Below are 144,179 nucleotides of genomic sequence, written 5' to 3'. Positions count from 1 at the left end.
TAAGCTGCGTTTTTATTTATTTTCTCAATACCTTTCCAAAATAAGATTACTAAACAAATATTTAGCAGGATATCGCCTTTGAAAATGACGAATAGGGTCTTATGTACGCAGAGCTAGCAACTCGTATGGAAGGATTCTTAAATATTACGGTCAATGCATCTACTCTCCAAGTTCATGCTAGAAAGCTCCGAGAGAGTTTGGACATCCATAGTATTTAATATTTAATATTTAATATTTATTTATTGACAATAATGGTTTGTACAGTAAGATTACATCTTTTATAGTACTTAGATATAGTTAAAGTTAACATTGATTAGGAAAACAGAAAAAATAAAATAAAAAAATTATGATGAGCAAATCTTTGTGGGAGTTGGGATTTGGGAATAGGATCAAAGTTGGACTAGGGCTAATGTAGTAGTAGTAGTAATAGTAGTAATTTGAATTTATTATTTCATACATGTTTGATTACATTTAGTATTTAACAATTCTTAAAAGCTATGGCAAAAGCCGTCAGCCGGATTGACAATTTAATGATTTAATAAATTTTGATTAGCATATTTAAAAAATTATTTAGTAGATATAAACTATATATATGAATTTAGGTTTGTGGAATTCCCTAATATCAGCAACTGAAGATATGATGTATTTTCCGCGCTTTTCTTATTTTTTTTTTTTTTTTTTTAGTTTTTTTTAGTTTTTTTTATTTTTTTTTTATTTTTTTTATTTTTTTTTATTTTTTTTATTTTTTAGCGTTTTTACAATTTTAATGTTAAACTGGGAGGGATGAGAAATGAAGAAAAATTGCAGCTTTAAATTTTTTAACATTTACAATTAATTTTATTATTGATGGGAGAGAGTTCCAGAGTCTGACAGCACGAATGAAAAATAAACGGGATGAATTCAAATAATTATATAGATGAGGGGTTAGATTGTTGCTTCTAGTGGATCGATTTAATGAAAGTCTGTTATATAAATAAGATGGCATCCTAAGTTGTATAAGTTTATGTAAAAATAAGCAGTTTCTTGCATCGAGGTATTGCTGTAAAGTGCAACCTAAGAGTTTCTTAGCAAAGTCAGAGATATGGTCGTGTCTTCGAAGCCCATAGACATACCTAACAGCATCATTGAAGGCGACTTGAAGTTTCCGTTTAGATAGTGAGTCAAGGTCACTATAAACAATTTCAGCGTAACAAATTAATGGCATAATTAAGGAAACTACCAGTTTTCGTCGAGTTTCAACAGGAGTATAGTAAGCTGAGGGCCATAATTTACGCAAACACCCGTAAATACGACCAATGATTACATTGGTGTGTTTATACCCAGATAAAGAACGGTCTATAACAAACCCAAGGCTAGTACAATGCTCAACTACTTTAATTTTGTCATCTCGCAGCCTTATATCCGGAATGATGCGGAGATCAAACTTTTTTTTGGATATAGGAATGATTAGTGATTTAGCCGGGTTCAAGAGTAGCCCATTGGCGATAGACCAAGCGTTTATTTGACGTAGATTTTCATTCATGGAGAGCGAAAGTTCATCCAGCTGATTGAAGGGTTTTGATAAATGGAGTTGAACATCATCCGCATATAGATGGACTGAGGCATGTGAACAGCAAGACGGGAGATCATTTATAAAAAGGCAGAAAAGTATTGGTCCGAGAATAGATCCCTGTGGGACCCCTTGCACAACAGGTTTAGAGAGTGAGTATCTACCATCAGAAAACACTTTCTGCGATCTATCAGATAAATAATCAGCAATGAGTTTGCATGCCCGTTCACCAAAACCAAAGAGGCGTTGCAGTTTGCGCTGTAAAATATTATGGTTTACTTTATCAAACGCCTTGGAAAAATCAAGCAGGCACAGAAGATTTAAATAACCCTTATCATAGTCCACCCTAATGTCCTCAAGAAGATTTACCATAGCAGTGGAGCAGCTATGTTTAGCTCTAAAGCCAGATTGTTTTATGTATAACAAATTATTGGATGTAATGTGCCTTAAAATTTGCTTCTCAATTATCTTCTCGAAGACCTTAGAGAGGCATGGCAGGATGCTGATTGGTCTGAAATCTGCCGGAGTCGTACAATCTCGCTTTTTCACAATTGGAAGAACTTTGGCAACTTTCCAGGAAACAGGGAAAGTGGTAGTTATAATACACCAGTTTATTATGTGAGTGAGATGGGAAATGATAAATGGCATTAATAATTTAACGAAGCGAATGGGCACTCCATCCTCACCTATAGAGTCAGACTTTATAGCCATCACACATTTCGCTACATCATCTTCATTGACCACTTGAAAATCTTCCAGGCTAGCAATGGAATCTGAAGAGTTGAGTTGAGTGTTTAGTTCAAAATCATAAACAGGAGTTGGACCATAGCAACTCAAACTACAGCAGCAAAAACAAATGAAAATAAATGAAATGTATTTTATTGTATTTATTGTAATTTCTTTTGCTACAAAAACATTAAAATTAAAAAAAAAACAATTTCAGTGAAGAAAATAATAAACAGCGATTTTTTAGGTTAGAAATGTCAAATATATTCGATACTCGAGTATCGATCGACGTCTCAATGCCGGACGTCTGCCGACTTCGCCTCCGTTTTCTCGGAATGGAGATTTTCACCACACTAATACATATGCAATCGACTTCGCGGTGATTATAATTTCCATACTAATTTGAGCCGCCTTCGGACCAGTTTCTGATCCGAAGTCGGACTCAGCTCCGCCTCAGGCGGAGCAGATTCGGACCGAGGTCGGACCTGTTTGCTTGAAGGGACATAATTTTCATCTGTCAAAATACTCACCTTTGAGCTATTTTTGTGTGGTGGAAAATTAGGCGCTGTTTATACTTTTCATGGTTAGATAAAGTTGCGCTTATACTTTTTTTTAAAACTTTTATAGTTTTTAGCAATAAAGTTCATAAATATTGTATGATTTTTATGCTAAAAGCAATAAAAAGTAATATTTAATATATTTTTTATTGATTAAATGTCAAAAAAAGATTTTTTTCTGAAAATCTAATTTTATTTTGCAATTTTGAGTTAACCGAATTTTTTTGTTCAACTCGATTGCGCACTGAGCGCATTGAGCAAAACTCCACAGTTGAATGTGTTAATGCCATTTAAAATGCACGGGGAAACTACCACATATAACCACTGTGGAGTTTTTTCTCTCATTGCAGCTTGTAGGGTCGAAGAGAACAACCCCCCGAAGTCGGTTCTCTAGGTATTTCTTCCTCTATGCATCACACTGAGAGCATCTACTTGTCCCTATCCGCTGCCCTTTTCATCTTCAAACGTTTACTGCATCGATCACTGCATTGCATGCATATACAAACAAGCCATCAGTAAATTTCTTTCCGGTGAGTTCACTTTAGTCTATGTTCTGCCGGGTAACCATCCAAGAGACTACACACCACACTTTGTTTTCTCTTTATTTCACTACTCTTTCATCAGCTGATTTACTTCTGAACAACAAATCATCATGATTATAATTTCCATACTAATTTGAGCCGCCTTCGGACCAGTTTCTGATCCGAAGTCGGACTCAGCTCCGCCTCAGGCGGAGCGGATTCGGACCGAGGTCGGACCTGTTTGCTTGAAGGGCATCCATCAGTTTTGACGTTTACCCCAGCGCCACCTGTCGTAACCTAGGAACTCCAGAAACCCTATTCCTACTGCATAGGGTGATCAATAACGAATTTAAAATTAAAAAAAAAAAAAAAACTAAACTGATAAAATTAAAAACTATAAAGTACTTTCGATTAAGATATAACTGAAGCAGTATGGCAAACTGTGGATATTGCGAAAAAATCTGCGACTACATGATAGATTCCATTATGTGTAGTGGAAATTGCAGAAGAACTTTTCATGTTCTTTGTATTGGCGCCTCCTTTAGCAGCATCAAACTTTTTAATAAAATGAAATCGTTTTACTACTCTTGTGACAAATGCGATCCATTTTCTGATAATAATATTATTCGTGACGTTCTGCAAAACATGAATCAGTTAGAAAATTTGGAAAAACAATTATTATTTCTCTCTGACAAAATTGAAAATATAACTTCACCCTCACAACTACAAACCGAAAACACATTAAACTGTTCAAAAAATATAAGTCACAAAGTAGTACTGAATCACAAAGTAGTACTGAATCACAAAGTAGTACTGAAACACAACATAAACGAAAAAGTGATGTTATCGATGATGAAAATTCCGATATAAACCCAGCATCGAAAAAAGCAGCTGTATCTATATTTAGTAATCACACATTGTCTTGCCCCATCCCTAATTTCAACTTTAACGTGAATGCACCTGCTCCTTCTCTTATCTCTTCGTCATCATTACAAGTGCAACCTCCTTCAGCTGATACTGATCCCGTACCTATATGTAACACAGAATCAACAACTTCTTCATCTACAAATAGTTCTTCAATTACATCTTTGTCACTTTCAATATCGTCTAAACAACCACCGCAATATTCTGCTCCAAAACGTTCAAATATTGATGCCAATCGAACTTATGAGATGCTGTCTCCAATTGTATCTGGACTTAGGGCTGTAGAAGGACAAAAAGTGTTATATCTGTCTAAACTTGCCCCTTCAACAAACGCCCTCGATATCAAGAATTATATGTCAGAAAAACTGGGAACATCATTTATCATAAATGTTGAAAAAATTCTGCATCGAAACCACGCAAAATATTCTTCTTTTAAGATACGTGCCCCTGATTCAGTTTTCCACCTACTTAACTCAACATCGTTTTGGCCAGTTGGGGTCATAATGCATGAGTTTGTGAATAGCCCGAACAACCGAGTTGCAACTCACAATCCTTTTCGTCAAAACCGGACAACGCTGAAACAACATCAAAGCAGCTTAATCAGATATTAATATACTATCAAAACGTAAATGGACTTCGGAGAAAGACCAACAAATTCTACAAAAATGCAAATAATCTTCCTCACGACGTCATTATACTGACTGAAACTTGGCTGAATGACTCTATTCTCGACTCTGAGCTTTTTGATACCTCCTATCAAATCTTTAGACGTGATCGTCACCATTTGGACGATTCCAACACTGTAGGAGGTGGAATTCTTTTTGCAATCAAAAACTCACTAATTGGATGCGTGATCAACGACTTTAGGTCAGCTAATATTGAAGCTTTGAGCATGCAAATTCAACTTGACTCTGGAAATTTATTCATTATAGCAGCTTACATTCCTCCGAATTCTAATATTGAAATTTATGAAAAATTGAATGACTGCATAGAAAGTATCTATGTGCTTTTGGAACCTGAAGATGAAATTTTGATTGTAGGTGACTTTAACCTACCGAACCTTGGTTGGGTTAAAATTGATGAAGATAACTTCTACGTTCCCGTAAATGCTTCGAGTTCATTAATTGATGGTATGTCGTCATGTGGACTAAGCCAGTTTAACGGAGTGACTAATAGTTTAGGAAGAACACTAGACTTAATATTTTTCTGTGATACCGTAAGCGCCGAAACTGCAGTCATTGCCTCGACTGTTAAGCTAATTGACGAAGATCGACATCATCCCGCATTAGATATTGCGCTTAATCTAAACGTATCTTCTCCTCACCATAACTCTATAAACGAACTCGAATTTAATTTTAGTAAATGTAATTATGTAGAACTTTTTAATTTATTATGTACCATTGACTGGAATCAATTATTTTCTAAATGCAATATTAATGATATGTGTAACCTTTTTTATGTTACACTCTTTGATTGCTTTTGTAAGACTATTCCACTTAAAAGAGGACGTGGCAAATCTAATGTTCCACCATGGTTTGATCTACATCTTAAAAACTTAAAAAATAAAAGGAACAAAGCCTGGGTAAAATATAATAGTACAAGAACCGATGAAGATCTTGAAACATTCTTAGTTATAAAACAATTATTTGCAGAACACTCAAATTCTTTATACGAAATTTACATATCTAAAATTGAACGTGATCTAAAATCAAATCCTGTTAATTTTTGGAAATTTGTTAATTGTAGGAAAAAAAATAGCGGCTACCCAAACTCAATAAAAAATTCATGGTCAACTAGTCATGAACCCGAAGTTATCTCAAATATGTTTGCAAGCTTCTTTAAAGAAGCTTTCGAAGATTCAAATTCAGAGAACCCTTCTTACTTTTCTTCTGCTGAGGTGAATTTCCCTCACTTAAATTCTATTAATTTTGAAATAAACAAGGATACCGTTTCACAAAGTATAAATAGACTGGATGAGTGTTTCAGTCCAGGCCCTGTTGGTGTGCCATCCTCTATTTAAAAAAAAGTGTTTCTTATTTGTCATATCCGTTATGTGTTCTCTTTAATAAGTCTTTAAAAAGTTCTCTTTTTCCTCATATCTGGAAAAGTGCATTCATTTATAAATGTGCACAAGAAAGGTCCTAAAAACAAAATAATGAACTACCGACCTATAGCTAAATTATCTGTGATACCAAAACTGTTTGAGTCAATTGTATGTAATGTACTTACCTTTCACTGTACGTCAATTTTGTGATCAACAACATGGATTCGTCAAAAAAAAAGTCTACTGTTACTAATTTATTTAACTTCACGTCCTTTTGTTTAGATGTTTTTGAAAAACGTGGGCAAGTCGATTGTGTATTCACTGACTTCAGTAAAGCCTTTGACAAGCTGTGTCATAAAACATTAATCTTAAAACTAAGCAATCTTGGATTTAATAATAGTTTTTTTAAATTGGATATCCTCGTATCTAAAAAATAGGCTTTATAGTGTTGTATTTCGTAATATGTGTTCGAACCAATTTGTTGTCAATTCAGGTGTTCCTCAGGGCAGCCATTTAGGCCCTATTTTATTTATTTTATTTATAAATGACTTGGTTTCGATCATTAAAAATTCGTCCGTCCTTATTTATGCTGATGACATTAAGCTTTTCAAAAGTATTAAATGTAGTTCTGACTGTTTACTGTTACAAGAAGACTTAATTTTATTAAGGGAATGGTGCAATAAAAATCGTCTTGTTCTTAATGTCGACGAGTGTAAAACTATGAGTTTTACACGCAAAAAAGTCCCGTTTGTTTTTAATTATTCGTTTGATTCATGTCACTTAAGTAAAGTCCCCGTGTTTTCAGACTTAGGAGTTATTCTTGATCCTGAGTTAACATTTATAGATCATTTAAACTACATTATTAAAAAAGCTAATAAAATACTAGGATTTATAAAGAGATTTGCTGGCGATTTCCGCCACCCTTACCTTATGTGCTAAAATTGCTCTTTGTTTCCTTTGTAAGACCAATACTCGAATATAGCTGTGTAGTGTGGTCACCTTACTAACAAGACTTGAAGCAATTCAGAGAAGGTTTTCGCGATTCTGTCTTCGTTTTCTTCCTTGGTCACATGATAATTTACTTCCCCCTTACTCTCAAAGACTCAGATTGATTAATCTTCCTTCACTTACTGACCATAGAAAGTATTTGCAGTTTTGTTTTATTGTTGGAATTATTAATAGGTCAATATCATCCCCATCGGTTCTAAGTCGGTTAAATTTCAGTTACAGTCGCACAAGTATAAGGTTACGCCAACCATTGTGCCTTATTTTTAGTAGATCGAACTATGGTGCAAATAGCCCCCTCAATCAATTGATAATAATATTCAATAAACTTTACTTTTGTATCGAGTCTGTAAATGACAATTTTAAATGCATTAAGTTCAAAACTATGTTTTTCAATAGCATAGAGTAATTAATTTAGATTAAAGTATTATATATATATGTATGTATTAGGGCGTTCGTTATTTCACTTTTTTTCGAGAATCAAGTTCCTAAGTGGAAAAACTGTTTCTAAATACAAAAAAAAAAGAACCATAATTTTTTTCAGAATTTTATTTTGACACTAGATGGCGCCCCAAGAGGGTTAAAGTTTTTTAGCACTTGAAATAGGTATGGTATAGGTATTTTTTTATATATAGACTTTAATCAAATTTTTTTGATGAGGTCCTTGTCTACGTTAAACAACGTTTTCAAAAAGGTATAGATCATTTTTCTAGGACCAGGGGTTTAGTCAGGGCATGCATTGTATGTTTTATGTTTTATTTAAACAAGCATATGAGTAGCATGAAAAATAAAATAAAATCCAACAAAGCCATGCATGCCCTGACTAAACCCCTGGTCCTAGAAAAATGATCTATACCTTTTTGAAAACGTTGTTTAACGTGGACAAGGACCTCATCAAAAAAATTTGATTAAAGTCTATATCTAAAAAAATACCTATACCATACCTATTTCAAGTGCTAAAAAACTTTAACCCTCTTGGGGCGCCATCTAGTGTCAAAATAAAAATCTGAAAAAAATTATGGGTCTTTTTTTTTGTATTTAGAAACAGTTTTCCCACTTAGGAACTTGATTCAAAAATAACGAACGCCCTAGTATGTATAAGTATATTCACGTTAGTATTTAACGAATTGAAATAAAAATAAATAAATTATTTTATAGTTTTTAAAGCGTGATAAAAGCGTATTTTTAGTGTTTTTTTAAATATATATTTTATTTTTTACATTTAAATCGTATCATGATTGAAAGTAGGGGTGTTTTGACCCCCAATGCCCCTCCCCAGGGTCCGGACCACCAAAATATTGTAATTTCAGTTCGATACGATAATTGGAAAGTGGGTCAAAATTGAGTTCCAAGATTGTATTACATTTTTTAGTTAGTCACAAGTGAAGCTAATAAAAGCGTATTAAAAAAAACGCTACCATTGGCCAATTATGATCCTGAACTAGTCTTATCATAAACCTAATCGAGGAAGAAATGTATGTGGCAGTATGACAGAATTAGTTTATGTTTCAATAGTATTGTTTTTTCAATTCGATTCTTCAAATTAGTATTGTTAATGCATTGTTCAATGTATGAAAGACAAATTGAATTATATTTTTATTTTTAACGTGTAATATTATGCTCTGTAATTTTCCCTGAGCCCGAAGACATTAATCTTGAAAATCCGACCAATAGAATTCATAATATAAGATTTTTAAGACAACCACTTCAAGATTTTGTTCGAGAGTTTGCAGACAATTCAAACTAACAAAAAATTGAACAACAAAACTCTCAAAATAGGTTTGAAATCGTTGTTTTAAAAATGTTTATAGTTTGCGTTCTAGTGGTTGGATATTCAAGATAAAGGCCTTTAGACTTAGGGAAAATGACAGAGTATCATATTTTGCACTTTACATATTAAATTAATAACATTGAGACAATCTACAGGGTGTCCCAAAAGTAATGGATCAAACGAAATACGCTGATAGGCCAACTTTGGGGCTCTCAGAATTTGGTAACTTGTTCATCCCAAATCCTTACGGTTTTCGATTTACTGCAGTTTTTGTGAAATTTCGAAAAATCCCGACTTTGAAACAGTATTTTGCTTCCTCCGCTCATAATTGATTTTTGTTTTTTACAATTCTTTCACTAAAACATTGCCAAATAATAAGAAATAATTGTCTAATCAAAATATTTTTTATTTCGTACACAATTTTGCTGCAACACCCTGAAAAAAATTTGTAAGGTGTGACACAGGTTAATTATTTTAAAAACTTGCCGTGTTATTGCAGTTTTCAAAAATGTATAAAAGTTTCCAAACTTGAAGTTAGAACAGAAGATATTACAATTTAAATGCAACAAAACAGGATTTTTCAGAGAAAAATAACAAAGAAAAATAAACACATTTCCTCGACTGTTGTTTGTTTATTTCTTTTTGAATAAAAGCCTCGATTTTTGTTTGTTATTTAGCTCTGTAAACCCTGAGTTTTTATAAAACATGGAACAGTTACATAATTTGCAGCAAAATGGCGTATGAAATAAAAAATATTTTGATTAAATAACACGGTGCGACACTGAAAATACACCCGAGAAATAACATTTCTCTTTCCAAAAACATATAACATATTGAGAGTTGTTAGAAAAATGACTGAAATATTGATAGATTACATCGTAAGGTCTGTAAAAATGGTTTTTTGTAAATAAAAAAAAAATGGGGGGTTCCAAAAATATAACAAAAATATTTTTATGCATTATTCGACCATACGAACAGCCTATACTATGTTATTTCTCGGGTGTATTTTTTTTTTTATTTTGTAGCACAGTGTAATTTATTGCTTATTATTAGGCGATATTTTAGTGAAAGAATTGTAAAAAACAAAAATGAATTATGGGCGGAGGAAGCAAAATACTGTTGCAAAGTCGGGATTTTTCGAAATTTCACAAAAACTGCATTAAATCGAAAACCGTAAGTGTTTGAGATGAACAAGTTACCAAATTCTGAGAGCCCCAAAGTTGGCCTATGAGCATATTTCGTTTGATCCATTACTTTTGGGACACCCTGTATATAAAGTGTTAAATGCAAATATGCATTTTGTCCGTTTTTGAAGTACGACAAAAGGATAAAAGTTCTGCACAATATATGTAAGACTTAATTACATCAAAAAATAACAAATTCATTCCTGGCCGCGTAACGTCCACGTTCCATACAAACTTGCCCATTCTCCTTTCAATTATGTAAAATTATTAAGGGTTAAGAGGTAAAATGAAATGCTTTAGAAAAGCATTACTTACATAATTTACATAAAATTCGGCTATTTTGGATACTCTTTTAAAAGAAAATCCATAAAACTTATGTTTTGAGCCAACTTTTAGACAATGGAGAAAGATCATGAGATCACAACCCTCCCACTTCACTGCTTCAAATTATAGCTCCAAATGTGGGGTTTTCCCATACACCAAAATAGAGACGCGACCGACACAACGACTTAGTCGTCGTCCCCGTTGTTTTTGGCAGCCTCTGAGGACGACAGTTACAACGAAAACATTTTTTATTTCTGAATCAAAATCAACTCTAAAAATTATAAACTTACTTGAATTGTATGACTCTTTTTTTTTGCTTTTTATTAGCTTTATGTACATTATTTTTTTAAATATCTTTTTTTTTTCTTTTTCAAGCTTTTAATATTTTAATTCCACAAAATAATCGTTTATGAACGATGAGAACGATGAAATGAAATGCGAGATTGCGAGGGAAAGTGTTTACAAAAAAAACAAGATGTCGGATATTTTGACACCTTGCGTGTGTTGTCAATTCTCATAACAAGGTGGCGCTAGTTTCTTCCGTCCTGTTTATTTAGTTTCTAATTTTGACCACTGTGGCGCATATCAACTTTTCCAATCCCCAATTGTTTCACTAACAGTAGGGGTATTCACGATCTGGTACAACATGCCTAGTAAAAATGTAAAATTTTATTTTTTTACAATAGATCGTGAACGCTCCTTATCTTATCTATAGTAAATATTGAACCATGAATGAAAACCATGATGTTTTTTTTTTAACAGGGTTGTTCCTCCACTGTTGCTTCTTCTTTTTTTCCATTTTTTAAATTATTTTACATCAAAAGAAACTAAATTACGGGACATGAGTACCTACAAGCCGACAACCATAATAAACAGAATAAAAAAGACAAACTGTTTATCATGGGCGACGCGACGGTGAGCTGCCATCTGTCAAAAATAATTTTACTCTATTGTATTTTTATTTTGCAATAGGTCTAGGGTATAGCAAAAGTGCAAGACTGTTGTAAAATTTTAATCCGTATAGGGGTATTCACGATCCGATGCAACTGGTCTAGTATCATTGCAAAAGTGCAAAAGTGTAAAATCTTACAACACTACAACAACAAAGTATATGGAATGAAATTTTACAATGGTCTTGCACTTTTGCAATACCCTAACCCTATTGCAATATAAAAATACAATGGAGTAAAATTATTTTTGACAGATGGCAGCTCACCGTCGCATCGCCCATGATAAACAGTTTGTCTTTTTTATTCTGTTTATAATGGTTGTCGCTACTCATGTCCTTTAATTTAGTTTCTTTTGATGTAAAATAAAATTAGTGAAAATTAATTAACCCGAACAAAACAAAGAATTAAATTATAAAAAATTGAAAAAAAGAAGAAGCAACGGTTGAAAAAAAAAACATCATTCATGGAAGTAATAGAAAAAAGTAATCCAAAGCTTGTAAATAAGAAAACAAACTGGAGTGATTTTAGAGAAAGGCTTTTAAGTTTTATAAATTTAAGATCTCCCATGGATACAATCGAGCAAATTGACCATGAAGTGGAACAATTTATTGCTGATGTGCAACAGGCCGCTGAAGAAAGTACTCCAACATTTTCTAATAGAAGACAAAATGAAATAAAATATCCTTTAGAGAGTTGATAATAGAGAAAAGAAGAGCTCGAAGAAAATGGCAAAATACTAGATTTCCAGATGATAAAACAACGTTTAACCGTATAAGCAACAATCTTAAAAAACAAATTTATAAATTCAAAAACGATTCACTCAGTACATTCCTAAAGAATTTAACGACTGATGCTTCAACCGATTTTTCGCTATGGAAAGCAGCCAAGCGCCTGAAAAGACCGCAGTTACTAAACTCTCCCTTGAAATCTCAAGATGGGAAATGGATCGGTAACCCAAAAGAAAAAGCTAACCTTTTCGCGGAGCATCTTGCGAATGTTTTTAAGCCATACCCAGCAAACGCGGCTGAAAATAGCTTACAGCTTGTTGATAAGATAGATGAAAGTGAAATACCAATTGTAAGATTAAAAGAAATAAAAAGTATGTGTTTACATCAACTATCAAATAAAAAATCACCAGGTTACGATCTTATTACTGCTCAGGTTATGAAAGAAATGCCTTTGAAAGCCTTCATAAAACTCCAATATATAATAAATGCATGCCTTAAGAAACGGTATGTCCCACACCATTGGAAAATTGCTGAAGTTATTGTCATACCCAAGCAAGGTAAGCCACCTACAGAAGTGGCGTCTTACAGACCAATATCGCTTATACCAATTATGGCAAAAGTTTTTGAAAAACTGCTTCTGAAGAGACTTAGCAAAATTATAGAAGAAAGAAGGTTAATCCCAAATCATCAGTTTGGCTTTAGAAATAAACATTCCACGATAGACCAAGTTCATAGAATAACGGATGTAATAGAAAAAGCATTAGAAGAAAAACAAGTATGTTCAGCTATTTTCTTAGATGTTGCTCAAGCCTTTGACAAGGTTTGGCATGAGGGACCCAACCCAAAACAAAATAATGCTGTATAATCAAGTACTAAAGCCTGTTTGGACCTATGGTATCCAATTATGGGGCTGTACAAAGAAAACAAATACCGAAATCATCCAAAAATTCCAAAACAAAGTCCTTCGTGGAATAGTTAATGCACCTTGGTACATAAGAAATAGCGATCTACATCGTGACCTACAAATAGAAACGGTTACAGAAGTTGTTAAAAAATACGCTGTATCGCATAATCAGAGACTGCAAAGTCATACCAATTCTGAAATGGTGTCCGTCTTCAATACAAGAAACCATGTTCGGAGATTAAGAAAAACCAAGCCTCATGAGCTTATGGTCTAAAAAAACATGGGAAAGTATTAAAAGTTTAAACTTCCCCCAAAGTGATTTTACAAAGTTAAGAAAGAAAAATCTGATGTCGATCTCTCAAGATTGGTCCTGATAAAGAGGTGGTTTTAGTGGTTAAGAGTCCCACACTACTTGGTGTCGAATACTGCCAAGTGTCTTTTGAAGATTTCCTCCCGTCAAAAAAAAAAAAAAAAAATTCATGCTTCAATATTTACTATAGATAAGAAGAGGGGCGTTCACGATCTATTGTAAAAAAATAAAATTTTACATTTTTACTAGGCCTGTTGCACCAGATCGTGAATACCCCTTATATTTTTTTTGTTGTAGTGTTGTAAGATCTTACACTTTTGCACTTTTGCAATGATACATCGTGAATACCCCTAGTGATCAGGCAATTTTTTGCTTTATGAAGAATCTTATTCATTTTTGACAAAAAAAAGAATGCGATCTTAGCTATTGCGTAGATTTATGAGAGAAATCAAGATAACTAGTTATATGTATTGCAACAAATTTTTTGTGTGACAAGTCGTTTTCAAAATATTGAGATTTATACTCAGAAGAAACCCCTCCTCAATGCTGCATCCACATGAATTGACACATTCATATACTTAAAAAAAAAGGCGTTATAGTTTTTTATTTTAAAAGTGAATCATGATTTTTTTTTTATTAAATAACAAAATATCAACTTAAAATCAAAATATGTATAAAGGTTATCGAAAAGTGATTTATGAGTGAAAAATGTTATTCCTAGTGTAAACAGTGTCGAATTTAGCTATTTTTTGTTGTTTTTCATAAGTAAAATTCAGATTTGTCGTGGCACATGCAAAATAAGTGATGATAGTGTAATTGTGGTTTTTGTTAACCTTAAAAAAATCCACTGTCTTGAATCTACCACCTTTTTTTTAAATATAAAGACAAAAATGGAATTTGAGAGTTTACGAATTATTTAAGTATTAAATCCGTGCTCTGTTCGTATTTTAGATGGTTGATTCAAGGCAGACTTTTGTTTGTAAGGTTCACACAAACACAATTATTTTTTGCGTTTTTAATTGGCAATCCGGAATTCTTCTTCGATTCGGAACCCCAATTGGACAGTTTTTTTTATTCCGAAGAATCTGTAGTTTGGTGTATATGTATTGGTTGAGTTTGAAATGTGTCACATATAGGTGTATTCGCGCCAAATTTCATTTGTTTTTGTTTTTTGGTCAAGTGTGACATCTGACATTTAAATCTATCAATGTGTGAGTGATTCTGCTTCTGATTCTGTTTTTAAAACCAGAAGAGAAATTCTCTTTATTTTAGAATCAGAACTGTCAGTATTGCCCCATTGAAAGCATTCAGATTGCTTTTTTTGCTTCCAGATTCCCAATTAAAAACGCCATTAATCAGCACTTTCTATGTGCCACGACAAATTTTAATTTAATTTTAAACAAATGAAAAACAACAGAAAATGGCTATGGAAGACGACATTCAGCACTGTTCTAGAAATAAAAAAAAAAACATTCATATGAATATTATGGGTTTTAAATTAAAATTTTTTTGTTATTTAATAATAAATTCACTATTCACTTTTAAAATGAAAAACTACCGCCGGCCGCTCCGCCGTCTTTTTTTTTATGAATGGGGTAATGTCAGATGAGATAATTCAAGTTCAAGAAATTGTATGTCTCTCTCTTTCTTTCAAATGAGGGAAGTTTGTTCTGATCGCAGAACTCCTTTTAAAGTTATACCTCCTTACCGACGCTGGGTAAAAATGGCGCTAGTAGTTAATCCCTTTGACTTTGACATTCTTGTCAAAAAGTACATTTTTACTCCAACGCCGCTAAAGAAGTATAACTTCAAAAATGTTGTGACCTTTGACCCCTTATAATGGGACTAGCGAACAGACGAAACATCAGGACTCTTCACAGATTGAAAACTACCCTTAAACCAAGCTGTATACTAAAAATTAGCCTGTTACAAATTTTTTCCTTTCTTTGACAATTTTTCGTCTATTCTATTCTTACTGGGCTAATCCGTACAGGTACCATGTTGTTCTTTGGTGCCACAAGAGTTTTCCCGATGATGATGTTTTGGGAACTTTGCTCAACTTCTGGCGCGACCATGAGGTAGGTAAGAAAGGTTAGGTAAATAGGGTAGTGCACAGCTAAGCTGCTGCATACACGGGGGCCTATTGGTCTATTTCAATTGTTTTCTTAACCGTCGTCAAGTGCAGTCGCATATTAATTTCTGCTCCGTATAATAATTTTTATTTACCTCCTTCTGTTTCGCCCCTTAATAATTCAACTCATTCAAGTGCCCTTTAATTGTGTCTTCAATATTAATCATAATAATATCTGACCTACTTCAATTTATCAAAATAAAATTAAAAAAGAAATTAAAGTGCTTACTCTACAGTTTTTTCTTTTCTTTTTTCTTGCCATATAACCTACCACATTTGTGAATACCTATTGTGCTTATCTCCGCAGTTTTAACCCAACTATATTCGCGAATATTGTGATAATCGACCCCATTTAACGTTTTCGATTACCCCTGCAGTTTTCTTGGCTTTTTAACTGACTTTTCGTTTGTCCCTGACCTACCCATCATAAATATGTCAGCAAAGTGCGGTAACATTAATTGCACTATTTCTTGCAATATAACTGACCTCATTCAATGCAATGGAATCTGCAACTTAAGCTTCCATCCTCTATGCATTGGTTTGAGCAGAACTACCAAATCTCATCTTCCGGAGATTTTGGAAAAGTTTTGTTATCATTGCGAGGATTGCAAATCTCTGTCGCCTGCCCACATCTTGCGGGCAATAAAGTGCAATAATGACCTTCTGCGGTCATTATCAGACTCTTTTTTGGAACTTAAGGCTGAAGTGCGTGGTTACAATAGTAAAGTCAATTCGACTATTGACAATACTTTGGATAACATCAACATTTCTTTGGAAAAGTTGGACAACAACTCCAACTTGAAATCACGTCGTGAGGTTGTTCCTGTCCCCTCTCAACTCAGAGCAGAACTCAATAAAATGTTTGACTCGCTTTCAACAATGGACACTAAAATTGAAACGCATCATCGGTCTAATAAATCTTTTAGTGATGATCTAGACATTTTAAAAAGATTTCTTGCCCAAGGTTCGGATGCAGTGAACTCATTATATAAAGAAATGGGTATCCTTAATCACCGCACGGGTGATTTAGTAAATGTAATGGAAAGCCTAAAAAATAAATCGGATGGATTTAAAGAGTCGATTGATGGCGTTATGGATGAGCTTCGTTTCCTCTATAACAAGTTCGATAACAATTCGGCCTCGCCAAATAACAAATCTATCCTTGATGAAATACTTGCCATCAACGTTGAACCTGCACCTCAACCTATCATGCCTGGCACTTCAATCAACGTTCCTGTTGTCTCTGCACCAACAACTTCGACAATATCACCACCTACAGCTTCTACTTCGGCTGACTCTCGTCATACTGCTCCTTTGAATACAGTTCAATCACACTCATCATCTGCTCAGCTCCAGGCTTCCGACCATCATTCAACTGATCCTCCAACAGATCCCGTTTCATCAACTTCTGCCTCTTCTCCTAGCCTTTCTGCACCGTGCACGGTATCTCCAATGGAGAAGTACATGATTAAAGGGTTACCCAAATCAGTGGCGTAGATAGCTTTTTGCTAAGGGGGGGGGATAGATCTAGTTCGCAAATTTTTTTTTAAGTTTTAATAATGCTTCTTTGTATTATTTTTATTCTCTTTAAATTGGAGAAAGTTCTTTCGGTAGTTGACGTAGAAACCAGCAGTGTAGCTAATATCTTTAATAAAATATAAATACCAGGACAACTTTTTTCGGTGCAGCTTTCAAAGGCTTTCAATGAGTTCATATAGGAAGTACCTATTTGTCCTTCTGATCAAATATCTTTTCTGAGTTTTTAATTCTTCACACAGAGAAAAATATGACCAGGACCACCTAAATACCAACAGATTTCCTTATTGAACTGTTTTATGAAGAAACCTTATTAATATCAACAATTAATAAGGTTTTTCCATAGAGATTTCTTATTATTTTCATGTACTAGAACAAAAATTGTGACCAATATTTCTATAGTAATTTGGAATAGGTGATCCCGTACACATTCGTATTTTTTTTATTAAAAAAACAAAACCGACTTCCATGGATCAAAACTGGGTTTTATGGTTTTTCTAATAGTACTGAACAGGCACCAGCTTTTCAATACCTACAAAAAGAATTATCAAAATTGGTTCACTCGGTCCAAAGTTATGAGGTGACAAACACAAAAAAAAAAGTACAGACGAATTGAATAACTCCTCCTTTTTGGAAGTCAGTAAAACAATTAGGAAATCCCGATTGTTTAAATAATATTTCCTTCTTGGATGAAAACTATAAGGAAATCTTATTGTTTTTGTTCTATTTTATGTGGTCTAGTTTTTGGTAAAACTCAACAGTTTCATTAAATTTTTTAGCTGCTTTGTCTATTTCAGACGAAGAATCCTTAGAAAGAACCGGAAACCCTTCTAGTGTGTTTTCATGGTTTGTACATTTTTCTCCAAGGCCCATTACATAGAAATCGAGAAAAAGATTGAAAACAGTAACACGAAAATATTCTTTACTGTACTTTGAACCGAAGGGTTCGAACGATTCTTTTGTCGCTTCACTATTCTCATGTTTAACGCCTATATCAAGGATTTCAGCTAATTTTTCCCATATACAAAAAACTTTCGAAAATGAGTCGTCTTCTGCCCGTTTAATTTTTAGTTGATCCCTTAAATCTTTAGAGAGCTCCTTTGCTTGGACCAATTCTAAATTCACTCTTTGAAACACCGACTTAATGGCAACGAAAGTTGTTAAACCATATTTATAACCTTTAAACTAATCAAGAACTCGAAATCCATAGCGTTTTTTTCAAAGTGCGCTTCTTCAACTTATTTATTCAAGACTGTTTATACTGCACAATTATCGATCCCAATGGGGGGGGATATATCCCCCTGATCCCCCCCCCTATCTACGCCACTGACCCAAATCCACTGACGTCAAATGGCTCTCCAAGTGGTTCTCCTCCCATTTTAAAATTCACAATGCTCGTTTCAAGAAGATATTTCAATCCCATAAATATAACACCTCAACTTTCTACGCATTCTTGCCTAAAAAATATGAGTTGATGTTTTTCTCCCCTGGATCCGACGTGACGGAACGAGATGGTTGAGTTTCGTCGAATTAAAAATACTGCTCCCGCCCAGAAGGCCCGCGTTTCTTTCAATCGTCCTCTTAGACCTGATCCGAACTGGCATCTTAAACTTGGAAGATATCCTAACTTTAACAATGTTCATCCTTTTCGTTCCCATAACACTTTTAATGCTACCCACAACTTTTCCCTTCCAAACACTCCCTCTCAACCAAAGCCTTCAACAATTCCTAATAGACGTGTTTCTTTTGACCTTTCAGATTCTTCTACGAGTAGCTGTCCCAACCCTAAATACTCCGTAAACTCCTCGGTAAAGAACTACCCCAATTTTATTCGATCTCACGTTTTAAACCCAACATCCTCTTCTTCATACTCTACAACCTCCGCATCTTCTTACCCTGCACCCTCTTCTACTTTGAGTCCAACAGCTCATTCTTACTGTCCCCCAATCACTACAACGTCTGGACTTTCTCTCACCCATAACGTTTCACAACAATACAACAACTGCTCCGTCTCAAACTCCTCCAGCCTTAATAATCCTCATATATCTTCACCCCCTTTCTTAGATCCTCTTACCCCACCAGTAGCCAAGTTAACAAAACATTTTGTTGACCTTAACGATGATGGTCGTTACGTCCTCTCACGTCTTCGTGATCGTAGAATTTATGCTAACATTCGCCTGTACCTTGCTTACCTACATGACAAACATGACTCCGTTATTGTTGATGGGGTTACTAGAACAAACCTTATAGTTTCCATTCAACAAGAAGGTCTCCCTACCAAACTTAATGACTTACTACATGCTGCCAACTTTAGTAGTATCCTTGAAAGCCGCGATATTAATACTTCTCTCTCTCAATTCTATTCCATTGTCTTCAATTGTATAAGGCAATCGGTACCAACTGCCCCTCAAAAAAACATTTCCTCTAGTCCTCCGTGGTACAACAATGAACTCAAGTCACTCAGAAATAGAAGAAATAAACTCTGGCGCAAATATCTGCAATCTCGTTCTGGCTTTGACTTCTCGAATTTCCAGTGCTTGAACTTTTTGTTTTCTGAGTTATGTAACTCTCTCTATAATGATTACCTTTTAAAAATTCAATCCAACATACTATCCGATCCTAAAAGCTTCTTCCATTTCATTAACGCTAAAAAGAAATCGGATAGCTACCCTTCTACCCTTGCTTATTTGAACACATGCTCGGATGATCCCAAAATAATAACTAATCTATTTGCGCAATTCTTTAGCCAGTCTTTTTCTAATAATTCCTCACAACCGGACTTAGATTATTTTTCATATTTAGCCACTTGCACTCAAACGTCATTAACTTCCATTGTTATTCCCTCGTCCGTCGTTCTTGAAAAGATAAACAAACTCAAAGTTAAATATACTGGAGGTCCTGATGGTTTACCTTCAATAATTTTAAAAAATTGCTCTGCAAACCTACTACAACCCTTAACTGCTCTTTTTCAGCTCTCTATCTCAAAAGGGATCTTCCCTTCTCTTTGGAAATGTTCCTACATTATCCCGATCCATAAAAAAGGTCCCAAAAAAGAAATCTCTAACTACCGCCCCATAGCTAAACTATCATGCATACCCAAGCTTTTTGAAAGCATAGTCTATGACACAATGCTCTTCCATTGTAAGCAAATTTTCTCCCCTAATCAACACGGTTTTCTAACTGGTAGATCAACTACCACAAACTTAGTTTATTTCGTTTCCAGTTCAATTTGTGCCATGGAGGCTGGCAAAGAAATAGATGTAGTTGCAACTGACCTAAGCAAAGCCTTCGATAAAATCTCACATACCCTTATTCTCTTCAAACTAAAATCACTTGGTTTTCAACCCTCTTTTATTGCATGGATCGAATCATATTTAAAAGGACGTCAGTATAATGTCCTTTTTAGAGGTTCAGAATCAATCCCAATCCTTGCAACATCTGGCGTTCCGCAAGGTAGCCATCTCGGCCCTCTGATTTTCATATTAACAATCAATGATGTCGATTGTGTCATAAAAGATTCTTCAATCTCAGTGTACGCTGACGATAAAAAAATATATAGAAGTATCTCCTCCCTTAATGATACCCTCCTTCTTCAACGTGACCTAGACCGATTTTCTACGTGGTGTCAGAAGAACTTCCTTGAGCTTAATGTGAGCAAATGTCAAGCAATAACGTATTCACGTAAACGCTCACCACTTCTCCCTCGTACCTACTTTATTAATAATGAGCCGGTCACACAAGTGGATTCTTTGCGAGATCTCGGAGTAATATGTGATAAGGAACTTAATTTCAGATCCCACATCACTAACTCGATAAATAGAGCAAACTCCGCACTTGGTTTTGTTAAACGTTGGTCCAAAGAATTCTCCGACCCCCATGTTACAAAAACCCTTTATCTAACATTTGTCCGACCTCTTCTCGAATATGCTAGCCAGGTATGGTCCCCATTTTATGCATCTTATTCACTTCGTATAGAAGCCGTCCAACGTAGATTTCTTCGATTTGCTCTGCGTGGTCTTCCCTGGCCTGATAGATTTAACCTCCCACCTTATGTTGATCGTTTAAAACTCATAGATTTGCAACCTCTTGATATACGCCGTAAAGTTGCTGACATTGTTTTCATCCATCAACTTTTAACTGGTAATATCGATTGCCCTGCTCTTTTGCAAAAAATCTCCCTCTATACCAACCCGAGAAATCTAAGATCTGTTTCTCTTTTTGTTCTTGACTATCACCGTACAAATTATGGATGTAACGAACCAATGAATCGCATGCTACGTACCACTAATAGCGTGGATAACTCTTTTGATTTCCACCACTCCAAACATTCTCTAAAAACCTCTCTACAATATTTTCTTAACCCCAGAACCTCCCTAATTTATCTTCCCTAAAATTAATTTAGTTCTTAAGTATTTTTATCATCTAGTTTTAAGTTTTTTTTGTAAACAATAGTTGTAAGTTTCTATGCTTGTATTAAGCTAAATAAATAAATAAATAAATATTTCCTTTATATTCAAAAATCGCATTGATATTCCTAAACTATTTTATCGGTTTACAAAGACTGGCTCATTTATGAACCATCCTGTACTTTCAATGAATTTTCTCATGTTAGCCATCGGGACCTGCGCTAGATCGTCTAGTTCTCCCACGAACCTATTTCCGAAGTAACGGAGTCGATTTGATTGGAGGTTTGGACATTCGCAGAGCAGGTGTTTAATGGATTCTATTTCTTCTTCATCTTGACAGCTCCTGCAGAAATCAGGTGCAAATACACCGATTCTAATTGCCATTGTTCCAATGGCACAATGACCCGTTAGTAACCCTATCAAGACTCTAATATTCTTTTTGCTCAGGGATAAAATATACCGAGTATCTTTTTCGTTGATTTTGAGCCATAAACTTCTAGAGATAATACAATCGTCCCTAGTTTTCCAGGTGTTATTGATTTGTTCTTTAGTGATTGGGTCTATTTTCCTTTTGAGCACGCCGATAGGGATATCTGGTCCCTTTACTGATTGGGTGCTACTATCCTTATTTGATGCTGACCCGAACCTAGCTAGTTCATCCACTACTTCATTCCCTTCTATATTGCTATGCCCAGGAACCCAGCAGAGTTTTACTTGGTTAGTGTAGTAAATACTCAGCCCTATCGGCAATCTCACGTGAGAAATTTCCCCGGGAGTAGGTTTTCTCTCCCGGGAATTTTTCTCCTTATCGGCAATCTCCATCGGAATTTCGTTTTCGGGAAAGAAGTACAGCCAACTTAACAAAACAAAAAAACCTTCGAACACATGTCTTCGAAATTTTTGACAACTCTAATTTGATTGTATTTAGTGCACAAAAACAATTAAAATGTTTAATAGTCAATATTTATATAATGTTTTTCTTTGGTGTTGATTTGTGGATTTTTATTCAATAAATTTTATTATTTTTTGTCCAACTTATTACTTTGTTTGTTTCTTCAGATGCACATGTAATTAGTTTTGTGTTTGTAATTTTAATTAAAGAATCAATCAATAAAGTTTCTTAAGCTTTGTTTTTTTTTTTATGATAAACAAATAACTGAAATAAATTTAGGCATTCCACATAATTTGATCATTTCTTCGACATGCTCTCGGAATGGTCTCCTTTAGTTCCATGCTTTTTTTTTAGGTTTTCTTATATTTTATTTTTGTCTACTATTTTGCGTTATCCAGTTGCAATATCATTTGCTTTTTGTTGGATTAAAGAAGTAAATAATTTAATATTTTTAACAGAATATTTTGAAAGAGAAACACGTACATTTTGGTTTCAAAAAATCTGTTCCCCATAAAAAATATGATAGAAATACTTCGGGGGAAAACTTCATTCCCGATAGGTATTTTTGTGTGGGAATTTTTTCCTAGGAAATTTTTCCATTCAAAAAGTATTGCCGATACCGATTTTTCAGAATAGAGAAATTTTTCCAGGGAAATTGTATTGCTGACTATTGATTTTCTTTCTGCAGTTTAAAATCACCTTGGATCTTATAGTCTCACTGACTAAAGCTTTGATAGCAGCCTGGCTGTCCACAAAGAATGTAATCTCCGAGGAGATTAGTTTTTTTTCTGTGTACCAATTCTGCCGCTTTTTCTATAGCAAAAATTTCAGCCTGAAAGACACAACAATCGTCTGGGAGTTTAAATGACTCTCTAATATTGAGAGGTTTGCAGAGCACCCCAGCTCCTGTTCTCGTTTCCATTTTTGAACCGTCAGTATAGAAGGGGATTCCTTGTTCGCTGATAAGCGAATTGGGATCCCATCCCTTTCTTTCAGGTATTAAAATGGAGTTTTTTTTATTGAAATCTACTAAGGGTGGAATGTAATCTGTAGTCGCTTCCAATCAAGGAACTGTGTCGTATATTTGCGTGATACACCCATGACCATAAGTGTTTTGCTTCCAGTATCCCAGTTCTTTTAATCAAAGTGCGCTTTTAGCTGCCGTGCATCTTATGAAATCGTCTAGGACTGGAAGGTCTAAAATCATTTCCCACCCTGCTTGTGGCGTAGACTTTTTTTCACTTTTGTGCCCCTGTAATTCCTATACACGCAAATCTCTGTACTTTGTTAAGGTTCTTGAGCTTCATTTTTCAAGCTTCCCACCATACGATAGAACCGTAGGTAAGTATGGGGCGAATAATCGCCTTATACAGCCATTGGATGACTTGAGGTCGCATACCCCATCGTGCACCGAAGGTTTTTTTGCATGTGTAGGAAGCGCATTGTGCTTTTTTCATTCTTTCCACGGTGTTACGATTCCTAGTTAGCTTGGAATCTAGGATTACTCCAAGATATTTAGCTTCTTTAGAAAGTATCCGAGGAATATCATCAAGTTTAGGAGGACTAAAGTAACCTAGCTTCCTTTTCTTCGTGAACAGAACTAGTTCCGTTTTAGTGGGGTTAACCCCAAGACCATTTCGGGCTGCCCAAGAAGATATTTCTTTCAGTACGTGTTCCATAATGTCTCCGACGGTGGTAAGAAACTTACCTGTTATCAGAACTACTATAGCTCGTTTCAAATCCAAAGTCCTGACTCTGAGTTTATTTTCTCCCTTCCAATAAAATTGAGAACAAATAAACAAAAAACTCAATTTTATTGGCTCATTGCGACAAATCAACTCCAAAAATAACAACAAATCATGCTTGTTTGAATGAAAGAAATGCTAGAGAAAAAAAATAAACAAATGAAAAATCTGATGATTTCTATGGTGACGACTCCAAAATAATTGAAAAATAAAATATTTACTGCCCAATTATACAAATGAAAAGATGTGAATAGAATTTTAAGTTAAGAATTGCTATCATATAAACTGGACATTTCGGGTCCATCTTAACCTAGTCCTATAACAATATCTTCGGCAAAGTTATCCCAACTGCCTTCAAATGATAAATAATTAAATAATTGTATCAAGATTTTTTGTTGAACAGCGTAAAATCCGATAACAATTAAAAATTAAATTAAATTAAATTAACGAAATTAAATTATTTCTTTTAACAATAGTTAACAAACCTCGAATGCATTTCGAAACCCTTTCGTTTCGTCATCAGCATTGCACTACTGAAGCTGTGGCTGCGGCTGTTGATTGAAGCGCAAGATAAGCATCGATGGGTAAAAATCAAACACAGAAAGAATGACAACGGTTAAATACAACAAACATGAAATTAAAACAAGTGTGTTGTTATATTTTAGCAAATGTACAAGACTCGATATTGCCGTTGTCTTGATTTAGACCGTGTGTGAATTGCGTTAAATAGTTAACACCGTGTAAAATTTTCAGCTGTTAAAAATGTATTGGGCTCTGGGACCTGGTTAAATATGGGTTAAATTTTTTTTGCAGATGGTTTTGTTTTTTTTTTTTTTTATTAAAAAGGAGTATCATGGCAGAAAAAAATTTTTAACAATAATCCATGCAGCTGAAATTTTTTTTATTAACCTGAATAGTGTCAAAAATTTTACACGCACCCAGAGAAAAAACGCATAGTAATTTTTAATCCGTTCTACATTGAATCAATGGTGAAAAATATATTCATTAATTTTCTAAAAAGTAGTCCTATGCTTAACTTACCGTTTGTCACATCAATTTTTATAAGTGAGATGGCACAGTGGTAAAGCACAAGCTTGTCAACCCAGGTATAGCAGGTTCGATCCCCAGCGGATGCCAGTTTCACTTTTTTTATTTTTTTAATGTGTGAAAAACTTTGATTTAATGTGTGAACAACTTTGATTTAATGTGTGAACAACTCTGATTTAAAGTGTGCTACTTTGATTCAATCATTTTCCACTTTAGGCTAAAAATGTAGTGATTTTCCATTGATTCAAAGTGGTTTAGATTGATTTTACGTTGTTTTTTGGCTCAGTGCGGGGTTAACTATTTAACGCAATTCACACACGGCCTTAGAAGGTTATTGCCCTTTTGGATGTAAAAACTTTCGAATGCATCCAATTGCATCTCATTTCACACTTGTTTAAGAACACGCACATTGTCTACACTAATATTATGGTTTTCTTTTATGACGTGTGCTGCGACTGCCGCACAGTGTGCAATTTTCGCAATCTAGCTGTACTTTAATGAAAAATATATGTCTCCCATACCCAACAAAATTGGTATCATATGAAAGGTCAAACATCAGACAATAGAATGGCAAAAAAAAAACAAGAAAATAATCAAATTTACCGTTCCACAGAATCACAAACATTAGCTTGGTTCAAGAGAAAAAAATTTAAAGCTCATTGGTTTTCTTGTGTCACTTTGATAACAGCGTGGTTAAGTAAAATAATAGTTGTTCAAATTAAATTTATTTTTTTTATTTTAAGTAACATTTAAGAAATATTTAAGGCAAGTAAATTTTTTTGTGCACTAAAAAATAAAAAAAATAAAAAATCATTTGTGTGAAGACCTAAAGAGTGTCGTTATTTTGGTGTTGTTTAACTTTGTAAAGCGTTTTAAAAATGTATCCTCGTGTATCCGTCCTGTTTTTGGGATTAAAATCTCCGTTGATGTATTCTGTGTTAGAATTCGTTTACTTTTCTTGCGTCTGGTGTGCGAAACCATTAATTTTTTTTTTTTTTTGTTCAGGTACATAGGCCAAAAACCAATTTTTTGATCTTTTGAAAAATCGTACATCACATTTTCATGTTTCGATATTTTGCTTCGTTTTCGAAATAGAGACAGTTTAAGAACCAACTCCCAAAATCGTTTGCTCGATGTCGGCTCTTCCCCACCCATTGTGGTACATTTTGTACTCGTATACCACATATTGGACATATAGTTAGATATATAATTTTGAAAATAGATAAAACCCTTGTTGAAGTACAATACTTAACAAAATTAGGCTGGTTTGCATCAAAAAAATTAAGTTTACTTGGAATTAGAATTAAGTACCGCTAGATTGGCAAAATTGCACACGCCGGTCGCTAGGGTTGGTTTAAACGAATGCAGGCTAAATGGTCATTGAATCTCTTTTTAATGCTTCTTTTCGTTTGTCCAAAGTATTCTTTACCACAGTCATTGCATTTTACAGCATAAATACCTGATTTATCTAATGTCGTTTTCTTTCACTCCAATGAGAGTACCCTTTTAGTACCTATTTTTGCACTTTTGAAGGTTTTGTGTTCTTTGACGCCACAAAAGTGTAAAAAAAAAAATTACTCCGGAGTAATTTTAGTACTACGGAGTACCCCGGATTTACTCCACATTTTTAGTCAGATTTACACCGATTTGCACACACACTTATGAATTTGACGTTTGACATTTTAAAATTTTGTTTGAAAAGTGAAAAATGCGAAAAGTTTTTTTTTTCAAACTCTTTTGTTATTAACAAAAACAATCATTATGAATATATTTTCTATTGTATTATATTCCGCCAGATATATTTCATCCATTTTTTCGTTAATTCTTCACTTTTTCCAAAATGAAATTGAAAACCGAATAAAAAAAAATTTCAGCCAGTGTTCTTCATCAATAACAAAACAAATCCTGGGCCATATAACAAAAAATCCCATTTTTTTTCTGCGTTGATGGGATATTTTTATTTTACAATTATCAAACTAATGTCTTTTTCGATTGGTTTCACTCAAGGATTCACTCATTCTGAAATCGAATGGAACAGGTCAAATCGCTTCCACTCAATTCTGTTTTTTTTTTTTGTTTGTGTTTTTCTTTTAAATTTCAAATGTCAAATATTTATATTAATTTATTTTTCTTTCAAATGAAATGTTAAAATTTTTTTAAAAATTGGTAATGTTGAAGAAATTAATAGGGAAGTTGGTTTCGAAAATATTTTAAGTAAGTTTGAAAATTAATTAAAAAATTATTTTCGGAAAAAAATTAATTTATTTCAAAAAATAAAAAAAAATATTGATTGAGTGATTAATTTGACTTTTAATTATTCGTGTATTGGTGCTTCTCGAGTGAATTCCGATTTTAAATCAAGAAGAGAATTTGTCTTCTGAGAAGCGTTCTGCCTGTCATATTCGTGCGAATAAAACGCTTTCAGAAGGCTTCTGAATGATTCCGGACGCTTCCGGAGAGCCAATCGAAACGACATAAGGGTGTGAGTCAATTAGGCTGAAAAACCCGATCAGAAGCGTAATGAAAAATATACCAAAAGTAAAACTAAGTCCGCTTCTACACGAAGACGCACATAAGAGCAGGGGAGAAATAAAGTTCGAAAAAAAGGGAAGGAAGATTTCCTACCGTGAGTCCCTCCCCGGTAAAAAATTTTGTGACTCTTTTTGACGTTTCTCTTTGATCTTGTTCTTTTTTTTGCTGTTCTGCTTTATTTTATTTCGTCGGTCGCGCAGTCTTCTTCGTCGGTTGTGTATCATTCACGTGTATAGTAACGTTTTTAATTTATTCAAAAGTTTTCGTTGCACATAGACCCTGGAGTTGTTTTTTTTGTACATTTTGATGATTTTTTTTTTAGAATTAAAACACATAGTCTGCTTCAACACGAAGACGTAGACACACAAGATACACATAAGAGCAAAAGAGAAATCGATCCTTCTCTCTCCCTTGTTCTTAAGTGCATCTTGTGCGTCTACGTCTTCCTGTAGAAGTCATCATACGAAAACAAGAACAAAATATAACCAAAGAAAATAGCTGTCAAATTTGCGTCTGCAAAAAAATACTACGTGTAGAGACGCGCGACGCACCGAAACGAAAATCAAAAGGAAATTTAAAGATAATTTCTGCGCCTTGCGTCTTCCTGTAGAAGCAGACTTATCAACGAACGCTTATTATGCTTCATATGTTATTTATATTACATTTTTTTTCAATTCATAAAATTTTTCCTTAGGCCTGTTATCACTATTTTTTTCATGGAAATTATCCATTTTTGCCTTTTCACACACACAATTACAAAAAAAAAATTACTCTCATTATGTTCTTTCACTCCAGAAAAAGGAGTAAAAATTTAGAGTACTCCTTAATAGAGTGAAAGAAAACGACATAAATCGTTGGTATTGTCCTCTGTCGAACCAAGGTAGTAACTTAGTTTGTTGTTGTTTTTATAAACAATGTCATAATGTTCATTGAATTTTTTCTATAGTTTCTTTGTTATTTCGGGTACAAAACTCACGGATACTCGCTGATTTTTAACTTTTTTCTTGTTGCGAGTATAAAGTTGTAAGGTTTGAGTTTCTCGCTTTATGAGAATGGTAAAAGATTAATTCTATCATCGTTTCATTATATCCGTTGACTATAGCTACATTTTTAATGTAGTCGTAAATTACAAAGGTTATGTTTTAGTGAATGATATGCTGCTTTTTACTTGCGATATAGGTACTATATATCAAGTTATGCATTCGTAAAAAAAAAAAAAGTTGAGATAACATTTTTCCATGACATTACGATGGTAGACAATGCCAAAAAAGTGGGTCCCGGAAGTCCGTCTGTCTGTCAGTCTGTCTGTCTGTCTGTATAAGGAGCTACAGCGTAAACGGATGGACCGATTGATGTCAAACCTGGTATGCAGCGTTATTTGGCGACTCTCCAGAGGGGTTTTTGGAATTAATTTTTTTGGACCAAAAATAACGGTACTTGTCATATACCGATTTTAGTAAAATTGAAATATCTCGAAAACGGCTCTAACGATTTTGTTTAAAAAATTCAAATGTTAGTTTAAAGCTAAGGTCTATCTTGTAATGAAAAAAATTTTTTTTGAAAATCATTATTAACGGTACCTGCCATAGAACCGTTTTTTTTTTTTCAAATCCGATTATCTCCAAAACAGCTTATTCGATTTCAACGAAACTTTTTGTGAAGAAGCATTTATATAATTTAAATATAAGCCAAAAATAAAATTTTGAAAGAAATAATTTTTGGATTTTTAAAAAAATTTTGAAAATTTTTTTTTGAAAAATAAATTTTCGAAAACGGGACATTGAATTTTTTTGAAATTTTGTTTTTAGATGTTGATTAATGATTTCTAAAAAATGGCATACCAATTTTATTTTTAAACTTTTTTTCCAAAAAATTATTTATAAAAAATTAGTTTTTTAAAAAACGGCTCTAACGATTTTGAACGTTTTTTTTTCTAAAAATGCATGTTAATATATCAATCAAAACTGCATACTTGTTTTGGAGGGCAATTTAATTTCAGATTTTATTTTATTTTTTTTTTTTAAACGAATTTTATTTTTTTTTCCAAATTTTTATATAAAAAGTCTTAAAAATTTAAGCAACTTTAACTCTAAGAGCAAGTTCGTGCGACCCCAGTCGTGCATTTTATTTATGTTGGATTGGAGTGTGTGAATCTATGGTTATAGTTCTCATTGTACTACTTGGTTTATGGTAAATTCCAATTTCTATTTTTTCACCGAAACGTTGCAGTTTGTATTGCCCGCGGATATGGAGTGAAGCAAGCCCCGGAGACTTTTACTTTTTTTTTTAAATTCCCACGCCTCTTTCCCCCCCAGATACCGCACGCGCTGGGGTCCATTTTCACCGAGTACGAAGTCATTTGCGGATGATTATCGTATCGGCACTTTTTAGTGTTTTTTGAAGGTAAAAACAAATTAAAAAGAACTAAATAAGTAAAGAGAATGGTGATACGAATATCAAAGGAAGGTCAAAGATTGGGACTGCTTAGTACAAGCATTTATTATATCTATGCAAAATAAAAAAAAAATTTTAAATTAACAAAAAAAAATAAATTTAATATTTCATTTTCAGAATTAATTTTCAGAAAGTGTCAAAATTTTAAAACAAAAATGTTTTAATAGTCAAGAGTGTTGAGAAAAAAATAACTCAGTATACATATGTACATAAAATTAGGTATATAGATAATATCTATTAGATATAGACATTAAATGAGAAAAGAATCAGTAAACATTAAACATAAATACAAAAAAAGTTTATGAGCGTGGTACACTGGTTTTTAGTATTTTTTTCAGACTAGTTTTATTAATATTAAAATCAAACAGATTAGTATTCAAATTTACAAGCTTACACATGCGAGTTAAGGGCTCATGCATACCATAATTAGTACGGTGTTGGGGTAATTTTATTAAATCTAAGCTACGAAAGTTATAAGCACCTCTCCGGTAGTTAAAATTAATAGAATTAAGCAGATCCGGGCCATCAATTACACCCGTTATAAGTTGATGAATAAATACAAGGTCTTTATTAACTCTCCTTTGAGACAGGGTTTGGATCTGCAGTAGGTTGATTCGATGCTCATAGGAAGGAAGGTTAAAAGGGTCCGTCCATGGTAAGCCTTTTAAGGCAAAACGAATAAAATTACGTTGGACTGATTCTATTCTTTCTATATGGATGCTGTAAAAAGGTGTCCAAACTTGAGATGCGTATTCTAAGTGGGGGCGAACTAAGCAGTTGTAAAGAGCTAATGTAACGTAAGGGTCCCTAAACTCTTTCGACCAACGCTTGACAAAACCTAACATAGAATTGGCCTTGTTTACAATCAGGTTTATGTGCTCTGTGAAATCGAGATTGGAGTTAAAGTTAACACCAAGGTCTTTAAAGCTATGCACACGGAGTAAAGTGTGATGAGATATCTTATAATCATACAGACTAGGAGTTTTTTTCTTTGAAGAGGTCATCGTCTGACACTTAGTCGGGTAGAGATTTAAACCGTTCTTTGTACACCAAATAGCAAATCTATCAAGATCATCTTGCAAGGATATGCGGTCATTCACAGAGCTTATGCTTTTGTAAATTTTCATATCATCTGCGAAAATAAGAATTTCACTCTTACGTAAACATAACGGTACGTCATTAATAGCTAAAATAAAAAGAAGAGGTCCCAGGTGGCTACCTTGCGGAGACTTGCCTCCGCTTTCTGAGGCTAACCCAGTGAATCTCACAGACGGATCAATTAATTAAAATAGGGATATCAAGAACTGTTCTTCATTATTTTATCGTAATTTTAGAAAAAGTTCAGCTGCCTCATAAATGCTTCCTTCCAGTGAGCGAGTGAGTTTTTTTTATTTTTGCTCAATTTTCCATGAGACTTTTGATTTGAAACGACCTATATGTATGTCATCTGCGTAAGCTACTATTTTTTTACCTTGAGTTTTGAGTTTTGGCGGGGCGAAAGAACCCCTCCTTGTGAAGTTCCCCCTTTTTAACTGTATTTCAGAGCTTAATTACCTTACTTATTTGACCTTGGCGCGGACTTGTTTTAACTTGGTGTGGTGAAATGAAATTTTTTTTCAAGAAATCAAGTTCAAGCCAAATATAAGTATGTATAGATGAGGTTTCTAGGAGGTTCCATCTTTCATTAGTTTTTTGAAAAATATTGTTGGCAATGTTTTTCGTTTTACTTCACATTGTGGGATTATGATGCCGAACACATCACTATGGCCGGGAACCCAGCAGAGTCTTACATTATGCTGCATACCAAAAACCCTTAGCTCTCCGCGACTGCAAGAAACAAGCTTTGACTTGATTAAGGTGGCAGAGATCGCTTTTATTGCCGCTTGGCTATCAATGAAAAATATGATATCGTCTTCATGGATATTTGATAAGCAGCATTTTTCACTGCCAAGATCTCGGCTTGGAAGACACTGCTATAATCGGGGATCCTGAAAGAACTGGATAGGTTGAGGTTTTTTGAGTAGAAACCTGCACCAACCCCAGTATTCATTTTCGAGCCTTCACACAGTGTGTCGTCCCCTTATGATAAATCATTTTTTTTTTGTTAGAAATTAATATTTTTGCTATTTAAGGCCGTGTGTGAATTGCGTTAAATAGTTAAATTCGTGTAAAATTTTTGACACTATTGAGGTGAATAAAAAAATTTCAGCTGGTTAAAAATTTATTGGGCTCCGGGACCTGGTTAAATTTGAGTTAAATTTTTTTTGCAGATGGTTTTGTTTTGTTTTTTTTTTTATTAAAAAGGAGTCAGAAAAAAGGCAGACAAAATTTTAAACAATAAATTCTTTTTTTGAAATTATTTTGTTCACCTCAATAGTGTCAAAAATTTAACACGGAATTAACTATTTAACGCAATTCGCACACGGCCTAAATATAATAAAGAAGTGTCAACTCATATGAAAACATATTTATCTTAGAAAATAACCGAGGTTATGTATTCAAAATAAGCTTCGAAACATGAGTACCTCGGAAATCGAGGATATTTTGAGGAATTTATGCGAAGCTTTGAGAGTGTATATTTCACGTTTGGTAAATGTTTGAAAAATTTTGTTGCTGTTATTTTGTTTATTTGAGTGTTGTTATAAAACGTATAACAAAAAAAAAGTTAAATTTATAAAATTATATATGAGTTATTAAAATTTCTTTGATAAATAGCAAAAAAATTAATTTTTAAACTTAATTTAAAAAAATAACTACTCAAAATGATTCATTTTTTGAGAAACAGCTTCAAGGGGATCACACAAATAAAAACATCGATGTTTTTATTATTTTTTTTACCATATACAAGGTAACAAAAAGCTGTTTATGTAATTAAAAATATTTTACATATTGTTTTGAAAAGAAAAAAATTATATTTTTTCTGCATACTAAATTTTTAATATAATTACTTGACCCGGCCACGCTCTACTGTGTATTATAGCGTATTCACCAACCTCACCGAGATAAGAAGTTACAAAAATGCAAATAAAACCTTATTTTAAAATTTGAAAGCGATTGACAAAAAACTATTCGAGATTTGCTAGGAAACGCAAATAAACACACGATTTTTATGTACAGAGAAGATAAACAAAACAAGTTGACTTCAACCTAAGATTTCTTAAAGTAGAAAAAAGATATTGAAAAGATTTAAACGGGCTTTAAAAGAAGACATTTAGTTTTTTTAGAAACTGTTAAAAACGACATTTCAGATTTTCTAACAGGAATATTTCAAAAACGTGATATGATAGAATTTTTCTGACTTCGGATTCGAGTTCAGCACAGCAAAAACCTTACCAGTGTCTTCTTCAGTGTCTTCTTCAATAAATGTTAATTTCATAAATTATGCTAAAAAAAAGTTATACCTTGTTCAATTTGTTAATTTGTAACTTTTTTTCTATTCCTGTCATAAACACATACAAAAAAATATTTAAACTCCAAAAACCAAGATGTAAGTATTTATGATAAACTTTTGTATGGGATTGAAGAAGATGGTGGTATACATCCACATGATTATTTTGGGATTTGGTCCCAATTACATGAGTAGAGTGCAAACGTAGTTTCTTATATCTTTCTCGGATGTTTGAACCCCAGTTAAGTTTCTTATCCAAGATCACTCCGAGATATTTCGCCTTATCTGAGATCTTAAGTAAGGTATCATTAATTTTTGGCATTACAAAAGGAGGAATTGTCCTGTTTGTGAAAAGTAACAGTTCTGTTTTAAGGGGGTTTATCTAAGACCGCATCTCTTGGTCAAGTTACTGACTATGGATAATGCGCTTTCTAATTGTTCCCTTACAGTGGTCAGGTTTTTTCCTGTCGCTAGAAGAGCTAGATCGTCTGCGTAGGCTATAACTATAACCTTGACACCATTGTCATTCAGTTTGATGAGAACCTCATTCATCACCAAAATTCAGAGAAGAGGCGAAAGAGTACCACCTTGTGGGGTTCCTCTAGATGCGTTCTTTTTAATGTGACCCAACTAGCTCACTTTTGATTTGTGTGTTTTTCAACATGCACACGATCCATGTTATAACCCAGTCTTCTATTTTAAGATCAGTGAGTGCTTTTTCTATTGCACTGTTATGAAAATTATTGAATGCTCCTTCGGTGTCTAGAAATCTAGAAATAAAATCGTTTCAGGTATGGAATAATGAATTCACTACGTTTTTGGAAATAAATATTATTTAAGAATATATTTTTAAAACAGCATGTTGTTTTGAAAACATATACTTTAAATTGATGTCGAAATTGGGTAAATGACGACAAAAATGGAATTTTTTAATTTTTTCAGCTTAAAAATTCTAGGTGGTTTAACCAAACCACATGTTTTATACATTGTTAAAAGGTCTTAACCCATTTCCGGCGGCTACCAGTTCCAGTTGACTTAGAAACTTGAAATTTTACACACTATCGTTTTTGGTTTTTGGAAAAGCTTTTGGTTTTCTAGAAAATTCACGTTGCGTTTTCGCGACGCTCGCCGAAAGGGGTATCAAAATTTTTTAAATATTTTTTTTGTATGGAGTATGAATCAATTTTATTTGAGTATTTTTATGAAAAAATGAAACAAATAAAGATACACTGGGTAATGAAAAATTATTGAAAATAAAATAACAAAATTTGTAATAAGTTATACATTATATTTTGATATTTTATGTTAACTAAGAATATTTTTTTGTGTGGTACCCATCGAAGCATTTTGGATGTGAATCGGGATATTACATTTCTTGCAAGAAAAAACGGATTGGCTGGAACGCTTGCGATATCGTTTTGATGACAGTATGTTTGATGTTTTCAAAAAAAATTAAAAAGTGCCTGTTCATTCATTCCTTATGGTAGTGCAATTACCTAGTTAAAACTTCTCTGAATTGATTCCTTTCATCGATAAACAAAATCAGCACCCGGTAACAATCGACAATTTTTTTTTTATTCTAACCAACTAAAATATCGTCTTTCTAACAAATAATTTGATTCATTCTCAACGCATAGCAAATAAAATGCACGACTGGGTCGCACGTACTTGCTCTTGTAGTTCAAAGTACTTTTATCTTAAATATCTTTTGGAAATTTAAGATTTTGTTTAGTGTAGAGAAAAAAATAATTAAAAAAAAATCGAAAGTTAAAAAATTAAATTAAATTTTTTTTTCAAAAACTTTTTTAAAATTTTTTTTTACATTTTACAAATGATGTCTATAAATTTTGAATAAAATTGGCTCATGCTTCGATGAACTTAAAAATATGAACTTAAAAAATATGACAATTTTTGAAGAAAAAGTTGTGGTTTCATTGATTTTGCATTCGATAACGAAACTGAAATTGCACTTGTTCGCTGATGGAACAACAATTGTAACAGTTTTATTAAATCATTTGATAGATCCACCAATCAATGAGGCAAAACTGTTTGATCGAATAAAGGGAAAACTTGTTAACATTCCAATGCCAAATTCAATTCGTGAATACAACATAACGCTGGGTGGAATTGATTTTATGATAACGCTACAAGCAATTTTTCGGATTCGAATACGTGTAAAAAAGTGGAACTGATCAATTTTATTTTACTATCAAATGCCCTGGATGAAGCGTTGCTGAAAGTATGGAAAATATATTGCATTTGCAAAAAATTTGGGAATGCCAAAATTCGAATTTAGAACATTTGTTTAAATTACCCTGTTGCGATCAGAAACAAACAATGAACCAGAGATTCAGACGGAAGCAAATCCCAATGAAGTGCTCCGTTTCGATGTTGCAAGTGTTCTAGCCAAACCGCTTTTCCTCCAAGAAATGTTATATCCCGATTCAACCAAAATACTTCGATGAATACTGCACAAAATCCCATTCTTTGTAAGCATAAAATTACAAAATATAATGTATAACTTATTAAAAATTGTGTTATTTTATTTTCAACAATATTTCATTACCCAGTGTTTCCTTATTTTTTTCATTTCTTCATAAAAATACTCAAATAAAATTGACTCATACTCCATATATAAAAAAAATTATTTTAAAAATTTTGATACCCCTTTCGGCGAGCGTTGCGAAAACGCAACGTTATGCTTTCATCTAACCTGGCAAGCAAGCATTTCAAATAATTTACGTCAGCACTATTTTAGAATAAAATTTGAACCTTTATTTACCTATACCTGACACTATTTAAAAAAATTATAATTTTGACTATATTTTTCAAAAGTTCAAAAATTTTACCTCAAAATTTACAAAACCATTTTACAAAAAAATCCAAAAACAGGTAGATTAGATAACTTAATTATCTTTCCAAATGAATTTTTAGTTTTTTTCAATTTTTAACCAATTACGTTCCAGAAGTCGTCAAACATGAAGTTGCGAAAACGCAACGCTAGCCGGAAATGGGTTAATGTCTTCTATCCAAAATTGTAAAAAAATCTAAAATGTTTTCAAATTTGACAAAGCTAGATTTTTTTCAATGGGTCCAAAAAACCTATTTTTGTTGCCCCTTACTCCAGATTTTGGGGATGTTACTGAGTTTTTAAATAATGTTTCGTAATCAGTGCAACTAGCTCTACAAAACATTTTTTTTGGCTCATTCATTTTTGGCTCATTCATTTTTGCCAAACTCTGAATGGTATATGTATAATCGATAATGTTTATCTATTAAAGGGATTTTGAATGTAAATTGCTTTAATCACCATTACATTTTTAAAATTATTTATATTGCCTTAATTCAACTATTACATAAAATCATCTGAATCATTGTCGTGATCATAGTTAGTACTCATTTTTTCGGCATTCATCAAACTTTTATAGTTTCTTAGTTCGGCTTCTTCAAGTTTTTTCTTCTCTTCTTCTTTCATCTTTTCTTTTTGCTTTCGCAAGAGCCGTTTATTGTTTTCTCGCTCCTCAGCATCACGAGCTTCCTTTTGCGCCCGAAAGTCTGGATGTTCTTCAATTTTAGTTTTGTTAAGACGGTTGACAATTTCGTTAATGCGCTTCTCAACACGAATTTTTCTGACTAAATTGTCTTTGTAATAAGCTACTTGGCCGGGTTCCATACCTTGAGTTTTCTTCAAATTTTCCCACATTGTGTAAACAACATCAATGTTATTAACTTTGTTTCCTTGAATGCTATTAGCTTTACATAGTTGTGCAGCATCTTCCAATACGGATGAAGGTATGTCATCTATTGTTTGTCCCTGAAAATAAAATTTAAGTCTGTTGGTTACTACAAACGAAGTTGATTTTCAATTCGAGCATTAATTAAATTGAGAAATTGATATTGCGGATGTAGTGAGGTGCAACGCTTAAAAATGCTGGTAAAAAATTGGCATTTTGAGTACAACTAGACATTTCGGATTATTTTCAGCCCAACTTTTTTTTATTGGACTTTTCTTCTATCACAAAGAAAAAACAATTTTCTACCAGTGTTAAAGCTGGCATTTTTCTTTACATTATCCGTTCGTTGCACAATTTTTTATGATACAAAAAATATTATTCGCCACTACTGCTTTCAAAACCTTAAATCTAAAATGCTTATTACCTACTCTATTATAATTTTTTTTCGTGTCATAACCATTATGAGGATGAAGGATCGTAAGAGGTGATTTCGTCATGCTGTCAGTACGTCCATGCAGCTGTTCGTCTGTCCATACATTCCTATATCGAGCTTAAGGCAAAACGAATTGATGGATTGGCTGGGAATTAAGAAGAGGCGGTATTTAAGTGATTTCCGAGACCGTTTTTTTAATTTTTTAATATCTCCTTTAGAACGAATACTTCCGACCTAAAATTTTTGATCGATTTTTTTTTTTTTCAAAAACCGGTTCTAAAGATTTCGATACATTTTTTTTTCATTTTACTTCTTTGAATTCATATAAGTTTCATTGTGGCCTTCTGACCCCAAAATTCATTTGAAAACGAATACCTTAAGTATATATTATGGTCATATGGATACAAAAAACTTTAAAAAACCATACAACTGAACTAAATCCAATACATCCCTGAAAAAAAGTTTTGTCGAAAAAAAAAGTTAGAAATTAAGAATAGTCAAAGCAAGTTCCGGGAATATAAGCTCTTGAGGTGGGTATTTAGTTTTAGGAAAAATTAGAAATTTCTTAATTACACCCAAAATTTAATGGTAGATATGATGTTTAGGAAATATTTGCCATATCCGTTGCAAATTTGTTTTTTTTTTTAAGATAAGTTTTTGGGTCGATTTGTTATCTACCTTTCATGCCCTTGTGAGCCATATAAATATCTCATTTTAATCGGTGGTAATTTAGTACAACAACAAATCAAATTTGAATCATTTTCACTAGAAGAAAAAAAAATTAAATAAAACGCAGTTAATTTTTCTTGTCGAACTAAGTATTTGGTATTTACTGACTGGGAATTGATGTCTCAATGTATCAATTACAAAAAAATTGACGGCAAGCGTCACTCAGTGCGGTGTTTTTACTGGAAACGTGGCCATAAATCAATTTTCTCAATTTGCTCTCACTGGATTTAGCTTGTATAACCAGTTAATTCTATCAATAAATTGGTAACCTATGTTCGCAATACCATCAGTTACAGTTAGCACTAGTTGAATTTTTCTGAGTGTTTATTTTTAATCTTCAAAGGTTTTGGTGAAAAAGAATTGATATGGATGTCGAAAATCAAGATATGTATAGGATTTAAATAAAAATGTATTTGTATATTCAACTCAATTTTTTATACCGATAAGTTTAAGCAAAAATCATATAACAAGTAAAGATGTCGCACGTACACAGAAAAAAATATGACCACGTCAAAACTAACAGATTGCCATATTGTTTTACTGCCCATACATTTTATAAGGAAATCTTATTAAAAGCACAACTAATAAGGTTTTTTTATAAGGATTTCTTATTATTTTTATAGAGAAAATCTTATTAAAATTTGAGTGAAAAGTTCATTTTTTTTCCAACTTGGCACTAGAACAAAAATCGCGATCAACATTTTCATAGCAGGTTGGTTCAGGTGGTAAGGTGGGTGACTAATGATTTGAAGGAAAATAGGAAAATCTTATTGTTTTTGTTCTATTTTATGTGGTCTATTTTTTTCTGTGTAGAACAAAATTCTGTGCCAGAAAATTTGAACGATGAAAATTCGCGATGGGTCCTAACATGTGTCTAAGAATTAAATTGTTTAGCAACATTTTAAAATTCTTTCATAAATGAAATAGAAAAACGAGGGTTGATTTTTATAGATGGAATACATTAGGCGTGTTTTTTTGGCACAACCGTATCTGCAGTGGGAGCTTCCATGTATTACAAATACAACACCCAGCTGCGAATAAAACTAAAACTTAAATCTGGCTGCGGATAAGAAGTTGACAATTTTTCGAGTATCGATACTCGATCGGAGAAAATTTCGGATAATCGGATAAATCAAGAGTCTCGAAGCTATGTTCGCAGAGTGCAATCCGCAACGCACTTAAAGTGCGTTCTTTTATTTAAGTATATTTTGAATTAATACTGGAACGCACACATAAAATTGTTTCTACATTTCATTTATATACATATTTACCGTTGATGGAAACTTAACCTACTCTAATCTTTAAATGCTTTTTAGTGAAATAAAATCAAGGAACAAGTCGCAAATAATTGTTGTACGGTGTTTAATATTTTTCTTCTGTAATGTCGTTTTCTATTTGCGAGATTTAAGGTCGGCCACTTTTTGCAAAAAGAGGGATTTACAAAAGTAATTTTTTTTTCTAACGCCATTTATATTTGAAAAAAAACTAAAAAAAATAGTGTTTGACATCAAGAAATAAGTTGTCTACATCATTGCTTTTAATTTTGGTGTGCAGAAACTGGCACAAAATGAGCTTGAAAATGTTCACTTTTTTCAAATTTGTCAATCTGACAGCTAAAAGAGGTGGTAAAGTGAGGAAAAAGTGGAAAATCTCAGATTTCATGATCTATTTGAGGCTTGATATTCAAAAATATGGATTGCAAGCACTTCAAACACACTTCTCTGTTTGACATTTGCTGAACATCTGTTATTGTTTTATTTTTAAAAGTTAAGTTTATATGAACACATTTCGCAAACAATTAGATACAAAACTAGATTTCATCTACTATTTACCAGAAAAAATCTGAGATTTTTCACACAAATTTCAAAAGCAATAATTAAAAAAACGACATAGGGTAGAGTTGCCTATTTTCGGCCGTCTCCATTTTCCAGCCACCTTTCGGAAAATCGTTATAACTAGGGATTACATAGGGTTTATTCCAAAATTTTGCTCTTATGCTGTTCTCTTATTTGTTAGAACAGCATACGAGCAAAAATTTGGAATAAACCCAGTGAAATCCATAGTTATAACGATTTTCCCAAAGGTGGCCGGAAACTGGAGACGGCCGAAAATATGCAACTCTACCCTAAAATTTAAATATTTATATATTAAATTAAAAACAATGATTCAGAAAATTTATTTCTTGATGTCAATCCGTGAAACAGTACTGTAACTCTAGCCATGAAACACTTGGTGGTAGCACCTTCAAGATGTTGTTGTTGTTCAAAGATTATAATGGAATTGACGGAACAAAAAGCAGTCACTGCAAAGTATGGAAACATACGAAAAAACTGTAAACTTAATATGATGAAAAGTAATCAGGGCCCGCGCCTAACATCTTTCTAATCACTTTCCTCCTTTCGTATATACAACGAATTGTTGCTATGCCTAAGAGTATGGAGGAGCCAACGGGCCCTTATAGATCGGCAATAATTGTCATCAATAAGGAGTCGTTGACTCCCCTAGCCGCGAACCAAAGTCAGATAAGGTTTGGATGGACTTCTACAACCTTAAAGATCTATAAAAAAGATGAGGAGAGTGCAAAAGCTGCACCTCCATCACTTCCGGCTCCTGAGGTTCCCTCCTTAGAAGAAGATATTGCCTTAAATATCAATCCTCCATCTCCATCAATGGAGGTTGATACGCCGGTAATCTCCCCAACTGAGGAGGTCCCCTCGGGCTCTAAAACGCCAGCCATAATGGCTCCAATACCAGATAACTCCGATGTTGAGATGGAAATGGAAACAGAGGAATATCTCAACAAGATTCTACTCAGTGAAGATGAACTCCTACGTTCATCTTCTGAGTCAGAATCCGAAGACCTCGACCTTACGGTGGTGGGGGCTGATCTGACTAACAGTAGCATTCATGCTCCAGTTAGTTCAGATTAACCTTCACCACTCCAAGCAGGCTTCGGCCTCCCTTCTTCTCCGAATCCACAAGAATGGGGAAGACGTGGTGCTGGTCCAGGAACCATGGATCTGCAAGTCCATGGTTCAGGGACTCAGGACTCCTGGGTACAACTTGCTATATGCATCGGACAAAGGTGACCCCAGATCATGCATATTAGCAAGAAGTAATGCTAATGTATATTTACTCGCTAATTACAGCGATCGAGATGTAACCGCGGTCAGACTGCAAACTGACCAAGGAACACTCTGGATTGCGTCGGCATATCTCGGCCATGACCAACTCGGCCCTCTCCCTGGCGAAAAACTACGGAGACTTGTAGCCGATGCTGAAAGGCAAAAGATCTGCCTCATAATTGGTTGCGATGCAAACGCCCATCACACGGTCTGGGGAAGTACCGACATAAATGATAGAGGTGAGTCACTTTTTGATTTTATTTTGAGTACTAACCTGATAGTAAGTAATACTGGCAATGAACCAACATTCGTTACCAGAAACCGACAAGAAGTACTAGACATTACTCTTGTCTCCGATTCGATTCATCAAAGGATCTTAAATTGGAAAGTATCTGAAGAACACTCGTTCTCTGATCATAGATACATCCAATTTAGTCTTAACGATGTGACTACTAAACAGTTAGCATTCCGAAACTATCGCAAAACTAACTGGCAAAAATACAGGGAAACTCTGACAAGCTTACTTAAACCTGAACTTCTAAGTTATCCCTCAAATACAATCGATCTCGACAACAAAGTCAATGATCTCACTTCTGCCCTTAACCTTTCAATGAATAACTCCTGCCCACTCATACAAGTAAGAGGAAAGCAGAAGCCACACTGGTGGAACTCAGGGCTAGAACCGCACAGAAAAGCTTGTAGAAAACTCTTCAATCTCGCCAAATCCACTAGAGATGTTTCAGACTGGGACCTATACAAAGAATCCCTGAAAGTCTACAAAAAACAGCTAAGAAAATGTAAAACATCTTCTTGGAGAAATTTCTGTGAAAAAATAGAAGACTCTTCAGAAGCCTCTAGATTAAGAAAAATTCTCTCAACAAACCCTTTAATGCCCAGTGCCTTGAAAACAAATAACGGGGCCTGGACCCACTCCTGTGAAGAATCACTCAATTTGCTACTAGATACTCATTTTCCAAGTAGCTCAAACATTATAAACAGAGTCGACCCATCAGGGCCAGACACAAATTCAAAAAACAATCTTGGTCTGATTACAAGAGAGAAGCTAAAGTGGGCCATCAACGCCTTCAAACCATACAAATCCGCTGGACCGGATGGTATAATACCAGCCGAACTTCAAATGGCATCAGATATTCTAATTCCCATCTTAGAGATAATTCTGAATGGATGTGTAAAATTGAAACACATCCCTGCCCTATGGAGAGAAGTTAAAGTTGTATTCATACCCAAAGCAGGCAAATTCTCTCATGTCAATCCGAAAGACCTCCGACCTATCAGCCTATCATCATTCCTTCTTAAAACCTTAGAACGAATGATTGATATCCACTTGCGTAATGTCATAGATCCCAATCTTATATCTACAGCACAACACGCTTATTGTAAAGGGAAATCGGTTGAAACAGCACTACATACTGTAGTGCGCACTATTGAATATTCCCTCCATCATAAAGAGTTCACCTTAGTTGCATTTCTTGATATTGAAGGCGCGTTCAACAACGTCAGCAACATAGCAATCACAAATGCACTGAAGAACCTTAAAGTAGATAGCTCACTGAGCGAGCTAATAGACCTTATGCTGAAAAGCAGAATTATTAACTCAACTCTAGGAGATTTCTCAGCAAGAAGATCTGTTAGTAGAGGTACACCACAAGGAGGGGTACTCTCCCCACTCCTGTGGAACTTAGTGGTTAATGAACTACTAGTCGGTCTAGAAGTAGATGGATTCAAAGTGATTGCATACGCTGACGACGTCGCCATTGCCATATCAGGAAAACATCTCCATACTATAATAGAACTAATGCAAACTGCTCTAAATAAGCTACTAAAATGGGCAACAAACTGTGGATTGGGGGTAAATCCTCAAAAAACAGAACTTGTCCTCTTTACAAAGAAATATAAAATTCCACAACTAGACCCCCCCTCTATTAATGGTGTTCCACTTAATTTTGCCAGCGAAGCCAAATACCTGGGTCTTATTTTGGATAGCAAATTAAACTGGAAAACCAACATACAAGAAAGAATAAGAAAAGCCACAGTGGCACTCTTTTCTTGCAAAAAAGCTATAGGGAATAAATGGGGACTATCTCCTAAAATAACTCATTGGCTATACACTGCAGTCATCAGACCTATTCTCACTTACGGGGTAGCAGTTTGGTGGACTGCTCTGGAAAAAGTAACATATCGAGACAAGTTAAGCAAAGTCCAACGTTCAGCCTGCATGTGCATCAGCGGAGCTCTCCGTTCGACACCTTCCGCCGCTCTTGATATATTACTCAATCTTCCACCCATAGATATATTCAGCAAGCAGGTGGCCGCGAGCACTGCTATTCGACTCCAAGCCATCTCTCAATGGACCAATAACTCTATTGGCCACACAAATATTCTGAATTCATTCGGATCAATCCACAGTCACTCCGACTACACCACCCCACAATTGGTTTTCGGCAATAATTATGAAGTCACCATCCCAAATAGATCAGAATGGGACAATGCCGAGTTTCTAAGAGATGATTCAATTCATTTCTACACAGATGGTTCTAAAACCAATGACGGAGTGGGTGGCGGGGTTTACTCCGATAGACTTAATGTTAGTCTCTCCTTCCGTCTCCCTAATCACTGCAGCGTGTTCCAAGCGGAAATAATGGCGATTAAAGAAGTACTGACTTGGCTCAAAGAAAACGTGATATCTACATCGGATATCCGCATCTTCTCTGATAGCCAGGCCGCCCTTAAATCGTTAGCTTCGGTTTCCACAAACTCCGTTACTGCCCGCGACTGTCGATCATCTCTCATGGAGATGTCAGAACAGTTTAACATTCACCTTTTCTGGGTGCCGGGTCACAGAGATATTCTGGGAAACTGTGAAGCAGACGAACTCGCCAGAAATGGAACTCTAATACCAATTTTACCCAATAAGGCAAATATTGGTATACCAATCGCAACGTGCAAACTCATGCTGAAGCAAGAAGCTATAGAGGCAACAAACATACGATGGTCAAACATTATAACTTGCCAAACGACCAAGCAGATCTGGCCTAGGCTAGATCCAAAACGTTCAAAAAATTTGTTGTCTCTAAGCAGATTGCATATCAGCTCTGTAATAGGTGTCTTAACAGGACACTGTCTCATAGGTAGACACGCCATAAGACTTGGCGTAATCTCTAACGACTTCTGTAGAAGTTGGCTTGATGAGGAAGAAGAAGAAACAATCCAACATCTTCTCTGCTCATGTCCTGCCCTTTCCAGTAGACGTAAAAAATACCTGGAAAAATATTTCTTAGAAGATACCAGTGAACTAATCAATACTGACATCTTCAACCTTCACCGCTTTATTAAAAGCTCCAACTGGTTTAATTAGTGAGGAATTTCCTCACAAAATCATGGTATCACAACGGACCAATAAATGGTCTAAGTGTGTCAGTTGTTTTCCTGACAGCCATTTCTACCTAACCTAACCTAACCTAAGAGTATGGAGAAAAACATGAAAGAGCCGAATAACAATAATCATACTTGAAAGAGCTAGTAAAAATGCTAAGTCTATTCATTTGAATGTTGATAAACTATAAACCCTACAATTGGGTGAAGCTAATCATGTGGGTGAGGTAGCGCAGTGCGTAGTGTACTGGCTTCTGAACTCGCTTGGTCTAGGTTCAATACTCAAGTGTGACGGAAAAAGTTTTTCAAATTAAATGAAAAATTACTAGACTAAGCACCACATACAAAATGGAATAAGGAGTCTGATGATCGGATTGGCATCCGTGAAACAGTACTGTAACTCTAGCCATGAAACACTTGGTGGTAGCACCTTCAAGATGTTGTTGTTGTTCAAAGATTATAATAGAAAAAAATTTTGTTTTGTAAATTTCCCACTTTTTGCAAAAAATGGCCATTGTAGTTAAGTAAAAGTTATTTATACAAATATTGTAAAAATTAAAGCAAGTCTTCCACATTTCACATACGAATTTCAACTTCGATCTTTCGACTCTGCATATAAACGGCCCACCTATAAAAACTTCAATTTCATGAACGACGACTGACCCCAAATCTACGAACATACCCCAATATGTCAAAAACTTATCCGAAAGCAAATCCAAAATAAAAAATTAAACTTTGAACAAATGCAGATGGATGTACAAATTGAAATCCAGGAAAAACCATTTTTAGCAATTTATTTTGTTTTATTTCAAACGTTTCAAAAAATAAATTAATTATGCGTAGAAACTAATCAAAAATAATCTTGAACAAATTTTGTTTTTTTTTGTTGTTGTTTATTTATCTGACAGTTTTTTTTTGGGAAATCGAATTTGGCTGCAGATAGCGATGCCAAAAAAACACGCCTATTGAATGGGAGAGAGCAAGATAGTATTTAAATGTTAGAACTAGAGATGCCGCGAACATTCGGCCACTATTCGGTATTCGGCCTATTTTTCTGGTATAAGGTATTCGATACCGAAAACCAAATGGAGAAGAAAAAAGACATAAATTATTATACCAAAATGTGTGTGTTATTAAAAAATTGTAATTTTAGTACTTATAATGAAATGAATGAATGAAAACTATTTGTTCCGCATTTGTTGGTAGTAAACGATTACGTTTATCTTCGTAGACTATTCCTCCTTCGGAAAATTGTCTTTTACTGTAAACACTTGTCCCAGGAGACGAACCACCACTTGTATGGGTCCATGGTATAAAAAGAGAAGGTATGATCATTAGAAAAAACTCTGTATCGAGAACTGTCAAAACTTAAAAATGGCTACTTAAGTTTTTGACAGCTGCCCATTGAAATTGTTATTGTAAACAAGTTTGTCTTGGAATTTGTTGTTGCTTTTGACTTTGCCAGATTAAACGTCAAAAACTTATTACTCCATTTTGTAAAATGGCGACTCTAAGGCCGTGTGTGAATTACGTTAAATAGTTAATACCGTGTTAAATTTTTGACACTATTGAGGTGAATAAAAAATGATTACGTGTTAAAAATTTAATGGGCTCTGGGACCTGGTTAAATATTTTTTGCAGATGGTTTTGCTTTGATTTTTTTTTTAGTAAAAGGAGTTTCATGGCAAAAAAGAGGCAGAGAAAAATACTAAACAATAAGCCATACAGCTGAAATTTGTTTGTTCACCTCAATAGTGTCAAAAATTTTACACGGTGTTAACTATTTAACGCAATTCACACACGGCCTAATGATCATACCTTGTCTTCTTCTACCTTTGCAGTACTAGGTAGTGTGTTCAGACATTTATCTTAAAAGTAGTTCAGTTCTTCATCGTTAAAATACGATGTTGTTGGGAATTATTTAAGCCACATATTTTCTTATACAAAGTATGCCTACAGTTTTTGATATTACCAACGTTTTTTTCTGAGTGTCCTTGGTCGAATATTCGGCGGCCGAATATTCGGTATTCGTCCGAGGAGCGTGACCGAATATTCGGTATTCGGCCAAACGAATGTTCGCGGCATCTCTAGTATAATTCTAAAAAACACTTCAGTGAACTCTACTTACCTTGGTCCATAGCTAATAATTTTTAGTTATTTTTATTTTCACTTAATACGAAGGAAAAAACTATATCCATGATTAACTACTAAAACTGGATGAAATCAATGGTATCAAACTTTGCACTTTGATGCTTCACTTTTTCACCTGTTGTGCTCAATTGATGATATTAAGAGAACCAACAGGTTGATAAGTTTATTTTTATTTTTTTTCTTATAAAAATTTCGAGGGTAGTTAGATATTAAGGTATTTTTTTAAGATGAGGGTGGTTTTCTAATTTCTATACTTGTTCCTCTGTTTGAATAATCATAAGTCACAGAGACGGTTGCCACAATGGTAATTTATGACCAAAATTGGTCATTTCATATTCACTTGGTCACTTTTTATTCTATTTGGTAATTTTTTCTGAAGAAATGAACAAAGTATCAGCCCGCGCTATCTTTAGTTTACAGTGAAAATTTTTCTACCCGAAATATTTTTGTTCGACTAGTTTCTTGTGTGCCATAAAAACTTAAGTGAGAAACGAGCTGCTGACGACCTTGGATATTACCGTAAAAAAAGTTCAAAAAAGGAGAGTTTTCCAAACGTGAACAACTTTTCGCCTAGAACTCAGAATAAGGGAAATGTGCCATTTAATTTTTCCGGGTGGAATCTTGTTCACGTGAAGGCCACGATATGTTTTACTCCACTTTCAATTTTCATGTTCTCAAAAAATTATAGGATGCCATGTTGGATATAAAAATAAATATATCAGAAATATTACTTCTTGTCCAGAAGAACAGAGAATTTTTTTTTAATACATGTATTAAAATAATCAATTTAATCTTTAAACATTTAAATAACATCAACGATCTCCACGTCAGTTTCAAATTTAAAGATAATTTTCCCAATTTCAATTTTTCCTGAGAAGGGATAAAATTCGGGTGTTTTTCTACACTTAATGCTATTTAGACAATGTTCCGTTGCCACACTAACGCCCGAAAAATGAGGATCATTGGGGCGTAATCATTAACAACTCTACAAGATCCTAAGCACGGTCTGATGTTTATGGTTACGTATATTCTTTATATTATTTTATCTCTAGTTTAAGGTTTTCAGAAAAAAATAATTTTGGTCATTTTTAGTTGTGTATGTTCATTTTTATTTACAATCTTGGTCACAATTTTTATTTCCTTGGCGACAACAATCGCCCTTGAAAATTGTAGTTCATTTTATTTTGGTTGCAATATTTTTTTAAGGGGCGCTGAAAGATTTATTTAGTGTGGATGCAGATGTAGAAAATGTAGGTAGCCCTGTTCCATTGGAGGTAGTTTACTCGTGAGTAGAAATCTACAACAAAAACTACACTTTCGTATCTCCTCGAGTAGAAGATCGTGTGTTATTTGTAGTACTAGTAAACTACCACCTCCAATGGAACAAGGCTGTATTAAAGACTGGGGGGCGTATAAGGGTGGTCCAATTTTTTGGATTTCACATTTCCGTTGTTCCCCACTTAAAATCTTGTTAATTATGTATTTTGTATTAAATACGTAAAATATCAGCTTTTTTAGCTCAAGTGAAACTGGTCGCTCAACAAGCTCAAAGTTTTTGCTTGAATGCTGTTCTAGGCAGATGCCCATACTTAAAAAAATTATCTTATTTAAATTTATCTGGTGAAGTTAGTTAGATTTAGTAAAATTTTTCATGACATGCCTTTCGTTTATTCATTTCATTCATTTTGTTTATCAGCATAAATGCGTCTGCATATGTCCACGATGCTAAAAACTAATATATTGTTGTATGTGTTTGACCAATTCTTTGTAAATTCTTATTGATATATGTTAATTAGGCTCTTTTGGTCTTTTTGGTTTTTGAATGCAAATAAAAAACTTTATTCCACTCTTTCAACGTTTCGTAAGAATTCCCTACTTCTTCAGGGTATAAGACATCCATTTACTGTTAATTCATAAAATTCTCATTTAAATGTTCAATATTCTAAATTAACACTTCATGTTTAATCACTTTAAAATAATTTATGTTTGTAATCATATATTTCATTGATTTAAAATTATTTCAAAAAATCATATAAAAGGCAGAGCTTGATTCAAAACAAATCACTCTTGTTTGATATTTCATTGAGCAAAGGTTGCCTAGCGCTAACGTTCTCAAAAAAGTATCACACCAGGGAGAGGGGCTTTAATTATAAGCCAACCTTGAATCGTTTAATTATTTTTTTTATTATTTACGACGTTTTCTTCAAAGCGCCTAAATATTTTACAAAAAGTAGTTCAACGCAGTTTATGGTTGCCAACTCATTTCATTTAACGTAATTTAAATTTCTCAATTATTTTATTAATAAAATTGTTTATATTTATATTTGAAAATATAACAAAACGTCTTTTCATTCATCTTTGTTGGTGATTCAATTTTCTTTTGTTTAATACCTTTGTTCGTTTAACTGTTCAACGTTTACTACGGTTTTCGGACAGTATAAACGCCTCAGAATAAATAAACAAAGCTGCGATTTCTAGATTTGTGACAGATAATTTGAGAACTGATACTACACAATAGTGTGTAGTCACACCCACAAATCAGTCGATCGTGTACTGTGAAAGAGTGTGGACGCAATCGACTTTCATAGTGAATCAAATGGAGGCCCTTAAACAAGAAGTTGCGCCCCTGCTTCAGCTCTTGAAAGAAAAGCAACAAGCACGCAGAGCCAAAGACATACAAGGGCTCGCCGACAAGGAAGCCGCTAAAGCAGCCAAGGCAGCCGAACAAAAACAACAGCAACTGCAGCAACTAGAAGTCCCTCAACCACAGCGACAACAACAACAGCGGCAACAACAACAATTGCCTGCACAAGTTGCAAAAAACAACAACAGCTGCCAGCACAAGTGCCAGAGCAGCAGCAAGTACAGCCACAGCAGCAACAACAACAACAACTGCCAGAACAGCAAAGTACACAGCAACAACAACAACAAGCAGAGGCAGACAAGCCTAGTGGAAGCCAGCAGCAGGTGCGGACCCAACAGCAGCAGACCAAGGAGCAGCAGCGAGGGAAAGGACACCAGCAGCAGCCACAGATAGCAAAACCAAAGAAAGAAAATGTACCACCAATTAATGTGTTCAGGATGGAGCTAGAGGACACAATAAAGCTATGTAAGTCGGCCATAGGCGAAAATTTTTTTATAAAAGACTTAGTAATAGTAGACATGCTATCCACTGCAACACAGTGGAAGAGCATAAGAAAATTAGATTTTTATTAAAAGAAGCCACCACTGAGTACTTCAGTTATACCCCTAAGTTGGAGAAAATCCAAACGGTCCTCTTAAAGGGCATAGATTCCTGCACGGAACCCCAGGCGCTCTATGATGAGCTCCGCCGCAAAGCGAGTGATGATCTCGAGATCATCCCACCACTGAGTACTTCAGTTATACCCCTAAGTTGGAGAAAATCCAAACGGTCCTCTTAAAGGGCATAGATTCCTGCACGGAACCCCAGGCGCTCTATGATGAGCTCCGCCGCAAAGCGAGTGATGATCTCGAGATCATCAGCGTCAAGCCATTCCAAACGGCTTTGTCCAGGCGGGAGAAAAGGAAACTGCCGATATTTTTAGTACAGCTCTCACCCAACAGCAAACTGGATAGTTTGGGGAGTATCACCGTCCTCAACTACCAGGTTGTCACTTGGGATAAATTAAAAAGGCGCGGTGACATGCTTCAATGCGTGCGCTGCCAAAGGTTCGGCCATGCCGCAGCCAACTGCGAAATGCAGTCGCGCTGTGTAAAGTGTGGAGAGAACCACAACAAGGGGAAGTGTAAGCTCGGGGAGGAACGGGTCGAAGTCAAGGTCCAGCTAAAATGCGCAGTCTGCGGAAGCGTCGGGCACCCTGCTAATTATCGGGGCTGTCCGAGGTTTCAGCAAATGAAGCAGCAAAAAACGGCGAAGCAGGCTGTCGTTGAAAAACGTCCAGAAGGGTGTGCTCCTATCGTCAACCCATGCATTTCTTTCGCCCAAATGGCGCAAAGGGCAATGCCGAAGCCGACACAGAAGCCACCAAAGGTTGCCAAACAGGCCCCCGCACAGTGGTGCCATTTGACGTTTTTGGCGACAAAATTCATTTGCACGGCCATTTCTGGACGAAAAGTCATGAAATTTGGTACACTGAATGATTATAGTATGGAGAATACGAAAAGGCTGCCAACTTTTTTTTATTCAAAATGGCGGCTCCAAAATGGCGGAAAGAATGAGGGTTAAAATAGAATTTTAATTTTCAAAACAGTATATAAGCTAGAAATTGGGCTAAATTCATGTCAAAAAGGAGTTAGATTTAAGATTTAGAACTCATAGATTCATATGCGTTACAAAAAAATCAAAAAAATTGAGAACAAAGTCCAAAAAATGCCAATTTAGTAAAACACACTTTAAGACCTCTAATTACGCTATTTCATGCATTTTTTTTAAATTTATCACAATTTTGGGATCTCTTCTATTTATGTTTCATAAGAAAATTGAAAATATTGGGGTTATATGGTTGCCAACTATGTTTTTAAGTAAATATAAGAAAACATGATATAATGAAAAGTTTCAATGTTCCATAAAACTGAGAATTTATTTTTTCCGTAAACCAAAATATACTTTTCTAATAGATTTTAGCGTTTTAAATTCAAATCCGGAGTTAAAAAAAATCTATGACGTCACGTTTCAAAGATAAAAATTAATTTTGATCTACTTATATCTCGAAAACGTGACGTTATAGATTTTTTTTGACTCCGGATTTGAATTTAAAACGCTAAAATCTATTAGAAAAGTATATTTTGGTTTACGGAAAAAATAAATTCTCAGTTTTATTGAACATTGAAACTTTTCATTATATCATGTTTTCTTATATTTACTTAAAAACATAGTTGGCAACCATATAACCCCAATATTTTCAATTTTCTTATGAAACATAAATAGAAGAGATCCCAAAATTGTGATAAATTAAAAAAAAAATGCATGAAATAGCGTAATTAGAGGTCTTAAAGTGTGTTTTACTAAATTGGCATTTTTTGGACTTTGTTCTCAATTTTTTTGATTTTTTTGTAACGAATATGAATCTATGAGTTCTAAATCTTAAATCTAACTCCTTTTTGACATGAATTTAGCCCAATTTCTAGCTTATATACTGTTTTGAAAATTAAAATTCTATTTTAACCCTCATTCTTTCCGCCATTTTGGAGCCGCCATTTTGAATAAAAAAAAGTTGGCAGCCTTTTCGTATTCTCCATACTATAATCATTCAGTGTACCAAATTTCATGACTTTTCGTCCAGAAATGGCCGTGCAAATGAATTTTGTCGCCAAAAACGTCAAATGGCACCACTGTGCCCCGTGCCTAAAGCACCGGCGGCAGAATCAGAAGTTTTGACCTTGTTACTGAGCATTCAAGCACAGTTAACAGGGCTTCAAAGCCAGATAAGGGAGCAGACAGTGAGGATAGATCATATCTACACTCAACTGCCTAGCTTAACGCAACCTAGGTCGTAATGGGCGCGCTGTCACACAGGCCCCTTAGGATCCTAGCTGTGAATGTAAATTCACTGATTAGGGTCGAACGTAGAGCTAACCTTTTCCAATTGTTGAAAGATCTATGTCCCGATGTGTTTATGGCTAGCGAAACTAAGCTAAACCAGAAACATAAACTGACAAATATTAATTACAATATCGTAAGAAGAGACCGGCCCGACTCCACTCAAGGGGGCGGTGCGGTGTTGCAATCTTCATTCGTAAAGGCATTAGTTACAAGGTAATATACAATAGTTAAGTGCGAAAATTTCGAACGCTTGAGGTGTGCATTGTATGCATCCCTGTCCAGCATGGAAAGCGGGTGTATGCAGTCGCAGCTTATGCGCCAGAAGCACCTCAACCAACTGACTTTACGGCAGAACTCGAAAAACTTTTTCAAGTCCTACGACTGAATTTGGAGGAAAACTATATCCTCATGGCCAGTGATCTGAACGCCAAACACCAAGATTGGGGAAATCAAATACAGAATCAGCGAGGTAATCATCTGTATAATTGGATGAGTCAAAACAATATATCGTCGCCGTTCAATGAAAACTCCCTAAGTCCTTTTTTCACTTTTTGAGAAATCGCATTAGAAATTGGTTATCCAATATTAAAAATTCAAAAATGGTCTAATCTACGTGTTCGTTAACATTTCGGTAAAATAATTGCTTTGTTACAATTGAAAAATAAAGCTTTGGTTATTGGGTAACTTGGAAAATGTAACTGAAGTCGAAATGGACTTAGGGAGTTTTCATTGAACGGCGACGATATAATATAGGGTTGATCTGCTGGCTACTGAAAGGCCATCGTTTCCAAGAAGCGGTTCTTTTCTGGATTTATTGCTTCTAGACTCGAGACTGACAATAACAGACTCTGTGGGCCAACACCCAAGAAACTGCCTTCGTACAATTGAGTACGACAGCAACAACTGCGGACTCGCCGCCGCAATACAGCTTCCGAACGAGCTTGTGGAATTGGAGGAGTATGTACCGGAGCATTCTTACAACTACGGTAAGATGCGCTGGCAACGCTTCACCAACGCCTTAGCAAGAGAACTGCGTTCGAATAACATAGCCCCTCCAAACGACAGAAATCTGTCGAACAGTGAGATCGATGGTTATCTCCAACAGATGGACGATACCATCCTACAAACGATGAACAGAACGATACCCAAATACAAAGAACGTGACCAAAATAACTTTTACCGTAACGCGACTATTGATGCACTTCACAGACAAAAAAGCGGACTATTGACAAGACTTAAACGTTTATACCGGCGATTTACCGACCCACACGATCTGGAGATTAGAACACTGAAGTCGTCGATCAAAAACATCAACCAGTTGATCAAAGAAAACTATAGGTTGTCTATTAATGTGTATTGGGACAAAAAAAATCGGGCCGTTAATTCTAGCGACCCGAGTATGTTTCCGCAGATTAATAAGATTTTTAGACGGAATGATCAAAACGAGCTTCCGTGTCTTAAACTCCAGAAAACTGTGGAAAACAGAGACGTACTTCTGACCGCAGGCATAAATCCGGGGGAAGCCGTCTTGGACGACGACCTCTTTATAATCGAAGATCCGCAAGAGAAAGTGGAAGCGGTGGGTGCTGCATTCCAGTAAGTGGAAAAAAGTGGCAATGTAACTTCTACTGGAGTTTTTAATATTAAAAATGGTCTTCAACAGGGAGCGGTGAACTCACCAGCGATCTGATAGGAAGTCTAACTCAGGCAATTGCGTATGCCGACGCACAGTGTGGCCGATGGTAGGAAAAGTTGGCAAAAATTATTTTTCTTCGTTTCTAAGTTTGTTATGGGTAAAAATACTATATTAAAGCACAAAACTGAGACAACTTTTGTGATTCTATGAAAAATTATCAAAAACGCACATTATAAGTACATAGCTATCTGTTACCTTTAACTTTGAAGTTGTTTGAGAAAGAAAATTGTTATTTATTTTTTCAATACTTAGATTTTACTGTTTTTTTTTTTTAAATAAGATTATTCTTAAAAATAGATTTTAGACCTGACTCAACGGTTTAGTCATAACAAAATCTTCTTAATGAAAAAATACACTGGTCAACAAAATTCAACTTTTTTTGTCCGAAGAACCAAAACATACTTTTCTGAAAGATTTAGGGATGCTGAACTCGAATCCACGAAAGAAATATTCTATTAGCTTCCGTTTTTTGAAATATTACCGTTAAAAATTACCGTTATAAATGCAAAAAAACACGTTATTTTGAATGTTTATGAGAATATGGTAACAAAGTGTGGTAATTTCTTTAAGCATAGTTTGACGCGGTCATCTTCTTCAGAGAACCGTTTCAAATTTTCCGATCTTTTTTCATGTATGAGATATCTCAAGCTGCGCCTGCGTCTCCATTGTGTAGATCAACACTATTTCCTTAAATTTTTAGCCACAATGCTAACCGTACACACTTTCAGTTTTGGCTAATAGAATAATTCTGACAATGGATACGAGTTCAGAATTTCTAACACCTTCAGAAAAGTAAAATTCTGTTGAACTGTATTGTCAGTACTTCCGGAATCTGAGAAATATATACAAAAAAATCGTTATTTTTAGATAACTTCACAAAGTGTTTACTCAAAAAGGGGCAAACATGGGCACCACTTTTTTAATTGACACGAAAGACGACACTCTCAACAATAAAGGGACACCAAAAACAAAGCGCCACTTCACACCTTTGTGAACTTTTTCTTAACGAGTTTGTATGACGCACACAAAAAACGAATGATTTTAAAGACACCGAATTCGAATAATTTTTTCAAACAAACTAGACACTCATAATTCAAAAGAGGAATGAGAATCGAAAGCTTCCCTTTTGCTTGTAATTCCATATTTATTTCAAATTTTTATCTTTTGATTTAACGAAATAGCACTTAAAACTTGAAACACAGACGGGAGCTAGAGAAAGGAATAAAAACCGGTTTTGTGTAGCTTATTAATCCCTTTATTAAATTAAATTTGTATTTGGCAGTTCGGTACAATTTGAAAATACCTATTTTTGCCAGCTTTTGATACCATTGGCCACACTGTGCGACGATCTAATTGCGTACAGAACAGCTCCAAAAGTTGAGGTCATCAGAATACTCTTGCAACGTGACTTTGACAAAATTCAGCGATATTGTGATGACTGGAAGTTGAAAATTAACTTTCAGAAATCAGAAACGATTCTATTTAGGACTCCCTTGGCTAGGGCCTCAGGGGATACGCGAAGGAACTGGCGGAAGCTGGCGATCGCTGGACCACACGGACATCCCCTGCCGAGTAAAAGTGTAGTAAAGTACCTTGGCATCTGGCTAGATCAATATCTATATTTCAATAGACATATGAATGCTGCTCTGGCCAGGGCTAGGGGAGCTTTTGCCCTGACGAAACGGCTGTTTTATAGCAGTCGGCTTGACAACAGGGTTAAGGTGATTTGCTACATGGCCCTCATCCGGCCGATGATTGTCTATGGATGCCCTGTATGGTTCAACGTTGCTCCATCTCAAATGGAAAAGTTTCGGGTGTTTGAGAGGCAGTATCTTAGACGTTGCCTTGGTCTGCACAGAACACCCGAATCTGATTACACGCATTACTATTCCAATGAGGTTTTATACAATAGGGCCAACATAAATAGAATTGATAACTTTATGCTGAAGCTTGTTCGTGGCCACGTTTCAAGAGCGATGGCCTCTTCAAATAGCTACATTTTTGGGGCTTACTACCCTAACGACGAATACTTCAAGAGTGTGTGTTTAAGCGGCTATATTCCGCCTGAGGCATTCCTCTATTTAGATAGTCGGGGGCTTGTACAGGATAGATTGGCAGTTCCGCTAATCTACCACGTCGGGCGAAGAACCGTGGACAGGCGACTGCTGTATGACAGGGAGATCCTCGCATTAGGCGGAGAAGGGCGTCTTCCGTTCAGTAGGACTGTGTCCGATCGGGACCGAAGAGATAGGGTAAAACAGGAGAACCAGTTTTGGTTTTTTTTTTTTTTTTTTTATAATGAGCGCGCACTAAAGGGGTTTTGGGTACCCTTAATATGTATGTATACACAGTACGAGCTTTAGGAAAAGAGGAAGGGATGTAAAAGGAGATACCGATGCACGTTGGTTTTGAAGTTCTGAACATTAAAATGGGAGGGAAAAACTGAGGCGGGTAATGCATTCCACATTCTAGTAGTGCGACTAAAGAAAGAATCTCTGTATTTGACGGTACGTCCGAAGTTGGGCTCACGTGTAAACTGATGGGCATTCCTTGAAGTACGAGTATTACGGTTGAATTGTTTAAGGGGAGGAATGCAGCTAGCTATTTCATTAGAACATTTTTTAAAAAAGTACCTATAAAATAAGGACAGGCATGATACATTCCGGCGGTGCTCAAGAGGTGGTATTGTATCAGTAATGGACCTATCACCTATCATTTTAAAAGCTCTATTTTGAATTCTATCCAAATAACTCAAGTGGGTCTTAGGAGCACCTGCCCAGATATGGGAATTATACTCGAGCTTTGGACGAATATATGCTTTATAAATTATAGCCAGATCAGAAGGGGTGAAATATTTCTTACATCTTCGGAGGAAACCTAAGCATTTCGCAGAGTTTTTGGCTACATCGAATATGTGCTCATTCCACAAAAGGTGGACATACCTAGAATCGAAAGCTGATCAGTTTCCTCGATGCAAGTACCACTCATGGATAGTGGCAAAGGGGGAAGGTTTCGTTTTAATGATAGTAAGCAGCATTGTGTTTTAGAAGCATTAAATTCTACGCGGTTTCTTATTCCCCATTGGACAATGCATTCGAGATCAGAATTTAATGAGCTTATCATATTTTGCCGTTGGAGTTCCACATCCGAAGGACATGGGTGTGAATCTTCAAACGAATATGAAAAGCTGAGGGTACTATCATCTGCGAAACAATTTAATGGATTAGAAGTTTCAGAGAGCAAATCATTAATGAAAATGAGAAAGAGAGTCGGAGACAAAACGGAGCCCTGGGGCACACCAGCGTTTATATTGTGGGTTTCAGACTTGAATCCATCCAAAACGACTTGAATTGAACGGTTCGAAAGGTAATTTCTAATCCAACGAAGAAGAGATTCATCAATACCGAATGCAAGCATTTTCGATAAGAGAGCTTGATGCCAAACTCTATCAAATGCCTTTGAAATATCAAGCGCAACAATCTTACTTTCTCCAAAACGATGTAAAGATTTGTTCCACTGATCGGTGAGATAAACCATCAAATCACCAGTGGATCTATTGCTACGAAAGCCATACTGCCGGTCATTAAGAAGCTTCCGTTCTTCAAGATATTTCTTAAGCTGGAAATTAATCAGCGTTTCCATGACCTTGGAAAGAAGGGACGTAAGTGCAATCGGACGATAGTTAGAGGGTGAAGAAGATTCGCCTTTTTTAGGGACAGGCTGGACAAATGCTGTTCTCCATCCACTCGGAAAGAGACCTGTAGAGTAGGACAGATGGAAAAGCTTACGCAGTGGTTTTGCCAGCGTAGAAGAACACCTCTTCAGAACTATGGGAGGGATACTATCCGGGCCAGCGGATTTGTGTATGTCAAGGTCTTTAAGAACTCTTGCCACTGCACGAGTACGAAAAAAGATAGGTCCCATAAAACTATTTACTCGCTCAAGTGAAGGGGGAGTCATGACACTTTCTGTTAACGTTGAATTGGCAGCGAACTGCCTGACGAGAAGGTTGGCTTTCTCAAGAGAACTAACAAAAGGAGTGTCATTGTAAACGAGCGTTGGAACCGAAGATGTTGTAGAGTTTCGAATATTTTTCACAAATGACCAAAAATTTTTACTACCTGTGGGACACTGTAGTATTTTTTGTCTTAATTTTTGCTCATGCAAAAATTTGATTCGTCGAATATGGGCGTTGCTGGCCTTTCTAGCTTGTTTAAATCTTATCCGATCTTATCAGTGGGGTTGGCTTTATAATAACGGTACATTACCTCTTTTTCCCTGATAACCTCTTTACAGCTCGAATCAAACCACGAATTCTCTTTCGGTTTGATTGTTTTAGCCCTATTCGGGATAAAATTTCTCATTCCGGAGAGAATTAAATTTGTGATCATATCTGTACTGGCATCAACGTCACTATCGAGGAAACATAGCGACCAGTTAAAGTTTTTGAAAAAAGCGTTGAGACCCTCCCAGTTGGCTTTCTCATATTGCCAAACAGTTCTCTTAGGAGTTTTTTCTTTAACTGGATTTTTTTGACAAGAAAAATTTGCAGATATGACACAATGATCTGATGTGCCTAGAGGCGATAGTACACTTACAGTGTATTTATCAGGGTCAGAGGTAAGAAACAAGTCTAGAGTATTTTCAGCCCGACCAGCGACGTCCGAAATTCGAGTCGGCTCGTTAACTAGTTGAGTTAAGTGGTTTAACTCAGCAAAAATCTCAACATACCTTCCTTCGGGTGTTGTCTGGCCCGAAAAGCGAAGCCAAGAAGAATTGTGTACATTGAAATCGCCCGTAATGACGATTTCAGTGCGAGGGTGAAGGGTAACAATCCTTTGAATGGAGTCGGATAGAGCATCAAATTCATTAGAAGTTGAATTACTATCCAGATTTGGACTTCGATAAATAAAACAAGTATGGATGATGCGCTTGTTAATTGTAAATTTGAACCACATGAAATTAAAATTAGTGTTAATACACTGACCGTATTGTGGTTGAAGTTGATAGGCAACATCATTTCTAATATATATGGCGAGACCGTGGTGAGAAAAGAATAATGGCACCAAGCAATACCCATTAAGATTGAATTCAGAACATTCTGAATTTTCACTTATCTGAGTCTCACCTAGTGCCAAAACAGCTGGCCTGTTTTGCACAGTATAAATGTACACATCGTAAAAATTCGATCTAAGCCCACGAATGTTAGCATAATCTACCCTGAAATTACCTACCATTTAAATATACTAAAACTTTAAAAAACCTTATCCGACAATTACCTATATTGAATGTCTTACATAAATTCCAATTTGAGCTTCAACAAAACAAATTGTCACTAGTGTTATGCCTTAGTGACAATTTGTATCGATCCGCCCCTGGTTATTTATTAACACACACAATAATTTATCTGGAGTCGAACTGATAACGATTGCGGCATTATGAGAAGAAGTTCCACTCACAACAACACAATCATTAAGCTAATTCGACTGCGAGAATGATGGGGGGAAGGAAAAGAAGGAAAACTCGTTATGCACATGCACTGAAGATTATTATTTGGAGGCGCGAGACTTTTTTTTTTGTTTGTGATTTGGCGATGCTAAGGTTGTTGTTGTTATTGTATTTGCATTTTTTTGGTATTATATTATTTGGTTAGGGATAGAGAACTATTGTTGTTATTTTTTTTTTTTTTTTTTTTTTTTTTTTTTTCTTATAGCGGGAGAGGTACTGAGTTGTTGTTGTTTGTTATTGCACTTTATATGAACTTATTTTATATGCACGCCGCGAGGTTATTTTTTTTTTTTGTTAGATTTGTGGGTTTTATATATTTATGTATGTTTTTGATTAAAATGGGCTATTGATTTTTTTTTTTTTTTTGAATTATTATTTGTTGTAAACAAAATTAAAAACACTAATGACAGGAACTATGTAAAACTAATTAAAACACAACGAGAACACTCTTTTCCGACGGGACGAGACTTTCACACGTGCGTTGCCGATGGGAGGCAAATTGTCACCGCACTTATCTTATCACGGCTACCAATCGCGGAGTAATTTGTAGTTTGAATTGATATGATAAAGTGGTCTTTGTTTTTATGCCTTGGCCGGCTTACATAGTTTTAGGTGTTTAGTTTTAAGTAGGGACAGTCGGGGTGGCACAAAAAAAAAAACAAAACAAAAAAAAAAAAAAAATACAAAAAAAATAAAAAAAAAAAATACAAAAAATACAAAAAAATACAAAAAATACAAAATTGCTTGCTGTGGCTGTTCTAGTTTTTAAGTAGTTTTATGTAGTTTTAATTAGTTTGTAAGTAGTTTTAATTAGTTTGTAAGTTTTTAAAATAAGAAAGAAAAAATGATAAGATTCCAAGTTTTTTTAAAATTATTTCTTGGTGAAAAATAGAAACCATTGAAATATTAGTATAAAAATAGTTATAAGGCCGAAAGGCATTAGTATTAAGAAAATTGAATTATAACTTAGAGTGCCCGTATAGGGCCAGTAAGTTAGTTGTAAGTAATTGATAAGTAGGCTAGTTTTTATGAATTTTTGTCTAGCTTTAAGATAGTTTTAAGTTGATGAAAAATAAAAATGAATTGAAAATTGAAAAAAAAAATTGAAATACTGTCAAGTATATTATATCAATGCACCCACATAACACATCCTCTACCTGCTTCTCCGCTGAACAACTATAATTATTATTATAATGCAAAAAATTTCTCTGATACACAAAAAACTCAAATGCCATCCACAACATCAACATGGAAACAAGTTTCTTTTTCATTTCAAAAATAAATAGGTATACACTCCATAAATCTTTCATGAAAATATTGAATTTCAAACCAGTTTTCGTCCACAAACACCATATCCATATAAAGATGAACGCGTGAGTGCGATGGCGATCTCACAAAGAGACAATGAATGAAAACCATAACCAACATCCTGAGAGGAAAAAACCAGATAATTCGATGGCGAGAGAGCGAAACACATTCACTAATAGACACAAATGCTTTTACATGAGATCTGACTTCGCTGAAAAAGGGAACCCAGTCTTAACTGTTTCTTTTTTAAGGCGGGATTTTTGGAAGAAAAATAGAATTGTGTGTGTGCAGATGGATTGTGGACGTATTTAAAAATAAAAACCTGAGCAATAAATGCATTTTTTTCTCTAATATTTTTTTCATAAGCTAGGTTCAGGTTGAGATGAGGAATAAAAATATGAGGTGATCTGTGGTGTTGCAATATTGTTTGTCAATTAAAAAAATGGAAAGGCAAACAGAAAAACGTCGTATTTGAAGTATTAGAGCACAAAAGAAATTAGTACTCAGATACGATTACAACTCAAGACCGTTGTGCACATAGGTGTTTTTTTTTCTGTCCATAGAAGTAGACCTTGTAGCTCGAGTATCGAGTCGTCCTGGCGCACGTTTTTTGTTTCTTTCTATCAAAAGAATATACTGTTGACGCTGGTCAGTCTGCCTCAACGAGAACGATTCATTAAAAAAACAACACAAAAAACTCACTCAGTAGTTCAGTACCTACTCACAAAAGATCTATTAGAAGAGAAAGAAAGAATAAGGAATATGTACTAGTATCTACATACATATTTGGGTTGGTTTTTTGTTTTTGTTTGTTTGTTTTTTTTTTGCAATTTAGTTTTGTTTTTGTTTCCTTGTTTGGCGCGATTGAGTAATTGTGTGTAGGTATGCAAAAGGATTGTGAATGCATTTTAAGAAAGTAGGTAGGTACCTAGTACTACCTACCTGATCAATGAATGAAATTTTGTTCTTTAATATTTTTTCATAGGATAGGTTAGGGTTAGGAATATACAAATGAGATCTGGTTTTGGGATATTTTTTGGAAATCAAGGAAAAGAGAATGCATGCACAGTTTTATTTGTTTGCGCATTGATTTGGTTTGTGTTTTTTTTTGTCTTCTTGAACTGGGGTATGAAATCATGAGTATCTAATTAGGTAGGTGAAACATGTAGGTACAGGGTCGGACTGGGGCAAAAGGGCCCGGGTGGCAAAATGAAAAAGGAGCACCGCTGCACACAAAAAAAAATTACAATACTACAAACATTTCTCGAAGAAGAAAAGAGATCTTTAAGAGATTTAACGGATTTAGAAAGACAAGATTTAGTTCTTTTAAAAATCGTTACAAATTTATTTATAACAAATAAACAAATGCTAAGAAATAACCTCGAAAACTGATAAAAAGCGGCATTTTCGATATTCTAACGGGATTATCTCAAAAACGTGATGTGACTTCGGATTCGAGCTCAACACCCAAAAAACCTATAGAAAAGTATATCTTGGTGTCTGTAACAAAAACCTTGTTGACCAGTGTTATCTATAAATAAAAAAACAGCGGAAACGGAGAACATTCAAATGTCTGGTTTGTCTTTGATCCATATAGCAGAACCAAATTAAATACCTTACTACCTACTAAATTGGAAAAAAAAGGAAATAAATTCCTCCTTTATTTAGTTCTTTTATTGTTCATGTCTTGTAGATAAACGAAAGGAATTACACATTCTAATTTTTTTGTTGTTTCGTTTGTGTAGAGTTAAGAAAATTACTAATTTAACAATAAAATTATTTAGTGGAGTAACTGAAGCTAAAAAATGTTGTAAAGGGCGGAAACAGATCCGATATTCATGATCTTTTCTTACAAACGTCGGTAATTTAAAAATACTCTTATCTCTATGAAAAATTGCACTGCTTCCGTTTTACTTTTAAAATTTAAATTACTTAAGACTTTAATTTGTGTTTTGTTGGTTTTTTTTTCAAAAAAAAATTCCTAAATGTTATGAAAAGATTGCCTGAGTTATTTGAAGACATTATTAAAGCGGCAGAAGCAATTTTCTAACAAATTGACAAATTTCAAAATCAAGTATACGGAAATTGAAAGCAGTGTATTTGAGAAACTGGTTCCCAAACTCAGAATTTTGAACTTATCTTTCATTTCTTTTTATATTTAGTAGGTATAGAAGAACGGTCACGTAGTGAGCAATTACAGTGAAATTTAAAATCATAAAATTATGAAAATTATTATTAGATACCTAAACCATAAAAAGTGATTTAGTAACTTCACTAATCAATTTAATTCAGATGATAATTTAATACATAACATTTATTGATTCTGCATCAGCTACTAAGTACATTAATCAACAATATTTTTTTCGCGCAATATTCTTATATTATATGCATACAAGAGTGATTTATACAGGGTGATTCAGGAGTAATGTGCAAAAGCTAGCGCGTGTAGGTTAGGTCGAGACAAGAAAAACATCGTATGGGAGGGAGGGTCTATTCCCCTTCGTTTAGCGGGGAGGGGCAATTTAAAAAAAAAATTGACTTATTTTGGAAAAAAATTATTAAAAATCAAAGGTTATACTAATAATAACGTGTTACACCTTTTTGTAAAGCCAAAACCCTAGTCTTTTACAAATATTTTAAGCAAAGCCATTTTATGGCACAGTTTTTGAAAAATTAATTTTTAAAATAAAAATTTTTTAAAAAAATTTCAAAGTAATTTTTTTTCAAAATTTCATGTAGTAAAGGCCGTGTGCGAATTGCGTTAAAATGTTGGTTAAAATATGACGTTTGGTTAAAATTTACCCAGCTGCGGAGCAGGGTAAAATTTGACACTAGTGGTTAAAATTTGACGTTTCTCAAGATAGAAAGATCAAGATAGATTTGAAATTATTTTTGTTATAATGCGTTGATATTTTAAGAAATGTTAAATGTATTAATACAAAGTACTTCCTCAAATTAATATTCATCTTGAAAAATTTAAAATCTACTTATTGTTTGTTTGTTTTTTATTTTTTATATTTCTATTTTGTTGGCAGCTGGTGAACTACGAATTAGTGTTAGAAGACTGAATTAATAAATTTCTTTTTGATCATAATGAAATGGAAATTTATCGATAAAATAAAAAAATTTTCATACTAGAATATTTAACTTGATATATTTTCAACTGGATTTTGTTAAAAAAAAAATAGTTAATTGAATATAAGAAAAACCATTTTTGAGGGTAATTTTGTTTTATCTTGAGGGAATTTTATTCAAAGTAGTACCTTAAGGCAGTATAATTGTTTTATTTTTTTTATAAAAATCAATGAAATAGTACTTGCGCAAACAGTTCAAAATAAAAAAAAGGACTTTTTAAATCATTTTCTTTGATTTTTAAAGGTTTCAAGAGAATAATTTTTTCCTAGATAACATTTGAATTCTTATCCTTCGTATTTGCCATTTCTTGTCCTCGATTAATCTTTTGGGTGTACATTATTATTTGTTATTCAATTTCCATTAAGAAATTGCCTGAAACCCCTTAAAGCTAGAATCCATGAGCAGCGGGCACCCCAGACATAGTAAGAAAAATTCTCAGGTAAGTTTTCAGGTGTTATCAATGAAAAAAGTTGATCAATTCAGGGTGAATCCAATGCGGTATCATTTTATTGTATCCTTAATTAAGTCTAAATATTTAAAAAATAGTTTACGAATAGTTAATGTTTCATAAATTAATTTATCAACAAGTCCAGCCATGTAAAAACAAAAAAATAAAGAGGTTTTTTAGAAAAAAGTAGTTTTGGTTTTTTGTTAATTTTTCGAAAATCACAAAAGCCGTGTTTTATTGGTACTCAGTATTTTACTGAGTAAACATTTAATGCTCTAAATAACAAAAAACGATTACTTTTAGTTATTTTTTATAATCCTTTATTGTTGAAGGGTAAAAAATGTATATGTTAAGAAAAAAATTTTCTCTGTAAACCAACAAATAAAAAACTTTTTTTTATCCTTAGCAATCATTTGTTGTTGTTTACCGTGTAAAATTTTACTGAGCTAAGTACTGAGTTACCAATAAAACACGGCTAAAATATTTTTCAATTTGGTTTTTTGTTTTTGTTTAAAAATGAATAAGAGCATCGAATTTAAAAAACTAAATTAGTACTTAATTACATGAAATTTTGAAAAAAATTACTTTGAAATTTTTTTTTTCCAAATTTTTATTTTAAAAATTAATTTTTCAAAAACTGTGCCATAAAATGGCTTTCTTTAAAATGTTTGTAAAAGTCAAAATTATTGCGAGACCCAATCTTCGCTTTTTGTTATCTCGAGTTCGATTTTTTTAACGAATTCTTAACTTTTCCGTAAATCGTAAACCGCAAGTAAAAAAATGAATTTAAATTTAAAAGAATATTTTTTGGAAAAAAAAAAATTTAATTGAAAAAAAACGTTTATTGCAACTGAAAAAAATTGTATCAATAAAAAAAATTGTAGGGGAGAGTGGGGCAGTTTTGAACACTTTTTGCTTTCGCAACTGCTAGAAAGATATTTATTCGATTTATTGATCTGTTAAGTTTACTTATATGAAGCAGTGATATTGAACTTCGATTTTAAATTATATCTGGTTATTTTAGCATATTATTTATATTTAATTTTAATTTTTAACCAATATTAGATCTTATGTTCAAAAGTGCCCCATGTATGGGGCAGTTTTGAACATGGAAGGGGCAGTTTTGAACATCAGTATTAATTTCGTTGTACATCATTTGAACATCAGTATTAATTTCGTTGTAATGAATAAAAAATACTTATCTTTTTATTAGTTTTTTAATAAAAACATACAAAAACTCCAAATTGATTATTATATCATATTCAATTAACCAACAAATAATAAAAACTCAGAAAAAATAACATTAAAATTTAAACTATAGTTATCAGTTTATCACATTTATAAGTTCAAACGAAAAACAAAAACCAAGAAAAATTCATTTAAAATATATCTTTGAAAAATGGTATTCATACCATTTATGTTTCTCAGAGTAAAATAGATTTATTTTCAATATATATAGATATATTTCTAGACATTAAATCCAAATGTTAACAAAGCGGATGTTCTTCATGTACCAGGAGCGTTAATTGGCGTAGGTAGCTTGACTTTAATTTCTATAACGCTTAAGCGGTATATAATCGAGTTCTCATCGAGAACAGTCTAGCAGAACTTGAAGAATTCAGGCATTTTTTTAAATCTTCAATTATGTTGTACATATTCCCATTTTTTCTTTAATTTTGTCCACAAATGCTAGTTTCATTATTTTTTTTTATAAGAACATTACGATTTATTAAATAAAACACATTCAAGTGTCCTTAAAATGTCTGATACAAACTGCTCGGGCGGTTTTGAACATGTTCAAAAGTGCCCCACCATACTTGTTCAAAACTGCCCCCACTGTGTCAACGACATAAAATGTTGAATAAATATTTAACATTAATATATTCATTCAAAAATTCACCGTCAATTAGTTTAAAATTCATTAACCATTAACAAAAATTGTATTGTGTTTTGAAATCACTTACCAATTTTTTTTTAAACTCTTAAAACTAAAAAACTGAAATAATGTAAAACCACTATAAAAATCACCTTCCACCTATGAATCTGAAAGTCAGCCGAGATAACGATGGAAAGTCGTTGACATTTATGGATATCGTGTTGACGGGTTCAAATATCGAAATACTTCTAAAAAAGATTGATATACTAAAATTTTATATGCAGTGTTCAAATGTGCCCCGTGTTCAAAACTGCCCCACTCTCCCCTATAAGGTACAAAAGAAAAATATTTTCATTAAAAAAAATAATTATTGCAACTAAAATTGTAAGAAGTTCGACGAATATTAAAAATGAACTATTTATTGCCCACACCCCCACACTTTGCATTGATTTGTTTTTTCTATGGAGAATTTTTTTTAATTTGCAATAGGTACAATTAATAAGGCAAAATATTGTTTTTGTCAATAAAGATGGTGCAATAGCATTTTTTAATGCGAAACAATATCAAGTTGCAGTAAATATTTGTTTTAAAAAAGATTTTTTACAGCCCTGCTTTTTTTTTCTTTCTTCCATCAAAAAAATAAAGTTCATCTAAGAACTTGCTTACCTACCTATCCATCTACCAAAATTTTCACAGATTTAAGCGACGCATACACACCAGACACCACACTTGTGTGCACACCGGAGCGAACACACAAGTATCTTGTCTATGGACCGCGCCGCACAGTGTGGGATTTCGCGAATTTAGCGGAATTTAATTCGAAAAATGACTTGTCTTGTTTGATGCCAAAACCGGTTTTTCTTAAAGCTAATAGATTGTAGAAAGTGATAACAAAAGCATTGATAGGTGGGAATCATGTAAACAAAAATAAATAGCTTCGAAGTTGCAGTTGGCGATTTTTTTTCTGTTTATTTGGTGAAAGAGATTACTTTGCTCTTAATTTTTTCTCGTGCGTTTGGTGTGCGTTTTTATAAAAGTTTTATTTTTTTTATATTTTCTAAATATCAAGGTATAATTATTTAAGTAATTTTTTATTTCACAGGGTGTTTTACATTTTTGTTTTGGTGATTGAAGTTAAAAAAATGTGTTTTTTTTCGATTTTTGTACCTTTGTTAGAGCAAAACTTTAGTTATTCCGCGTTATTCCGCTTAGAGACAATATTCAATGCAAAGCTTGATTTATTATCTATCAAGAATCACTAAAATTTGACACCCCAATTTTGTTATGATATATATTTTTTTTTTTTTTCTAAATGACCATCAAAAAAAAATAAAATGATGGCATACCGTAAAAATCGAATAACTTTTTTGTATTTTGTTAGAAGAAGAATGTTATAGAATTAGAAACTTTTTTTATTTCACAGGGTGTTCAAAAAATTTGTGAATTTGATTTTAAAATAGTTTCAATAAAAATACAGGGTGTTCAAATTCAAAGTTTACAGTAAGAAAAAAAAGAATTAAGTTATTTTAAAAATTAAAAACGAAAACTATCAATTAATAAAAAAAAAGTATTACATCTGATAAAGGGTGTTCCAATTATAATAATAAAAATAAATTAATTAAAAAAAAACAATTAACGCGTATTTTTCACAAAATTTGATATTTGATACTTTGAAAATCGGTATTAAAATTAATTTTACTTGTTATAAATGCTGTGTTTTGTTATTGTGTGTATATGTACTGTGGAGTATTAATTTTCGTCTTTTTATAATGTGGTATGTTATTTGAATAATTAGCAAACTATCCTTTTAATTTAACAAAATATTTCGGTATTATATAATTTAAAGAATGTCTTTCCAAATAACAAAGAAGGACATATTTGATGTTTGGGTCTCAAAAATAAAAATTAAGCGCTTTGAGGCAGTTATGTCATTTGTTTTAAATGTTTTTGGTAACATAACGTTTTCTGAAGAAACAGTTAAATCATTAAAGGCGTCTGTGAGGACAACTTGTTTTAAGTTAGATCAGTTATGGTCAAATAACAGGAACCGTGAAAGCTTTGAATGCAAAAATGCTTCCTGGCTCAGTGGCTATTTAGTAATACCACAGCAAATATTTTACGAAATTCCTTCCCCTTCGAATTCTGCAAGTGTGGGTAGATCTAGAAAATCATTTAATGAGTGTTGTGAAAAAATGAAGGAGAAGAAAGTACAAGGCCTCTTAGACTCATTTAGCTTTGAAGAAATTTCAACTGCATATGAAATTAGTTTGCGAAAAAGTGGAAAAAGGAATTAGTAAGGGTGAAATTGTTTACATTAAAAACAAAACATATAGTAAAAACAATTAAATAAATTCAAATTGGCTTTTTATTTTACAAGAATAACACGATTGGTAAAAACAAATTGTCTATTCCAGTTAAACTGATTTTTTTTTCGACAGGAAGTTTACGGTTCTTTTAATTATTGATATCCTTGATGATGTATGGCAGAAAAATTTCGTGACAGAACACTTACCAATTTAAAAAAAAACATTGATTGTGCATAAATAAAACTACATAATTTAAAACGTCCTTTCAAATAGTATCTTGTACGTTTTAGTAGCCTTTTAGAGAATAGTTTCTTTAGTTTGCAAAAAACCTAGTCAATTCTGACGATAATTAACTTTTTTCGTTATTTTATTCATATTTGTCATAAAATTAAACAATAAATCATTCCTCAAAAGTTTTTTTTGTAAATTATGATTTTCAAAAAAAAAAGTACTTTTTGGTGAAAATAACCTGTCACTTCAAAGCTCATTTTACAAAAACTTAAATAAAATATCAGCAAAATGTGAATTACATTTGATTGTATACACATATTCAATGAACTTTTCACAAAAAAAACTACAACAAAATTTAAAATGCAAGCGTTATTAATTTTATTCCGCTAAATTCGCGAATTCCCACACTGTGCGCCGGCCGCCTTATGCACGCAGACGTCATGTCGCTCAACGACATCGGCTTAATGTATAAGCAGATACGCACACTATGCTCATGTTCATATTTCACCAACACTCTGCACCTCATATGTATGTCTATATGTCTACACACAATTGAACAATCTGATCGGTGCCCAGTGACCATGAAATCTCAAAATCAGCCGACAATCCCTTATAAAATATTTTCAATTACATACAGTTTATGTACATATCGTCGGCGTAAAGCAAAATTGTTCTTAGTCCTTAAAAAATCCTATGTACTTAGAACAATTTTGCTTTACGCCGACGATATATTCCTATTTGAAATATTTCACAGCAGCTGATTGCTTAGAAAGTCAAAGACGAATTGAAATCACGTCTATCTACCCACTTGCACTCCTTTTTTTATTTTCGCGGGAGAGTGAGTAAGGTCATGGTCGTAAGAGATCCTTTTATTGTTCTCTTTTTAAATTAAAAAAAAAGCTTTTTTGTCGGCTGAAAAATTCTCTTCTCCTTTTTGATTCCAATTTAAAAAGCTCTTGTCGGCTGAAACGTGTCGGCTGGAAAAAATTTTGATGACAATTTTTTTCTATGGGATGCGATATCTGTATATAATTGTCTGTGATAATAGTCTTCAGTATCCAAAAGTTTTCGGGTAACGTCTGATATGGGTGAGTGTGGAACAGGAGGGGATATAGGTTTATCAGTAGGTGTTAAATTTGCACTCGTAGAGGAGTGAGTGTTTGGTGTTGTGTTGTTGTTTAGAGGTGATTGTGAGGAGTTAGGGAGTGAGTGAGGCGGTATAGATGCTGGTGGTGTGGTTTTATTGTGTGTATTATGTCTTATGTCGTTTTCTATTGACGAATCTCAGAATGAGATTTGTGAATTTGACAGCTGAAAGGGGGGGTGAAGAGGGGAAATAGTGGACAAATCTCAGATTTCATGATCTATTTGCGTCTTGAGATTCAAAAAAATGACAAAAAAATGAATCTGAGATTCAAGAATCTGATGCTGGATTTTTATCAAGATTCACGCATACAAGCACACGCACTTTCACACACACTCTTCTGTTTGACATTTGTCTGAACATTTGTTTTTGTTTTATTTTTTTTATACGCACAGATTTCGCAAACAATTACAAAACTAGATTTCATGTTCTATTTGCAGTGGAAAATCTGAGAATTTTACACAAAAATCTCAAAAGTCAATAGAAAACGACATTAGATTTGATAACGGATTTATTTATTTCGTGGTGAGATGATGTGTGTTCATGATTATTTGGATGTGGAGTTATAGTTATGCTTGTGCTATTTTTAAGAGTAGAGTTTGTATTTGTTGTTGCGGATTTGTTTTTTTGAATAGTGTCTAGTGTATTTAATGAGGAGGGGGGAGAGTGTCGGAATTGATAGGTAAAGAGGTTTGCAGTTGACTAGATGGGATTGTTGCTTTTTTTGCGTTTTGGGCGAAAGTTTCAGTTAGTGGAGGAGTTTGGGTTGGGTTTTGTTGACTATATAATTTTTTGGCTTCGTTCATAGTGCATTTTTTCAAAGTTTTGATTGTGATAATCTCCTTAGCTTTTTTGTAAGACGGGCATGACTTTGAAGAGGACGGATGGGAAAGAGAGCAGTTTGCACACAATGTGCGAGAGCAAGGTTCTGGGATGTGTGGTGGAAGATTGCATATTTCGCATTTTGTATTATCGTTGCAACGTTTGCTCGTGTGACCGAGAAGTTGGTAGTTGCGGCATCTCATTGGGTTCGAGATATATTCCGTTATTTTAGCGGAGAAAAGACCGATATCAACTGATTTGGGTAATTGGTAAAGGTCAAATGTGAAAAGCATAAGGCCAGTTGGTTTAGGTTTTCCATCGTCACCTTTCTTTGTAAATTTGTATATTTCGTTGAGATATCATTTCAGATAGTATTTCTTTTTCAGAAACGTTTATAAGGCATGGAGCGTAAGCTATAGCTTTTGATTGATTAAGGCGATCGTGAAGTTTCACTTCAATTGGGCAATTGCCTGTCAGATCTTTGAGCTCTTTTGCCTTCAGGAAAATGTCTGCGGTTTTTTGCGAACTGACAAAAATTAGAAGGCTACCGTCACGAAGTTGAGTTATTTTCTCATAATCTTTGCTTATTGTGTCAATAGCTTTTTTGAGAACGAATGGGCTTAGGGAGATAATTGGTTTTCGTTTGATTTTGGTGACATGATTAAAAAGCGAGGATTAATCAAGTTGGAACGCGGGAATATATTCGAGAGGGACAAATTTGTATTTTTATGCTTTTTTCTTGGTTGTAGGTCAGGGTCAGGATCGGGATCGAGGAGTCTGTAACGACCACCTACGTGATTTGGCCCGTGGGCCATTTTTTCACTAATTTTTGCACTCACTTGAATCAAACACGTGAACACAAAAGAAAGAAAAAAGATTAGAGCGGGAGTAGAGGATACGGTTAGAAAGGAACAACCGGTTTATGCACTAGGCGAAAATCACACTAATAAACAACGAGATTAGGTGTTATCTGCTCAAGAGTTAGTCGGTGACTGATATTATAAAATATTATACAAATATAACAAAAAAACAAAAATATAATACAAATAAATACCTATATATTTTTTGTTTTTTATCATTAAAAAAAAGAAATCGATGATAAGAACTCTGTGGTTGCCGTTTTTCTAGATCTTAAGAGGGCCTTTGAAACAGTTGATCACAAAATATTGTTAAACAAATTAGAAAAATATGGTATACGAAACACAGAACGAAAGTGGTTTAAAAATTTCGTGTATAACAGAACTCAAAAAACGTCTGTAAATAACAACATTTCAGACCCTGCAATAGTTGCTACTGGAGTTCCACAAGGAACAATCCTAGGAGTGCTTCTTTTTCTTCTTTACATCAATGATATGGAAAAAGTAGTGCAATATTCCAAATTGGTCCAGACGATAGTTTAATTGGAAAAGATATAAAAACTGTGATTGAACAAATTCAAAGTGACTTAAACAATATTTTTACGTGGCTGAAGTACCTATATATTTTTTGTTTTTTATCATTTTTACAATAAAAAAAAAATATCATTATAACAGAAATAAAAATAAAATGCACGACTGAGTTGCACGTACTTACTCTTGTAGTTCAAAGTATCGTTATCTTAAATATCTATTGGAAATTTAAGATTTTGTTTAGTGTCGAGAAAAAAAAAATTGAAAGTTAAAAAAATTACATTTAAATTTATTTTTTTCAAAAACCTTTTAAAATTTTTTTTTCAAAAACTTCTTTTTAATTTTTTTTCCATTCCCCAGTTCAAAATGATGTCTATAAATTTTGAATAAAATTGACTTATGCTTTGATGAAATATATGAACTTTAAAAATATATCAATTTTTGAAAAACGGCAACGCCATATTTCCGTTCTCCGCATTTTATGAGAAAAAATAAAAACGCAGTTTTGTTAGAATCAATAGGAGTAATAAGTTTATCAAATTTAATCGAAATCGTTAGAGCCGTTTTCGAGAAAATTGCAATACCTCAAAAACGTTATATGGGAGATATGCGTTAGAACGGAGATATTAAAAAATAAAAAAAAACGGGTCTAAGGAATTACGTAAATGTTATCTGTTCCAAGTTTCAAGTAAATCCATCCATCCGTTTAGGCCCTAGCTCGATGTACAGATGGACGCACGGACGCACAGACCGACGGACGGCATGACGAAAACCACTTTTTTGATCTTCTCCATTTTCGTAATGTTGGTTTTGATTAAAACCTCAAATTTTTTCTTCTACACGAAACCAATACTTGCCCTATAGAGCAAGTAACAAGTAAAATTTTTTGTTAACAAGTGTCCCGCATTGGCTCCAAAAAATTATGGTCACTATACGGGGTGATTCAGGAGTAATGTGCCAAAAAGCTAGAGAGTGTAGGTAAGGTCGAGACAAGAAAAAAATCGTATGGGAGGGGGGGGGGGGTGTATTCCCCTTCGTTTAGCGGGGAGGGGCAATTAAAAAAAAAATTGACTTATTTTGGAAAAAAAAAATATTAAAAATCAACGGTTGTACTTACAATAACGTCTTAGACCTTTTTGTAAAGCCAAAACCATAGTCTTTTACAAACATTTTAAACAAATCCATTTTATGGGACGGTTTTTGAAAAATTAATTTTTAAAATCAAAATTTTGAAAAAAAAAATTGGAAAAAAAATTTCAAAGTAATTTTTTTCAAAATTTCATGTAATTAAGTACTAATTTAGTTTTTAAAATTTGATGCTCTTATTTATTTTGAAACAAAAACAGAAAACCAGATTGAAAAATATCTTGTGATTTTCGAGAAATTAACAAAAAACCAAAACTACTTTTTTCAAAAAAAAACCTCTTTATTTTTTGATTTTACATGGCTGGAATTGTTGATAAATTAATTTATGAAACATTAACCATTCGTCAACTATTTTTTAAACATTCAGACATATCTAAGTAAGGATACATTAAAGCGATACCGTATTGGATTAACTGTGCCATAAAATGGATTTGTTTCAAATGTTTGTAAAAGACTAGGGTTTTGGCTTTACAAAAAGGTATAGCACGTTATTGTAAGTACAACCGTTGATTTTTAATAATTTTTTTCCAAAATAAGTCAATTTTTTTTTTTAAATTGCCCCTCCCCGCTAAACGAAGGGGAATAGACCCCCCTCCCATACGATTTTTTTCTTGTCTCGACCTAACCTACACGCTCTAGCTTTTTGGCACATTACTCCTGAATCACCCTGTATATACAGTGACGAGCAAAAGTGGTCAAATGTTTTGCCTTTTTTGAAAAAGTTATTTAAAACTTAGTGTTCTTTACATAAATTAAATCGTTTTTATTTTATTATTTTTCTTTATTATACCACCATTAATTTTCCTGATTAAAATTTAAAAAAATGCTTCATTGTCCAAAAATGGAGAGTATCATATTGGTATTTGGACTTGACCAATTCTGCTCGTTTTGGAAAAACGCTTTTGTTTCAATATATTGAGTGTACTGGAATTAATTTTTACCACTTTTAACCACTTTTAACAATGCCTCGAGATAGGATCTATCAATCTGTGAAGAAATAATTTTAAAATTCGGTCGTATTTCAGCTTAATGGAAAGCTCAAAGCTCATCGCTTTTAGACTTGTGTTTTTTTACTGCGCTTACAATTTCTTCAAAAATTTCAACAGATTTTCAGCCAAAATGGGTCAGGGCCTTATGCTGACTACGCAACTGTCTTAAATTTCTGATTTCCGAAGCAATATTTGACAATTTTAAAGGTTTTGGTGGGGTCTTCATGTAGTTGAAAAATGATATCACACGACACGGAGTCTTCTTTTGCCAAAAAAAACTTGTTAAATTGTACCGTTTTATATCAAGATAGATTTTCCTCTTCATCATATCTTCAAATTTTATCAAAGGTCGGGAACTCCCCCCAAAAACTCAAACAGAACATCACCAAACCTTTTTTCAAGTCAAAAATCGTTAGGTTAGATGAATTTTTACTAAAACTTTTACTAAAACTTTAACTATAACCACAAAAAGGAATCAATAACCAATGGGAAAAGTAGATTGGATTGACGAGAACACAGAAGAAATAGAATGCAAATCTAGTTACTATCCAAAACTGGAAAAAACATTTCAGCACTATCAAGTTTATAGAACGGACATAAATTTATTATGGACTCAAGAATATTTTCCGGTGTTATCTTGTGGATTGCTAGCTAATTATGAAAAAATAATGAACAAGCGAACCTATCCTGATATAAAACGAAACAATTTACCAAGTTTTTTGGCAAAAGAAGACTCCGTGTTGTCTGATATAATTTTTCAACTAGATGAAGACCCCACCAAAACCTTTAAAATTGTCAAATATTGCTTCGGAAATCAGAAATTTCAGACAGTTGCGTAGTCAGCATAAGGCCCTGACCCATTTTGGCTGAAAATCTGTTGAAATTTTTGAAGAAATTGTAAGCGCAGTAAAAAAACACAAGTCTAAAAGCGATGAGCTTTGAGCTTTCCATTAAGCTGAAATACGACCGAATTTTAAAATTATTTCTTCACAGATTGATAGATCCTATCTCGAGGCATTGTTAAAAGTGGTTAAAAGTGGTAAAAATTAATTCCAGTACACTCAATATATTGAAACAAAAGCCTTTTTCCAAAACGAGCAGAATTGGTCAAGTCCAAATACCAATATGATACTCTCCATTTTTGGACAATGAAGCACTTTTTAAAATTTTTATCAGGAAAACAAATGCTGGCATAATATAGAAAAATAATAAAATAAAAACGATTTAATTCATGTAAAGAACACTAAGTTTAAACAACTTTCTCAAAAAAGGCAAAACATTTGACCACTTTTGCTCGTCACTGTAACTGTTGTGGATACAACCACATTTCAAAATATTGTACAAAACAAAAAACATGTATGAAGTGTGCGGGAAATCATGATATTAAAGACTGCACCATTGATGTTTACAAGTGTACTAACTGTGTCATTTTTAATGAACATTCTGATGAACAAGTTGACACACGACATGCAGCATCAGACAACATTTGCCCAGTTTTTTAAGAAAAATAAAAATGGTAGAAGAATGTGTTAGATACTAGCAACTAGATAATATTAAGTGCTACTTCTCTAATATTGAGGGTCTATTCAACAACTTTTCTTGCCTTCAAACAATAACACTGTGCAAGTTTTTTGAAAAAAAATTTTGAGACCGGTGCGCGATTAACTGTTTCGCCCTATTTCGGATCCGATAAATCGATTGGCGTCATTAGTTTTTCGATTTATCGGTACGACTTCGAACAAAATTTTTTTTGAAAGTTTTTTCAATTATTTTGAGAATTTTCCACTGTTTTTAGTCATTTTTCAACCAAAAACAATATTTATGTTGCTAATTTTTCTGCTCAAATGTTATTTGCTACCAGTTGAAAGACATTATAAACAATTTTGAACAATTTATTTGAAAGTTTTGTGATTTTTTTTTTAAATTTTTTTTTTAAATCGAAATTTTTTACATTGTATCGTTTTTTCGGTGTTTTTGTTCTCTTTTGCACAAATACATTGCATGTTTTCCATTAAAAATTAATTTAACTATTAATTTAGTGTTGGTTAAACTTTGACAGTCTATCGATAGCATCGATAACAAAAGAATATCGAGTATATTGATACTTCACAAAAATATCGATAGTTTCAATACTTCCAAATTATTTTACCACAAGGCTACCGATATTATCGATAGTTTTTTCCTTAACTATCGATACAATCGATAATGGAAACTATTGATAAAATCGATAATGGAAACTATTGATAAAATCGATAATGGAAACTATCGATACAATCGATAATGGAAACTATCGATACAATCGATAATGGAAACTATCGATATCTACCAAACACTATGTTAATTCGTTGTTTATATCCAATGTCAAACGAAAACTAAACTTGTAGTTCAAATTGTGTTTAATTAATTTCGAAGCTATTTTTTTTTTAATGAGAAATTGTACGAGTGGTTTTAATACTTTTTTCTACGTATTTGTCAAATTTGCACACATGCCAAGTAGAAAGAAAATATCTCCTGAAATTGATGATATAGGTATATGAAAAATATTTCAATTTAAAAGTTATAAGAGACGTCGAATGGGCACCAAGCATTATTTGTTCAAATTGTTATAATAAGCTTATCAAATGGTCAAAACGAATATGGTCAGATCCAAAAGATCACAGTGAAGATAACTGCTACGCATGTGTAAATAAATTCGCTAGATTAACTCGTTGCAAAACACTTTTGTAAATAGTTTTGCATCACACGTAGCAAAAAGTATTAAAACCACTCGTACAATTTCTCATTAAAAAAAAATCTTTGAAATTAATTAAACACAATTTAAACTATAAGTTTAGATTTCTTTTGACATTGGATGTAAACAACGAATTAACATATTGTTTGGTAGATATCGATAGTTTCCATTATCGATTGTATCGAAAGCTTTAAGAAAAACTATCGATAATATCGGTAGCCTTGAGGTAAAATAATTTGGAAGTATTGAAACTATCGATAGTTTTGTGAAGTATCGATATACTCGATATTTTTTTGCTATCGATGCTATGTGTAATAATCCGTATTTAATTGATAGACCGCACGCAAATATACATTTATTAAGAATATTTATTATGTTTATACTTTAAGTAATATTGAAGTTATGAAAATAAAATAAATAGAATTTAGTAAAATATATAACAAAACTTGCTCTGATAATATTTATGTACAAAGTGATACGACTTGTTAGTAACAGATCTGTACATTCCTTCTTTATGCTTTAGATTGAAAATCATAACATTTTTAGAAAACATCTGCGTCAGGAGAGGACATGCAAATATCTTGAGTGATATCAACTTGTTCTGAATTTGAAAACAATGAAATCTTCTTTACATGGCTGATGTTTCGACTTAAAACTTTTTCATCTTCCGTTTGTTATGGCACTTCGTTTGGTGAAGGTTCAATTACTTCTAACTCGGTTGGAATGACAGTTGGTGTTAACTTATTTTGGGAAACCATGTTGCGAACAATTACTTTACCTCCAACTTTAATTTTATTGATTTTTGAACTTCATTTGTTATCTGCTACCTGTTTTCCCTTCTCTTTATTAACTATTTCAAAATCTCTTACTTTTGAATAAACAGATTCTTCGTCTATGTTATAGTAGTGCCATTTGGTGTTGCATTGTACAAAAAAAATAAACTTCTGAATTTCTTTCTTGTAATCAGTTCCATTTCCCTTCGTCCTTTCAATGAACTGAATTTTTTAAGTTTATATTCGTTGTCGCACATAGGGGTATTTACCTTCAAAAACCGCTCATGAGAATTTTGTTTGCTTAATGAAATTGTACTTGACTAAAACCACTAATTAACAGTAATAGAGCTTTTTTCTAATGAATTTAGGTATAAAAAAAAATTTTGGATACACTGAAAAAAAAATAGTGAATTCTGATATTTTTCAATATCAATAAATATTTGATAGTTAAAATGTCACGGTTATATTTGTTTAATTGATAATAAAATATCAATTCGTCAAAAATTTTTTTTTTTTAAATTAAAACAGTCAATAGTTTTCACAAAACTAGGTTCACATAAAAGACGATAAAAGCTAGACGGGAAAAAACGGGCAGACGTTTTTTTTTGTTTTTGCTTTTTGACATCTTCCTCTCTCATATGATACCAAAAATGTTACCGAATAACACCGAATGATATAACAAAAGGTCCATTGAAAAAGCAGAAATTAAAAAAATAACTGTCTTCTTACTTACATTTAAAATAAATTAATTTAACAATAAATTAAAGCTTTAAGTACAACAAATATATTTTTTAAATAAAGTACACACCTGCAACTGAAACTTCCAAAACAAAAATTTTATGTAAGACAATAGATACAAAAAAAAAATTTAATTATTGCCGATGTAATTTTTCACACAAAACAACTGAACCACATTAAAGGATTACAATCAATGACTTTCAACTGATGCTGTGGCTAAGTGCATGCATAAAAACAAAAAAAAATTATGGGAGCTTATTCCGTGGGTATTTAAGAATAGCTAAACAAAAAATCACTTCTCAACTCCACATTTTGCAAAAAAGTTATATGAGCGGGTTTTGGAGTTGAATACCCCTATGTGCGTCGGTTAGAGTTTGAATTATTCCTTGTTATTTTGACATCCTTTTGGTTTTACAAATTTTTGAAAAATGGCCCAAGAACCCACATTGGTCGTCTCCTAGGTGATCCTGTTTTTTTTTTTTTTTTTTTGTAAACACTTTACTGACTTCATTCGGTAAAGTTAAATAAAGCATCCTATCTGTTTGACATTTAATCTGTTCGTGAACAACACATTTTTCCAAAATTTCATCCAAAGTATATTCCTTTTGAAGAAGTCGTTTCTTAAGAATACATTTTGCCCACACATCTATAATTTTGTCGTTCAAGTTTCAAGTTTATATCTAAAATTTCTTCTTGTGTGGTGCCATAATTGCGTTTAGTTGCCCGATTTCGAAGTCTTATTAAAAATTATTTCCCCCTTCTTCTGGTTTCAGCGCTCGAACAAAAAAATTTGTTTCGAATTCAGAACTTCGTGTTGGTGAAAAATAATTATTTTATTTATCGATTAAAATTGTATATATGTATGTATGTATGTCCATCACACTGTTCCTTCCGGAACTTGTTCCACTAAAGCCCCCGAAATATTAAAAATTAGCTCCTGAACTTGAGGGCCACCTAAATGAAGAAGTTTATTTACTTTTTTGTAAGTATAAATAATTTCTTCCGACTTGAAAACTCCGGTACCATTTTTCCATTCTAATCGAATCTATTTTGTGTTCCTAACTTCTCTTTCCTTCTTTTTTTTTTAATACATCATGTTGTATACCATTTTTTTTTAAACATTTTATACTATTTTCAATTTTGCATCAACTTTTTTGGGTTTTTTTTTATCTATTTGCATCAACTTTTTTGCAATTTTTATTTAATTAAAGTTTTTATTTGCATCAACTTTTTTGCAATCTTTATTCAAATTTTCCTTTATCAATGTTGCATTAACTTTTCTGCAAACATTTTTATCAATTTCGCATAAACTTTTTTGCAGAAATTTTCAATTTATTATAATTTATATTTACTTAAATTCCTTTTGTTATAAGACATTTGTCTTATGACATAATATTTTTATATATTCATATAAAATACGTTTACCTCGTCGCCAATGTAATAATCCGTATTTAATTAATAGACAGCACGCAAATATACATTTATTAAGAATATTTATTATGTTTATACTTTAAGTAATATTGAAGTTATGAAAATAAAATAAATAGAATTTAATAAAATATATAACAAAACTTGCTCTGATAATATTTATGTTCAAAGTGATACGACTTGTTAGTAACAGATCTGTACACTATCGATAGACTGTCGAAGTTTAACCAACACTAAATTATCAGTTAAATTAATTTTTAATGGAACACATGCAATGTATTTGTTCAAAAGAGAACAAAAACAACGGAAAAACGATAAAAAATGTAAAAAAAATTTGATTTTTTAAAAATTAAAAAAAAAAAAAAATCATTAAACTTTCAAATAAATTGTTCAGAATTGTTTATAATAACATTCTACTGGTAGCAAATAACGTTTGAGCAGAATTATTGGCAATATAAATATTGTTTTGGTGTAAAAATGACTTAAAACAGTGGAAAACTCTCAAAATAATTGAAAAAAAAAATTTTGTTCGAAGTCGATAAATCGAAAAACAAATGATGCCATTCGATTTCTCGAGTCCGAAATAGGGCAAAACAGTTATTCGCGCGCCTGTCATGAATTTCGACTTGCACAGTGTAATAAGTGAATATGGCTGTGATATATTAGCACTAACTGAGACACATTTTACAAAAAAAACATAATCTTGCTGAAGTAGGTACAACTAAATGGTTATTATATTTTCAACTGTGATAGTGAGTCTAGTCATACAGGCGGATTAGTTTTCTACGTCAAAAAATCGTTTAAGGCTAGGCGCACACATGCGATTTTGATCGCACGATTATTCAGTCACAAATTAGATGACAAGAATTTTAATGACTGTAGTCACAATTTTCAAATTTTAAATCGCGGGAAGCATGTGTGTGCACTAGTGACCGCAAGAAATCGATTTTGGAAATTTGGTCGGGGGAACCCCATAAAATGTTCAGCTTTTGCAGATTTTTAGATAGCCAAAATTTAAGCTCGATTGGATAGGTCTAAATGGTGCCGACACTCGCTCAAAGTATCAAAAATCTCTGTTTTTTCACTGTTTTGCGAAGAAAATTAGCTCTAGCTCCCAAACAGATGGGGCTACTTTCACTTTTTATATATTAAATTAAAGGTAGTGTTCTTACACATAATTCAGATGCTAAATTTATTTCGACTTATTTAAAAAAACTATATTGTGTTTAATTTAAATTTTCAGTACTGACCTCAAAAAAGAGCTGAGATGCAAACTCTGTTAAAAATGAAACTTTCTAAGTTATAGATTGATGTAAGGTTTTTGATGGAAATGCTTCTCGTATAGTTTAAATAACAATAGAAGCATTGGGGCAGAGTAAAATTGGTTTTGAAATTTCAAAATCAGGCTTACATTAAAAAAAAAAATTAAATAAAAAAATTCTTACGATTTGAAAAATTCCTCCTTTTAAAAGGTAATAAAAGAGGTTACAAAATTAATGGTTTAAAATAGATTCTAAAATATAAAACAAAAATAATTAGTAAAAAAAAATTATAAAAAGCACCAAACACTTGATGTAGTAACCCAGATTACAGGAGAATTAAAGGCAATACACATGTTAAATCCAACTGCGGATACGGCAATGGTAAAAGACATAGCTAATGTTTATGTGTATTAAGTTTCTTTTAGAAAAGACAAAATCACAGTTTATGAAAGAACTATGGATTTGGCCCATTACTCTTACAGCATGTGAAACTTGTCATTGTTCCTGATTTTCAAATAAATTTTGTCTTCTTGTATATAAGACTGATTTTGAAACTACAAAGTCAATTGCATCCGTCCCTAGTGCTTCTATTGTTATTAAAATTATACCAGAAGCATTTCATTTAGATACCTTACGCATCAATCTTTAACATAAAAAGTGAAAGTAGCCTCATCCGCATTCTTCGCAAAACAGTGAAAAAAACAGAGATTTTTGATACTTTGAGCGAGTGTCGGCACCATTTAGAATTATCCAACCGAGCTTAAATTTTGGCTATCTAAAAATCTGCAAAGGCTGAACATTTTATGGGGTTCCTTCTAAAAAAAATTCGTCAAAAAAATTTTTCTATGGGATATGCGGTCACTCTAGTGTGCACAGGCATTAAAAAAGTTGTGATCCATGCTTCCTGCGATTAAAAATTTGGAAATTGTGTCTACAGTCATTGAAATTCTTGCCATTTAATTTGCGACTGAATAATCGCGCGACTAAAATCGCATGTGTGCGCCTAGCCTAAGTGTTCTCTTGTTAAAAAATTTGTTTTCGCTATGAACTTTTGGTGTTTAATTATTAAGGTGCAATATGAAAATACAGCTGTGATATACTTATGTGCGGGCTATGAACAATGCCTATACAAAAAGAAATGGTAACGGAGTTACGAATAACAGAGTTACGCGCGACAGAGTTACGAGCGTCAAAGTTACGCAAAACCGAAGTTACGAAAAACTAAAGTTACGAATTCTAAAGTTATGTTAAGCTATGACATGTGATTTTTGGGTTGGCAACAATTGCGAGGAACGATATGGAACTATGGAAACATAAATAAGAGAATATCGATTGTCATTGGTTATTTTAATAGATTTTAACGAAAATAAGTGTGGTTTAATCTTTTTATGCAAAAAACAACCCCATTCCTTGTTTATTTATTTGACACAGGATAAGTTAAAAATCAAACAAAAACCTCACCTAAAAGAATTCTAATATACCTATATATTTGCCATATGGGCAGGTCTTTTGTGTCATATTTATGTACCTGCCCAACTATCAGAATTTTATGTTTTTTTTTTTTTTTGGTTCGTTAGAAGATTGTCACCCCAATTGCTATTGTCAACTATAGTTTTTATTTTACTTATTTAAGGGGGGAAATAAGAATGCATTTTTTTTTCATTTAAGATGCCACTGTATAACACTTATTGTTATGAAAGAGATAACAAATTTTTGACAAAATTAAGTGTGAGTGAGGTCACGTCAGCTGAATTAAAGTGTTCATTGTTGTCTTTGACGGTAAGTTAGGCAATGTGTGTGAGCCCGCCTAATATGGATGATTTTTGAAATTTGAATTTGTCATACACTCCCAATGTCAAAGAAAAAAGTTAGGTAACAGGGTTCGGAGAACAAAAGAATTAAATTTGCAGCAAATGTAAGATTCAAACGAGAATTTTTTTTTATTTTTCGGATCATAATATAATATGTGTTCACGAACAAATTAAACTTTTTAAAGAACAATTAAATTAAATTTGTTCGTAAAATCGTAATCGGTAAAATAAAAAAAAATATACATAAGTTGTTTTTCATTTGTTTGTATTTTTTTATTAAAAATTTATTCAATTATTAGAAAACATACAAGTACCAAAGTTATGAGCGACATAGTAATGGGAGTCAAAGTAGTGAAAAATTGAAGTTATGAAAAACCCAAGTTATAAAATCAGAGCAATGAATTATGAATACCAAAGCTTTAAAATGTGGTTCATGAATTGGCAAATATTGAGAGGAACCATATACGAGGTGACTCAGGAGAAATGTACCAAAAAGCTAGAGCGTGTATATTAAAATTGTATGGGACGGAGGGTGTTTATTTCATCCGAGGGGGCAATTTTCTAAAAAATCTAAATATTATACTTTTTCTGAAAGTTTTACGGGTGGTTAATTCAAGTTTGAAACTTTATTAGCTGCCGTTTCTGAAATATTACCGTTAAAAAATGCATTATATATCAAAAACGGAGGCTAGTAGATTGTTTTGACTCCAGATTCGAGTTTATCACCCATAAACCACTAGGAAAGTATATTTTGGTTCTTGGTTATATAAAATGCACGACTGGTTCGCACGATCTTGTTCTAAGGGTTCAAGTTTTGCAAATATTTTTATATTAAAATTTGGGAAATGTGATAGGTACATAAAAAGATGCATAAAGATAAATTTTTTAGAAAAAATACATATCAAAATCGTTGGAGCTGTTTTTAAAAAAAAACTAGTTTTTTATAAATAATTTTTTGGAAAAAAAGTTATAAAATATAATTAGTATGCCATTAATCTAATCAGTATCTTAACCCAAAATTTCAAAAAACCCGTAGGTACCACATACCTTTTCGGTGTGGCCAAGCCCTCAAAGTTTCAAAGAAACATAACAAGTAAATAAAAGCATCAAGGAATTAGTTAATTAAAAATATAAGTCCATACATAGAAGGTGCGACATAAGGTCAAATTAACTAAATATTTTATCTTTAATATACATTTTTCTAGAGTGGCATTTCAAGCCATTTGAGAACCACAGTACCATTTAATTAAAAAAAAAACACCAAAAGTACACGACCGTGCCAATGATTTTTTATTTTTATTTTTTTTGACTACTCATTCCTTCTCTTATATCCGCGATCCATTTTTAGAGTTGGGGACACATTGACCGGCCACCACCATTGTTCTTTCTCAATAGGTGTGCATTGAATTTGTATAATGTTATGTATCTGCTTTTATTTGTCAGTTATTGTCAAATTATTAACATAATTATGAATTTGTTAAACAAGGAAAGACTATACAACGAGTTAAAAAAAAATGAAGTTTCCCCTACCAAACAGAAACGATTGAAATAGAACATTTTCATCATTGGTTTGTTTTTTTTTTTTAGTGGTTCCTTGACCTCCGTTTAAGGAGGTTGTGGCGTCACATTTTGTCACATATTATTCTATTCAATATTACAAACAAAACAGAAATGAAAAAAACAAACGTCGGCAAATTGTGCCCCATTCAATAATTTCTTCTGAGGAGATAAGAGGGCGGGAGTGTAATTTACTGGCTGAATAAAATGGTGTTGCTGTGGCTGTAGCTTGTAGCGCAAGTTGAAGAATTCTCAACTTTTTGCTCAGCTACCGCCAACTTTTCTTATTGTTTCCCTTAGTAAAATTTTGACAGTACTACAAGCTACAGCCACAGCTACACCATTGTATTCAGCCAGTTAGACCAAAGCTCAGTGAATGATCGCAACTTCAATGATATAAAAGACCATTGCACATCAGTTCACCACACCAAAATAACGTCTGTAAAAAAAAGGGGTGGTTTGGTTATTATTTTAATATAAACAATAACAAAGTGGGTATTACAATATACGCTATGAATAATTATATTAAAAAATATTTGCAATATTAGTTGGACAAATAAGAAGTTAAATTCTATTATGACCCCCAAACTTACATAAGTATACTTATGTTTTTTTTTCTATTTCAACGTTTTTGCGATCTTCTCACAAAAACAAAACCATATATGTATATCTATACGTATCCAAACAAAATTTTACAAGATTAAATAACACCCATTTTCGCTTTACTCATTTAGTTCTGACCAATGAGAAAAATGTTAATCTCTTGTTTGTATTTCCATAATTCCATATCGTTCCTCGCAATTGTTACCAACCCAAAAATCACACGTCGTAGCTTAAGATAACTTTAGAATTCGTAACTCTAGTTTTTCGTAACTTCGGTTTCGCGTAACTTTGACGCTCGTAACTCTGTCGCCCGTAACTCTGGTATTCGTAACTTCGTCGGTTTCCCATACAAAACGTATAAAACAAATAACAACTGATCATAACTTGTCCATGCTTAATACTGATCCTACGAGGATAACACCAACTTCATGTACCCTAATTGACTATGTTCTAATTAATAACAGAAACATCTGCAAAGCTAAAGTGGAACCTAAATTTAAAATAAGTGATCATGAAGCTTTGGAAGTTACTATACAGTGTTCAAAACAAAAACGAGTATTTAAAAAAACTATAAGCTACTGTAAGTACAATAAAGAATACTTTTTAAATGGACTAAGTCTCAATCGATTTTTCTCTAGTTTTAATTCTGATAATTCTTATGATTTACATAGACGTTAAGTGAACAATTTACTGAAGAATTAAAAAAAGTTGTTAATAGTATGGTGATCACTCGAACTTTCCCTTATCAAAACTGTGAATGGTTCAATTCTGAACTTAGATATGCTAAAAACGTAAAAATTAATTTATATAAAACGGCTGTATCAACAAATACTTTAAGCAACTGGCAAGCTTATCATCAACATAGAAACTACTACAAAAGTCAAATTGAATTTACTAAGTCAAGTTTTATAACTGAAAAAATACAAAACGCTTACAACCAAAAAGAAATGTGGAGACAATTAAAAAAACATGTTTTAAAGACAAATAAAGATGAAATCTCTTTAGTGAAATTCGAAGACTGTGATAATGTAACTAACAATGCAATTATAGCTGAAAAGTGTGGGGTCGCTTCCTAAAACCAAAAAAAAAAAAATTATTGGCTCCAAAAAAAAACAACTTATTTTTTTTTACTCATCTACTCGATTTTAAAATAAATCGAGTAGCACAAAAAACAAACTATTTTGTTGCTATTGAATTTTGAATAAAAATTCTGAAAAATTTCAAATTTTCAAGGCATTCAAGTGGTGAAATTCAAATTATTTTGCATATCCCTGGCCTAAAGTAAAACTAGAAAATGTTTTGAAAAAAAAAAAAAAAAAAAATAACGAAAAACGTGGATTAAACGTTTCGTTTTTTAATAAAAAAAAAAGAAAGGAAATAAAAGAAAGTAAAAGAAAAGAAAAGAAAAGAAAAGAAAATAAAAGAAAAGAAAAGAAAATAAAAGAAAATAAAAGAAAAGAAAAGAAAAGAAAATAAAATAAAATAAAATAAAATAAAATAAAATAAAATAAAATAAAATAAAATAAAATAAAATAAAATAAAATAAAATAAAATAAAATAAAATAAAATAAAATAAAATAAAATAAAATAAAATAAAATAAAATAAAAGAAAAGAATAATAAGAAGTATTATTCTCCAAAAGGAAACGATAAGGAAACAGGAGCACTAAGCAGTGCTGATATTCCTGAACCTGATATTTCCTACAAATAATATAATAGAGCGATTTCTGTTTGGCTGTTTGAAGACGCAAAAGAATAAAATTATTCTGAAAATTCAAAATTACGAATCATCATCATATGAACTATAATAAAAAAAAATCCGATTTCAAGAGGAAAATTGATTTTCAAGATCCTTTCAACTTTTTTGATTCCTGGTGTTAAATTTTATTTTATTAAAACCATCCTATTCCTAATCCAGTTTTGTAATCTTTTATTTGTGTTAATAATTTTAATTCATGTTCCATAATTATTTCTAATTCTAATTTTGTTTGCTCCTATATTTTTTTTAATTAATCCTTAATCTAGTATTTGTTTCTTTAGTGTTATTCGAATTTTTTTTTTTTCTTTAATATTGTTCTTTAATATCTGTTCTTTTATCTATCCGTATCGTTTCTTAATTTTAGTGTTAATGTTTGTTGGATTGTGCGGGAATTCACTCGGTGTGTGGACTTGTTAATTTTCTTAAATTCAATTCTTTGATACAGGTAATCCCATATTAAATCCTTACAATTGTGCGCACAAAGAAATTGGATTCAGGTATGAGATTATTCTTGCTATTTGATATATACATATATTACTATTCTTTATTTTTTTAATAAAATACAATATTGAGTGAGTTTTAATTAAGTATTTTTCGGACTTACCGCGACAATTAAACTTTTAGGGCCAATTTTTCAATAGTCAGTTAAACAGTCAGTTAGTAGTTATTCCTAAGGATAGAGAAAAAATCAATTTTTAAACAAGCAGATATAGCTTATTCCTAAGAATAAAACTATCTGCTTCTTTCAGAGACGAATAAAAATTATTCTAAGGAATAATCTAAACATAAATATTGTGTCAGTTGTCAAAGCTGTTTTGAAAGAATTTTGAAAAAAATACAGTAGAACACAAGAAAACAAAAACAATCTTCATGAATTGACGTTTAATTTTAAATATTTTTGAATTTGACAATTTTTTTTTGTTATTCTGTAGAATAAATTATTCTTGATTGAAAAATTCAATGTTTTTATCTGATTGTTTGCCTGGCAAAAATCCTCGATCGAACCCTCCAAGTGGGTGCCGGGCGGACAATGACCACCACAGTTTATGCTTTGTACGATGTCAAAGCGGTGGCAGCTAAGGTTTACGGTTTGGTTGTTAGAAACAAACTTCCGGAGTTGCCAACTCTGCTGCCACCGGCTAGCGGCGAGGGAGTCAAGAACGACCAAACCGCCAACCAAGGTGACGGAACGTCTCTCCCGGAAGGAAGTATGAAAATGTGTGGAAAGGGGACGGTGTCGCTGCTGCCACCGGTCTGTGTCACAGGCCAAGGTGACGGGGCACCCAAACCAGGAAACAACAATGTCCAAGGGGGGGAGGCAACTCTGTCTCTACCTCTAATGCCCGTAATACCAGTGAGACGGGGAAGAATATCGTGGCGGGAGGGGTTAGTGATACTAAAACCGCTGGCCACGATGATCTAATGATCACTCATTCTCAGATCATAGGTATATCCAATTTAGTCTCGAGGATGAATGCACAAAACCCACCGGCTTTCGTAATTATAGGAAAACGGATTGGGTGAAATATAGGGAAACTTTTACTACCTGCTACGATAATCAGGACAATATTTTCCCTTTTAATACAGATGATCTTGACTTAAAAGTCAACGATATCACCAAAGCTCTAAACAACTCCATGGCTAACTCTTGTCCCCTTACCATAATAAGAGGAAAGAAAAAACCGCACTGGTGGAACAAAGAGCTAGAACCGCTCAGGAAAGACTGTAGAAAGGCTTTCAATAGGGCTAAACAAACAAGGAACCCATTAGACTGGAACCTGTATAAAGTTTCTCTAAAAAGTTACAAGAAACAACTACGGAAAAGTAAAAGATCCTCCTGGAGGAACTTCTGTAGTAAAATTGAAGATTCCTCTGAGGCATCTAGACTTAGAAAAATCCTTTCAACTAATCAAACCATGCCGAGCTCCCTAAAAGACTCAAATGGCAATTGGACTAGCTCCTATGAGGAATCGCTAAACTTGCTACTAGACACTCATTTCCCTGGTAGCTCGAACTCAATAAGTGACATTGGTCACCGACCCAACCAATTTTATCAAATTAGCAAAGATCTTATTTCCAAGGATAGACTAATATGGGCAATAAATAGCTTCGATCCATACAAATCACCTGGGCCAGATGGTATCATACCCGCTGAATTACAACACGTCTCAGATATCATACTACGAAAGTTGGAAATTATAATGATAAGCTGCATAAGCTTCTCCTATATTCCAAAGGCCTGGAGAGAAGCAAAGGTGGTTTTTATACCAAAGGCGGGAAAATGCTCTCATGTCACTCCAAAAGATTTAAGACCTATTAGTCTATCATCCTTTCTGCTTAAAACTCTAGAAAGAATGATAGATATCCATTTAAGACAGGCAATTGAACCATGTCTGATCTCTAAGGCACAACATGCCTACACTAAAGGGAAATCGGTGGAAACTGCTCTCCATTCTCTGGTAAGCACCATTGAATACTCTCTACACTACAAAGAGTACACTCTTGTCGCCTTTTTAGACATAGAGGGTGCTTTCAATAATGTCAGGAACTCAGCAATTATGAATGCTCTTGACAATCTCAAAATAGAAGACCCGCTTAAGAACATGATAGAAATCATGCTTAGTAGCAGGATTATCAGTTCAGATTTGGGAAACTTCAAAACCCGTAGAGCAGCCAACAGAGGGACCCCTCAAGGAGGGGTCTTATCGCCTCTCCTATGGAACTTAGTAGTCAACGAACTGCTGCTAGACCTAGAGGGAGAAGGTTTTAAGGTTATCGCCTACGCGGATGATGTGGCAATTGCCGTATCGGGCAAATACCCACAGACACTTGCAAAACTTCTACAAACAGCTTAAAACAAGCTAATTCACTGGGCTAGAGGATGTGGATTGGATATTAATCCCCACAAAACGGAACTTGTCCTCTTCACGAGGAAATACAAGATTCCAGACTTCAAACTCCCTACAATTAAAGAGGTAACACTTACTCTATCCGATCAAGCTAAATATCTAGGACTCATTTTTGATAAAAAACTGACCTGGAAGCTCAATATTGAAGAAAGAGTTAAAAAAGCCAATGTGGCACTCTTTTCATGCAAAAAAGCCATTGGTGGCAAATGGGGATTTTCTCCTAACATTGCACACTGGCTGTACACATCAGTCATAAGACCAATACTTACATATGGGATGGTAGTTTGGTGGACCGCACTGGACAAAACGATAAACTTAAACAAGCTTATCAAAGTCCAAAGGTCAGCAAGTATGTGCATAAGCGGTGCGCTGAGGTCAACCCCTTCTGACGCCCTAGACATACTTCTAAATCTCACACCCCTAGACATCTTCAGCAAACAAGTAGCAGCTAGCTCAGCTACTCGTCTAAAAGCAACCTCTCAGTGGACCAGTAATCATATTGGCCACACAAACATTCTAAACAACTTCGGATTCCTTCCGGATCGTCTAGACTATACCACACCTCAACTGGTGTTCGATAATAATTTCCAGAACTCCATTCCCTCCAGAACTAAATGGGAGAACTTTAGTACTCTGGATAATGACTCTTTACACTTCTATACTGACGGTTCAAAAATCAACGAAGGTGTAGGAAGTGGCATATTTTCGGAAAAACTGAATCTCAGTCTCTTCTTCCGCTTACCAGACCAATGTAGCGTGTTCCAAGCAGAAATTCTGGCGATTAATTTAATTAATTCAGAAGAATGAAGTAACAAAATCTGCCATTTGTGAACATTTAGCTTACAATACTGATCACTTCATAAGATTTGATCAAGCAAAATCCATTTCAACGGAAAGGTTTTATGTGTCTAGATTGGTTCGTGAGGCAATTGAAATTAAAAAGTGCAACAATTTCAACAGAGACCAAAGTTTTAATTTATCCGGAGCATGGGATCCACTTATCAACGAACTAAAAAAGAAAAAACAACAACAGAAAAGCAAAAATCAAAACAATGTACAATCTGATGTGATTAGCTTTGCTTGCAGAGAAGCTTACTCACAACAACAAAAATTAATGCAGTCCCAACAAGAACCATCATCGGAACTGCAAGCACCAACAACGTCAACAAAAATACCAACCGGTACAATCTCCGTGCAAGAAAAGAAAATAAAAAAGCTTAAAAAACAACAACATCCACCCACAAACCATCAGTCATCTCGTGACCACGATAAGTGCAACCTTATCGAAACGTCGAGCCGTGTCATATTTTATATGATTAAAAGTTTAATTGTCGCGATAAGTCCGAAAAAAACTTAATTAAATACACATTTTAAACCGCGAATATGAAAGTTGAAAATTAAAAATTGAGTGAGTTTCTAGTTAACTTACACATATCTTACACTAATATTCATAATAATAGAAACCAATTACTAGTTTTTAACAAAATCACAATTTTATAAGCAATTCATTTTAAGAAACGTTAATTTATTGACATTATCATTCAATAAAATTAATTTGTTCGATAATGAAATGAACATTTACCTGTTTTTATTTCGGTATTGGAACAAAACTAAAATGAATTTGTAAATTTCATGAAGGGTGGCTGATGATAGATGGGACATGAGGGTCCATTTTGACATTTGAGTATCCGCAGGTGAGGTCAAGGCCTTGTATTAGGGGCTGTCGCACAAATCTAAGCACGCGGCAGCCAATGAGCCTTCTCAGAAATGAGTTAGGCATAGGGAGGGAATGCTCAAGGGTGCCAATTCCACCAATGGTGCCCGTGCATTGTAAGGACAATTAGGTTGATCAGTTAAATGGTTCTTCATTCACTTCCCCATATCGTTTAAATATAATTTAATGTAAAGTAGCTTAATTTTACTAGTTCATGTTGTCTGTCTTTAGTACTCTTATTTTTTTCTGTCCTAGTTTATTTCAATTTTCACTTTTTTTCTTGCTTTTCTTACTAATTTTCTTCAACCAGGCATGATATTATATGCGGTAGTCCAGGTAGGCGGGTCAAAAAGAACCCACCCCACAACCGGCGAGCTAAGCAAAGCACTTTAAACATGCCTGACCTGGCCCTGCTTACTGGACACCCTTCCATCTATGGTTTTGTGTAAGATCTGTACTTACAGGATAGAAGGGTTGACTACATTCTCACCTTCATTGGTGGGAAAGGGTTTATACCGTTACAAAAGCTTAATAACTTTTTTATTAAAAGCATCTGTGATCTTAGCAATTCTGTGATATTTTGTAATTATATTACTTTAGTTGATAAGTGAAATATAGATTTTAAGTTTAACTTGATTGATACTAATGATATTGTCAATACCCTATCTGTGATAAGCACTTAAAGGGATTTTAATTATATGAACACTAAAATGTTGAAAGACTCTATAGAAATTGTCGGTCCCGTCTTTGTTCAAATTATCAATACATCTTTCAATTCTGGTTTTTTTCCTAAATCACGGAAAGAATCTCTTACTCTCCCAAAAAAGAAAGTGACAAGCTCAACTATCTGCAGTGATTTTCGTCCCATAAGTAGGGTCCCAATTTATGAAAAAGTGATTGAGAAAATTGCCTCTATTCAACTACAACATTTTCTTGACTGTAATAATTCTTTCCGTCAATCAATCCTTGAAACTTGTGTTAATGATGTTGTAAGTGATTGGAAAAAAGAAATCGATGATAAGAACTCTGTGGTTGCCGTGTTTGTAGATCTTAAGAGGGCCTTTGAAACAGTTGATCACAAAATATTGTTAAACAAATTAGAAAAATATGGTATACGAAACACAGAACGAAAGTGGTTTAAAAATTTCGTGTATACCTAACAGAACTCAAAAAACGTCTGTAAATAACAATATTTCAGACCCTGCAATAGTTGCTACTGGAGTCCCACAAGGAACAATCCTAGGAGTGCTTCTTTTTCTTCTTTACATCAATGATATGGAAAAAGTAGTGCAATATTCCAAATTGGTCCTATTTGCAGACGATAGTTTAATTTATTTAAGTGGAAAAGATATAAAAACTGTGATTGAACAAATTCAAAGTGATTTAAACAATATTTTTACGTGGCTTAACATGAATAAACTTATCCTTAATACTGCTAAAACCAAATTTATGATACTCAATAAACTTGTCTCCCTGTCCCAATTAAATTCTCCAATTCAAATCAATAATCAAAACATAGAAGTATAGAAGTATCATCTATCAAATATCTTGGTGTTGTGCTAGATAATAAATTATCTTTTAATGAACATATAGACCTATTATGCAATAAAGTATCTCAAAAACTGGGAGTTCTTAGAAGAGCCAGAAAAGCCATGCGTGTTATATTAAAATGTGATCGATATTCCTCTACAACTTCAATGCTACAATCATTAAATTGGTTTAATATAAATCAAAGACTTTTTATAATGGCAATGGTGTTTGTTTTCAAAATAAAACACAATATGTGTCCAGAACACCTTAAATGAATAATACCTACAAATATAAATATACAATATAGTTTGCGAAACATCGAAGAATTCAACATCATTCGAACGAGAACGACAAGAGCACAATCCAGTATAATCTATATGGGACTACAAGCTTATAATAGTCTTCCACTGAATATAAGAAGTATAAACAATTTATATCAATTTAAAAATCAATTAAGCATTTGTGCAAAATAAAATATTTAAATTATTAAAGTTAATCAAATATTTAAATATTTAATGTTAAATGCTTTTTGTTTTACTTAAATTACTGATAAAATTTTGAATGTGACCTTAAAAAATTGTAAATTTTTTTCAGACCTTAATGGCCACTAGCCAAATAAATTCCAAATAAATAAAACGTTTACACTTGCCCTGTTGCAAAAAGTTATTTTTTCCAAAATCACAGGTCAAAAGTCATTTTCAACCATATTCATTTCACCTGTTGCAAAAAGTATTTTTTTCCAAAATAACAGGTCAAAAGTCATTTTCGTGAATTCCGCGTAAAATATTTCACGTTTACACTTGACCTGTTGCCAAAAGTAATTTTTTCCAAAATCACATTTTCGTAAATTACGCTTTAAATAATTCACGTTTACATAAGGACTGTTCAAAAGTTGTTTTTAGGAAATCACTCAAAAATGCATTGAAAATAATTTTTGACCTCTGATTTTTTCCAAAACAACTTTTGCAATAATTCTTTTGTAAATGTGAACTGTTTTGACGTGAATTATTTTAAGCGGAATTCGAAAATGCATTGAAAATGACTTTCATTTTGGCCAAAATAATTTTTTGCAACAGTGTAATTGTGAATTATTTTAACCGGAATTCACGCAGATGCATTGAAAATCATTTTTAACCTGTGATTTTGGATAAAACAATTTCATGAAACAGTTCAAGTGCAAACGTGAATTGTTTTTACCGGAATTCACGCACGTTCGGTAAAATTAATGATTTGTTAATCCCTTAAAATCACGTATGGCTGCAGAAGGATCACGAGTTCCTCCTTGAAAAATCACGGTTTGCACCCGAATATTTGCTGTAAAATCGGTTGCCCTATTTAGAATAAGGGTTTTATCTTCAAAGTTACTTTTCCCGTCAAATAATAGATTTCTCCCGTAAAATCAAGAGCCGTTTAGACAAAATAATGTTTTTTCCAGTATAATCACCGATGGCTTTGGTAAATCGCGGATCTGTGTACTTAAACCAGGAGTTTTCCTTCTACAATCAGCTCCATTGTTTCAAATATACTCGTATCTGAGCTTCATTAGAACTTCCTACGTGAAAAATCGTATAGAACGTGTATATTTGAAAATACAAACGTTAAAAATGCTACGTGTATTTTTTTTTTTTGATTTTCATGAAAAAAAAAAATTGAAATCGCGGTTAAAAATCACAGGTTAAAATCACCGTGAATTAAAAATCACAGGCACAGGTATATCTGTGATTAAAAAATCAAGCTCATCTCTACTAAAAAATAAAAAATTATAATTTGTATTTCAGTTTCAGTCATTTCAATTTGGTGGGGGCAGTTCATTTTTGTTATTTATTTATTAAGAAATTTGAAATTTTTTGTAAGTGCCAAAATTTTTAAAAATATACATATTTGAAAAGTAATTTCTATTGGCTAGTTATTTTAAAATATTTTGATTGGTTGTTGCTTTGATTAAATAAAATTTAATAAGAAAACCCCCACCAAACCGAAACAACTGAGATGTGAACATGTTGTTTCTTTTTAGTTATTTTTTTTAGTGAGGGACTAACCTCATAACAGAAAGGGTCTGTATGTTTTTAACTTATCTATACAAAATACGCCAATTGGTCACATGTATTTGCTTTCAAAACAAATATTTTTAAGTATTTTATGTAGAACATTGGGAAATAAAGTAGAATGGGCATTTTGGACGTTGAGCGGCCATCAAAAAAATTGGTATCAAATGAAAGAATTATAGCCCAGGAAAAACTTTTACTATGGACGTTTCGCTGTATTGCGTTTTTTTTTTTCAGAAAATCAAAAGATACCTGTATTATAAACATATACAAGTCTAATATATGCAGCACTAAATAATTTGTTTTTGTATTTTAGTGATTTGATTACCTATACGAAAATCTCCCTTAGAATCACTACCAATTTTGCATCGTTGCAGAAGCTGTCGATGAAGTTTGTATAAAGGAAAACAAAAATTGTTTGGTCCATTACAAAGAGTTTTTATTTCTTATATTTATTTTATTTCGTTAAATACTAACGGTACAGATTATACAGATTTAAGATTAACATTTAACATTGGATAAAAAATTAATTTTTAACGATATTGGTTGAAAAACATATTCCTTATACTCTGTGATTTAACAATATCATTACAGGAATTAATAAGAACATAGTTTTTATTAAATACATTAATTAACAGATTGAGAGGACTATAAGCGCCATAGTTTGATCTACTAAAGATGTTACAAAGTGACATTTGTCTTCTTACACTATAACGACTTACTGTAAAATTCAATCGGGAAAGGACCGATGGTGTTGAAATCGAACCATTAATTATTCCTATGATAAAACAGAACTGCAAATACTCTCTATGAGCAAAAAGAGATGGCAGATTTATAAGTTGTAATCTATGAGAGTAAGGTGGTATTACAATTCTATCTGACCAGGGAAGGAAACGTAGACAAAATCTCATAAACCTTCTTTGAACGGATTCTAATCTGTTGATATGAGTCGCGTAATAAGGTGCCCATACAACACACGCATATTCAAGAATTGATCTCACAAACGAAACATAGAGGGTTTTAAGCACATAAGGGTCATGAAATTCACGAGTAAAACGTTTAATAAAGCCAAGTGCCTTATTAGCCCTTTTTATTATATAATTAAAATGATCGATAAATGAAAGCTTTGAGTCTAATACTACTCCAAGATCGGTAAAGCTAGACAAAATACATAAATCAGAGGAATTAAAGTTATATTTATGGACAAACCAGTTATTCTTACGCGTAAAACACATTGACTTGCACTTCTCAACATTTAAAAAAAGACGATTATTATTGCACCATTCCCAAAATCTTTTCAAGTCATCTTGTAAAAGTTCACAGTCTAATATTGAGTTAATTTTTCGAAAAATTTTCACGTCATCAGCATAAATAAGAGACATAGAGTTTTTTAAGACAGACGGAAGATCATTAATAAATAAAACAAACAGTAAAGGACCAAGATGGCTACCTTGTGGTACACCAGAGTTGACAATAAAACATTTAGAACGTTCACCTTTAAAAATAACACTATTTAATCTATTTTTGAGATATGAATCCAACCACTTAAGAAATTGATCGTTAAGACCAATTCTTTTTAATTTATTGAGAAGTATTTGATGATTAAGCTTATCAAAGGCTTTGCTAAAGTCTGTAAAAATGCAGTCAACTTGTTGATTCTTCTCAAATGCATCAATGCAGAACGTCGTAAATTCTAATAAATTCGTTGTTGTAGACTTTTTCTTAACAAAACCATGTTGATTATCACATAGAACAGAAGTACAATGAAAAGACAAAACATCACAAACAATTGATTCAAACAACTTAGGAATGACAGATAGTTTAGCTATAGGTCTATAGTTAGTTACTAAATTTTTGTTACCTTTCTTGTGAACTGGGATTAGAAATGAGTTTTTCCAAAGAGCTGGAAATATTGCACTATTTAATGATTGATTAAAGAGTAGAGACAAAGGATACGACAAATATATTGCACATTGTTTTAACATAAATGAAGGCAAGCCATCAGGACCAGGACTAAAACATTCATCTAACTTTGATATGTACTGAAGGATAGTTGTCTCAGAAATTGAAAAATCAATAGAGTTAAGGTGTGAAAACTCATCAATAGTGAAAATATTATTTGTATCACAAGAAGAATTATTTTCAAAAGCACATTTAAAGTATTCACTAAACATATTGGATATTTCCTCAGGGTATTGACTTGTAGAGTCAAGATAGCTCATATTACTTGGGTAACCGTCGGATTTCCTCTTACAATTTACGTATTTCCAAAAACTACGTGGGTTAGATTTTAATTCATTTTCAGTTTTTGATATAAAATTCGTGTAAAGAAGATTTGAGTAGTTTATGAATTCATTTTTTAGTTCATTATAGTTCTTTAAAGCATCATCAGTCCTTAATCGATTAAACTTCACCCAAGCCTTATTTCTTTTATTTTTAAGAGTTTTAATATGAAGATCAAACCATGGTGGGCTAGTACTAGAAAGATTTGTTTTGCGTAAAGGAATAGTTTCTATAAAACAATCAAATAATGTATTATAAAATCGTAAAATCATTTCATCAATATTGACATTGGAAAATAAAGCAAACCAGTTAATGTTATTTAGTAAATTAAAAAGTTGAGAAAAATTACATTTTTTAAAATTGAATTCATGCTGATTCTTACAATGAGAAGATAAGGAACTAATATTTAAATTCAACGAAATAGATAAAGCTGGATGGTGGCGATCTTCCTCTACTAGTTTTGTTTCGCTTATTAGGACAGCTCCGTCAGAGTTGATGTCGTCAGAAAAGAAAATTAAGTCCAAGGATTTGCCAAATTGATTTTTGATCCCACTTAATTGATTTAGTCCGAAAGATGCCATCCCATCGATTAGTTGAAATTCATTGCTATTCTTCGCATTTATAGGGACAAAGTAATCAAATTCATCTGACTTGACCCATTCAAGGTTAGACAGATTAAAGTCTCCGATGACGATAATTTCATCATTATGATCAATTTTGCTATGAATAGTTTCAAGACAGTCATAGAGCTTCTCATATAGTTCACAGTTTGAAGAGGGTGGAATATAGCAAGCAACGATATATAAATCACCAGATGAAATAGTAATTTTCACGCACATTATTTCCAATGTTGATTCCAAAAAATCGTCGACAAGATTGCAAAAGAGGCAGTTACGTACTGCTATCAATAAACCACCGCCAACAGTTGTAGTGTAGGTGTCATTATGGCGATCTCGGCGGTAAATTTGAAAGTTGGAATCAAACATCTCTGTATCCACAAAAGAAGAATTTAGCCATGTTTCCGTGAGGATAAGTACATCATGAGGCACGTTATTTATGTTCTTATAAACCTTGTTGGTTTTTGTCCTTAGGCCGTTTACATTTTGATAATAGATCAATAGTTGGTGTAGCTGCTTTGATTCAGGAAGGGCATTGTCATATGTTGTGGAAAAGGGTGAGAATGTTTTATTTGTTTCCTATTTTGAAACTCATGAACAATGATTCCGTTTGGCCAAAAAGATTTTGAGTTGAGAAGATGGAACATAGAATCTGGTACTTTAATCTTAAATGAAGAGTACTTTGAGTAGTTACGATGGAGCATTTTATCCACCGTAGTTGATCGCAAGGTACCGGTTTTAGACATTATAAAATTTTTTACATCAAGAGCATTCGTTGAGGGTTCAAGTTTTGAGATGAATATAGTTCTTTGACCATCAACAATTCTCAGTCCAGATTCTAAAGGCGATGTAAAGTTTCTGTCATTTAAGGACGCTGCAAGATGGGATGTGTCAGTGTCAGGAGCTGGAGGAGCAGGCAAACTATTAGTCTGATAGTCCATAAGCGTAGATGTAATAGTTTGTGTTGATGCTGTCGTAGAAGTGTGTGTATTTAAATACGAAAATGTAGAGAGACTGGACTGATGTTCAGAAAATGCAGCTGGAAGCTGAGACGATTCAGGCGGAGATGAAGCAGAAGTTGATTTTGGAGGATTATCAGTGACGTTGTTTGGAGCGTGTTCAGATAAAGCAGCTGGGAGCTGAGACGATGCAATTGGAGATTGAGATAATGAAGCAGAAGATGAGGTTGGGGGATTATCAGTGACGTTGTTTGGAGCGTGTTGAAAGGAATTCTCAGAAATAGGGTTTAGATTAATTCTTTTCGAAGAAGTTGGTGGAATTAATGTCATGTCTAGATCATCACTTTTTCGTTTTTGGGATTGAATATCGAGAAGGGCATTTAGAGACTTTTCATTATTAGTTACACTTCTAGTTTTTTTACGATTTAAGATTGGATTATTTGAAATATTGTCGATTTTTTCATTCAAGAAGGACAGATGTTTTTCTAGTTTATCGATCATCTTAGTATTTGAAAGGACATTACGAACAATGTTATATTGATCAAAAGGATTGCATTCATCACAAAAGTAATAAAAGGATTTACATTTGTTAAGAAGTTTAATTGCACTATAGGTCGCACCTATGCAGTTAACATGAAATGTTTTATGGCAGTTTCCATGACACATGATTGAATCAATCATATAGTCACAGACTTGAAGGCATTTTCCACATTCAGACATTTTATTGTTTTTGTTATTTAAATTTTAGTTAAGGGTTCTTTTTGAACGACCAGAAGGTAAGGGCAAAAAGCAATGATATTGATGTTGGAATGTATGATTTAGTTGGTAGATGTTGGAATGCACAATTCAGTTGGTAGAGTAAGTCCGAGATGAGGAGATGCGGGCAGTCCAACGAAACTCGAGCAGTCGGCGAAGATGGTATTTCAGCATGAAAGTACAGGACACAAAAATACTTATGTATGTAGCATCAAACAATGCCTCGAGAGCAGAACATATACGTTAAAAAGTTTCACTCACCGGGACGGTAGATGAGTCAGGTAGAGATGATAAAATGGAGAAGAGCCACTAATTATGTTGTTGTAGATGATAGCTGAAGAGTGCAGCGGGCGTTAGAAATGCAAAATTAATAGCGAGAGCTCCAAGTCAAAAGAGGTTGCACATATGAATTTGTAAACAAAGATCAATTAAACTTTGTGTAGTGCCTATGTAATGCTTGGCAGAACATAAACCAAAGCAAAAATATTTCACTCACTTGGACAGATGAGATAGATAGGTTATTATTAAAGGCTCCGGAGAGAGTTCCAGTTAAGTATCAATAAAAAAGAAAACACTCAAAAATAAAATATTTTTTTTTGTGTACTTTCACTATTAAAAAATTGATTTAATTATCTCTAATTACTGAAAATGCGAGGGACTTTTAAAGCAAAACACTCGCGAGACAAAAAGAGTTTGGTTAAACTAAAAATGATTAATTGTTTATAGAAATAAATAATAGAAATTAGGTAAAAATCACGGAGCTAGTTTTAAGCACGAGCCAAAGGGATTGCTACCATTTCCTTAAGCACTATGTTAACACCTTAAAATGTTCTTTTAAGAACCCTTTAAATACCCTTTTATGCAGGGTTTTTGATGCCGGGACTAAACTATGCTTTTTCAAAGGGTTTCGGTGGCCGAACTCGAATCCAAAGACGGACTTATTCGATCACATCTCGTTTTTGAAATATTACCCTTAAATCTATTTAAATCTTTCAGACATCTTTTCTACTGTCCGAGATATCTTCAGTTGCTTATTACCCACTTTTTTTCTATGTTAACCTTAAATCCAGTATGTAAGCGAAAATAAATGTATCGATTTATTCAGTTGTAGTACCTACCAACGCGATGTGATAGAATTTTTCTGAGTTCGGATTCGGCACTGGTCAACAAGGTTTTTGTTACAGAAACCAGGGTATACTTTTCTATAGGCTGAGCTCGAACCCGAAGTCAGAAAAATTCGATCACATCACGTTTTTGAGATATTCCCGTTAGAAAATCGAAAATGCCGCTTTTTACCAGTTTTCAGGGTTAGTTTTTAGCGTTTACTTATTTTTTTTTTAATTGAATTTGTAACAGTTTCTAAAAGAATTAAGTTTTGTCTCTCTAAATCCGTTTAAATCTTTTAAATATCTATTTTCTTCCTCGAGAAATCATAACTTGAAATCAAAGTGTTTGGGGCATCTCATATTTGCTTTTAATAGCAAATATCGAAAAGTTCTGTACCAATCGCTTTCAAATTTTGACACAATTCTTTTAGAAACTGTTACAAATTTAATTTAAAAAAAAATAAGTAAATGTTAAAAAATAACTTTGAAAACTGGTAAAAATCGGCATTTTGATTTTCTGACGGGAATATCTCCAAAACGTGATGTGATAGAATTTTTCTGACTTCGGATTGGAGCTCAGCCTATAGAAAAGTATACCCTGGTTTCTGTAACAAAAACCTTGTTGACCAGTGTAATTAGCTCATGTGAAACAACTTGGATTATTTAAAATTTTGGTTTTTAAGTATTGCTAATTTCATTTAGAACTCAATAGATAGAATGTACCTGTCAATTTTCTGCTACAAAATTTCAGTGCAAGAAAAAGTCCATTTTTCAATGTATTATATATTAAATTGTACGAAATGATTTTTTTTATAAAGCCTTAGAATGGTTAAAATTTGTTTCTTAATAAAAATTTTTTTGCTCGCTAACGCTCGCAATTTATATCAACCAACTTATCACTCTTTATACCTACAAAACTAGAGATGCCGCTGAATATTCAGCCATTTTTAAATTCGTTTACCGTAAGCAGGGCTTTTTTAAACTTTTAACTACGAATTCCTCTCCTAAAAAATACTTAAATAAGATATTGGCAAATTTTTCGCTTCTACACAGTTCAAATGACTATTTGATTTATCGGGATTTAGAATCGACTGCAGTTACATATAGTTGATACAAAGTATTGTGATTTCTAAAAAAAAATTTTGTTTGGTCTGAGCTAACCCCCCCCGAAATGAAATCCTAGCTACAGCTATGATGCATTGTTTTTAATGTGTGGAGGAAAAACTGATTTATATTTTTATATGGAATATAAAATATGATGCTCTGTCATTTTCCCTGAGCATGAAGACATTAATCTTGAAAATCCGACCAATAGAACTCATAATATAAGATTTTTAAGACAACCATTTCAGGTTCGAAAGTTTTCAAACAATTCAAAGTAACAAAAAATTGAACAACAAAACTCTAAAAATAGGCTTGAATTTGTTGTTTTAAAATGCTTATAGTTTGGGTTCTAGTGGTTGGATATTCACGATAAAGGTCTTCAGACTCAGGGAAAATGACAGAAAATAATATTTTGCACTTAAAATACACAATTGAGTTATAACATTGAGACATACAGGGTGTCCCAAAAGTATTGGATCAAACGAAATATGCTGATAGGCCAACCTTAGGGCTCTCAGAATTTGGTAACTTGTTCATCCCAAATCCTTACGGTTTTCGATTTAATGCAGTTTTTGTGAAATTTCGAAAAATTCCGACTTTGCAACAGTATTTTGCTTCCTCCGCTCATAATTGATTTTTGTTTTTTACAATTCTTTCACTAAAACATTGCCAAATAATAAGAAATAATTATTTAATCAAAATATTTTTTATTTCATACACCACTTTGCTGCAAACTATGTAACAGTTCCATGTTTTATAAAAATTCAATTTCTTGCTTTTATTTGAGAGGAAAATTCCGAAAAAAAATTGTATGGTGTGATACTGGTTTATTATTTTAAAAACTTCCCGTGTAAATGCAGTTTTCAAAAATGTATAAAAATTTCCAAAGTTAAAATTAGAACGAAAGATATTACAATTTTAATGCAAAAAAACAGGCGTTTTCAGAGCTATTTAACAAACAAAAATCGAGACTTTTATTCAAAAAGAAATAAACAAACAACAGTCGAGGAAATATTTTTATTTTTCTTTGTAATTTTTCTCTGAAAAGGCCTGTTTTGTTGCATTTAAATTGTAATATCTTTCGTTCTAACTTCAAGTTTGCAAACTTTTATACATTTTTGAAAACTGCAATAACATACACATACACACCATACAAATTTTTTTCAGGGTGTTGCTCTGAAAAAAAAATTAAGAAATTGAGTTTTTATAAAACATGGAACTGTTAATTAATTTGCAGCAAAATGGTGTATGAAATAAAAAATATTTTAATTAAATAATTATTTCTTATTATTTGGCAATGTTTTAGTGAAAGAATTGTAAAAAACAAAAATCAATTATGAGCGGAGGAAGCAAAATACTGTTGCAAAGTCGGGATTTTTCGAAATTTCACAAAAACTGCATTAAATCGAAAACCGTAAGGATTTGGGATGAACAAGTTACCAAATTCTGAGAGCCCTAAGGTTGACCTATCAGCATATTTCGTTTGATCCATTACTTTTGGGACACCCTGTATATGAAGTGTTAAATGCAAAAATGCATTTTATCCGTTATTGAAATACGTCACAGGGATAAAACTTGAGCACAATATATGTAAACCTTAATTACATCAAAAAATAACAAATTCATTCCGTTAAGGTTAATAATTATTTAGGCCGCATGCTGTGGTTTTACAGAGGAAAAATTTCCTGAAGACAATCACGGGGAGAAAAGTCACAGTAATTTCACTTTTTCACAGGAAGTATGCTAGGAAAAAATATATTTTGACTGCACATTGTTTTTTTTTTAATTTATTTCATATTTTTCCGCAATAAAAATACAATATACGATTATAATTTATTCTTAATTTGAAGTTGGAGTTCTCAAATAAACAAACAACACGAAGAAATCCTTCAGCTTGACGTTTGAGAAATGTCAAATGTTCCAAGTGTGTGCAAATCCGTGTAAATCTCACATAAAAGAGGGATTAAAAAAAATTCGAATTCTGCTTCGTTTGAAGCGAATTGTTTTTCTATGGAACATGATTTTAGGAAAAAATACGCTTCAAGATCGCCGAAAATTCGATTTTTGCATTGAAAGGAATTCGACATTAGGCCGTGTGTGAATTGGGTTAAAAATTTAACCTCTGTTGAGTTTTTGACACTATTGAGGTGAATAAAAAATTTCAGCTGCAAAAAATATGTTAACTCTAAATTTTTTGTGTATGCTTATTTCGGAACCTTCAATATGCAGTGCTGCCAAGATTTCCAATTAAGACTGGGTTCCCTTTTTCAGCGAAGTCAGATCTCATGTAAAAGCATTTGTGTGTATTAGTGAATGTGTTTCGCTCTCTCGCCATCGAATTCTCTGGTTTTTTCCTCTCAGGATGTTGGTTATGGTTTTCATTCATTGTCTCTTTGTGAGATCGCCATCGCACTCACGCGTTCGGGATGGCATGCAAATGGATGTAGGTATACATAGATCTTTATATGGATATGGTGTTTGTGGACGAAAACTGGTTTGAAATTCAATATTTTCATGAAAGATTTATGGAGTGTATACTAGGGTGGGTCAAAAAAATCGAAAATTTTTTTTTTGATTTGGTACTCCGAAAAATCGATTGCTAGACCCCTCTAGAATATACTTACCAAATATGAGCTCTTTATATTAATGGGAAGGTCCTCCGCTTTGCAATTTTCCATTTTTACATTAAGCTTCTACTAAAAAAAAGAATTTTTTTATTAATTGACTTTTTAGCAAATTTCTTTTCATATTCTTGTAGGAAATTGAACGCTCTACAAAAAAGGCCTTATACACTTTTTTCGTTTATCTAACCGTTGAATAGATATTTGAGGGCCAAAAATCGAGAAAATCTTTAAAAATTCGTTTTTTGTTCTTAATTTTGTAACAAATTGAAAAATTATAATGATCAAACGCGCAAGACATATTCTTGTTGGAAATTGATTGCTCCACAAAAAAGGTCTTAATAACTTTTTTCATTAATCTAACCATTCTAAAGATATTCGAGGTCAAAGTTAAAAAAAAATATAAAAACATTTCATATTTTAAAAAAAATTCTAATTCACTGAAACTTCATTATTTTCAAATTAGCAAGATATATTCTTGTAGGGGATTAAACGTTCTACAAAAAATTCCTTGGAATGAAATTGATTGCTTTAACCGTTTAGAAGATATTCGTACAAATTGAAAAATTATAATGATCAAACGCGCAAGACATATTCTTGTTGGAAATTGATTGCTCCACAAAAAAGGTCTTAATAACTTTTTTCATTAATCTAACCATTCTAAAGATATTCGAGGTCAAAGTTAAAAAAAAATATAAAAACATTTCATATTTTTAAAAAAATTCTAATTCACTGAAACTTCATTATTTTCAAATTAGCAAGATATATTCTTGTAGGGGATTAAACGTTCTACAAAAAATTCCTTGGAATGAAATTGATTGCTTTAACCGTTTAGAAGATATTCGTATCCAAATCGCAATGCATACGGGTCATAAGAAAACTATTGAAATCAGTGAGCATTGGTTTGGATACGAATATCTTCAAAACGGTTAAAGCATGAGAAATTCAAATTAGCAAGATATATTCTTGTAGGGGATTAAACGTTCTACAAAAAATTCCTTGGAATGAAATTGATTGCTTTAACCGTTTAGAAGATATTCGTATCCAAATCGCAATGCATACGGGTCATAAGAAAACTATTGAAATCAGTGAGCATTGGTTTGGATACGAATATCTTCAAAACGGTTAAAGCAATCAATTTCATTCCAAGGAATTTTTTGTAGAACGTTTAATCCCCTACAAGAATATATCTTGCTAATTTGAAAATAATGAAGTTTCAGTGAATTAGAATTTTTTTAAAAATATGAAATGTTTTTATATTTTTTTTTAACTTTGACCTCGAATATCTTTAGAATGGTTAGATTAATGAAAAAAGTTATTAAGACCTTTTTTGTGGAGCAATCAATTTCCAACAAGAATATGTCTTGCGCGTTTGATCATTATAATTTTTCAATTTGTTACAAAATTAAGGGGTAATAACACCTTGTAAACCATGAAATCGAGCGTCATATTCATCACCGTATAAAACAAAGAAGAAATATTATTTTCTTTTGGTGTTTGTTTAGTTTAATTAAGTATATTAATAGGTAACAGAATAGGCCAATGTTAAATTTTTTAATGATGTGAAATTTTTTAAATGGCGGTGTAGTTCAGGAGGGTAGTAAAATCCTGTGCTCCCATCGGGCGACCAACTAACTCCTACAGTTTTTAACCGATTGGGCTGAAATTTTGTGTGGAGCTTGAAAATACTATTCTCTAGTGAAGTACGTAGGATTTTTTTGAAATATTAAAATTTAACGATTTTATGGTCTTTTTTCAACGAATTTTGTTTTTTGGAATGAAATAATTTTTTTCAAACAAATGCCATTTCTTTAAAAATTAATATTTCAAAAAAATCCTACGTACTTCACTAGAGAATAGTATTTTTAAGCTCCACACAAAATTTCAGCCCAATCGGTTAAAAACTGTAGGAGTTAGTTGGTCGCCCGATGGGAGCACAGCCATCCTGAACTACACCGCCATTTAAAAAAATTCACATCATTAAAAAATTTAACATTAGCCTATTCTGTTACCTATTATTATACTTAATTAAATTAAAAAAACACCAAAAGAAAATAATATTTCTTCTTTGTTTTATACGCTAATGAAAATGACGCTCGATTTCATTATTTACAAGGTGATATTACCCCTTAAGGACAAAAAACGAATTTTTAAAGATTTTCTCGATTTTTGGCCCTCAAATATCTATTCAACGGTTAGATAAACGAAAAAAGTGTATAAGGCCTTTTTTGTAGAGCGTTTAATTTCCTACAAGAATATGAAAAGAAATTTGCTAAAAAGTCAATTAATAAAAAAATTATTTTTTTTTAGTGGAAGCTTGATGTAAAAATGGAAAATTGCAAAGCGGAGGACCTTCCCATTAATATAAAGAGCTCATATTTGGTGTGTATATTCTAGAGGGGTCTAGCAATCGATTTTTCGGAGTACCAATTAAAAAAAAAGAATTTCGATTTTTTTGACCCACCCTAGTGTATACCTAGTAGGTATTACCTACCTATTTATTTTTGAAATGAAAAAGAAACTTGTTTCCATGTTGATGTTGTGGATGGCATTTGAGTTTTTTGTGTATCAGAGAAATTTTTTGCATTATAATAATAACACTGTGTTCGAAAATGGAACTTTTTTTTCCGACAGAGGGCTCTCATGTCTACTAAAGATAATTCGAGTATGCTGAACACGATGGCGTTTTGCGTTTGAAATTTTGTTTGCACATGCCAAAAATGAGGGTATAAAACACCATATATTTTCCAACTTTTAATTTTTAATCGATGTAAAATGAGGGAAAATCTATTTTTTGGAAGTATTATTCGTAAAAGAAGTTATCGAAAAAAAAATCTGTCGAATAACATTTGAAATCATTATTTTATGAAAAAAACGTCGATTTTTCTTCAATTTTTCTTGTATTTTTAGTTTTACTTAAATTAAAATGCAGCACTCGGTGGCAACGATTTGATCTTGTGTTTCGGGATAGAATATGGCTTTGTTTACAAATACGAATAAGTAAAACCTACCTACAATATTGGTTAAGCTTAAGAGTGAAAAAGTAGCAGTAAAACCATATTTTTTCTCAAATTTTTAGTTTATAAAATAAAAAAATTAGAAAATGTTTAAAGGCAATACATATGTAGGGGAAGTGGAGGGCAAAATCGTTTTCTTACTATGTTGTATGACAAAAAAAAATAAAACTGGCAAAACTTGCAATATGAAAAAAGGGGCTTTTGGTACGATCGGCCATGTCTGAAAGTATGAGCAAGTTTTTTTGAAACTCCGAAAAAGTTACGGCAACTTTTGTGATTTTTCAACAAATCATTACAGTTTATGTTAAAAGTAAGTTGCACTTTTAACAGTGAGATAGTTAAAGTTTTTAACTTATTTTTTTTTATAATGGAAGTTGGATATTCAAGAGTAATTTTTTGTGAAAGAGTGAATCCCAAAGGTTTGAACCTTAAGAAAAAAAGTAGTTTTTGAACTTAAAAAAAATTTAAATAAAAATATTGATACCATGCCTGATTTTGTAATTAAATATCTACATCTACATATGTATAATATTCCAGAGTACTAACACATTAAAGGTGTGTACAAACAAATTTTTGAATTTTCGTATAAATTTGTACCTTTATAGTTAAAAAATTTAAGAAAAAGTGAAAAAAAAAGTCGACGTTTTTTGCCATAAAATAATGATTTAAAATGTCATTCGACAGATTTTTTTCAAATAACTTCTTTTACGTATAATCCTTCCAAAAAATAGATTTTCTATCATTTTACATCGATACAAAATCAAAGATTGGAAAATATATGGTGTTTTATACCCTCATTTTTGGCATGTGCAAACAAAATTTCAAACGCAAAAATCTTTCTTATTTGACCTAATCCAGAAAAACTGAGTACGCCATCGTGTTCAGCATACTCGAATTATCTTTAGTAGACATGAGAGCTCTCTGTCGGTTTTTTGAACTATCACAGTGTAATTATAGTTGTTCAGCGGAGAAGCAGGTAGAGGATGGGTTATGTGGGTTCATTGATATAATATACTTGACAATATCCTGTGTGTAGTGTGTATAAAAATATGAGTAGGTAGATGCGCAGAAGGATTGATTTTCAGGTTCTTGCTTACTTTTGAGTTGTTCTTCGTTGAGAAATTTTTTGTCTAGCACTCGCGCTGACATGAAAATCTATGTACATACAATATATAGAATGTTTAGGTTCATATGTGTATGTTGTTTGAGGATGGACTCGAGATAAATCTTGTATGACATTATGATCATGGAGAATGCCGCAAAAAGTGTCTCCTGAACTGATTTTTTGAAACTAAGGCCTCATGCTGATTGCACTAAATATTTAGCGGAGAATAAAATGATAGTTATGATTATGACTGTGTATAAAATTTAGCCTTGAATAAATATAGCTGTGTGAATTTGGATAGACCAAACAAACCAAGATTATTACCAAATTATTTTTATGCAAATGTGTATGTATATCAATCCAATTTACTTTCAATACCTTTTTAATAAAGATTTTTTTAGAGTAACCAATGCAATGAACTCAGTTCGTAATTGAATCGATTTTTTTTTTTAATAACCTATGCCTACATTATTAGGAAACAAAAATAAGGCAGCATTTATAACTTATGTTACTTTTTTTTTAAACCTTGAAATTAATTTTTCAATTAGGTATGTAATCAAAGTTTAGGGAAGTTTTCAAAAATAACTTTCATATAACCCTTTACCCATTCCCCCGCGAAAATATAACTATTATACCTAAAATGGCAAAAATTCTCTGTGGTAACCTACAAAAAAAAAACCGAATCCGCAACATATAAACAAAGGCAATGAAAAACAAAAGGGACATATTTATTTTATATAACCCCTCACGCGCGAGTGTAGTATAATAAACAATACAACCCAGAAATCAACCTAAATATGCAAATCATTGTGCACAAGCACATGTCAAATGTCAATACACATTTTTACACACAAACAAGTGAATACTTACCAATGTACCCACATCCCACATATCTAATCCTTTACCTATATCCCCGCACGAGCGATGTGAATATTACACAATGCAAAGAATTTCGCTGACACAAAAAAAAAACCAAAAGTGTCAACTCGCGAGTGCGATTTTATAAACACGAAATGAATTGTTAGGAAAAACCCAAGAGTCAACAAGAACAAAACAACCCTTTTTGAAAACCAAAGATAATGATCTTGCAAAAAATATCTACTATCTCCCTACTCTCTGCAGCATCTTCATAATTTCATGAATGATTTCTGCCTGCCTGAGTGAGGAAATAGGAAACAAAAAAAAAAGTATTATGTAAACACAAAAAAAAAAAAAACAAAATATAACGAGAAAATGAGAGCGCAAGAGCAAGTTTTTTTTCAATAAATAGAAAAGAACAGAAAGAAAGAGTTCATCAGCGCCAGCTTATGCGTGGCATTCTTTTGAACTAAATTTGTATGTGTGCGTGATTAATGGAATTTTCAAAGTAAAAAAAGCTAAAATAGACACTTTTTCAACAATTTATATTAAAAATACTGTGAGCAAAAACATATATTTTTTTTTTGAAACTGATTTGAAATATAATGAAAAAAAATAATAAAAATAAATTGTGGATGCTTTGACTGCCCCTTTTTCAAAAACAGAATTCAAATATTGGTTTATTAAAATCAAATTTTTAGTGGGTAAATAAAAAAAATATTTTTTTTTGGCAAACTGTCTGCATGAAAAACTTTATTAACTTCTTATTAAAATAAATTGCACGACTGGGGTCGCACGTACTTGCTCTTATGCTTAAAGTAACTATAATGTTAAAGCTTTTTATTCAAGAAATTTAAAATTTGATATTTTGAAGAAATTTCATAAGTAGTATAAAAAAATTAAATCTGTTTTTATAGTTAATTAAACTCAGTTTTAAATTATCTTAAAATAAAAAAAAAATATGCCATTTTATTTCTCGTATAAAAAGGTATTTTTAGAAAAAAATTTTCGAAAATTGTAGGAGCCGTTTTTTAAAAAAATAATTTTTTGTATATAAAAATTTTTTAACATTTTTCAAAAAAAAAGTTGGTATGCCATTGTGAAGAAATAATTAATTTACACATAAAAACTAAATTTCAAAATTTTTCATTGATCCGTTTTCAAAAAATTGATTTTTCAAAAAAAAAAATTTGAAATATTTTTTAAAAAACCAAAAATGCGTTTTTTGAAAATTTTCTAAAATTTTAATATTATCTTTCCTTACACACTTTTGTATAAAAATTTTCATTTAAATCGGGTTAATGTTGTACGAGATATTCAGAAACGAAAAAACCGTTCTATGACAGGTACCGTTAATAACGGTACAAAAAATATTTTTTTTATTTGAAAAGTTGGCCCTTATGTGTAGTACTACACACAAAAATTTTAATCAAAATCGTTAGAGCCGTTTTTGAAAAAAATTAACTTTTCTATTTCCGTTATATGGCAGGTACCGTTAGTTTTGGTCATAAAAAAAAAATTTCAATTTCCCCTCTAGGGAATCACCAAAAACTGCTAACTACCAAGTTTGAAGAAAATCACTTCACTCGTTTAGGCTGCAGCTCCAGATAGAGACAGACACACAGACAGACAGACAGACAGACAGACAGACAGAATTGCCGGACCCACTTTTTTGGCATTCTCCATCATCGTAATGTCATGTAAAATTGTTATCTCGAGTTCGATTTTTTTTACGAATCCTAAACTTGCCCTATAGTACCTATATCGCAAGTAAAAAACAAAAATATTTTAAAAAATAATCACGCTTTGCCCCACGACTAAAATGGTAAAAAAGTGCATTTTGACACTTTTCCTTCAAATTAGCCGTTCAAACTAACTTCAAATTAAATTTTAGTAATTATTTTGGATTTTCCTTATTCCACTTTACAAGTTTCTTTTTGTTTCATCTAAAAACACCAATAAATGGTAAAGTTATTCTAAGAAGAGTGAGTAAAAAAACATGAAATTACAACATATTGACGAAGCTTTTTTTCTAATAAAAAAAAAATCTGTTGCGCCTACTGCATGAAAACACATTTCATCATTATAAAACAAAAACAAAAAAAATAAAAAGTTTATAAACAACCAAAATTCTGATTCAATATAGATTTGCAGGAAAAAAAATCAATTTCGACTCTTATAAAAATCGCCAAAGAAATGTTGACTGGGCAAATTTTGTTTGGACATTTTATTTCATAATTTCAACTCGTTCGCCAGAGGATGATGTATGATTTTTTGCGGACAAAATTTATTTTATATGCAGTCAATTTTGTATGAATACTTATTTTTGTAAATTTTTTTCAATTTATACATGTACCAATTTTAAATTAAACTTCTTTAAAATATTTTTTAAAAAAGAAATAAATTTATTAATTTGAATCTCAAAGGTTTTCTAAAGATACGAAGTATCTTGTTCGATGGTCGACTTAAGATTTCATGTATCTCGTCCGAAAGTACACTTAAGATTTGATGTATCTTCTGCGAAAGCCAACTTAAGATTTAATGTATCCTCTGCGAAAGCCAACTTAAGATTTAATGTATCTTCTGCGAAAGCCAACTTAAGATTAAATTATAATTTTGATATTTGGAATGATCCAACTGGGGATCGTTACAATGTTCTTTGTTTAAAAATGATGACACAGCATCTTACAGTTGCTCTAGCGGATGCTTGGGTGTCGAAGTTTATTACTACTTAAAATGATGACACAGCATCTAACAGTGGATGCTTGGATGTCGCAGTTTATTATTACAAGATAAATATTAGAATACACCAGAAGGGTATATGCTATGATCCAACATTGTAGATCGATACAATGTTGTATTGTTTATTTGTTTAGGTCTCGCTATTTTGTTTTAATTTATTGTGGAGGCGCACAAGTGATATCGGATAAAACTCCTCCCCCTTTAGAGTCTTCTAATGGTTGAATGAGACCGTTGGAAGATTTACATTATTTATTATCTTCCTTTTGTTATTTTTCAATTTCGAATAAGCATAAATGATTAATGTAATTAAAATAGTTAAAATGATAAAATATACTGTCAAGTTTGACTTTTTATGATTATGCTTAGGTTCTATAATTTCCTTTAAATTATTAATATTTTGATAATGTAATTTCTCAAATGTGAGTTTTTCAAATCTTGTATAATTAATATCTAACATTGTATTAGGTATTATTATTTCATGTTTATAATTTTGTCTTTCATAGATTTCATTGTTTATTTCTATTTGACAGTTTTGAAATTTAATAAGATAGGTTCCTTTAACATAAATCTTTTGTTTATTACAAGTTTGATTAAGTATTTGCTGTTTAACATTTATAAGTAAAAGGTTATTGTTTCCTATTTCTAAAATCTCTTCATTTAGGTTTTTTATAAAGTTACAATGCATTTGTGCGTTAAAAAGGTTTTCAATACAATTATCTTTTATAAGTTTCAAGTTTTTAATATATTTTGTATCTTCATATACAATTTCATTATTAGTTAGATATAAATGTTTATTTATGTATAATTGCAAATTATTTTCTTTATTAGGAATAGGTTGTATATATAATTTTTTATATTTTTCATTTGTGTATTCTGGTAGTTGAATTATAAAAACTATATTGTCTTTATACAATGCAAGGCTTAATTCGATGTCTTCTAAATTATTTATTTCAATATTGTATTTTTCTATTTCTTCTGTAGTAAGTATATCCCTACTAAGTATTCCTAATCTTGAAGTCATTATTACTTCCTTAATTTTTTCAATATCTTCGTGTAAGTAGTCAAGATTTTATCTTAGTTTTATTTCATATTGGATCTTAGCTATGTCTTTTTCATAATCATAAGTTCCTATAAAGTTATCTATTTTTTGTATTATATCTTTTCTTTTTTTTCTTCTATATTTTTATAAATTATTTCATTGTTTACTTTACTTAAGTGAACATTAATAGGTTTCTCCTTGGTAGTTAAATGTATAGTGTTATTATAAATAGAAAGAATGTTAATAACTTGATCTATTAAAGGGAATGGATCATCTGTTTTTTCTATTTGAGATAGGATTCTAAGTTGTTCGTTTAAAGTACTATGAAATCTTTCAATGTCGGAATTGCCCGTATGTCTGTTTGCTGTACAGTAATGTACCTCTATATCGTTTTTTTAAGTTTTTTAATGTTTCTGCCATAAAAGCATTTTCGTTATCTAAAGTTATAAGTTTGGGTTTAGTCATGTACGAAAATATTTTTGTCATAGCGTTCATAACGTCTATGTATGTTTTATTTTTTATTTGTTCTATGGCTACGTATTTTGAAAATTTATCAATACAAGTTAGGTATTTTCTGTTTTTATCCCTGAACCAGATATCTAAATGATAATGTTCATGTGGTCCTTTGGGTGTAATTGTTTTTTCATAGGGTAATTTTATCGGTTTTCTATCTATTTTTGTCATACAAAAATGGCATTTGTTCAAAATTTTATTAATTAATTCTTTAAAATTCGGAATATAATATTCTCTTGTAAGTTCTAAGTAAAGTTTATCGATACCTATATGATTAAAATCTTTATGGGTTTTAAGTATAAATTCATGTGCATCTTTTATATTCAAGTCTTTAAGTATTTTCTTACTTCGCAATAGTATATTCTTTTTTAGTTTATTTTCTTTAATCCATATACTTTGAAAATCGTTAAAATGTTCATCATTTTCAATATAAATTGCATTTGTGATATTTAAATCGATTTGATTTATTATTTTTAAATATAATTCTTCATTTGGACTAGTGCTTCTAAATGTAATTCTCCTTCTACCAACATGCGGGAATAAAATTGTATGATCACCATTTGCGTTGGCATCAAGAACAATTTGTCTCTTAAAATAATTAAGAGGTTTTTCGCTAATAGGTATAAAAGAAGAACTGTCTGATTCTGCACTGTGTTGAGTATGTAACTCATTATCTTCGTTTATCATATTTATATTATTGTTTTCTATTTTAATACGAGAAAGTGCGTCTGCTACTTTATTTTCTTTTCCCTGAATGTACTGTATTTCGAAGTCGTATTCTTCTAGTTTTATTTTCCATCTTTGGAGTTTACTATTTGGTTCTTTAAGATTATGTAACCATACTAATGGTCTATGATCAGTTTTTATAAGAAATCTTCTACCGTAAAGGTAATGCCTAAATTGAGCTGTAGCCCAAACTATAGCCAGTAGTTCTTTTTCTATAGTGCTATATTTGCACTCATGTTTATTTAAGGTGCGTGAAGCAAATGAGAGAGGTCCATGTGTTTGACTTAACACGGCTCCAACTGCAAAGTTACTTGCATCAGTAGTTAATATAAATTCTTTTGAGAAATCAGGATGTCTATTTATTAGATCAGTAGTCATCAAAGTTTTTAATTTATTAAAAGACTCCTTGTATTTTTCATCATTTATATTTATAATGCTATCTTTTTTAAGACATAACGTCATTGGCTTTATAATAGCTGCATAATCATGGATAAATTTGCGGTAATATCCAGTTAATCCTAAGAAAGATTGGATTTCTTTCACTGTTTTTGGTATTGGAAATTTTTTTATAGTTTCAATTTTTTTCGGGTTTGGTTTAACACCATTGGGAGTTACTACATGCCCTAAGAACTCTGTTTCTTTACGAAGAAATTCAGATTTATTTAATGACACTTTAAGATTTGCGTTCTTAAGCGTATTTAAAATTTTATGGAGTGAATCCATATGCTCTTGTAGGCTGGAAGAAAATATTATAATGTCATCTAAATAGACATAACATATTTTTCCTATGTAGTCTTTCAAAACCTCATTCATAAGACTCTGAAAGGTTGCGGGTGCATTCTTTAAACCGAATGGCATCCTAATAAACTCATAGTGTCCCGATAAAGTACTAAATGCTGTTTTTTCTCTGTCTTTAGGTTCTACTTCTATTTGATAGAAACCTTTTGTTAGATCTAATGTAGTGAAATATACTGCATGTCCTAATTTATCTAATATTGAGTCCATGTTTGGAATGGGATATTTATCTTCTTTTGTTTTATTATTTAATTTTCTATAGTCAATGACTATACGCCACTCCTTATTTCCAGCGTGGTCTTCTTTTTTAGGTACGACCCAGATTGGGGCGTTATAAGGCGAAGTTGAATGCCGAATTATTTTTGATTCGAGCATTTCTTTTATTTGCCTATCCACTTCCTTTTTGTGGATTTCAGGATATCTGTATATCCTTGTGTAAATTGGAGAGTTATCCTCCGTAGGGATGTTATGTTTTACATGATTAGTAAATGTCAAATTATCACCTTTTTTATAGAATGCTCCATCACATTCTTTTATTGCTTTGAATAATTTTTGTTTTTCCTCTTTATTTAAATGATCTATTCGCAGATCTTTAATTATTTTATTATTTAATATGGAATCTACAGGTTTAATATCATTAAAATAATTGATTGAGCTTTCATATTCTTTCTCTTCATTTTCGCTGAAGAAAAATGGAATGAATATGCCGTTCAATTTTAATGTCCTATTCCTGTAATTAATCTCCCCATCGTTTGGGATCAGGATATTATTTCCTATTATTCCGTTGTACTCTTCATTGAAGGTATGTACTTGGAATTCACAATCAGTTCTCACTGATAGTGGTATTTTTTGGTATTTTTTGGTATTATTACGTCTTTATTTACAGTTATTGAATTTCCTGCGGTTCGTATTGTCATAGGCTTAGTACGCCATTTTGTATATTCCTTTGGTGAATCTTGTTCACGCAAAAGACTATTAGTTGCTCCTGTATCAATAAGGAGTCTTAAAATAGTGTTCCCTTTTTCTAACTTAATATAGGGAAGTGAATTTCCGAGGCTGAATCCCGAAAATTTGCTTCTGTATGTTCAGTGTTTTTATTAATATAATTCGTTTTGTTAATTCTTCTTACTTGTGATGAACTTGGATCTATATCCATTGGTTCAACTTGTTGAGGATATTGTTTATTTTCGTAAGTTCTTTGATACTTGTTATTTTGTCTTTGGTTATTTTTATTATTGTAATTATGGTTATTATTTCTGTTATTAGAATTTTTCCTAAAATTACTATCATTTTTAGGACTTTCATTTTTGGATTGGGGTTTTGAATCAGAATTATGAGTTACAAAACCTGCTTCTGATAATTCGTGGAGTGCTGCTTCCATACTGGAAGGCTTTAGGGAATATAAAATTGTTCTCATATGAACAGGAAGTTTTTCTTTAAAAATTTTTAAGGCTGTTTCGTTATTTCTAGGAACGTCTAACTGGTTATTTTCCTGTAAACATTTTTGATTTAACAAAGATAAAGTTCTTTGTATATAATTATAATACTTAAGCACATCACCTTTGAACTGTGCTGCTCTGAGGTCATCATACAGTTGATAACTGTTTTTGAATCTCGGGGGATTTTGAATTAGGATAGCCTTTATATCGGCCCATTGAGTGAGGTGAGAATGAATCTCAATAGTTTGCCTAGCTCGACCAATGAATTTGGACTTTAATAAATTAATACACATTCTTTGTCCTTGATCGTTGTATGTCAGTAATGTTGGAATTATGTCATCTACGTTACTTATAAAAATAGGTAAGTCCTGTGTCTTACCGTCAAAAGTAGATAATCTTTCTATGTACTTTAAAGGATTGAGTTCTAAGACTCTTGGAATTAAAACATTGTTATTAATATTAATATTGTTACCATTGTTGTTTTGTGCTGCTGCTACTGCTGCTGCTGCTGCTGCTTGTTGATCCATGGTGTGATTTTCTAGATTCCTTTGTTGGTTGAATTGTAGGCTTCTTTTTTCTTTTGAATTTCTGTTCAATTTATTGATGATCTTCTTCATCTATTTTTCGAACTCGTTGGGGCTTTCGATCATGCCACTTGCCGTTGGATTCAAAAAGTTTTTACTTTATAATATGAACCATAAATTTTAATTTTTTAATGTGCGTTTTTTTTTTTTTCACACAAAAGTTTTAAACAAATAATTTTTATTTTGTTTTGTTATATTTTTGAATTTAATTTTCTTTAAACAATTTTTTATTTTATTTTACTTTGTTTTATTTTGAGTGTACACTTTTTAATTTTATTTTGATCAATTTGTTAATTTTCTGAAAATACCTTCAGCATAGGCCATATGCACTGGCTTGAGCTGGGATATTTTCTGTAAAACACTTTTATTGTTCTTTTATACAATAAAGCACTTTAATTTGGTTTTGGTTTGATTATTTTCACTAATCGATTTATTGTGTGGAGTATTTTCGATACTCGATACAATCAATAGTTTGGTTGTGAATTCGTAAAATTTAAACACTTATTTTTCCTTAAATGGATTGGTTTAATTCACTTATTCACTTATGTAATCAATGATTTAATTATGAGTTTGTAAATTTAAAACACTTATTGTTCCTTACATGGATTGGTTTAATTCACTTATTCACTTTATTAAATTTGATTTTCTTTTTGATTCGTATCACTGAATCTCATTTTATTTTAATGAGATCCTACCGACTGCGCCAATTTTAAATTAAACTTCTTTAAAATATTTTTTAAAAAAGAAATAAATTTATTAATTTGAATCTCAAAGGTTTTCTAAAGATACGAAGTATCTTGTTCGATGGTCGACTTAAGATTTCATGTATCTCGTCCGAAAGTACACTTAAGATTTGATGTATCTTCTGCGAAAGCCAACTTAAGATTTAATGTATCTTCTGCGAAAGCCAACTTAAGATTTAATGTATCTTCTGCGAAAGCCAACTTAAGATTAAATTATAATTTTGATATTTGGAATGATCCAACTGGGGATCGTTACAATGTTCTTTGTTTAAAAATGATGACACAGCATCTTACAGTTGCTCTAGCGGATGCTTGGGTGTCGAAGTTTATTACTACTTAAAATGATGACACAGCATCTAACAGTGGATGCTTGGATGTCGCAGTTTATTATTACAAGATAAATATTAGAATACACCAGAAGGGTATATGCTATGATCCAACATTGTAGATCGATACAATGTTGTATTGTTTATTTGTTTAGGTCTCGCTATTTTGTTTTAATTTATTGTGGAGGCGCACAAGTGATATCGGATAAAACTTACCTATGGCTTGGATTTTTTTTCCTTCTAAGAAATAAACAAGCTTTTTTTACAAAATCTACCGAAGGGTACATGCGGTAGCGGTAGTTATTGAGTTAACGAATTAATATTCCAAAGCAAAAGAAAATCGAAAAATAGCCCTTTTTTAAGAGAAAACGATAAAAAGATGTTGCCTCGTTATTATTGGCGGGGCAAATTTCAAAAAACAAATAAAAATACAAAAAAAAAAAAAACAATTCAAAAGAGAGTGAATTGCATTTTATATTTTCTTATGCATTTTATTAAAACCTATAAATTAAATCATTCTGTTTACTAAATGCTTTTTTTCTAGAGATATGGATCTTCCATTTAATATTTTTCTGGTTCTCTTCTTCTGTTTTTTGGTTTTATTAAAAAATTCTGTTTACGAACACTCCCGACGCTAGAAAAATTCTTCTTCTTCCCAATCACATAAACCATTTGATTTTAATTATTCCGCATTTAATACATATTTTGAACAGCCACATACAATTTATACAATGATTATAAAAATTATATAAATTATAATTGAAGCGTTTGGATGAAGAAGGGGGTAAGTGACATTTGCAACATTTCGAGATATAAGGACTTAAAGTTTTTTTTTTTAACTTTTTTCGTATTCCAATCTTAATAAAATTGAATAAACTAATAAAACTAGAAAAATAATAGCTTTTTAACAATGTTACTTTTATTTCAAAACAGTAGCTCGGAATATTTAAAAAAACAACATTTTTCAGAAAAAGAGCACAAAAAGCTTATAAGTATTTTGAATTTTTAAGAATACAAAGGGGTTAAGTAACAAAATTCATTTTTTTTTTCTTTTTATTTTGAATAGTTGTTTTCTGTTCGCATGGTTCCGATAAAGCTTTTTCATAAAACCAGTGGTGTTCCCTTGGTATAAACAACATTTGTTCCTTTAAATTTTGTATCTTTATCTTTTTTTCTCAGACGAAAAAGTCTTGTTTTTTTTATTACACCCAACAAGGAGTTAAGTGCTGTTACCTCATTCTTCCACTCATATTATGCGGTTTTTTTCTCGGACGAAAAAGTCTTGGTTTTTGTATTTCACCCAAAAACGAGTAAAGTGCTGTTAACCCATTCTTCCACCCATATTATACGATTTTTAGTTGTTAGTAACCCTTTTATACCAAAAATTAAAGCGCTAAATAAGAAAATACTAATCGTAGCCTGACGTAGATTAGACGGAAATTTAAGTTTTCGCAAGACATCCTCATTTTTCAAAAAAAAACCGAAAATCGAAAAAATGTCACTTACCCCCTTCTTCATCCAAACGCTTCAATTATATAAATTATATAATTATATAAATAAGAAAAGAACTGACATTCTATACACCAAATAAAACACAAGCCTTAATAAATTTCTAACCAGATGACGTAAAACATTCAAAATATGATTATAAACTGACAGTATTTGTGTTTATTATCACAAATATCCCAGGGATATTTTATTAGCATAAAGTTGGCCAACTTTCGTTTTTTAAACTTGAGTGTTAAGAAAAAAATGGTGAACAAAATAAATCAAATCAAAATAAATAAGTCAACTCTCAAGTTCATCAACTTGAAAGTTTGGTTGAAGTTGAGGAGTAGTGAACAAAATGGCCCTTAACTAGTTTTGCTAGTTACATTTTTGTATTTCTTTGTATAACATACATGAAAAATAAAAGAAAACCCCGAATAGGCTTATGTCAAAATGGCATGAATGAGTTGTCGAACATACACAATTATGGAATAGCCATAACGCGCATATGCGCCTTTCGTTAAGCATATGCCGTGCGCTCTGAACAGCACGACATGAGTTAATTGCTTAGAATAGAATGTAAACAACATAGATGCAAGGTGGATGGAAGACCTAAATTAATGTCGTTTTCAATTGGTTTCACTCAAGGATTCACTCATTCTGAAATCGAATGGAACAGGTCAAACCGCTTCCACTCAATTCTGTTTTTTGTGTTTGTGTTAGTTATTCTGTGAAATTTCAAATGTCAAATATAAATTAATTTTTTTTTTCTTTCAAAAGAAATGTTATAAATTAATTTTCAAAAACGGTAATATTCAACAATTTAATTGTACAATTGGTTTGCAGAATATTTTAAGTAAGTACATAATGCGCTTATTTGTTTAATTACAGAAAAAAATAACATTTTGAATGAAAAACCAAAAAAAAACTGATTGAGTGATTATTCTGACATTTTAATATTCATGTATTAGTGCTTCTTGATTTGATTCTGATTTTAAATCGAGAAGAGAATTTCTCTTCTGAGAAGCGTTCTTGCTGTCATTTTCAAGTCAATAAAACGGTTTCAGAAGACTTCCAAATGCTTCCGGACGCTTCTGGACGTCCAATCGAAAACGACATAATGTTCACTTAATAAAACCATTTTAATAAAAACTATTTTAAAAATCTTTTTGTGTAATTCAACGTGTTTTTTTAACACAAATTATGGAAAACAAAAATGTAAATTGTGACAGAAAGCTATGCGCGCGAATGTTCATTATGTTTTCAGAAACAGGTCGAAGCAGTTCGTTCCTTTTTGACATAAGCCTATGCGAGCTCATGTACGCATCTAGAGGAACCCCACAAGGTGGTATTCTATCACCTCTTCTTTGGATTTTGGTGATGAATGAGATTCTCATCAAACTGAATAACAGCGGTGTCAAGGTTATAGCCTACGCAGACGATCTAGCTCTTCTAGCGACAGATAAATACCTTACCACTGTAAGCGAACAATTAGAAAACGCATTATCCAAGGACAGTAACTAGACCAGGAGATGCGGTCTTAAAGTAAACCCCCTTAAAACAGAACTGGTACTTTTCACGAACAGAAGGAAAATTCCTCCTTTTGTAGTGCCAAAAATTGATGGCACCCCACTTAAGATTTCGGATAAAGCGAAATATCTCGGAGTGATCTTGGATAAGAAACTTAACTGGGGTCCAAACATTCAAGAAAGATATAAGAAAGCCACATTTGCACTTTACTCATGTAATAGAATTCTTGGCAGAAACTGGGGACCAACTCCTAAAATAATCCTGTGGATGTATACCGCCATTGTCAGACCCATTCTGACATATGGCAGCTTAGTCTGGCAAATAGTGCCCTACGACTCAGTCAAACCAACATTTGGAGTACTAGTCAAAGCGGTCATACCACGATCCTTTCTAACTACGTTGACAACAACGTAAGTACAGACTACATGACCCCTTACTTAGACTTCAACAAGTCTTTTAATGTCAGCTTGGGGCGACTTTCCATTAGGGTCGCACGCCTAGAGTTGTGATTTTATTTTTTACAGTGAGCTTAGGGTCTCAATAGAATACCTTTAAAATATTAAAGTTAGGAAACACCCCTAAGTATGATTAAAAAATAAATATTTAAATTTTTCATACAAAATGTATGCAAATGACGACCACGAAGAATTTGAAGTTTGAGGCGTACAAAAGTTGAGATGCGTATGGGGGGGGGGGGGCATGCTGCCCCCCTGCAACCCCCCTGCTTGGGCTCACTATAGGATTTGAGGTGGGGACAAGTTTGGGTATGTAAAAAGAATTTCAAAAAATTTTTTTTTTTTCGCGGTCGTCATTTGCATGCATTTGTATGAAAAAATGAACTTTCAAAAATTAATTAAAAATATAAATACACGTTTCCTAACTTTAAAATTGTTATTTTTATTACTTTTAGTCATTAATCTTTCACATAAAATTATTCGCGTATTAAAATTCGTGCGACCCTAAAGGAAAGTTGAGCCGTCAGCTTCCCCAACAGACAAGATTGGGAAAACAGTGTTCCTTTCTCAAATGAAAACATGTTTTTCAAAAAACCATTGAAAGATGGAACCTCCTAGATACCTGGAATCATACCAGGAAACTTTGGCCGAATTACGACGAGAAAAAATCTAATAAGATCTTACTACTCAGTAAACCTTCCTTAAGATCCTATATAGGTATCTTAACGGGACATAACCTACTGGGCTACCATAAAAAGAAAATAGGGCTTAGCACAGATGACCTATGTAGAGGCTGCGGCAATGAGGACGAACAGGAAGACACCACTCACTTCCTCTGTCACTGTCCAGCTCTCTGCCGCACTAGAAAAACATTTTTAGGGAACTACTTCTTTAATGAATTAGAAGAACTATCAGAATTGTCAGGCAACAGCCTACTGAACTTTGTCAAGTCTACCAAATGGCTCAACAAACCGTAGGATTCATAGGATTACACTTTTTTAATGAGGTTTTAACACTTCAGGGTATCACAAGGGATATACATTGATCTAAGTGTGACGGTAACAACATCAACTGTCAGGCCATTTAACCTAACCTAACCTATGCGAGCTCATACCCATTACAAGGCCTGTTCCTTTGGGAGGTGGCAAAGTACTACTAGTAGTTTACTAGCGATTTTCAATGGAACGCACTTTCAACGAATTCAGTGTTGAGTGTGGGTCTTTGTTTGAATAGAGAAGTCACTTTTTATTCCGCTCCGAGTTTAAACTTAAATTACAACTATACTTTTGATTAAAAATTGAAGATTGATGGTTTAGGGATTTATTAAAGCACCAAGTTCATTAAATTAAATCGAATCGTTAACGAAAATTGTTTTAAAATGCAGGAATGCATCGAATGTAAAAACGAAATTCGAGGAGAATCAGGTATACAATGCGCTGGTATTTGTGGAAAAAAATTTCACCGCTCAGTGCGATGTAGCGGTCTGGATCAATACAGCAGCAATATACTCGTTACTAATCACATGGTAAGATTTATGTGTGAAGATTGTGTACAATACATTCACAACGTCAAATCAATGTTAGAACAAATACAAGACACGGTAAAACAAAACGGGAACTATTTAAAAGATTATAAGGATGAATTCGAAAACAGTTTAAAAAAAATGAAAACCAAATAAAAAAAATGCTTGATGCGATTGAAGATACGTACTCTGAAAAATTAAGAGATATGAAAAATGCACAAGACACAACCGAAAAAAACATTTTAGAATTACAAAAAATTACCGCATGCACCGAATCGTTTAAAGCTCAAAGCGAACTAATTGTTAAGAATGTAAAGCAGCTTACAATAGACAACAAAAACTGCGTGAGATGAAGAATAATCTACAGGCTGGAGTTAAGCAAATTACGCGATCAAATCAGAAAGAGACAACACCAAGCTATGCAGAACAATTGAAACAAGCAATTTACATTAAACCGAAAAGTAAACAAATGAATTCTAAAACAAAGCAAGATGTTAAAGAAAACATTGATCCCGCGTGTCTGATAGGAAAGAAGGCGCAATTACTATCAATTGTAGAGGAGAAGAAACAGCGCAAAAAATAGAGAATGAGATGAGGAAGAAACTAGGAGAAAAATATGATGTTAAAATTTTTGGTAACAAACGTCCACAATTAATGATTGCCGATATGAATGAAAAATGGAGTAGAGAGGAGCTGGAAACAGCTGTTAAAAAGCAAAACAATATTGTTGGCACGGTAAAATGTGTAAAAGATTTTAAAAACAAAAACAAAGAGGCATATTACGCTGTGATTGAGATCGACCAAAATGACCACAAGGTAATGTTGGAAAATCGAAAAATAAACATAGGTTGGGAAAAATGTAGAGTTTTTGAATACTTAAATTTGAGTAGATGTTTTAACTGCAATGGTTTTCACCACATCGCGAAACATTGCAAAAACGAAATGAAATGCGGTAAATGTAGCCAAGATCATGACACAAGACTATGTCAATCTACTGAACTTAGATGCATTAACTGTATACGATACAATGAAAAGTTCACTCTTAATTTAGACACCAACCATGATACCCGAAACTCAGAATGCGTGGTCTATAAACGGCTGATGCAAGCTGAAAAAAACAAATTCGAAATATAGCAAAGAAAAACATTCAATGGTGTGTATTGCAATATTCAAGGGCTTACAGGAAATTTAAATGAGGCAGAACAGTGTTTTATAAATAGTAATTATGATTTTCTTATTATGACTGAAACACACATCACTGATAACATCGAAGATAGTGAGATTCAAATTGAGGGTTATCAATTAATTCGATGCAATAGTGGATCAAGGCATACAGGGGGACTTTGTATATATGTAAAAGACCATTTTATCGTACAAGTAATAAAACAAGAAAAGATGATTCCCGAACATATCTACTGGCTCGTAATTAAATTAACAACAAATAACCAATCAATGTACCTTGCGTCAGTTTACAGATCCCCGAACTCTTCGCTCAGATTGTTTTGTGATAACTTTAAGATTTGGTTAGAAGAACTTGTAGATTTAAATCGACAATTTGTTATAGCAGGAGATTTTAACATAGATTGGCTGGATACATCAAACATTTATACAAAAGACATGAAAAACACCATTGAAATTGAAAATATAAGCCGGCAAATTGTGCAAGAACCAACCAGAATAACGAGGACATCACGTACTTTAATCGACTACGTCATTACTGACTTATTGACGGCCACAGCCAAAACCGACAGAGAACTTAAAATCTCTGACCATGAAACCCTTAAGATAGAATACGAATTGAAAAACAAAATAGAAAACACACGTAACGAGAATAAAATCAAAATTCTTCACTACAATAAAACATCATTTATAAATCAGTTGGGGAAAAGTGAAATGTTATTCAATAATTGCCATCCACGAGAAGGCGGACGTATCTTCAGCAATGAAATACATGAAGTAATGAACAGTATGATGGTTTTTAAAGATGCATCGAAAACTTCAAATGAATGGTTCAATAATACTCTTATGCAGTTAAAACGCGAAAAAATTTTAAGATACCAAGAATTTTTACAAGACAGCAACAACGATACTTGGAAAAGATATTGTGGGTGCAGAAACAGGTATAAAAGTGAAATCGTTAAAGCTAAAAATTATAATATCAAACAAAAAATTGCTAATGCAGTTGATCAAAATACCATGTGGAGAGTCATAAAATCGCACGTTTTAAATGAGAAAAAGCAATGTATTAAGAATGTATACTTTGACAACATAAGCGTTACGAAAAATGAAGAAATAGCTGAAAAGTTTAATGAATATTTTGTTAAAAGTGTGACAGAAATCAACGAGTCAATTCCATTCGTCCAATTCAGTCGAAGATCTAATTTTACAAACACCATATTTAAATTTATTAAGCGAAAAAGTCGCTCTTAAAAAACAATGATGGACAGAACACTTAAAATCGCTACATGGAATGCAAACGGTCTTTTACAACACTTATCCGAATTAAAAATCTTTTTAGATCTAGAACATATAGATATTTGCTTGGTGTCCGAAACTCACTTCTCCAATGGGCAAAGTCTAGATAATGTAATAGAAAACTATTCATGTTACCACGCTCCACATCCAGCTGACAAGGCAAGAGGTGGATCGGCGATTCTTATAAAAGAAAGCTTAAAACATTATGAAGAAACCAAGCTTACTAATGAAAATATGCAAGTAACAACTATTAGTATCGGTATGAAAAAGAAAGAGTTTAAGATAGCAGCTATATACTGCCCACCAAGGCGCTCCCCGACAGAAGATGACTATACAGATCTATTAAATCTTCTTGGGCATAACTTTCTTGTTGGTGGAGACTTCAATGCGAAACACACTCATTGGGGTTCAAGACTTATATCAACAAAAGGCAAAAGACTTTTCCAAGCAGGCCGTAAATACAATTGCGAATTCTATTCCTCCAGGTCGCCTACTTACTGGCCTTCCGATACTAACAAAATACCAGACCTTATTGACTTTTTCGTAGCTAAAGGAATCAAACGAAATCACATTAGTGTCGAAGGTAATTATGACTTGTCATCAGATCATACTCCAGTGATTCTAACACTAAGTGAATCGGAAGTAATAGAAAAAAGTAATCCAAAGCTTGTAAATAAGAAAACAAACTGGAGTGATTTTAGAGAAAGGCTTTTAAGTTTTATAAATTTAAGATCTCCCATGGATACAATCGAGCAAATTGACCATGAAGTGGAACAATTTATTGCTGATGTGCAACAGGCCGCTGAAGAAAGTACTCCAACATTTTCTAATAGAAGACAAAATGAAATAAAATATCCTTTAGAGAGTTGATAATAGAGAAAAGAAGAGCTCGAAGAAAATGGCAAAATACTAGATTTCCAGATGATAAAACAACGTTTAACCGTATAAGCAACAATCTTAAAAAACAAATTTATAAATTCAAAAACGATTCACTCAGTACATTCCTAAAGAATTTAACGACTGATGCTTCAACCGATTTTTCGCTATGGAAAGCAGCCAAGCGCCTGAAAAGACCGCAGTTACTAAACTCTCCCTTGAAATCTCAAGATGGGAAATGGATCGGTAACCCAAAAGAAAAAGCTAACCTTTTCGCGGAGCATCTTGCGAATGTTTTTAAGCCATACCCAGCAAACGCGGCTGAAAATAGCTTACAGCTTGTTGATAAGATAGATGAAAGTGAAATACCAATTGTAAGATTAAAAGAAATAAAAAGTATGTGTTTACATCAACTATCAAATAAAAAATCACCAGGTTACGATCTTATTACTGCTCAGGTTATGAAAGAAATGCCTTTGAAAGCCTTCATAAAACTCCAATATATAATAAATGCATGCCTTAAGAAACGGTATGTCCCACACCATTGGAAAATTGCTGAAGTTATTGTCATACCCAAGCAAGGTAAGCCACCTACAGAAGTGGCGTCTTACAGACCAATATCGCTTATACCAATTATGGCAAAAGTTTTTGAAAAACTGCTTCTGAAGAGACTTAGCAAAATTATAGAAGAAAGAAGGTTAATCCCAAATCATCAGTTTGGCTTTAGAAATAAACATTCCACGATAGACCAAGTTCATAGAATAACGGATGTAATAGAAAAAGCATTAGAAGAAAAACAAGTCTGTTCAGCTATTTTCTTAGATGTTGCTCAAGCCTTTGACAAGGTTTGGCATGAGGGACTTGAGTACAAACTGCAAAGGGATCTTCCCAGACAGTACTATGAAATATTAAAATCGTACATCTCAGACCGATTGTTTAGAGTAAGGTACGATCAAGAATATTCGGAATTGAAGAAAATAGAAGCCGGTGTACCACAAGGAAGTGTCCTAGGTCCTACCCTGTATTTACTATACACAAGGGATATCCCAGTTGGGAATCACACCATAATGGCTACTTTTGCAGATGATACCGCAATTTTGGTACCCGACAAATGTGTCTCTAGGGGAGCAGTAAAGCTGCAATATGCCGTCGACACAGTCAGAGATTGGACCGAAAAATGGCGTATCAAGCTCAATGAAACAAAATCTTCACATATAAACTTTACAAATAAAAAGATAAACAATATTCCAATATTCATTAATAATCAAGCTGTACCTTACGCCAATACGGCCAAATACCTTGGAATGACTTTGGATGCAAAGCTAAAGTGGAAAGAGCACATCAAAAAGAAAAGAGAAGAACTAAACTTGAAATATAGAAAAATGTACTGGTTACTTGGTAACAACTCTGATTTATCAACCCAAAACAAAATAATGCTGTATAATCAAGTACTAAAGCCTGTTTGGACCTATGGTATCCAATTATGGGGCTGTACAAAGAAAACAAATATCGAAATCATCCAAAAATTCCAAAACAAAGTCCTTCGTGGAATAGTTAATGCACCTTGGTACATAAGAAATAGCGATCTACATCGTGACTTACAAATAGAAACGGTTACAGAAGTTGTTAAAAAATACGCTGTATCGCATAATCAGAGACTGCAAAGTCATACCAATTCTGAAATGGTGTCCGTCTTGAATACAAGAAACCATGTTCGAAGATTAAGAAGAACCAAGCCTCATGAGCTTATGGTCTAAAAAGACATGGGAAAGTATTAAAAGTTTAAACTTCCCCCAAAGTGATTTTACAAAGTTAAGAAAGAAAAATCTGATGTCGATCTCTCAAGATTGGTCCTGATAAAGAGGTGGTTTTAGTGGTTAAGAGTCCCACACTACTTGGTGTCGAATACTGCCAAGTGTCTTTTGAAGATTTCCTCCCGTCAAAAAAAAAAAAAAAAAAAAAAAATATTTAAATTTAGATGTATATCGACAAGCGAGTTAAAAGATGTGTTAAAGTCGATGAACAACAAAAAAGACTTTAATTTCTTGAGCACGAACATAATCATGGATGCATTCAACATTACTGGTCCAATGCTTGTTAAAATTATTAATTTTTCAATGCTATCAGGACTCTTTCCTGAAACGTGGAAAGAATCTATAGTTACTCCTATCGAAAAAATAAAAGGAACTGACAAAAGCGAAAACTTCCGACCAATCAACGCTCTCCCAGTATACGAAAAGGTCATTGAAAAAATAGTTCATTCACAACTTGAAGATTATTTCGAAGAAAACAACTTGCTACTGGAGAACCAATCTGGTTTTCGAAAAAAACATTCATGCGAATCCGCACTAAATAATGTACTTGTAAGTTGGAAAGAGGAGATAGCTGAAAAAAGTTTGTGTGTGCTGTTTTTCTCGACCTAAAAAGAGCTTTTGAGACAATAGACCGGAAAATACTATTAGATAAACTAAGGGGCTACGGTGTTAGAGAAGAAGAGCAGAAATGGTTTAACTCCTACCTATCCAACAGAACACAAAAAACATCAGTGAATGGAGTTTTGTCAAACAGCGTCGAAACAGTTTACGGAGTTCCCCAGGGATCGATTTTAGGCGCACTGCTATTCATCATATACATCAACGACATCAAAGAAGTTATTATCCATTCTCAAATTGTGCTTTTTGCCGATGATGCACTTATTTTCATATCGGGAAAAAACGCCGAAGATTGCACCAAACATTTACAAGAAGACCTCAAAAGAATCAGCGAATGGTTGAAAGCTAACAAATTAAAACTCAATGTAGCTAAGAAATAGAGAAGATTTTAGACTTCCTCATTATGTAGATAATATTACACAAAATAGCGTTTTGTATAAAGGTTGTCGTTTATTCAATTCACTTCCTCATGAAGCTAAAAATGAAACAAACTTCAAAAATTTTAAAAGATATGTAACTGAATTCATCAAATGTAACTATACTTAAGAATGTAAAAATTGTATACATATATGTACATAGAATTTAAGTTTAATATTATTATAAATTTGGAATTTTAATAGCAGAGTTCTGCTACATAAATAAATAAACTAAACTAAATACAAATCGTATCTACTCGGGAAGAGCATGAGTAGATGATAGTACTAGATTATCCAAAACATCTACTATTAGTAGATTACCACCTCCAATGGAACAGGGCTATAGTTTTGAGAGCGTTCTTTGCTTTAGGTATTGAGTTGGAAAAAAAGAAAAAAAATGTTTTTGAAGCACCATGATATACATACAATGACGGACAAAACAATAAGACCACCTCTATCACTCTTAAAATATTCTCTCTATCTCTTTTTAAAATTATATAAAAAGGCTCTTTTTACTATATTCTGCTTAAAATAAGGGAACTATTATGAAATAAAAGAAAAAGAACATGCACCGATAATTTGATGCAAAAAATAAATGTATAAACTAAAAAGAACTCTCAAATCGTGTGGACAAAACAATAGGACCAAGTGAAGTCATTTATTTTTGTATTACCTAGGATTCAAATTTTAAAGAATATTTAAAATAGAATACTCTTGTGAGATCATTTAATATTAGTGGAGCAAAAAAAAAGTTGGGAAAACATTAAAATGGGTCGTGGAGTCCATTGTTCTTCAGCCGAATTGATGCATTAACTGACAAGAGAAGGCAAATCAGAGCGGGAAATTACCGAAACTATTGGTTAATTAAAAAAGTTTGTATTAAACGCACTAGAGCCCCCAAAAGAAAATTTTAAAATAGGAACAAAGCGAAAAACTTCACAAAAACACGTCTTAGAAATAATGCGATTATCATAAAAAGACACTTTTAGGTCATCTTTGGACATCAAATTAGAGCTTAACTTGCTAATAAGTGAGAAAACGCTCAGAAGAAGACCATAAGAAAAGTAACTCTTCCAAAGAATCCCCAGGGAAGTTTCACTCCTCAGCAAGAGGCATCGCAAAAACCGAATCAATTTTGCAGAAAACCTTTTTAATTGGATTGGTCCAGATAATGAAGAAAAAATGGCGCAATGTTCTGTAGCCCGACGAAAGTAAAGTCAAATTAGTGGGATCAGATGGCAAAAGATGGATAAGGCGTCCAGAGTACGCAGAATTCAAACCGCAATACACAAGACAAACGCTTAAACACGGTGGTAGAAACATCATCGTGTGGAGGTATTTTTCTTGCCACGTAGTAGGTATAATTTTTTGGATCAAAGAAAACATGGACCAGCATTTGTATCCCAATTTCTTAAAAGAAGAACAATGAATTGATTTAAGTTCCTGATACTGTAAATTTTATATTAATAATTTGTTTCTTTTAAAAACAATGAAAAATGTGTGTTTTATGATTTGTTTTTAAAGTAAGACGAAATGGTCTTATTGTTTTGTCCATCACTGTATGTACATACATACATACATATTAGGTACTATAAACATTGTAAAATATGTTAAAATTAAGCATTTAAACAATCGAGTTATTTTTTAGGTTTAAGTTTTTTTTTTTTGTTTTATTTCATGAGTATATGTTCTTCCCTATCTATTTCTAAGGTTAATATTAGAGATGCCGCGAACATTGATTTGGCCGAATACCGAATATTCGGTCACGCTCCTGGGCCGAATACCGAATATTCGGCCGCCGAATATTCGGCCAGGGACACTCAGAAAAAAACGTTGGTAATTTCAAAAATTTTATACTTTATCACAAGAATCGATACGGCTTAAAAAATTCCCAACAAAATCGTATTGTAACGATGAATAACTGAACTACTTTTAAGATAAATGTCTGAACACACTACCTACTACTGCAAAGGTAGACATTAAAATCGAATTATATGAGTACTCTTCGCTAAGATCGAAACGCGAACCCATAGAAGAGGTGGTCAACACATACTACAAAATTTCATATTTGACAACATTTGCTAAAGTCTACCTTTCTTCTCATGGGACAAGTGTTTACAGCGAAAGACTATTTTTTGAAGCAGGAATAGTCTACGAAGATAAACGTAATCGTTTACTTCCAACAAATGCGGAACAAATAGTTTTCATTCACCACAACTTGCCTTTAGTAGATTATAAGCACTAAAATTACAATTTTTTAATAAAACACACATTTTGGTATAATAATTGAGATGAGGAAGAAACTAGGAGAAAAATATGATGTTAAAATTTTTGGTAACAAACGTCCACAATTAATGATTGCCGATATGAATGAAAAATGGAGTAGAGAGGAGGTGGAAACAGCTGTTAAAAAGCAAAACAATATTGTTGGCACGGTAAAATGTGTAAAAGATTTTAAAAACAAAAACAAAGAGGCATATTACGCTGTGATTGAGATCGACCAAAATGACCACAAGGTAATGTTGGAAAATCGAAAAATAAACATAGGTTGGGAAAAATGTAGAGTTTTTGAATACTTAAATTTGAGTAGATGTTTTAACTGCAACGGTTTTCACCACATCGCGAAACATTGCAAAAACGAAATGAAATGCGGTAAATGTAGCCAAGATGACACAAGACTATGTCAATCTACTGAACTTAGATGCATTAACTGTATACGATGCAATGAAAAGTTCACTCTTAATTTAGACACCAACCATGATACCCGAAACTCAGAATGCGCGGTCTATAAACGGCTAATGCAAGCTGAAAAAAACAAATTCGAAATATAGCAAAGAAAAACATTCAATGGTGTGTATTGCAATATTCAAGGGCTTACAGGAAATTTAAATGAGGCAGAACAGTGTTTTATAAATAGTAATTATGATTTTCTTATTATGACTGAAACACACATCACTGATAACATCGAAGATAGTGAGATTCAAATTGAGGGTTATCAATTAATTCGATGCAATAGTGGATCAAGGCATACAGGGGGACTTTGTATATATGTAAAAGACCATTTTATCGTACAAGTAATAAAACAAGAAAAGATGATTCCCGAACATATCTACTGGCTCGTAATTAAATTAACAACAAATAACCAATCAATGTACCTTGCGTCAGTTTACAGATCCCCGAACTCTTCGCTCAGATTGTTTTGTGATAACTTTAAGATTTGGTTAGAAGAACTTGTAGATTTAAATCGACAATTTGTTATAGCAGGAGATTTTAACATAGATTGGCTGGATACATCAAACATTTATACAAAAGACATGAAAAACACCATTGAAATTGAAAATATAAGCCGGCAAATTGTGCAAGAACCAACCAGAATAACGAGGACATCACGTACTTTAATCGACTACGTCATTACTGACTTATTGACGGCCACAGCCAAAACCGACAGAGAACTTAAAATCTCTGACCATGAAACCCTTAAGATAGAATACGAATTGAAAAACAAAATAGAAAACACACGTAACGAGAATAAAATCAAAATTCTTCACTACAATAAAACATCATTTATAAATCAGTTGGGGAAAAGTGAAATGTTATTCAATAATTGCCATCCACGAGAAGGCGGACGTATCTTCAGCAATGAAATACATGAAGTAATGAACAGTATGATGGTTTTTAAAGATGCATCGAAAACTTCAAATGAATGGTTCAATAATACTCTTATGCAGTTAAAACGCAAAAAAATTTTAAGATACCAAGAATTTTTACAAGACAGCAACAACGATACTTGGAAAAGATATTGTGGGTGCAGAAACAGGTATAAAAGTGAAATCGTTAAAGCTAAAAATTATAATATCAAACAAAAAATTGCTAATGCAGTTGATCAAAATACCATGTGGAGAGTCATAAAATCGCACGTTTTAAATGAGAAAAAGCAATGTATTAAGAATGTATACTTTGACAACATAAGCGTTACGAAAAATGAAGAAATAGCTGAAAAGTTTAATGAATATTTTGTTAAAAGTGTGACAGAAATCAACGAGTCAATTCCATTCGTCCAATTCAGTCGAAGATCTAATTTTACAAACACCATATTTAAATTTAGATGTATATCGACAAGCGAGTTAAAAGATGTGTTAAAGTCGATGAACAACAAAAAAGACTTTAATTTCTTGAGCACGAACATAATCATGGATGCATTCAACATTACTGGTCCAATGCTTGTTAAAATTATTAATTTTTCAATGCTATCAGGACTCTTTCCTGAAACGTGGAAAGAATCTATAGTTACTCCTATCGAAAAAATAAAAGGAACTGACAAAAGCGAAAACTTCCGACCAATCAACGCTCTCCCAGTATACGAAAAGGTCATTGAAAAAATAGTTCATTCACAACTTGAAGATTATTTCGAAGAAAACAACTTGCTACTGGAGAACCAATCTGGTTTTCGAAAAAAACATTCATGCGAATCCGCACTAAATAATGTACTTGTAAGTTGGAAAGAGGAGATAGCTGAAAAAAGTTTGTGTGTGCTGTTTTTCTCGACCTAAAAAGAGCTTTTGAGACAATAGACCGGAAAATACTATTAGATAAACTAAGGGGCTACGGTGTTAGAGAAGAAGAGCAGAAATGGTTTAACTCCTACCTATCCAACAGAACACAAAAAACATCAGTGAATGGAGTTTTGTCAAACAGCGTCGAAACAGTTTACGGAGTTCCCCAGGGATCGATTTTAGGCGCACTGCTATTCATCATATACATCAACGACATCAAAGAAGTTATTATCCATTCTCAAATTGTGCTTTTTGCCGATGATGCACTTATTTTCATATCGGGAAAAAACGCCGAAGATTGCACCAAACATTTACAAGAAGACCTCAAAAGAATCAGCGAATGGTTGAAAGCTAACAAATTAAAACTCAATGTGGCGAAATCGAAGTGTATGGTCTTAAAATATAACATCGACTTGAACCTGGAGATTGACAACGAAAAAATAGAACAAGTGCAAATAATTAAATATTTAGGTATATTTATAGATAGCAAATTAAAGTTTAATATGCATATTGATTATTTAGTCAAAAAAATATCAAAAAAAAAATGGATTTTTTAACAGAATAAGAAACAAACTATCTGTAATGTGTGCAATCAATATTTATAATGTAATAATAAAACCTCACTTCGAGTATTGTTGGTCAATTTTGTATCTTTGTTCTAATTCAGAATTGTTGAAATTACAACGGTTACAAAACAAATCTATGCGAATCATTCTTAAATGTAGCCGTTTTACCTCTATAAGAACAATGCTTGAGATGCTTCAATGGATGAATGTAAAGCAAAGAATTTTTGTTAATGTATTATGTTTTGTGTTTAAAATTAAAAACAATTTACTGCCTAATTATTTAAGTAAATATTTGAGATATGTTGGCCAATCGCAGCCTTATGAGCTAAGAAATAGAGAAGATTTTAGACTTCCTCATTATGTAGATAATATTACACAAAATAGCATTTTGTATAAAGGTTGTCGTTTATTCAATTCACTTCCTCATGAAGCTAAAAATGAAACAAACTTCAAAAATTTTAAAAGATATGTAACTGAATTCATCAAATGTAACTATACTTAAGAATGTAAAAATTGTATATATGTACATAGAATTTAAGTTTAATATTATTATAAATTTGGAATTTTAATAGCAGAGTTCTGCTAAATAAATAAATAAACTAATAGTCCGGTCAAATTAGACTAAAATAAGGGGGTCGGGTTACATTAATTCCCAGCAAGCTGAAAATTGGTAGGATTGTTGGAAATACCATCATAAATTAAATCTAAAAAGTCCTCATCGATCCGAGGTGTGGAAAAAAATTTACGGGGGGTCAAAGGTCAAAAAAATGGGTTTTTCACGATTTTAAGCAAAACGGTAAGTCTTATCAAAAAATTTTCAATGCAAGAATTGTAGACCAGATTATTATATATAAAAAAGGTCATGACACTTTTTTTCCTAAGACCCACCGTTTCTTAGGTATAACGATTCAAAAAGTTGAAGTTGAGTTGTAATCGTCCTAATCAGGCCTATTCTGAAAAAAAACTCCTAACTGAAAAGTTCCTGAAATTTCATTATTTTTTTAGCTTGAATTTCGTTCTTCAATGGTTAAGAATATGGGGAAAGCAAAAAAAAATGGAAATTTTCGCCATTTTTCAAAATGGGGGCCCTTCTCCCGAAACCATTTCCTTGGGAATTTTTGTTTAGAATATGTCTGAATATATACAGGGTGTGCAATAGAGAATGGACAACCCTAAATTGGCTGATAGCTAGACTTATGACTGTTCTAAAAACAGATAGAAAAATGTTCTATCGCAACCAGTTCATAAAATATTGGCTTTTTTTCGTTCAGTGTATTTTAAATTTTATCATCTTATGTTTTCGTTCACTACAACCACGAATGAATGAATTTTATTTATTTCTTTTTTTTATAATTTTCTACAATAATTGTATGAGTACATAAACGCTTTAAAAACTGCAAAGCTATTGCACATTTTCGTAAAAAAAATTTTGAAATCTGTTTTTTGATGCAAAATGTAAAAAAAGTATTTTATGAAAAATTTTAAACACCTGTGGTATAAAATAAATCTATGGAAACCTAAGTGGCCAACTTTCTTAAAAATATTCCCCTTAGACCAGAATATTTTTAAGAAAGTTGGCCACTTAGGTTTCCATAGATTTATTTTATACCACAGGTGTTTAAAATTTTTCATAAAATACTTTTTTTACATTTTGCATCAAAACACAGATTTCAAAATTTTTTTTACGAAAATGTGCAATAGCTTTGCAGTTTTTAAAGCGTTTATGTACTCATACAATTATTGTAGAAAATTATAAAAAAAAGAAATAAATAAAATTCATTCATTCGTGGTTGTAGTGAACGAAAACATAAGATGATAAAATTTAAAATACACTGAACGAAAAAAAGCCAATATTTTATGAACTGGTTGCGATAGAACATTTTTCTATCTGTTTTTAGAACAGTCATAAGTCTAGCTATCAGCCAATTTAGGGTTGTCCATTCTCTATTGCACACCCTGTATATATTCAGACATATTCTAAACAAAAATTCCCAAGGAAATGGTTTCGGGAGAAGGGCCCCCATTTTGAAAAATGGCGAAAATTTCCATTTTTTTTTGCTTTCCCCATATTCTTAACCATTGAAGAACGAAATTCAAGCTAAAAAAATAATGAAATTTCAGGAACTTTTCAGTTAGGAGTTTTTTTTCAGAATAGGCCTGATTAGGACGATTACAACTCAACTTCAACTTTTTGAATCGTTATACCTAAGAAACGGTGGGTCTTAGGAAAAAAAGTGTCATGACCTTTTTTATATATAATAATCTGGTCTACAATTCTTGCATTGAAAATTTTTTGATAAGACTTACCGTTTTGCTTAAAATCGTGAAAAACCCATTTTTTTGACCTTTGACCCCCCGTAAATTTTTTTCCACACCTCGGATCGATGAGGACTTTTTAGATTTAATTTATGATGGTATTTCCAACAATCCTACCAATTTTCAGCTTGCTGGGAATTAATGTAACCTCGGATGTCTAAATTGACCGGACTATAAACTAAATACAAATCGTATCTACTCGGGAAGAGCATGAGTAGATGATAGTACTAGATTAACCAAAACATCTACTATTAGTAGATTACCACCTCCAATGGAACAGGGCTATAGTTTTGAGAGCGTTCTTTGCTTTAGGTATTGAGTTGGAAAAAAAGAAAAAAAATGTTTTTGAAGCACCATGATATACATACAATGACGGACAAAACAATAAGACCACCTCTATCACTCTTAAAATATTCTCTCTATCTCTTTTTAAAATTATATAAAAAGGCTCTTTTTACTATATTCTGCTTAAAATAAGGGAACTATTATGAAATAAAAGAAAAAGAACATGCACCGATAATTTGATGCAAAAAATAAATGTATAAACTAAAAAGAACTCTCAAATCGTGTGAACAAAACAATAGGACCAAGTGAAGTCATTTATTTTTGTATTACCTAGGATTCAAATTTTAAAGAATATTTTAAATAGAATACTCTTGTGAGATCATTTAATATTAGTGGAGCAAAAAAAAAGTTGGGAAAACATTAAAATGGGTCGTGGAGTCCATTGTTCTTCAGCCGTGAGAGAATTGATGCATTAACTGACAAGAGAAGGCAAATCAGAGCGGGAAATTACCGGAACTATTGGTTAATTAAAAAAGTTTGTATTAAACGCACTAGAGCCCCCAAAAGAAAATTTTAAAATAGGAACAAAGCGAAAAACTTCACAAAAACACGTCTTAGAAATAATGCGATTGTCATAAAAGACACTTTCAGGTCATCTTTGGACATCAAATTAGAGCTTAACTTGCTAATAAGTGAGAAAACGCTCAGAAGAAGACCATAAGAAAAGTAACTCTTCCAAAGAATCCCCAGGGAAGTTTCACTCCTCAGCAAGAGGCATCGCAAAAACCGAATCAATTTTGCAGAAAACCTTTTTAATTGGATTGGTCCAGATAATGAAGAAAAAATGGCGCAATGTTCTGTAGCCCGACGAAAGTAAAGTCAAATTAGTGGGATCAGATGGCAAAAGATGGATAAGGCGTCCAGAGTACGCAGAATTCAAACCGCAATACACAAGACAAACGCTTAAACACGGTGGTAGAAACATCATCGTGTGGAGGTATTTTTCTTGCCACGTAGTAGGTATAATTTTTTGGATCAAAGAAAACATGGACCAGCATTTGTATCCAAATTTCTTAAAAGAAGATTTTTTTCCCTATACGGAATGGAAAATGTCCCTAAAATGGCAGTTTATGCATTATAATGACCGTAAATATGCATTGGGTCCAGTTCAAATATGGCTTAAGGGGCATAGAATTATGTTAAGTCTTGGTTTGCCCGATCGCCGGACCCAAGTCCAATTGAAAATTTGTGGGCTATCGTTGAGAACTCATTGGGTGCAAAAAAGTCGTGAAATAAGGATGAGTTGTGGCAAAAACTTCAAGATACTTGGTATGTAATACCGAGACGAACTTCTCGCAAATTAGAGGAATTAAAGCCTCCAAAAATATGTGCGGTGATGGTAAATAAGGGCTTTTCGACAATTTATTGGTTTTGAGCAGAAAAAGAATTGAAATATGAAATAATTTCCATTTTTTGAGTAGTGGTCCTATTGTTTTGACCGCTTTAGCAATCAATTTATTTTCGTATTTATTTATTTTTTTTATTTAAACAAAAAATGTTGTTAGACAATGAATTGATTTAAGTTCCTGATACTGTAAATTTTATATTAATAATTTGTTTCTTTTAAAAACAATGAAAAATGTGTGTTTTATGATTTGTTTTTAAAGTAAGACGAAATGGTCTTATTGTTTTGTCCATCACTGTATGTACATACATACATACATATTAGGTACTATAAACATTGTAAAATATGTTAAAATTAAGCATTTAAACAATCGAGTTATTTTTTAGGTTTAAGTTTTTTTTTTTGTTTTATTTCATGAGTATATGTTCTTCCCTATCTATTTCTAAGGTTAATATTAGAGATGCCGCGAACATTGATTTGGCCGAATACCGAATATTCGGTCACGCTCCTGGGCCGAATACCGAATATTCGGCCGCCGAATATTCGGCCAGGGACACTCAGAAAAAAACGTTGGTAATTTCAAAAATTTTATACTTTATCACAAGAATCGATACGGCTTAAAAAATTCCCAACAAAATCGTATTGTAACGATGAATAACTGAACTACTTTTAAGATAAATGTCTGAACACACTACCTACTACTGCAAAGGTAGACATTAAAATCGAATTATATGAGTACTCTTCGCTAAGATCGAACGGCGAACCCATAGAAGAGGTGGTCAACACATACTACAAAATTTCATATTTGACAACATTTGCTAAAGTCTACCTTTCTTCTCATGGGACAAGTGTTTACAGCGAAAGACTATTTTTTGAAGCAGGAATAGTCTACGAAGATAAACGTAATCGTTTACTTCCAACAAATGCGGAACAAATAGTTTTCATTCACCACAACTTGCCTTTAGTAGATTATAAGTACTAAAATTACAATTTTTTAATAAAACACACATTTTGGTATAATAATTTATCTCATTTTTTCTTCTCGGGCGAATAGTTAAACTATTCGGCCGAATACCGAATAGTGGCCGAATGTTCGAGGCATCTCTAGTTAATATCATCAATTAAGCACAACAATTGAAAAAGTGAAGCATCAAAGTGCAAAGTTTGATACCATTGATTTCATCCAGTTTTAGTAGTTAATCATGGATATAGTTTTTTTCTTCCTATAACATAAGTGAAAATAAAAATAACTAAAAATTATTAGCTATGGGCCAAGGTAAGTAGAGTTCACTGAAGTATTTTTTAGAATTATACATTTTCAAAAATATCAGAGATATTTGAGGTTAAAGTAGGAGGTCTTTTTTCTTATTTTAAACTTACATTTTTTAAGCGTAAATAAACGTGAGCTGAAGAATAATTATGTACATGGAACCAAACGTCTTCGGGCCATCCCCATTTTATTAATTCTTCGTCTAAAATAAGGAACATAAATTTAATTTTCATAACAGTAATCAAGTCTTACTTTCATATTTATTAGCTCCCATAAATAATACGAGAGGTGGCGAGACAACATTACTATTGAAAAAAAACACCATTTTATATTAAAAATGCGAAAGTGAAGTGCTAAATAAAGCGGGTTTTTTTGGACGAAAATATCTAATCTGTAATATTTTAAAGAGGACACAGCCACAGCCTTGAAGACAAAAAGTAAAGTAGCTACTTTTTAAATGTAAACAAAACAAAACTGGGGCCTATTTCATAGATAAAACCATAAACAAAAAATACCAAGACTGGAAACTTTCGTACGTCTTCCCCATAAACAAAAAATACGAAGACTGGAAACATTCGTACGTCTTACCCCCCAAAACACTTTTGTGTACAGTGTTGTCTGTGAATATATGTGAAAGCCAACACCTTAAACAAAAAATACCAAGACTGGAAACTCGGCGGTCAACTGACGTTTGCCTACAAGCTGCGAGGTGTGGTGAATGTCGTGAACCTATCGTTGTGTTCGTGTTCGATGTGTGGTGAATGTCGTGAATCTAGAAATGTGTGCGTGTTAACGTCACTTACCAACGTGGTGGCTTTCACATATATTCACAGACAACGCTATACACAAAAGGGTTTTGGGGGGTAAGACGTACGAATGTTTCCAGTCTTGGTATTTTTTGTTTATGGCCACCACGTTGGTAAGTGACGTTAACACGCACACATTTCTAGATTCACGACATTCACCACACATCGGACACGAACACAACGATAGGTTCACGCCATTCACCACACCTCGCAGCTTGTAGGCAAACGTCAGTTGGCCGCCGAGTTTCCAGTCTTGGTATTTTTTGTTTATGGTCTTCCCCCCCAAAACCCTTTTGTTTACAGTGTTTGCTGTGAATATATGTGAAAGCTACCACGTTGGTAAATGACGTTAACACGCACACATTTATAGATTCACGACATTCACCACACATCGGACACGAACACAACGATAGGTCCACGACACTCACCACACCTCGCAGCCCTTCAAGCAAACAGGTCCGACCTCGGTCCGAATCCGCTCCGCCTGAGGAGGAGCTGAGTCCGACTTCGGATCAGAAACTGGTCCGAAGGCGGCTCAAATTAGTATGGAAATTATAATCACCGCGAAGTCGATTGCATATGTATTAGTGTGGTGAAAATCTCCATTTCGAGAAAACGGAGCCGAAGGCGGACCTGAGTCGGAGCAGCGAAAACCTACCAGAAAGAGGAATAAAAAAGGGATGACGTTTCGCATTTCCGACCAAAAAAAGAACAAAATTTATTTTTTTTTTTCACTGAAACTGTTTTATTTTTTTTTCTTTTCTTTATTTTATTTTCACAAACACAATTTTTATAATTATTTTCTGGTGAAGGTCAGCGGCATCAGAACTCGATGTAATTCGACAAATTGTGGATGTTGAATGTATGTGGGTGCTGGTGGCGTCAGGGTGCCAAAGAAGATTTCCTAAGAAAAACACATAATGATTAGTTTATTATTTAAAAAATCACTGCGCGAGCACACTCACCCATATTTTATCGATAAATTCTTTTTTTGCCTTAAAATGATCCCATATTATTTAATATTTATTTAATTTAATATTAAACAAGGCGAGATACGACACGCCACAAACACTGCAACAAAAAAAATAAAATGAAGTTGACGCTTTGTTTTTCTGTTCCCTTTGTCTTTCCTTCGTCAATTTTCCTTTCCGCACTTTTTCACCACGATTCTCGTTCTCTCAATAGAAAATGGTATAAAAAGAGAAGGTATGATCATTAGAAAAAACTCGACCCCTTCAAGCAAGAAAACGGAGTTCAGAAAAGACACTCCGAACGAGAAAAACGGGGTTGCACTCACACACTTGCAACTTTTTGTTTTTCAACACAAAGTCGAAGGAGAAATCGTGGTGAAAAAACCAATACATATTTAATCGGCTCCGCGGTGATTATAATTTCCATACTAATTTGAGCCGCCTTATATACAGATGTCTCATCTTCATAGAAAAAAGTGACATATGAAACTGAAAATCACCACTTTGAAGAGCTTTTAAAAAGCTCTTTTCAATGAAAAATTTGAGAAAATTTAAAATGCTTTTTTTCTCTTTGGAATTTTGATTCTTTATTCTCTGATTCTCTTTTACGTGGTCTTTGAGATTGAGTATCATGTCATCATGGGTTTTTTACGGCTCTCGCTCAGACAGAGCGAGAAGATCTTTTTGTATGGATAGAAAAGAAAAAAAATCATGGGCATAACGGTCTTGAGTTGGAATCGTTATTTTTCTGTATCTTTGATTTTTTTTCTTGTATTCTTGTTGTGTTTTTGCATTGCAAAATCCCGTTTTAACTGTTTCTTTTTTAAGGTGGGATTTTTGGAAGAAAAAAAGAGCTGTGTGTGTGCACATGGATTGTGGACGTATTTAAAAAAACTACCTGAACAATAAATGCATTTTTTTCTTTAATATTTTTGGGTTGGGATGAGGAATAAAAATATGAGCATGAGGTGATCTGTGTTGTTTTAATATTGTTTGTCAATTAAAAAAATGGAAAGGCTAACAGAAAATCGTCGTTTTGAAGTAAAAGAGCACCAAAGAAAATAGAACTCAGATACGATTACCACTCAAGACCGTTGTGCACGTATTTTTTTGTCTGTCCATAGAAATAGACCTTGTGGCTCGAGTATCGAGTCGTCCTGGCGCACGTTTTTTGTTTCTTTCTATCAAAAGAATATAGGGTTGACGCTGGTCAGTCTGGCTCAACGAGAACGATTCAATAAAAAAAACAACACAAAAAACTTACTCAGTAGTTCAGTACCTACTCACAAAATATCTACTAGAAGAGAAATAATACAGTAAAATAAGGAGAAAAAAGGGGTAAATCTCGGAATGAATGTTAGTAGAAATTTTTTTTGCTCAATATCTTCCTTTTGCCATTCTATAACATTATCTCAAAAGTCTAGAAAGATCTCATGTCCGCTTGTCGCGATTTCAAGGTCAAATCACGAAATGGATATTTTCAAAATTAGCAAAAATAGGCTATGGTATTATACATTGACCTACTATATATGGACTGCTAGTCGTTTGACTTTTCCATACAAAAATTGAAAAAAAAATGATTCCACATCTTTCTAGCTCTACTACCGGTATAACCTTAGACGGCGAAAAGAGGAAACTTTTAGTGAATGACATCTGTCGTTCAAAGGTAGTGCTTTCTCTGTTTTTCTATATTTGTTCCTTTCGCACTTCGTCAAAAAAGTTGCAATTATTCTCCGCTTTTTTTTAGGGCGCTAGTATTGCGAAGAAACAAGTGGAACCAACCTGAATAAGCTTCTAGCACTCTATATATATTTAGTCAATGGTATTATATACACATATGATACATGATTTCAAGGTATTTTTTAATGCTAACTCCGAAAAATCTAAAATCAAGACAATCTGACGTC

At 32.8% G+C, this 144,179-nt stretch overlaps 1 protein-coding gene across 1 annotated transcript; it reads right to left on the bottom strand.

Annotated features, from left to right (window-relative positions):
- Positions 1-36,940: 36,940 nt before the first annotated feature.
- Positions 36,941-141,033, bottom strand: LOC129921478 (coiled-coil domain-containing protein 25). The gene is made up of 3 exons (XM_056003319.1): positions 140,748-141,033; positions 140,606-140,697; positions 36,941-37,442 (listed from the first exon to the last, which is right to left on the bottom strand). The coding sequence occupies exons 1-3, from the start codon at positions 140,818-140,820 to the stop codon at positions 36,981-36,983; spliced, it is 627 nt and encodes a 208-aa protein (XP_055859294.1). The 5' UTR covers positions 140,821-141,033; the 3' UTR covers positions 36,941-36,980.
- Between the last annotated feature and the right edge of the window lie 3,146 nt (positions 141,034-144,179).

The sequence above is a fragment of the Episyrphus balteatus genome, chromosome 1 (genome assembly GCF_945859705.1).
Source record: "Episyrphus balteatus chromosome 1, idEpiBalt1.1, whole genome shotgun sequence".
Classification (NCBI taxonomy): Eukaryota; Metazoa; Arthropoda; class Insecta; order Diptera; family Syrphidae; genus Episyrphus; species Episyrphus balteatus.
The sequence above is the reverse complement of the archived record's forward strand: the minus strand, read 5'-3'. Positions and strand labels throughout refer to the sequence as shown.

Excerpts from the sequence above, each read along its gene's own strand:
- LOC129921478 (XM_056003319.1), bottom strand. The coding sequence starts at position 140,820 with ATGGTGTTTTTTTTCAATAGTAATGTTGTCTCGCCACCTCTCGTATTA. Across the intron at positions 140,698-140,747 it reads GGGAGCTAATAAATATGAAA|ACGAAGAATTAATAAAATGG; the intron begins GTAAGACTTGAT and ends TCCTTATTTTAG. Across the intron at positions 37,443-140,605 it reads TTTATTTACGCTTAAAAAAT|GGACAAACAATAGATGACAT; the intron begins GTAAGTTTAAAA and ends TTTTATTTTCAG.